General features: G+C 41.2%; 1 protein-coding gene across 1 annotated transcript; it reads left to right on the top strand.

The window, feature by feature from the left end:
* The first annotated feature begins 48,936 nt into the window (after positions 1 to 48,936).
* On the top strand, positions 48,937 to 121,668 carry Slc28a3 (solute carrier family 28 member 3). The gene is made up of 18 exons (XM_004671001.2): positions 48,937 to 49,008; positions 75,556 to 75,648; positions 79,133 to 79,215; positions 83,136 to 83,227; positions 84,476 to 84,665; positions 89,430 to 89,574; positions 91,669 to 91,782; positions 92,524 to 92,601; positions 94,195 to 94,275; positions 101,461 to 101,541; positions 103,979 to 104,104; positions 106,482 to 106,612; positions 109,324 to 109,492; positions 110,757 to 110,954; positions 114,385 to 114,466; positions 115,402 to 115,500; positions 115,712 to 115,832; positions 121,542 to 121,668. Exons 1-18 carry the CDS (start codon positions 48,937 to 48,939, stop codon positions 121,666 to 121,668), a joined length of 2,082 nt encoding a protein of 693 aa, XP_004671058.1.
* Positions 121,669 to 144,179: the final 22,511 nt, after the last annotated feature.

The following is a 144,179-nucleotide window of genomic DNA, read 5'->3' as shown; positions in this document are numbered from 1 at the left end:
TAGTTAAGGTGTTTGCCTGCAAAGCCAAAGGACCCAGGTTCTATTCCCCAAGACCCACGTTAGCCAGATGCACAAGGAGGCACACACGTCTGGAGTTCCATTACAGTGCTGGAAGCCCTGGTGCTCCTATTCTTTCTCTGTGTCTCTATCTCTCTCCCTCTTAAAAAGTGATAAGTGATGTCAATAGTGGGACCATTGCTTCAACTAAATCTTAACCATGTTGTCCTTAGATATCTGTGACTGATTTTCAGGATATCATGAAAAAAAATTAGAGATTCTGTAAGAATTCCTTAATGGGTGAATCTGGTGGGAGTTCGGAAGACCAGTATGCTGATAGAAATGTGGATCGTGGAAAGATGGCTTAGCAGTTAAGGTTCTTGCCTGTGAAGCCTAAGGACCCAGGTTCAGCTGTCCAGATCACACATAAACCAGACATACAAAAGGTAAGGCAAGAGCAAGTTCACAATTCCCGCTAGGTGGCGCAAACACCTGGAGTTGGACTGTGGTGCCTGAGGCCCTGGTTCACCAATTCTATCAGTCTTTCTCTCTCTCTCTCTCAAATAAAATTTAAAAAAATTAAAATGAAATGTGGGCAGTAAGGCTGGGGAGATGGTTCAGTGGTTTAAAGTGCTTTCTTGAAAAGATAGTCTGGGTTTGATTCCCCAGTGCCCATGTAAGATCAGATGCACAAAGCAGATGTGTCTAAAGTTTGTTTGCAGTGGCAGGAGTCCTTGACACACTCATTCTTTCTCTCCTTGCAAATAAATAAATATTTTAAAAAAGAAATATGGACAATGAAGGCAAGACTTACGTGGTATCAAACAGGAGAAATGGTTCTATTGGGAATTAGACTATTAGATGCCATTTGTGTTACATTTTGACAAACTTCTCTAGATTCTACCCATGTCCTAAAATTTTGAATGAGGCTAAATTGAAAAGTAATGGATTAAATATTAAATATGCTACGAATTAGCCATATGGAAATCTAGAGAACCCTAATACAGTAACCAAGAGAAATTTCTTTCTTTTTTAATATATATCATATTTATCTAGTGAAGAAGTAGATTTCCACACTGGTCTTCAGTCCGCACTGGTCTTCAGTCCATGCTGGTCTTCAGTCCACACTTTTCTTTAATACTGTCTGGAAGGCAGCAAGCAGCACCAGCAGCTAGGTGGGAGGAAGGGATTCTTTTCTCCCAGAGCTTCCTTAGATACCCCCCACCCTCCAATAAGGGCCACCCACTCTGAAGGAAGGGCTCATTCTGGAGGAAGGACTTCCTCCTTCAGTGAATCCTTCCTGGAAGCAAACCTCAGAGACTTGCTCTAGAGGAATGTCTGTGGATTCCTAAACAGATCAGGTTGACAACAAAACTTAACCATCATGGTTGCCCACCAGAACTAGATGGTAAGACCTTATTGCTGAAGATTCCACTTCCTTGGGCTGAAGGCCACTGAGAAATCAAGCTGGAGCTGAGTTGGAAGCTTCCTTCCCATTGGCTAGCTGTTGTTGGAGGAGAAAGGTCAATGGTCTTAACAAGCAGTGTACCCTGCAAACTTTATGGCCAAGTCAAATGTACCAACTGGTGCAATGATGACATGTTTGTTTGTGGGAAAAACAACTACTCTGATTGGATTTGAGGCCTGCTCCATGGGAGGAAATTCATTTCCAGTAATGAAAATCTAATCAAAAGTCTATAGCTGGTGAGGTCATAAGCTCTAGGTGGCAGGGGAAGGGGGGAAAAATACTACTGTCATCTGGCTAAATGGACACATAGTGCCTGCCAAATTATCCTCTAAATGTCTATGTTTATATTGATATACTAATGTTTCTCTCACTTTTGGTTAGAGAAGCTTCTCTTAAGATGGTGGTGACCATTAGGGAGACTCAAAACTCATTACAGTGCTTAGAAGAAGTGCTTGTGGAGTGTTCAGTATTAAATGAGATATTTCTATCACACCCTCCAAGAATCAGGGACCACTGCAGAAGAGGTGGCAGAAAGAAAGAGCCAAAGAAAGGGGAGGAGTGCTTTCTAGTGCTGTCTTTCAGACACAAGGTAGTAATGGAATTCATGACCTCACAATGACTGATGCTACTTACACAAGACCTGAATAATAAGAGGGAAAAATGATGCTACCAAAATAGGAGAAGAGTTGGAAAGAAGAAGGGATTCTGTGAACAGTATATTAGGGAGCTAGAAAAGGGAAGGTGATGGTATATTGTCTATATGCATGGAGATTATCAATAAAAAGTTAAAAATTATTATCTAAGTAAATTCAACACAAATAGAAGGAAAAAGAAAGCACTGGTGTGCTACAGAGAGCCTATCTGAATGTTCTTTCATTTCTCCACTGTTTTTATCTGAATGGAATCCAGAACTAGACTTTTCAATACTTAGATCTAATCATGGCTAACCAGGATAGTCACAAGAAGTAGATTAAGAGAAACAGATGCTCTTACAACCTTACCCCAAAAGAACAAAAATCCAGGACCCTCTCCTTAGCAGATCAGAAACTGTTCTGTTAGTGGTCCTGTATGCAGCCACATCTTTGAAGACACAGTGGTATGGTCCTTTAAAGCTAGTTAAAGCAAGGGGAAGGTGGGGGGAGGGAATTACCATGGTTTATTGACTATAATTATGGAAGTTGTCAATGAAAAAAAATGTTTTTAGAAAAAAAAGGCCAATCCAGCCTACTGCACGTCTGCCTCTTCACTTCTCCCGCACCCTGTGATAGGAGGGCCTCACAGTGAGAAGAGTCCCGTGAGCTCTCACACAGAGTTGTGTGAGCTGCTTCATATCTATTACAACTGCATTTCCCAAATGTGTATATATGGGAAAATTTTGGGCTAAACTCAGGTAACATTTATTTACCATGTATAATCCAAATGTCCTAACCAAAATGCATGCTAACAATGCATTCCTATTGTGAGGTAAGGTACTGAGGATGAAACTATATCTGGCTATGGTTTCCAGACATGGGACCTTAGAAAACTAATTAAGGTTAAATAAAGTCCTAAGGGTGGGTCTCTAATCTATTGAAGGCACCATGGTGCTGAGAAGTGACACAGGAGTGCTCAGCACTGAAATGAAATAGCTTTATCACATCTTCCAAGGCTCAGGGTCCATTGTGGAAGAGGTGGCAGAAAGAATGTAAGAACCCAAGGAAGGGTATGACTCCTTACAACATGATCCTCCAGCCACAACATGGCCTGGCTATCCATGACCTCACAGTGCCTAACACTACCTACACAAGGAGGAAAAGATCATATATTATAACATCAAAATAAAAGAGAGAGTAATTGAGGAGAGGGATAATATGGAGAGTGGAGTTTCAAAGGGGAAACTTGGGGAAATGGAAGGAATTATCATGGATTATTGTCTATAATTATGGAAGTTTTCAAAAAAGTTTGTAAAAAGGACAGACCTGAACTAGAACACCCTATCTCTCCATCTGATACTCTATAGCCCCTTGAGGCTCAGCAATGTCCTCACCAGCATGAAGGACCCCAGCAGATGCACCAGACCTTAATTTCCAGTCTTCAGAATAGAGAGCTGAACAAACTTTTCTTTTTTTTTTGTTTTTTTGAAATTTATGCTTATTATTTGGAGGAACATACATAGGCAATTGTGGAGGTTAGAAGATGTGGTGGTTTAAATGTAAATGTATGTCCCCTATAGCTGTAGATATTTTTGATTAAGCTTCCTACTTAAACTTCAACATGTGGGGCCCTGCTGAAGGAGGTATGTCACTGGATGTGGTCTTGAGTCCAGCATTACTTAAGTGTGGAGAGAGCCAGCTTGATCTCTGGCTGTTCCATGCTGGTACTGGCTTTTGTCTCTCTACTATGTATATAGGAAAGTGAACCAGCTTCTTCTGCCATGATAAAGCTCCCCTGGAATCTGTAGACTGAAATAAACCCTTTTATCCCATGAACTGCTTCTGTTCGGGTATTTGTCCCAACAACAGCAGAGGACAATTTCAAGAACCTCACCAGCATGAAGGACAATACCAGATACACCCAATCTTGATTTTTGATTTGCAGCCTTCAAAACAGAAAGCTAAACAGATTCTTATTTCTTTTTTTGAGGTAGGGTATTACCCTAGCCCAAGGTGACCTGCAACTCAGTCTATAGTGTCTCAGGCTGACCTCAAACTTACATCAATCCTCCTACCTCTGCCTTTTGAGTGATTATATTAAAGGCACACACCACTAAACCCAACTTCTTGTTTTGTTTTCTTATTTTTTTTTTTTTTGGAGGAGAGTGGGGGCATGTGTGCCACAGTCATGTGAGGAGGACAAAGGACAAACTTAAGGTGTTTATGTTCCAGCTTATTTGAGGCAGGATCTCTTGCTGCTACAAATGAACTGCCAGACTGCAAACAAATGTCAGACCAGTTGCCCGTGAACTTCAGATTCTCCTGGATCCACCTCCCATTTTCAAAGAAGCACTGGGATCATAGATTCATAAGCCACTGTGTATTTGGCTTTACATGGATGCTGGGGAATTGAACCTTGGCCAGCAAGTTTTGCAAGCAATCACCTTGACCTCTGAGCCATCTCCCCAGATAAACATATTTCTTACTCAGTCTATGGTACTCAATTATAGCAACAAAAGATGGATTGAGACACTGCCATCATGTAGGTCTCCAAGAAAGGATGGGACTCTTGTTCATGACCACAAAGAAAGTTGTGCTTACAACAAAAAACAAAGGTGCATGCTAGAAGGACAGCATGAAAGAACATGTGTCTGCTCACACATGCATAGTTCCTCAAGGAATGTCCCACTGGGAAAGAAGCTTCTAAAATTTAAATTTTGTTGAAGTGATAAATTAATGGCTCAAGGGGAAGAAAAAAATAGTTCCTTACCTACTGTGAACTCATAAAATTCACTTGGGGGCCTGGAGAGATGGCTTAGTGATTGAAGGTGCTTGCTTGGAAAACCTAATGGCCCAGGTTCAATTCTTCAGTACACATGTAAAGCCAAATTCACAAAATGGCCAATGCATTTGAAGTTTATTTGCAGTGGCAGGAAACCCTGACTTGCCCATTCATATATTCATTCTCTCTATTTCTCTTTCTCTCTCTCTGAAAATTAATAAGTAATACTTTTCAAATCTCTTGTGAGGGTTGGAGAGATTGCTTAGTGGTTACAGTTCTTGCCTGTGAAGCCTAAGAACCCAGGTTCAATTCCAGAGTATCCACATAAGCCAGATGCACAAAGTGGTGCATGCTTCTGGAGTTCGTTTGCAGTGGCTAGAGGCTCTGATAGAGAGGTCATTCTCTCTCTCTCTCTCTCTCTCTCTCTCTCTCTCTCTACCTTTCTCTCTCTCTCTCTCAAGTAAATAAAACATTTTTTAAAGCCACCAGCACTTGAGAGGAAGAGGTAGGTGGATCACTGAGTTTGAGGCCACCCTGAGACTACATAGTGAATTCCATGCCAGCCTGGGCTAGAGTGAGACTTTACCTGAAAAACAAAATCTCTTGGAAACCAGATATGGTCTAACCACACCTGTAATCCCAACATTTGGGAAGTGGAAGCAGGAAGGTTCAAGTTCATCCTCAGCTAAATAATGAGTTTAAGTCCAGCCTGGGTTATAGAAGATCCTCCCTCAAAAAAAAAGTCTTCTGGGAGTATAGCATATGAAAAAAAAAATGGTGGTTTGTGTCCTGCTCTGCATGGCTGTTTCATTCATTATATTTTGACATATATATGTATGGGCATGTATGTGTATGTATTCATGTATGTATATACATATGTATGTGTGTACATGTATGTATTCATGTATGTATGTGTGCACACATATTAAGTCATGTATGCTCCAATGAAACTTACCCTGTACAGTAATAAATACTAAGGGGCTAGAGATTTTCCAGCCATTAGGGCACTTGCCTGCAAAGCCTAACGACCTGGGTTTGATTCCCTAGGATCCACATAAATTCAGATGCACAAAGTGGCACATGCTTCTGGAGTTTTTAGTAGCTATAAACCTATATGCCCATTTCATCCTTTTTCTCTCTGGAAATAAATAAATATTTTTAAAACTTATTTTTATTAGATATGATCATCCTTAGTATGTAAACAACACATGTTGGTACCATCCTTTCCCTCATCCCTGCCCCTTTTCTGAAGAGGCCCTCCTTATTGGAGATGCAGGTCAGCAATCCATGGGAACTGTGGGTCATGTATTGTGGGGTAGCAGTCAGTTATGGCACAGAGGCAATGTGTCTGAACATAATGTCCCAACTGTGGCTCTAACAATCTTTCCATCCCTTCTTCCACAAACTTCCCTAAGCCATGTTGGGTGCATTTTAAGTCTTCTTCAGTGATGGGCTCATAGGAGCCTCTGGATCTCTGCTTTGGTAATCATTGAGTGTCCTCAGTGTCTACTTCCTTAACCCTTGTGCAGATATCAAGTTCACTGACAAAGCAGCACTCTTGCTCAGTTCCTCAATTTCTCTGTGGTTTCATCTTGAACCAGAGTGAAGTGTGCCAGGTCTTTTATCTCTTCCAGCATTAATCCCATCTGAAAAAGAGAAACAGAATCTTCAATGGAGAGTGAAGCCAGCACTGGTTAAATAGGATAACCATTATTAATTTAGAGATAACTTAAAGGTTGTAGACCCTCTTATAGCTCAAGATTTGTGGGAGCTTGACATTGGAAAGCAAAATAGTTATCTGGATATGATTCTGACTTGTTTCCCACTTCCAGATATGGTTTCCTTTCCACTGAGTTGATCCATTAGCCAATCCAAGAACAGTTGGTTTCCCACCATGGCTGTGTGCCACTATTTCACTTGTGTGAGCATCATGTCAGGTTGTTTGCTTCTGATTTGCTTAGACTTTGAGTTGCTTGGACAGATGTTGGCCACTTATCCCCCAGTAACTCATGTAACACTTTCTAGCACTTTCTATCTGGGGACTGGCTCTCTTACAGATTCCAACCAAGTCTCTCCATGGTCCATGCCGACAGCGTGTAGTGTCTTCAGCAGGAGGGACTTACTATTAACCTCTGATGGGTAAACAAGTGCTTTGGCAGAAGTGTGTCTTGTTTCTTTGTTTGTAGGTGTCTCTGATCAACAGCTTGATATGGATGTTAACTGCATCCTTGTACAGGAAATTACAGGATAGCACCAAGGGAAACAACAAAAGAAAAAGAAAAAAAGAGAGAAACAGGAGAAATTTAAAGTTAGGCTCCATCTCACTCTCTCCAGCGTCCTTCAATTCAGGTTCTCCCCCTAAGGTCCTGTTGAGGGTTCAACATTTTGGTCTAATTTCCAGGGTATAGGATTCTATGGTACCTGTTCAATTTGGGTTCAGTTTTGTGCCCCCCCTCCATTAATCCTTACCCTCCCTATTGTCCAAGCCTCAAGATGCCATTCAGGTGTGTCAGAAACTCGGGCTGATCCAGGTTAGGAACCTCAGATGAGTCAAACCATATAATTGTCTTTCAATGATTGTGTGAGTTCACTGAATATGATCTGTTCCAAGTTCAACCATTTTTTTCTACAAATTTCATTGTGCCATTTTTTTCTTACTGCTGAGTAGAATTCCATCATGTAGATATACCACATCTTGGTTATCCATTTGTCCAATGATGGGCACCTGGGTTGATTCCAGTTTTTAGCTATTATAAATTGAGCAGCTATAAACATGGTTGAGCAAATATTTCTGAACTGAGGTGGGGAGCTTTTAGGGTAAAAGCCCAGTAAGGTAGTTACAGGATCTGTTGGTAACTCTGTATTCATCCTCTTCAGGAGTCTCCATATTAATTTCCATAGTGGCTGTATGAGTTTACATTCCCACCAACAGTGAATGAGTGTTCCTATTTCTCTACATCCTTGGCAACATTTCATTTCATTTGATTTTTTTTTTTAATGATAGCTATCCTTACTGGGGTAAGGTGCAAACTTATAGTTGTTTTATTTGTTGTTGTTGTTGTTGTTATTTTTATTTATTTATTTGAGAGCAACAGACAGAGAGAGAAAGAGGCAGAGCGAGAGAGAGAGGGAGAGAGAATGGGAGTGCCAGGACCCATGTTAGCCAGATGCACAAGGGAGCGCATGCATCTAGAATTCATTTGTAGTGGCTGGAGGCCCTCGCATTCCCATTAATATGGATAGAATTGTCATTTTTACAATATTAACTCTACCTATCCAGGAACATGGGAGGTCTTTCCATCTTCTCAAGTCCTCTTCAATTTCTTTCTTGAGTGGTTTTGTTTTCATTACATAGGTCTTTCACATCTTTGGTTAGTGTTATTCCAAGATATGTAATTTTTTTGTTGCTATTGAAAATGGGACAGCGTAGCTGATTTCTTTCTCTGCATATTTGTCCTTTGGATATAGAAAGGCTACTGAATTTTGTGCATTGATTTTGTATCCTGCTACTTTACTGAAGGAATTGATCACCTTTAGAAGTTTTGAGATGTAGACTTTCAGGTCACTCATGTACAGGATCATGTCCTCCACAAATAGGGCTAACTTGACTTCTTCCGTTCCAATTTGAATCTCTTTTATTTCTTTCTCCTGTCTTATTGCTTGGGATAGTACTTCCAGTACTATGTTGAAGAGCAGTGATAAGAGTGAACACCCCTGTCTTGTTCCTGATCTCAGTGAGAACTCCCTGGGTTTTTTTTTTCCCGATAAGTATTATTTGGACTTTACATGCTTTATATATAGCCTTTATTGTGTTGCAGTATAAACAATCCATGCCCATTCTTTCTAGCATTTTTATCATGAAGTGGTGTTGTATTTTGTCCAAGGCTTTCTCTGCATCAATTGAGATAATCATGTAGTTCTTATGGTTAAGTTTATGTATGTGGTATATTATGTTGACTGATTTCCATATGTTGAACCATCTCTGCATCCCTGAGATGCAGCCTACTTGGTTAAGGTGAATAATGCTTTTGATGTGTTGTTGAATTTGGTTTGCAAGGATTTTGTTCAGGATCTTTGCATCTGAGTTCATCAGGGATATAGGCTTATAGTTTTCTGTTCTTGTTGCATCTCTGTCTAGTTTTGGTATTAGAGTGATGCTAGCTTCATAAAAGGAATTGGGGAGGATTCCCTGGGCTCTGATTGTGTGAAACAGTTTGAGAAAAAAATGGTCTCAGTTCTTCAATCAAGGTTTGGTAGAATTTGGCTGAGAATCCATCTGGTCCTGTACTTTTCTTTTTGAGGAGGTTTTTGATTACTTTTTCAATCTCCATGGATGTGATAGGTTTATTTAGGAGGTTAATCTGTTCTGGGTTTAGTTTTGGTAGGTAGTATGTGTCTAGAAATTCATTCATTTCTTCAAGATTATCCAATTTTGTGGAGTAGAGGTTTTGGAAGTATTCCCTGGCTATTCTTCCAATTTCATTGATGTCTGTTGTGATCCCTCCTTTTTCATTTCTGATTTTGTTAATTTGAGACTTCTCTCTTTTTTGCTTGATAAAATTGGCCAGAGATTTGTCAATCTTGTTTATTTTTTCAAAGAACCAACTCTTCATTTCATTAATTTTTAAAATTGTTTTTCTTAGCTTCCAATTCATTAATTTCTGCTCTAACCTTGATTATTTCTTTTGATCTGGAGCTCTTTGGATTGGATTCTTCTTGATTTTCCAGTGCCTTTAGGTAGACAGTTATTTTATTAATTTAGAATCTTTTTTCTTTAAAATGAAGGCATTTAGAACTATGAATTTTCCCCTTAGGGCTGTCTTCATGTGTCCCATAAGTTTGGATAGGTTTTGTTTTCATTATCATTTAATTTTAAGAACATTACAGTTTCTTTTTTTTATATTTCTTCCACAACCCATTCATTGTTTAAAAGTATATTATTTAGTCTCCAGAAGCTTCTAGAGTTCTTGATGTGTCTCTTGTTGTTGGTTTCTAGCTTCAAAGCATTGTGATCTTAATGATGGAGGGAGTTACTTCAATTTTCCTGACTTTATAGAGGCATGCCTTGTGGCCTAGTATATGGTCAATTTTGGAGAAGGTTTGGTGGGCTACTGAAAAGGATGTATATTCTGTAGCATTGGTGTGGAAAGTCCTGTAGATGTCTGTAAGGTCTAATTAATCTATGATTTTTAAATTTTTTTTTTAAATTTGTATTTATTTGATGATGACAGGCATAGAGATAAGGAGGGAGAGAGAGACAGAGGGAATGGGCCGGGGCCTCCAGCCACTGCAAATGAACTCCAGATGCTTGCGTCCCCCTGTGCATCTGGATAACGTGGATCCTGGGGAATTGAGCCTCAAACCAGGGTCCTTAGGCTTCACAGGCAAGCGCTTAACCACTAAGCCATCTCCCCAGCCTGATCTATTTTTGAGGTCTATTATTTCCCTGTTGATTTTCTGCTTGGGTGCTCTGTATAATGATGTTAGTGGAGTATTGAAGTCTCCAACTATGATGGTTTTAGTGTTTACTTCTGCTTTATTGTCACGTATATTTTGTTTTATAAATGTGGTGCACCTGTGTTTGGGGCATATATATTTATGATTGTGTCATGTTGGATCATTCCCTTGATGAGTAAGAAGTGGCCTTCTTTGTTCTTTTTGATTACTTTTGGTTTGAAGTCTATTTTATCAGATATTAATATAGCAAAACCCACTTATTTTTTTATTTCCATTTGCTTGGAATATCATTTTTCATCCTGAGATGTCTAGTTTTAGTGGTGAAGTGGGTTCTTGAAGACAGCAGATAGAAGGGACCAGATTTTATATATAATTTATTTATTTTTTATTAATTAGTTTTGTACTCAGTGAATACAGTCAAGTTGGTACCATTGTTAGGCTCATCCATATCCTAACCCCTACCCCTGGGCCCCCCTTGTTGAGGTATATAGGTCATGCATTGTGGAGTTAGCCCACAGTTATATGTAGGAGAAATATCTCTACATATCATGCACGACCCAGCATGTGGCTCTGACATGCTCTCTGCCCCCACTTCTGCAAAATTTGCCTGAGTCATGTTGGGTTCATTTTTGCTCTGCTTCAGTGATGAGATATTGGGGCCTCTGTGTCTCTGGATACCTGATTTGGTAGGAGTTGATTGTTCTCTGTGTTGACCTCCTTCACCCTTATGCTGGAACCTGGGTCTCAAAAAAAAAACACCAGCACCCTTGTTTGTTTTGCCAATTGTTCTTAGTTTCAGCTGGGGCCCTTTTGAGGTATGATGGGGTGGTTCTCTCCTTAGGATCTGCATCTATCTGAAAAAGAGAAGCAGCTTCTCCAATGGAGAGTAAAGTTAGCACCAGACAACTGGGATAACCCTCACTTTTTATAGAGAATTTAATAGGTGTAGACCCTCTTGAAGCCCACAATTGGTGGTGGCTTGATAATGGAGCGTGGGCTACGTTTGGATATGGTTCTGACTTCTTTCCCAGCTTGAGCTATGGGTCCCATAACACTGAGGGGATCAGTTAACCAAATCAAGAGCAGTTGGTTTCCCACCATGGCTGTACACCACTATTGCACTTGTGTGAGCATCATGACAGGTTATTTGCTGCTAAGTATGTTAGACCATGAGTTGCTTGGATAGATATTGGTCATTTTCCCCTAGTCGCTCATGTAGCACCTTCTGGCACTAGACACGCTGACTGTCTGGGGACTGACTCTTCCAGCCATGTCATTCCATTTTACATGTCAACTTCATATGGTGTCTTCAGCAGTAGGGTCTTATCACTAACCTTTGGTGGGTCATCAAATACTCTGACATAGATCTGTCTTTCTTTTAGGAAACCTTGTAGGTCTTTCTGATCAAAAGCTCATTGTGGATGATAGCCACATGCTGGTACTGGGAGTTACAGGTCAGTGCCCACTAAGAAAAGGAAGAAAAAGATAACTAATGTGAAAGATTTAGAGAGAAGAGAGAGAGAGAGAAGGTGTAGAAGATTAAGGTCAGTCTTCATCATACCCTCTCCAGTGTCTTATGGCTCAGATGTTCCCTCTAAGGACCCTGTGAAGGTTCAACCATATGGCCTGCCCTTTAGGATGTAGAATTGTATGGTACCATTGATGTTTGGGTCTAGATTTGTGTCTCCCACCCCCTCCCTTGCCCTCCCCTCCATCCTTCCCCACCCACCCTATTGTCTAGTCCTCAAGATGCTTGCTGGGTATGTCAGCATCTTGGGTAGATTCAGGTTAGGTGCTGTAGATGAGTGAGACTATGTGGTGATTTTCTTTCTGTGATTGGGTAAGTTCACTGAGAATGATCTGTTCCAGGTTCAACTATTTTTCCTCAAATTTCAGTTCCACTTGCCTCACTGCACAGGGGCAATCACCCTGCTACCCCTGCCCACCCACGAGTGACCTTGTGCAGGCTCCACCCACTGGCCTGCTGGAGCTCAGGCTCCTTCAGTCCATTTGCCTGCCACACACATGCCACTGCCGATCCCTGCTAGTGCAAGCTTAGACCAGGGTCCAGTTTTTTTCGAGGTAGGGTCTCACTCTGGTCCAGGCTGACCTGGAATTAACTCTGTAGTCTCAGGGTGGCCTTGAACTCATGGCAATCCTCCTACCTCTGCCTCCCAAGTGCTGGGATTAAAGGCGTGCACCACCACGCCCAGCTCAGGGTCCAGTTTTTTGATCCACCTTGATACCCTATATCTTTTGATAGGTAAGTTAAGACCATTACTATTTAATGTTATTACTGTGATGTTTGAATTAATCCCTGCCATGAAGAGGTGTTTTATGAGGTTTGGTGATCTCTTGTGTTTTCGACTATGTTTATTTAGCCTGGTCTCTTTGATTATTGTGCTCTTCTTGTTGGCTCTTGAGATTAGTTGTTTGACTGTTCTGTGTGGCATATTCCCTCAAGGTATTCTCTGTAGGTTTGGCTTTGTGCTCATATAATCATAGAATTTACTTTTTTCATGAAAAGTTTTCCTTTCACCATCTATTATGAGGGATACTTTTGCTGGGTGGAGTAGCTTGGGTTGAAAACCATAGGCTTTCAGACTTTGACGTGTTCTATTCCAGGCCCTCCTGCTGGGATTGCCTTTGTATGTTGTGAGTTATTTCTCTCTTGCTACTTTTAACACTCTCTCTTTGTCTTTATTGCTAAGAGTTTTAACTTCTTCTTTGGTCCTGTCTGTTTGGTGTTTTTTGGGCTTCTTGTATCTGGATGGGCCTCTCTTTTGAGAGATTTGGAAGTTTTTCTTCAATAATTTTGTTGAATATGGTCTTTATGCCTCTGGCCTGGATTTCTTTTCTTTCTGATATACCCATGATCTGGATGTTTGGTTGTTTCAGGGTATCCCATAGTTCCTTCATATTCTGTTCATTTGATTTTTTGAATTTAGCAAAGTTTTTGGCCTTGCCATCAATTTCTTCTGTCTTGTTTTCCAGGTCAGCAGTTCTGTCTTCCAAATGTGTAACTCTGTTGGTGAGTGGTTCTAGAGAGGTTTTTATAATTTCTATTTGATTTTTGTTTTCTGTTGTGTTGTTTTGCAATGTGTCTATCTCTTTTCTTAGGTACAATTTCAATTCAAGTTCTGATTTTCTTGATGCTTCCTAGAGTTCATTCTTGCATTTGATCATTTCTTCATTAAGCTTAATCAATCAGTTGTTGAGATCATCCAAGTTCTGACTCACCTTCAACCCATTAAGTCTCTTGTCAAAAGCTGAACACTCTAAGAGATGATTCTGTTCAGTTGCATTGATATGATTGTTGGTATTTGATGGTTTGTTTCCAGTTCAGCTATTATTTTGATCAGGGTCTCATTGGTTGCTCTGTTTTCATTTTGGGATTAAATTTCTATTGATTTCTCTATGATTTCATTGGAGGCTTTCTTTATAGGGGAGGCGTCCTTGGTGGAAATCTCTCAGTATTCTGACTTTTATTGGCTTTTTTGCATTGTTGTCTACCCATTTTAGGGAGACTATCTTATTGAGGAGGAAGCAATTTTTTATCCTTTGACCCACTCACCCTATGACTCAAATGAACAGGGATGTTGATCAGTGGCCAGTCAGGATACCAGAGCAAAAGGCCTGATTCCACAGCCCACATAGGGACCAGACCTATGTAAGCACAATGGGACCTACCAGGACATGGGAACTGGGAGGAGCAGTTAAACAGGGATCTGGCCAGTCACTCCAGGCACTGTGCTCACCCACACATTGCCCCACCAAGCAGTGCAGGGAACCCAGATCAGGGAGCTGGGAGGAGCCTAAATATTTTTAAAAATGTTAATGTAATAAATTCTGAATGGTTTTCATTATACACTAACCCTAAACTACACTCCTATACAATTGTGATTAGAGGAAATACTGGTCAGTATCTATAGTAGAAAGTGTTTGTGTGGCTTAGTCTGTTTCCTATGGCTATATATAGTGCAACAGGTACAGTTATTTATAAACAATGAAGACTTATTCAGTTGACATTCTGGAGGAAGTTCACTGCTAGGAGTTTCTGTGGGGTCTTGCTGATAGGGTCAGGGAGGTATCTGATGCCCCAAAATATTACAGATCATTGCCAAGGATCTTGGTTTTCCAACCAAAAATAAACAGTAAGATCCTATTGCTGAAAACTCCACATGCATGTGCTGCAAGGTCACTGAGAAATCAAGCTGGAACTGAGCTGAAAATCTCCTCCCTGTAGACCAGATGACAGAAAGCTGGAAAAAAAAAAAAAAAAACAATGCTTTAGCAGACCTACAGAAGTCAGCAACAGTGATGAATAACAGTGGACATTGCAAACCTTAAGTTTGGCCAGCCAGGACAAATGAGTCAATGTGTATAGTAGTGGCATGTATGCTATGGGGAACCAACTGCTCTCTAATTAGACTGGAGACCCACTCCACAGGAGAGAATGCATATCAGGTACTCAAAACCTAGTCAAAAGCAGGGCATGAGCCCTAGGAGTATAACGCCTGATGGTGTCTGGCTAAATGCACATAGTATGCTCACAAAACTGCCCTGTAAGCACTTTTATTAATGTTTATACTCATATATTAATGCTATTCTCACTTTTGGTTAGAGAAGCTTCTCTTTTCAGATGGTTGTAGCCATTATGTTAAAAGTCATTATGTTGCAGAAAAGAAGTGACAGAGGAGTACTCAGCCCTGAAACATCCCTATCACACCTTCCAAGGCTCAGGGTCCATTGCAGAAGAGGTGGTAGAAAGAATGTAAGAGCCAAAGGAATGGTAGGATTGCTTACAGTGCAATTTTCCAGTCAGAAATTGGCCTCAATACCATGTCCTCACAGTGTCTAGTACTGCTTCCACAAGACCCTCATTATGGGAGGAAAAGATGATGACATCAAAATAAGACAAAGTAATTGAAAGGAGGTTGGGCTATGATGGAGAGTGGGTTTGTGAAGGGGGAAGTAGGGGAGGGGAGTGAATTATCATGGTTTATTGTCTACAATTATGGAAGTAGCTGTCAATTAAAAAAAAGTTTAAAGTGCCAGGCGTGGTGGCATACACCTTTAATCCCAGCACTTGAGAGGCAGAGGTAGGTGGATCATTATGAGCTCGAGGCCACCCTGAGACTATGTAGTGAGTTCCAGGTCAGCCTGGAGTAGAGTGAGACCCTACCTTGAAAAAAAAAAAAAAAAAAAAGAAGAAGAAGCTTAAGGCCTGGAGAGATTGCTTAGTGGTTAAGGCACTTGCCTACAAAGCCAAAGGGCTGAGCTTTAATTCCCCAGAACATGTATAAGCCAGATGTGATGTACAAAGTGGTACTGTATTTGGTGTTTGTTTGCAGGAGCTGGAGGCTCTGGCATACTCATTCTCTCTCTCTCTTTCTCTACCTATTTCTTTCTGTCTAAAGTAAATAAAAAATTTTTAAAAATTAAAAGATTTTTAAAAGTTAAAAAACCAAAATATTGAATATATGAATAAATAAATAATTGAATGATCTGGCAGACTCAGCGTATACAATTTATCCCTGGAGAGATTACAGACTATGTAGATGCTTTGTTCTGATTTTAGTTTTCTGAAACAGATTCTTGCTATTGTTAACCACACTTGTCTCAAAGAAACTAAGAAGTAATTTGTTCTAGAGTGAAATATGAGTGGTAATGCCTCAGAACACAGGCTTAGGTTACCCTAGATTCCATGTTACAATGTGGTAACACTTTTGTGAAGTTGTTATAGTTACAGAACAAAAGAAAGTCATAAACCAAAACCAAACACTTTTCAAGTACATTGTTGGTATCTCAGGTTACAGCCAAGTAGGAAGCTTGCTGTTGGTGTCAGATGCAATTTGGTGACATTCTTGGTTTCTAAGTTAGGGGAATGTTATGAGAGTATACAATTGGAAAGAATGAGGACCATGAATGGCAGAAGAGAAAGCAAACAAAAACCAGGAAGAAAAAAAAAAAAAAAGGAAAAGGAACAAACACTGAAAGTCTGCTGGCATCTTCACCAATCTGGACCTGTTTGAATTTCAGCACCTAAACTTTGTTCTTTGTGCAAAGTTCACTACAAAATTTTCATGTTCTCAATGTTGACTACCTATTGCCAGGGCATATATTTATATTTTGTTTATTTGGGCCTAGGTCCTTAACTATCTGCCTACACATTAGGGGTTGCCTTGCTCCTAATTCCTATCAGAATCCAGGAGTTCTGTTCATACATTCCAAAAGGACTTACCTAATAGTTGCAAGTTCACACACAGTAGTAGACAATAAATGGCAACTTAAAGGGACTAAGAGAGCCCAAGGTAATTTGGCTGTGCATCTGCCCCACTCAGCTCCCCACGTCACTGAAGTACTAGCCAGTTAACTAGCTGTTGTAGAATGTCCAATGTAGGTGGAGCTTCTTTCCAGGAACTTCAGTTCACATTATGTACCCCTGGCTATCCAGGAATGTCAATGTAGGTCAGGTTGGCCTCTAGCCTCAATCTTACAGTGATCTTTCTGTGTATGCCTCCTGGGTGCTGGGGTTACAGGTACATACCACTTCTATTAATCTTGTTATTATAATTTTTAAATTTCTAATTATATTTAACCTAATTTTCCTTTATAATCAGTTTCATTTATAGTATGCATTTTAAAGCATCATCTTAAGGGGTCTTTAGGCTTCCACAGACTATAAAATGAGTCCACAGCACAAAAAGCAAGTCACCCTTTATTTAAATAACAATGAATCTTAATTTTATGTCATCAGTTCTGACTCTAGCCTCATAGACTCAGTGGAACGCATGGCATTTGGCATCTCCACGGAGTATTCTACAATGTCTCAATGCTAGCAATATGTAAAGAGCTCTGGGCTTCTTCCTCAACTTGGCCCACTCTCAGTCTCTTCATAAGGCTTCTCAGTTGTTAACTCTCAAACTATAGGGCCAATTTCCAGTCCATATTCCATCTTTACTCACCATCAGAACAGTCCCTAAAATTCTTTGGTCACAAAGCATCAGAAACACACAAAGTACTTATTATAAGCTAAATCTTCCCCAGAAACAGAATCTCAAATCTTCTAAAGAAAAAACCAATGAAAAAAAAAATGGCACAATGGTTCTAGAATAGCTAGGATGTGCCTGTTTGGGAAATTTTCATATCTGAACTCAAATTTGTAGTTAGGATATAATTTTCTTTTCCCCTGGACCTGAGAATTCAGACATTCATGCTCCCTATTCCCTTGTGTTCTACCCTAAGGTGAGATAAAGCCAGCAGTATGGACAGAGAGAGTCTAAACAGATCCTCTAAAATGTGCTGAAGTTCACACACGCAGTAGGACTCACAAGCACTCTTGTGGCAGGAGAATAAGGACTTAGTAGCAGTCATTTCCTCATTTCTGGGACAAAACATTTGACCAAAATCAGCTTATGATAGGAAAAAGGTTTATTTTGGCTTCCAAGTTTTAAAATTTATTTTTATTTATTTACTCATTTCTTAGACAGAGAGGGAGATAATGGGCATCCCAAAGCTGGTAGCCACTGCAAACATACTCCAGACCCATGCACCATCATGTGCATCTGGATTACATAGGTTCTGGAGAAATAAAGTTGGGTCCTTAGGCGTCTCAGGCAAGCACCTTAACTGCTAAGCCATCTCTCCAGGCCTTGGCTTATAGTTTTGAGGGAAAGTGTCATTGTGGTATGGAATTCTGGCAGAACATGCAGCTGATGCGTCACATCTTGTCACAGCAGCAAGAAGGGGTCAGCAAGAGTAAGATCAGCCCCTAACACCCAGTTAGCTGGACTAACAAACCTGAAAATCTACCCTTAGTGACATACCTTCTTCAGCAAGACTCCATCTCCCAAAGTCTTTAGAGCTCTCTGAAGTTGCCACAGCTAGGAACCAAGTATTCAAAACATAAGAGACTATGGGAGGCATTTTACATTGAAACAATCACAGACTTCAGGAGGGTGCCATCAAGATCAGCACAGGAAGGAAAGTGATGGTGACTTAAAGATTAGAATGCTGACCATGTGTGACAGTAGAGCACATATGAGAAAAGCTACTGGTACGCAAACCACGAGAAAAGCTACTGGTATACAAATGCAGGAGAGTCAGGCTCTCTTTGTGAAAATGACCTACAAAGGGCCGTGAGGTACATTGGTGCACTTCTAGGGATATGTTTTTTCCAACTCATTCTTCATTCCCATTTTCAGGATTGCCTTTGTCTTTCTTAAAAAAATTGCCTCTTTCTATTATCTTACTATGTGTTTCATATAATCCCTTGGCCTAGAACATAAGAACCTGTAAACTGCAGCAGTGTCCCCAGTGTGGTATCCATGACATCCTCATGGGACATAAATTATGTTCTTGAGGGGCTGGACAGTATCTTTTACCAGAGCTGTTAGGGTCAGAGCCTGAGCCCCAGAAGTCCTAGTAAGCCACCCATCCTCACTATCTAATTAAGCAAAGTGATAGTAAAAACAAAGGACATGTATCCAATGTGACAGAGGAACAAAGGAGTCCAGTGATCCCCCAACCCACCTTTGGGTTATTGATATGAAGTTTTTACTGTGTGTGTGTGTGTGTGTGTGTGTGTGTGTGTGTGTGTGTGTGTATGTGCACATTTGTATGTATGTGTATGTATGGGTAGGCCAGATGACAACCTTGGATGCCATCCTAAGTGATGCTTCAGACCTTTTTTTGAGACAGGGTTTTCCACTGGTCTAGAGCTCACCAGTGAAGCTAGACTACCTGGCCAGTGAGCTCTAGGGATCTATCTGTCTCTTCCCCACTGACGAGATTACAGGCTGTGCCACCACATCCAGCAGTAGCATAAGTACTAGGAATAAAATTCAGGTCCTCATACTTGTGAGGTAGACACTCTATCAACTGAATTATCTCTTCAGCTCAAGATTAAGGTTTAAATAGAGTATAAAAGGTATACATAGCTAAATATACCCAGTCAAGGTGTGGTTCTGCCTATCAGTGATCTATCGGTGTGTTAATTCCAGCCCTTTTGCAAGGTGGTATAAGAAGTTGTCAAACATGGCATGATGGTGCACGCCTTTAATCCCAGAACTTGGGAGGCAGAGGTAGAAGGATTTCCATGAGTTCGAGGCCACCCTGATACTACATAGTGAATTCCAGGTTAGCCTGGGATAGAGTGAAACCCTACCTTGAGAAACCAAAAACATCAAACATTTGAAAAACTATAAAATAAAGAAGTTTTCAGTATTGTGTAAAATCTCTTTCTTGGACACAACTTTCCTCTGTGATTGGCCACAGGGTCCTAACCTTTTCCTTCTCCCTTCATTAGATTCCCGGAGAAATTCTAATTTTATTGATTCAGTGATCTGACACTCAAAAAGAAAAGCCCAAGTGTCTATTTAAAATATCTTCATTCCTGCCAGGATGGTCTACATGCCTTTATTAGACATATCAGAGAATAGGCATGAGAGTGTAGAAACCATCTGCACCTTAAACTGATGAGTATAAAGAGAAGAAGCCCTTTCCTGAGAGCCAAAAGGACCCAAATTTAACAATCCTCATTGTGTAAATCAGTAAGTGTAAGACAGCTCATTTTCAAAAATAACCCTTTAATGCCATCTGTAACCTTAAAGATCAGTTAGACCATAGGGTCATTGTTTGAGGATGATTCCTGAAAATGTCTCATTGAGTGTTTCTAGAAGGTAAGGTAAACCCCCATTTATTGAGTACCTACTTCATTTCAGGTACTATGATATGGTATTATTCATTTACTTTTCAAATGTTTCTTTTGTTTGTTGAGAAAAAAATTCATGTAGCCCAGACTATTCCTGAACTCACTATATAGATAAGAATGACCTTGATCCTTCTGCTTCTACTTCCCAAGTGTTGTGAATGACTATAGGTATGTGTCACCATGCCTGTTGTATCAGTTACATTCTCATTGATGGGAAAAAAATACACAATCAGAAGAAGCTTAGAGAAGGCTGTGTTTATTTTCAGCTTAAAATTTTTAGGGGAACTTCATTATGGTGAGGAAAACATGGCATAAACATGAAGCTGGTGTCACATCATTACGTCAACAGGAAGGAAGACAACAGAGAACATGAAGTGAAGACAGGTTATAAAATCTCGAGGCCCACCCCACTGATACATTTTATTCAACAAGGCTCTACCTCTTAAAGACTCCAAAACCTTCCCAAGTAACACCATTAACTAGGGATTAAGCATTCAAACACATGAATCTATGAGAACATTTTACATTCAAACCACAACATTCTACCCCTGGCCCCCATAAACTCATAGCCATTTCATGGTATAAAATACACCCAGTCCAATTTTAAAAGTCCACATAATCTTTATCAGATCCAACACTTCAAAAGTCCAAAGTCTCATCTGAGATTCAAGCCAGTCTTTTAACTGTGAGCATGATAAAATAGAAACACAAATTATATACTTTCAATATAAAATGGCACAGTGTAAACATCCTCATTTAAATGGGGAGGGATAGGGGCATAACATATAATAAGAAGAAGAAGAAGAAGTGGAGGACGAGGAGGAGGAGGAGGGGGAAGAATGGGGACCAAAGTAAGACTGTAATTAAGCAGAGCAATCACCAAATCCTGAAGCCCCATGTCAGGTATCTGGACTCATGATGCCACACTCTGGGCTTCCAGAGTCTTTTGTAGCTCTGTCTATCCAGATGTACTGCCTGGATCATCTCTCAGATCTGCCCTAAGCCCATGGCTTTTCATGGTGGGTGGCTCATGATCCTGGTACTGCTAACATCCTAAAGCATCCATTGCAATATCATGTTTATCTTCACAGCTCCATATAGCAGTCTCATAAAGCTTCCTTGCAAGAATTCTTACCCTGCCTCACATTGCTTAGACTAAGCAGCTCTATGAAACTGGTGCAATATTTCATGACCTTAATTTTGCATCTTTTTTTCTTCCAAAACTAGCACCATAGGAATGGCACTGCAAATTTCTACTACCAGCATAGGATGAAGCCTGACTTTGGACCACAGCTGTAGCCGTGGGAAACAGCAAAGACCTCCTTCACCATTCTTCCAGCTTTTACCTTTCAAAAGAATCTGTGTTGTTCCTATCTTGGGCCTTCAATGGGCTGGGTCTTACCCTTAAGTCATCTTGCCTATTTTCCCAGAGCAGAAATTAGATTTTCCTGTAATGGTGGTATCTCTATAAAAATTACAGCTAAAGCAGCTTCAAACTCTGGGTCCAGGACTTTAAATCTGCTTACATTTCTTTTGGTATAAAAGAAATATTTGGGGGACTGAAGAGATAGCTTATCAGTTAATGTGTTTGACTGTTAAGCCTAACAACCTGGGTTTGATTCCCCAGTACCCATGTAAAGCTAGATGCACAAACTGGAGTATTGCATCTGGAGTTTGTTTGCAGTGACTAGATGTCCTGACATGCCCATTCTGTCTCTCTCTTTCTCTCTCTCTCCTTTCCTCCCTCCTTCCCTCCCTCTCTCTCTTCTCTCCATCTCTTCTATTTACAGATAAATAAATAAATATTTTTTATAAAAAGGAAAAAAATATTCTGGGGCTGGAATGATGATTCTGCAGTTAAGGCACCTCTTTGCAAAGCTTAATGTCGGGATTTGATTCCCCAGTACCCATGTGAAGTCAGATGCACAAAGTGGCACATGCATCTGGAGTGTTTGCAGCAGCTAGAGAACCTGGTGTGCCCATATATTCTCTCTTTCACTCTCTCTCCCTCTCATTCCTTATAAGTAAATAAATAAAAATTATTAAAATATTGGAGGCCAAATTTAAATTTATTTTTCATTTAAATGTCTGATTCAAACTTCCTCCTCAGCTTCCCTGTTTAAATGTACCATGATGACCTTAAAGGTTTTAAGGTCTCTCCATACCTTGCACAGCCTACACCATCATGGTGCTAATTGCTGAAGCTTCCTATTCCAGTAAATGACAGCTAGATTATTTTGTTGTTCTATCATGCCATCTGTCTCTCTGTCCCATGCCATGTTTCTACTGCCCCAGCCCAATCATACAAACACCTGCCTTGAACTTTTTTTTAAGTATTTTTGTTCATTTTTTATTTATTTATTTGAGAGCAACCAACAGAGAGAGAAAGGGAGAGAAAGAGAAAAAAAAAGGGTGCACCAGGGCCTCCAACAACTGCAAATGAACTCCAGACTTGGGCACCCCCTTGTGCATCTAGCTAATGTGGGTCCTGGGGAATCGAGCCTCCAACCAGGGTCCTTAGGCTTCACAGGCAAGCATTTAACCACTATGGCTTGAACGTTTTGTTGTTGCTATTATTAGCAAAATTCATTACAAGCTTGGGATGGGAACACCAGGGCCTCCAGTTGCTGCAAACCAACTTGAGATACATGTGCCACTTTGTGCATCTGGCTTTACATGGGTATTGGGGAATCAAACCCAGATAATAAGGCTTCCAGGCAAGTGACTTAACCACTGAGCAATCTGTCCAGCCCTCGTTATGATGCTTTCACAGATGAGTACCACATGTTCCTTATACATATCACATGTGTTACTTATACTCCCTTCCTTCCCATTTCCTCCTAAATAGTCTCACTCCTGGATTCAACTCTTTTACACATATGTTTATTTTTAAGTTTAGATTTTGCATAAGAGATAAGACATGTCATTTGTCTTTCTGAGCCATTTCTGAGGCATTTAACATGATGATCTCCAATCTCATTCATTTTTGGGAATGACATGATTTCATTTATTATTATGTCTGAAGGAAACCATACTTGTATGAGGCAGGATATAAAGGCAAAAATCATGAGGACATGGAAAAAAAAGAGTACCTTACTCTAGAGTCTTGTTGAAACTGTTTTCTAGATGTGATTCAAAGATTCCAGCACAGTTAACATTTACTGTAAAGGTTTTCAAACTAGAGAGAGTATCCCTTTTATGTAGAATTATTTTAAAATAAGAATGTTAAAGTAAAATAAAGGTGGTTGGAGGGGATTATGATCAGGGTGCACTGTATATGTATGGAGATTGTCAAAAATTCATTTGTTTTATAAAGCATAAGGCTGATACAGGAGAGTTGCTGTAAGTTTGAGACATGCCTGAGACTACACAGTAAACTCCAGGTCAGCCTGAGCTCAAGTGAGACTCTACCTCAAAAATAAAATTTTGTTTAAAAAGGATTGCAGAGATGGCTCAGCAGTTAAGACACTTGTCTGCAAAGCCTAAGAATGCATGTTTGAATCTCCAGGCTCCATGTAGCCATATGCAACGTGACCCAAGCATGCAATGTAGCACATACATGCACTAAGGGGAGCACACATCTGGAGTTCATGCACAGCAACTGAAAGGCCCTGACACACCCCTGACACATCCATTCTCCGTGTGTCTCTCTGCCTCTTCCTCTCTCTCTAAAAAAAAAAAAAAAAAAAAAAAAAAGAAAGAAAGAAAGAAAGAAAGAAAGAAAGAAAGAAAGAAAGAAAGAAAGAAAGAAAGAAAGAAAAGTAAAAGAAGCTGGGCATGGTGGCACACACCTTTAGTCCCAGAGAGCTAGAAAGAGAGAGAGAGATAGAATGGGCACATCAGGGCACCTAGCCACGGAAAACAAACTCCAGACACATGTGCCACTTTGTACATCTGCCTTGACATGGGTCCTGGGGAATTCAACCTGGGTCCTTTGGGTTTGTAGCCAAGTGCCCTAACTACTAACTCATCTCTCCAGCCCCAAATATTTTTTAATTGTGCCTTTATTGAACACGTACAGACTTTTCTCATGTCATTATTCCATAAGCAAGATAGCGTAACACATTGACTCTCTACACAGTATCTGCATTAGGTACTATAAATAACCTGGAGGTAACTCAGTATACAGGAAAATGTGCACGGGTTATGTGTAAACATTGTACCATTTCACATGAGGGTCTTGGACACTCAAGGGTTTGGTTGACAGTGGTGGATACTGGGGACCTGGAGCAAATCACTTGCAGATAGTAAAATATTTCCATGTTCTCTGCTGGTTTTATCACAGAGGTTTTGCATGATTAAAGATCCTTTCAACATCAGTCTCCTTCACACCCACATATGCTTATTGTAATATTATACCAACATTTGTACAATTATACTTGTACAAATTTGTACATTTATACTTGCTTTGCTATTGTTTTGAGGTAGGGTCTCATTCTAGCCCAAACTGTCCTGGATTTCTCTAAGTAGTCTCAGGGTAGCCTTGAGCTCACAGCAATCCTCCTATCTTTGCCTAACAAGTGCTGGGACTAAAAGTGTGTACCACCTCACCTGGTCTAATTTTATACTTTCTTGGTACAGGGTCTCCCTATGTAGTGCTGATTGACCTAGAATTCCCTATGTAGCTCAGACTGACCTGGAATTTACTATGTAGCCCAAGATGGCCTCAATTTCCAATCTCAGCTTCCTAAGATCTGTGATTACAGCACCATGTCTAACTTTAATTTTTCCAATTTAATATCTTAAAATGAAGCCCTTTCACCTCTCTTTAGGGTATTATACTATGGCTTTCAGTTTAGTCACAAATACATTACATTTTAATTGGGTAATCTGATTTAAAACATAATAGCTATATACATGTTTCTCCAAACATACCCACAAAACTGAATATCAGCACAAACATTCTGGACCCCATGCCCATGTGTTCTTTACAAAATCCTTTTATGTCAGTTCTAGGTGATATGACTTTTTCTTCTAATTCTTACTTCCATGATATGAATGAACCATGATTCATCATTTCCTCATAAGATGTCTTAGCATCATCATTATTATGACTATTATAAGCATCTCTGTGAGGGAAACTTAGCTAGGTAGCTTTATTTTTCAGACAGCTAGGAATGGGCCAAAGAGTATCTAGCATTTGAACCAGTCTAGTCTCATCCTTTAACAACAGCACCCCTTACTTGGGTGTGCTGGCCTCTTCCTGAACCAGACCTCTGAGTCCAGATCAATCAGTTCTCTCTCAGAGTTCACCTGACTGAGCGTGAAGTAAAGCCCACCCCAATATGCTATAAACAGGGGCTTAGGAGAGGGGCAAAAGTTCTGTTTCTTCTTGGCTGCTCATTTCTCCTACCTGAACCTAGGGGTCTCAGTACCACTAAGACAGAGATTTTTTTTTTTCCTCTACTCTTTTACTACCTCCTAGCTTCCTTAAGCTCTGGACCTTTTTCAACTTTCCTAAAAAATTCCTTTCATGTTTTCCTCCATTCCCATGTTCAACTTCTTTCTTGGGCTCCCAGGCCTTGTTATAAGCCATCTAAGGATTTAGAATGTCACTTGATCATACAAGGCTACATAATGGGGACTTGAAACTTGGAAGGTGACCAAACCAGGCAGGTTACCCAGGGAGGTAGGCAGACCCCAGAAGACAGGAAAGCTTCACAAAATAAGCAGCCCTGGAGGGAAAGACTTGAAGGAGGAGGTAATTTTCCTAGCAGATTACAAAAGGAGAATGAAGGAGGAAGCAGGTGTTATGGGGTCATGTTACCCACACAGGAAAAGCATGTGCAAAGTACTACAGGGGGCCTGGCATAGAAGAGAAACCACAGAGTTCTGAGCGACTGGTCAAATAGTGTTGGGGAATGAGAAACAAGGGGCCAGAGGTTTCTGTGAGGGATGGGGAGCCACTGAGGAATAGTGACCAGAGGAGTGAGATGACACATGTAAACATGTGAAATACCTCCAGAGTAGTCCCTGGAAGACAAGCGGAAAGTGAGAGCACCAGAGGCAGCATGACAAGGCTCTTATGATAATGGTTTAGGTAGGAAGTGAATGTCTGAACTGGGAAGGCGGTGGAGGGATAGAGAGGAAGCCAGGAATGGAAAAGTAAAAACTGGTAATTGGTTGGTGTGATGGTTTATACTGATTATCAATTTGGTAGGATCTGGAATCACCTAGAGAATGAGTGTATGGGCTTGCCTGCAAGGGTTATCTGGATGAACTTAACTAACATAAGAAACACCACCGTTACTGTGGGTAGCACTATTCCATGGACTGGAGTCCTAGAGTAGACAAAGATAGATGAACACTAGCATTCACTGCTGTCTACTTCCATAACTATGGATGCAATGTGACTAGCTTCTTTCATGAACCTGCCTCTATACCTTCACTGCCACGAAAGACAGTTACCTCAAAGGGAACCCTTCCACCTGGCATGATGGTGCATGCCTTCAATCCCAGCAGAGGTAGGAAGATTGCTGTGAGTTAATTGGAGGGCAGTCTAAGACTACATAGTGAATTCCAAGTCAGACTGGGCTAGAAGGAAACCTCAAAAATAAATAAATAAATTAATTAATTAAAATAAATGCTTTTTTTAAAAAAAGGTAACCCTTCCTCCCTGAAGTTTATTTTTGTTGGGCTTTTTGTCCCAGTAATGAGAAAAGTAACTACTATAATTGTGTTACCAGTGCTTGTTCATGTGTATGTTCTCTCCCTCTTCCTCTCTCTCTTTCACTCTCTAAGTGTTTCCATGTTCTTGGCTTCCTATTCAATAATTGAAGAAAGGAAGGCATAAGTAGTGAAGCAGCAAGAAACTTCATTAAGAGAAAAGCAGCAGTACAGGGTTGAGTGGGCTGCCAAACGGGCAGCAGGCCTCCTGAGTGGAGAGAGCTCAAGGGCACCAGGAAGAAGTCTGCGGCTTCTCAGTGTGTGATTTTTAGGACAAAATGGATAAAAACCAGGCTGTATGCCCCCTGCTATTTTGATCCTGGAAATTTTTGTTGTCATTTTTTAAGGTAGTGTCTCACTCTAGCTCAGACTGACCTAGAATTCACTATGTAATCTCAAGATGGCCTCGAATTTATGATGATCCTCCTACAGCTGCCTCCCAAGTGCTGGAATTAAAGGTGGGCTCCACCACGCCCAGCTGATCCTGGATATTTGAATGGATACTGATCATGAAGAATGGTTACTAGGTGAGAAGAAAATTAACACATTGTTTAGGGCAGTGTGTATGTGCAACTGCAGGTGGAGGTTGCTACATAAACTGTGTTGGAAAGGGTGTATTTAGTGCTGAAGCCAAGCTGTGTCCTGGGTGACTACTTGATTGCCTATGTTTGCCTCTTTGGTAGGGTATAAGAGGGGAGAATAAATCCAGGAGCTAAGCTCTCTCACCCTAGGAGTGGTGAATATCCACAACATATAAAAGAAAGAAACCAGGAATGGGAACCTGTTTAGGGATCAGAATTCAGTGTTAGCCATACAGAGTAGGAAGGGTCTGCGAGATACCAGGTGAAGATGCTCAATGGAGCATTTCCTAAGGTGGAACATCTGCTCTCTGCAGAGATGAACTTCATCTCATCTATATCCCTGTCTCATTTCCTCCTCCTCCTCCTCCTCCTCCTCCTCCTCCTCCTCTCTCTCTCTCTCTCTCCCTCCCCCGCCCCGTTGTTTCTTCTGGAGTCATGGATTCCTTTTTTAGGAGTGGGGAGAATAGAATCTGTTTCTTCAATTTTATTTGTGTGTGTGTGTACCTGAAAGTATATGGTTGCACCAAGCTCTCTTGCCTCTGCAAGCAAATAAATGCCAGGTGCATGAATCACTTTTTGTGTCAGGCTTACATGGGTAGCTTGGGAATTGAACCCCAGCTGTCAGGCTTTGCAAGCAAATGCCTTTAACTGCTAAGCCATCTTCTGAGGGCCAACTCAATGATCCTTTTTGTTTTTTTGTTTGTTTGTCTGTTTTGTTTTTGGTTTTGGTTTTGGTTTTGGTATTTTCAAGGTCAGGTCTCACTCTATCCCATGCTGACCTGGAACTCACTCTGTAGTTCCAGACTGGCCTTGACCTCAGCAATCCTCCTACCTCTGCCTCCCAAGTGCTGGGATTAAAGGCATGTGCCACCACACCCAGCTTCTTTTTTATTTTTAATATTTGGGGAGGAAAAGGATGGAGAGAAAGAGAAATGTGGGTACACCAGTGCAAATGAACTCCAGACAAATGCACTACTTTGTGCATCTGACTTTACATGGGTACTGGGGAATAGAATCCACTCAGTAGCAGAGGCCAGTAAGCTAAAAAATCAATACAAAGGGAAGAGAAAGGAAGGGAACAGGGTACTTAATAGGTTGGTATTGTATATATGTAAGTAGATTAATGGGAGTGAAAAGGCCCAAAGTGAGGTCAGGGGAGGAGATTGAGTAAAGGAAAGGTGGAGGGAGGGCTAATCAAAATCTGAGAGGATATAAATAAGTCAAATGGAATCCTTCCGTTTTGGACAATGGAACACTCAGGAGCCATAGATCGTTGCTAGAAAATTTTCAGTGCTAGGGATGGGATATCTTCCAGTGAGTTGTTGGCCAGGGAAGTCCCTGATGCCCCCAAAACATTATAGACCATTGCTGAGGCCCTTGTTTTTCCACCAGGAATCGATGGTAAGACCCTATTGCTGAAGACTCCACATACTGGGGCTGCAAGGCCACTGAGAAATCCTGCTAGAACTGAGCTGATAACCTCCTCCGTATAGACTAGCTGACAGAAAGCTGGAAGAAGCCATTCAACATGCAGTTCAATGGGAGAAAGATACACCACCAGTGAAGATACTTAACAGTGGACACTGCAAGCCTTATAATTGGCCAGCCAAACCAAATGAGCCAATGGGTACAATAGTGGCATGTCTGTCATGGTGGAAACCAACTGCCCTCCAATTGGACTGGAGGCCCACTCCAAGGTAGGGAATACATCCCTGATACTGAAAACTTAAAACAGGGGTAGTCATGAGCCCTAGAGGTGTAACATCTGCTGATGTCTGGATAAGTGTATATACTATGCTTATCAAACTGCCCAGTAAGCACTTCTTTTAATATTCATGCCTTTATATTAACACTACTCTCACTTTTGGTAGAGAATCTTCTCTTTCAGATGGCAGTGACCATGGGATGACTCAGAAGGTATCATGGTGCTGGAAAGAAGCGACTAGAGTACTGAGTAACATCTCGATCACAACTTCCAAGGCTCAGAGTCTAATGCGGAAGAGGTGGCAGAAAGAATGTAAGAGCCAAAGGAAAGAACTGTGGGCAGTGAACAGAGGAACAACATGAAAAAGCTGAGAAAGAGGGACAGGCTCAGGGGTGAGACAAGGACTTGCAATGTATCCCCATGACCTTAATGGCACAGGTCCTGCAAGACTGGGGGCTAGATGATGGCAGTTTTCACCTTATGACAGCAGTGGTGATGGAGCTTAAAGTGAGCCTTCTGGGGAATATAGGTAAGTAGAGCCTCCTGTGTAGCTTATGGAAGATAGTTTTGATCCAAATATCAAGCTAGAGCTAGAGAGATGGCTCAGCAGTTAAGGTACATGCCTGAAAAGCCTAACAACCTATGTTAGATTACCCAGTGCTCACATAAAGCCAGATGCACAAAGTGGTGCATGCATCTGGAGTTGGCTGGAGGCCCTGATGCACCCATTCTCTCTCTCTCTCTCTCTCTCTCTCTCTCTCTCCCTCCCTCTTTTCTCTCTCTCTCTCTTTCTGTCTCTCTTCTCACTGTCTCTCTCTGCTGGCAAATAAATAAATAGAGATGGCTCAGAAATTAAAGAGCCTCTGGTATAAAAGGGAACTTGGCATTGGCTGTTGACCTCCCAGAAACAAATGTATTATTGTATGGATGGTAGGATTAAATTGTTGATCATGAATTTATGTAATGTTTGAAAAGGGGAAGTTTACACTTTTGTGGTTCTTGAGGGGAACATGCACACTGGAATTTAACAACCATAGCAGCAATTTGCTTAGTACACCTTGGGTTTGCTTCTGCCCCTGTAGGTATCATCAAACACATTGTTGGCTCCTTTTATTTAAAACTTTCTTGAGCAAAGTAAGGGTGATGGAAAAAAAAAATGTGTATTACTAAACTGACAAAGAATGGTTGAAAAAGAAAGTAAATCTTATCAAGTTTTTATTTTATTTATTATTTAATATTTGCTTGTGTGTGTGTGTGTGTGTGTGTGTGTGTGTGTGTGTGTGTGTGAATATGGTGAGCATGGTCTATGCATGCGTATGTGCCCTTGTGATGCTCCATATGCTCCTTTGCAACGGGGGTCACTCCCCTGAGGTGACTGGAGTAGGATGTCAGTTGTCCCACTCAGTTGCTATTCTGTCTGATCTTTTTTGAGATTAAGTCTCTTTTTACTATTTCTGGAGTTTGTGGGGCTTCCAGGATTCTTGAGATCTCTGTTCCTGCCAGACTGGGGTTACAGGCATGTTTGGACAAGCTTAGCTCTTTTAATTTTATTTTCTTTTTTTAAATTGACATAATTCCATAATTAAAGACAATAAACATGATAATTCTGTGTTTCCCCCCCCCCAATTTCCCCTTTATTTTAATGTCATAATCTTGTCATCCTATTATGATGGTCTTGTGTACACAATGTCAGGCACTGCAAGGTATGGATATCCAGGCCATTTTGTGTCTTCTAGAGTACATTGTAAGGAGTCCTATCCTCCCTTTGACTCTTACATTATTTCTGCCACCTCTTCTGCAATGGACCCTGAGCTTTGGAAGGTGTGATAGAGATGTTTCAGTGCTGAGCACTCCTCGGTCACTTCTTCTCAGCACTATGGTGCCTTCTTAGTCATCCCAAGGTCTCCACCATCTGAAAAGTGAAATTTCTCTCTAAGTAAAACTGAGAATAGCATTGACATATGGGTGTGAACATTAAGTAAAGTGCTTACTGGGTAATTTGTTGAGTATAATATATACATTTAGCCACACACCAGCAGATGTTACACCTTTAGGGCTCATGACTTCCCCCATCATGGGTTTTCAGTGTCAAGCATATATTCCCTCCTGTGGAGTGGACCTCCAGTCTGATTAGGGAATAGTTGTTTTCCCCCATAACAGACATGGCACTGTTACACCCGTTCAAGCTCAGCTCTTTGTGTGGGTTCTGGAGATTTGAACTTAGTGGTCTTAAGCCCTTACATGGGTGCAGGAAGCACACTTAATATTTGCTTATGTGTGTGCATGAATATGGTGAGCATGGTCTATGCATGTGTATGTGCCCTTGTGATGCCCCATATGCTCCTTTGCAATGGGGGTCACTCAAATGATAACTTATCCCTCTACTTGAACTATCGCTACAGCCCTCAGTTTTTGTGGGGTTTTCTTTGTTTGTTTTGAGGTAGGATCTCACTCTAGCTCAGGCTGACCTGGAATTTACTATGTAGTCTCAGAGTGGCCTTGCACTTATGGTAATCCTACCTCTGCCTCCCAAGTGCTGAGATTAAAGGTTTGTGCCACCACACCCGGCTGCCCTCAATTTTTTATTTAACCCAAGTGTTATGGTGGAAAACAAGTATTTGTGCTTAGCATATGTAACTTTATAATCTATATTTATGACTACTGATTAAAGATTAATGATGTACTACATTAATAAGTTCTAAATTTAAAAAAAAAAAACTGGACTCCACATTACTTGTTTGGCTATATAAGTAAAGTCAGAATTAATAAATTTAGGGGGAAGAAAAGTCATTTCAATTATAGGTCATATATAAATAAGGTGTTACATTGATAAAAGATAGAGGTATGTTTGGTTCACAAACCAAAGGAGAAAGAAACTATTACTGTAAGATAAATTATGAGCCAGGCGTGGTGGTGCATGTCTTTAGTCCCAGCACTCAGGAGGCAGTGGTAGGAGGATATCTGTGAGGCCAAGACCACCCTGACACTACTACATAGTGAATTCCTGGTTAGCCTTAGCTAGAGAAAAAGCCTATCTCAAAAAACCAAAAAAAAAGGAAAAAAAAGATAAGTAATAAACTTTAACCTAAAAAATATACATGAATATAAGAAACTCCTAACTATAGTATGGCTTGTCTAGGAACATGTCACAGATGAAATAAAGATTAAAATACCACCTCAAGTCTGGTGTTATAGCACATTACCTTTAATCCCATCATGCACTGAAAAGGCAGAGGAAGGAGGGTCACTGTGGGTTTCAAGCCAGCCTGAGACTATAGAGTGAGTTCCAGGTCAGCTTGGGCTAGAGTGAGACCCTACCTAGAAAAAAAAATACCTCCTCAAAACAATATAGGTTGTCGGTGCTTTTGGCTGCCCTCTAGCACTTATATGATAAGACACTATTGCTAAAGATATCACATGCTCCAGTTGCATGACACTGAGAAATCAAGCTGGCACTGAGATAGGAGCAGTACTAGAAAGTGCTGTGCAGGCTGCTGAGAAATCAAGCTGGCACTGAGATAGGAGCAGTACTAGAAAGTGCTGTGCAGGCTGCTGGGAAGAAAAGTCATCAATAGTCTTAACCAGCTATGGCTCTGTGAGCTACACAACAACCAACCAGGCAAAATGGGTCCACTAGTGCAATAGTGGCATTTCTGTTATAAGAGTAACCAAGATTGGATTTGAGGCCAGTTCCATGAGAGGAAATCCACACCTGGTACTGAAAACCAAGTCAAGAGCCTATGGTTAGGGAGGTCATAGACCCTAAAGGGGAAGCTACAACAGTTGTTGAGCTAAATGGATATGTTGTACCCCTTAAATTGTCCTATAAATGGTCAATATTTATGTCCAAAGAGTAGTTCTATTTTTGCCTTTGGTCAGAAAAGCTTCTTTTTTGTAGATGTTGGTGACTACTGGAGAGACTCAAAGCTCACCAATGTGCTGAGAATAAATGACTGTTGAATGCTCAGCATTGAATCAGACAACTATATCATGTCCTGCAAGACTCAGGGAACATTGCAGAAGGAGGGAGTGGAAGCAATGTATGAGCCAGAGAGTGGGGAAGAGTGGTTTGGAATGCTATCTTCAGACATGAAGTGGCCATTGCATTTATGTCCTCACAGTGACTGTCACGACCTGTTCAAGACCTGCATAACATCAGGCTGATTGACAAGTTTCATCATCAATGATGGGGGAGAAAGGCATCACAATAGAAGAAAGAATAGCTTGAAAGAATGGATTCAATGGCAGGGGGATGAGAGAAGGGAGACAAAAGAAGAAAATGGGAGGGGATTATGCTTAACATACACTGTCTATGTATGAAAATTGTCAATTAAAAGCCTCGTGACTTGGTTGCTGAAGTTCCTGCTCCCTGAGTATATTTTTTTCTGGAAATGCAGGGATAGGCCCAGTTCCTCTGGAGTATCCCTGCGAATTGACTCAACATACAAGCAGCTATGCTGATCACTTCCTCTTCTCAAGGTGCCTACTCCACTGTATGTAGGCTACTTTAAAGGAATCTAGGACATTAGCAAAGATTCTTTAATCAAGCCTGGAAGACAGTTGTAGTTAAAAAAAAAAAAACTATGGGCAGGGGAGATTGTTTCAGTTGGTGAAGCACCTGCCAACCTCATAAATGCTGGTTGGGCAAGGCAGCCCAACTGTGATCCAAGCACTTGGCAGACAGGAGACAGGTATGGGATCCCCAGGGCAAGCTGGCCACCAAACTAGCTAAATCAGTGAACTCTGAGTGCAAGTAAAAAACCTTGTCTCAATAAATAAGGTGAAAAGTGATTAAGGAAGACAGTCTCAACCTCTGGCCTACACACACACACACACACACACACACACGCACATGCACATGCACATGAACATGCATACACATGTCTAGCACACATACATACACATTCAAATAAAAACCTATGACTGCTTGAGGTGGTGGTACACACCTTATAAGTCTAGCACTTGGAAAGATTACCACAAGTGCAAGGCCATCTTCATTAAATAGTGACACTTTATTTTAAAAGCACTGCAATGATGTGAGGGTGATCTGGTGATGACATCTGTCCCACCATTGATCACCAAGGTTGATTCAGCTAATGTGGCTGGCTAGGAAGGTGTACCTTTCCTACTCCCTCACAGTTCCCTGCATCCCTCCTGAAGCTGTGTGCTTGGGCAAAGAGGACAACCTTCCTGAATGGAGGACCATTCTTTACTTAAGAGTATACAATTAGCTGTGCTCCCCTGCTAGAAGCTACAAACAATCTCTCAAAAGCACCATTAAAAAAAACTATTATGAGCATTGTAATATAAAATTCTAAGATGCTTATTGATAAATTTATAGTTAGGTCAGGTGTGGTACACAACTGTAAACCCAGCACTCAGAAGGCTAAGGCAGAAGGTACTCAAGTCCAAAGCCAGCTTATACTACATAGTGCGATACTGTCTTGAAGAAAAACATTACTGGGGCTGGAGAGATTGCTTAGTGGTTAAGGCACTTGCCTGAAAGGCCAAAGGACCCAGGTACAATTCCCGAGTACCTATGTAAGCCAGATGCACAAGATGAGGTATGCATCTGGTGTTCCTTTGAAGGGGCTGGAGGCCCTGGAGTACCCATTCTCTCTCTACCTCTTTCTCTCTCAAATAAATAAATAAAAAGGAAAAATTGTAGGCAGAGATAGAGGACTGTTGTGAGTTGAAGGCTAACCTGGGACTACAGAGTAAGTTTCAAGTCAGCCTGAGCTAGAGTGAGACCCTGACTGGAAAGAATATATATTATTTTAGCTGTATTCCTAGTTATAAAAATAGCAGCAACTAGTCCTTCAATAGCTCTTTTCTTAATTTTTAATTTTTAGCATGAGTATGTGGTACAAGCATATTCATATGCATGTGGCTGCACATGGATAGATGGATGGATGGATAGATGATGGATGGATAGATGGATGAATGGATGGATGGATGGATGGATGGAGGTTGATATCAAGAATCTTCCTTAATGGCTATTATTTTTATTTATTTAATTAGTTTTGGGGGAAAGAGAGAGAGGGAATGGGCATGCCAGTTCTTCTAGCCACTGCAAATGAACTCCAGACATATGCACCACCTCCTGTATCTAGCTTAGGTGGATCCTGGAGAATTGAGCCTGGGTCCTTTGGCAACTGCCTTAGCTGCTAAACCATCTCTCCAGTTCTGTAAATATTTTTAAAAAATTTATAGCAGTGGTGGCAACTGTCTATAATCCCAGAACTTAGAATTTGGAGGCAGGAGGATCAAGAGTTCAAGGTCATCTTGCACTACATAGTAAGTTTTAGGACAAACTGCACTTACATAAGACCCTGTCTCAAAAAATCATAATGATACATCATGTCAGCAATTTTGTTATCAAGTACACCTCAGACACTAGCTCAGCCTTCCTTTCCTCTTCAGCTGAGCCAGCAGCAGTGAAGATCACAAGTCCAGTTCCTCTCCTTCCAGCCCGATTTGTGGCATGTTTTACCTTGTGATATGTGTCCATGTTCTATTATTTTGAGTTATGCCATGGGTGCTAAAGGTGAAACAGTCCCTTTTACTGGTTCTGGCGATTTTCTGTGCCCTACTTCAGATGTTAGACTGGCATTATCCTGCTCCCTCAAATCCCTGCTCTTGCACCAGGGATCGAGATGTAGCACACGCACACGGGCAGGGGTCTCCCTGGAGAAGGTGCCAAAGCAGGGCTGTGAAGAGCCTTGGGTGGGACAGGAGATGTAAAGGTGCTTCTAAAGGTATGACCTTGGCTCCAGAAGATGCCCATCCTTACATTCTTCCACCCATCCAGGAGTCAGGGCAAAATTTTTGACATGACTATTAGCTCTTTTCTCTCATTGTCCATTAGATCAGCGGTGTTTGCTTTGGGTGCTTGTCCCTATGGATTCCAGGTGTGATAGCTCTCAGGAAATATTCCAGATGCCCAAGGAAGACAAAAAAAAAGAGTGGGAAAAGCCCAGGTCTTTAAGGCAAAGGTCCCTGGCTTGGATGATCGTGCTCCATTGAGTTCTAGCAATGTGATCTAGGATGGGATATTTAACTTTTAGTTATTTCATTTTATTTTACTTCTCATTTTGATATTTAAAAATATTTTCACTTATTTGTGAGAAAAAGGCAAACAGAACGATAGTGAGTATGGGTGCACCAGGGCATCCTGCAACTGCAAAAGAACTCCAGAGGCATGTGCCACTTTGTGCAACTGGCTTTACTTGGATACTGGGGAATCAAACCTGGGCCATCAGGCTGTGCAGGCAAATGCCTTTAACCTCTAAGCTATCTCTCCAGTCCTACTTTAATATATATTCTGTACTTACAGACAACAAACCATGGTATTTACCTCCCCTACCATCTTTCCTGTTCATAACTGCTCTCCGTCATATCCCTTCCTTCTCTCCATTAGTCTCTCTTTTAATTTGATGTCATCATCTTTTTCTCCTAGTTTAGTTTTTGGTTGTTTTTGTTTGTTTGTTTTTTGAGGTGAATCCAGCAGTTACACCTGCAGCCATGAGGTTTAATTTTGGATCCTCCTGGGTGCCTGTGGGCTTGGACAGAGTGGTACTCAGTTAATTCATGGAATGGACTCCCACTGAGTATGACAACCCTTCTTAGTAGACAGTGCTAACTGGTGACTCTCTGGTCAGAGTTGTACTGAGCATAGTCTCAGTTCCCTGACTCCTTCCTGCCCTGCTCCACAGAACTGGAGCTTCTCAGCCTTGGCTGGCTCCTGTGTGAGCAGCCACACCCTGACAGCCTTAAGAAAGAACAGCTGGCTGAAGAATCAGGATTCCCACTTACTTCCTGAAACTAAGCAGAAAGAGAGGTATGGGGAAAGCCCAACCTTGCTGTGTGAGATGACACATATTAATTACCCATTCTTATGCCAGGGCACTCACCCAAGCTTTCAACAGACTTGCTATGTCTCTGACTGAGCCATCTTGGATGCAATTAGTTATTTCTGTTCTCCATACAGTAGGCCTAAGTCTCCCGTGTCTTAGGATGAGGGATTCAAGTGAACAGTCAATTTACATTCAGTGAACAATTAGAAATCGAGAGCCAAGCTAATAACTTCATAAAGTTTTTGAACAACTAAACTGATGTCTGGGCTATGGAGGTGTAGCACAGTGGTAGAGCATGTGCTATGCATGCACCATGCCCTGGGCTCCGTGCCTGGCATCACAAACCAAACAACCCTACCTTTGTGGAACTTACATTCCAAATGGGAGAGAGGCCATCAATATGATAAATAAGTATAGTGTCCCGTTCGTTCCTTCTTTTCCTCTTCCTGCTTTATAAACAGTATGCTATCTTCTAAAGAGATAAACACCATAAAATTTTTATCTTGGAATAATTATAAAATAATAAAAAATGGAAAATGTAAATGATTCACTAAATCTAGAATGGAGTAAAGTCAAGGCAGGTCTCTGTTCTATTTTGGTAATTTTTTTTAAAAAGTCCATGTGCTGCACACTAAGATAGGCAACCATTAAATTTATCTTACATGCATGACATTCTGCCTTGTACTAGGAGCACAGTCACGTTGTAAAAGCCTGCAGCTTCCTGATGACTTGATGGCCCTCAGATTATCCCCTGCTGGAAATCTAAAATCCTGTGACTTAAACCTTGAGTGGGGGAGAAAGATTTTATAACTACATATGACTGTGTTCTTATTATGATCATAATGTGAATTAATAATATTAATAATAATATTAATGCAATAATAGCTATTTGGTTGTTATAATTACCAGGCCCCATCACAACAAGTTCCCAAGTAGGATTCTCATTAGATCTACTTTAACAGACTCTGACAGGTTGTATAAATTATTGAAGACTCCAACCTAGACATGGGAGAGTTAGATCCAAGCTGTCTCAGGCTGGCCTTGAACTCTTGATCATCCTTTCTCCACCTCTCAAATGGCAAGATTGCAGGCATGAGCTTCCATGCCTGACTTTGACCTTGGAAGTCATAAGCAAAAGGGAAACTTAGCCACTGCCACTGCTATCACCAGGCAGAGGAAATCAATGCAGAGAATCACAGCTGGTCAAGGACTGAGAATAACATGTACAAAACCAGAAATAACAATATATACTTTGTGTTGTCCTACATCAGGGGGTCATTATAGCTGACAGACCCACTGGAAATCAACTGTCCCCTTGTCTTGTGCTGGCCTTATGTCCCCATCATGCTATGTCACCTCCCCCTGTGCCAAGATGTCCATGCACACTGTGACTTTGGCTCTGTATCCAGCACTCCACCAACTACCTAGCCAATGATTTAATAACAATTAATAATCTTGTTCCAGAGCCTTCAAAAATCACACTTCTCAAATCTCATCTTTCCCCTTATCTTTGCTGCTTGGACTACTTACTATAAGGTATAACTTTTTAGCCACCAAGGCTATGTGGTCACCTTGAATACACATGTCCTCACAGATAATACAAATGCTGACTGTTCTCCTGCTAGCTTTCTTTCAGAGTTTTTTTTAAAAGAGTTATAAAATATTTATTTAAGGATCTATGTTAGCATCTTTTTCTGGTGTAACATTGAGCTGACAGATCTTATAGGGTAAGACCCTCTGTGAACTCCTGAATTTCCATATATCTGCTGTCTTTCAAACTGTTATAATCACTTTTCTTTCACAGGTCAATCAACATTAAAGATGTTCTTGTTTCTGGAAAAGGAGTCTGCTCAGGACCTGTTAGGGAATGGTATTTGGGATGTGGGCTCCATTTGCTCAGAGCTCTTCACCTCTGAGCCACCTCTATACCTGGTCCTGTGCCCAGCATAAAAGGGTCTACAGTGTGCAGAGTCCTTGACAAGAGAGCTGGAAAAAGGATTGAGTGGCCTGGGATAGCTTTGCTAAGATGCTAAGACAGAGTGCCATGTTAGGACCAACTCAAGGTCCAGTGGAAATACCCTGAGGCCACAACAGAGCTAGAAGTGGCTTGGGCTCTTCCCTAGAAGAAAGCACTGGCACCAGTACCCCATTATACCACAGTGATAACAGGAAGTTAGGGAATAGGATACTTTTGTTTACCAATAACATGTATTTAGTGAATGACTGGAAGTCATGTGACATAACTACGTCTGAGTCATGGTGATGAATGCCAGCAAAGAACATAAAAAACTAACATTAACTGAAAACTCAGAAGCTGTAGTCCTTTTCCTTAGCCTGTGCAGTTTCTTCTGTTGGTTGGAATTATTGCACTGTGCAGAAAGGACATAATATTTTTCTGCTCATAAGCTTCTTCCTTTGCAATGGAGAGAGTAGAATCAAACGTGTCTATATAAAGTCAGACAAAGTGGTTCAGACCCATAATCCCAGCACTAAGGGGACTGAGGCAGGAAAAGCATGTGTGAGGGGCTGGGGAGATGGTTCAGTGGTTAAGGCACTTTCCCACAAAGCCTAACAACTGGTGTTTGTATTCCCCAGTACCCACAGCCAGAATTCATTTGCAGCAGCTAGAGGGAGGCCCTGGTGTGCCTATTCTCTCTCTGTCTCTCTTCTCCCTACCTCTCTCTGCTTGCAAATAAATAAAAAGAGTTGTTTTTTTTTTTTTTTTAAAGAGTGTGTATAAGGCCATCCTGGGCTACACAAACAAGATCCTAGTACAAAAACGAAGAAGGAGAAGGAGAAGGAGGGGCTGGAGAGACTGTTCAGTCGTTAAGGTGCTTGCGTAAAAAAAAGTGTAAGGACCCAGGTTTGATTTCCCAGTACCCACATAAGCCAGATGCTCAAGGTGGCACATGCATCTGGAGTTTGTTTGCAGTGGCTAGAGGCCCTGGAACACCCATTCTCTAGCTCTCATTTTCTCTTTTTTTAATAAATAAATAAAATATTTTTAAAAGATGTTCATATTTACCAATGTTCCCAAATAATTCTTCAAGTTAAAATGTTCTGCCACCTTTCAGTAAGTGAGATAAACCAGATATGATGATGCATATCTTTAATCCCAGCACTCAGGAGGCAGAGGTAGGAGGATCACCATGAATTTGAGGCCAGCCTGAGACTACATAGTGAATTGGAGGTCAGTCTGGGCTAGAGCGTGATCCTTCCTCAAAACAAAAAAAGAAAAAGGTGAAATACAGTAGTTCTGGAGGTGTCTTGGGTGGGATTACAATCAGATAAGTAAAAGCAAAAGCCAGTAGGTTTGCACAAGGGTAAGAACATAACATCTGCTGTAAATGCTGTAGGAATGTCTAGTGACATTCCTAGCATATTGAAGTTTTACAGCTAGGAAGGGAGAAAGATCATAAGCAGTTACTAAATGTGCTGGGATTTTTGCTTCACTGCATGTGAGAGGTTTCAACCAGACTCCTAGGTGAGGGGCTCCTTTTCCTCTCATAGTCCCAGAATTTTCCCCGTCTTTATCCTGCCTCAGCATACTGGACAAGTCAGAACTGACTGCAAGCTGGAGACCCAGGAAAGAGGGTGAATCTGAAGGCCTAGGAGTCTGAGAGCCTCTGGCCTCTGGTATGGATTTTAGTTCAGTCTAAAAGCTCTAGAGCCAGAGGTCTACCTGTCTTTTCTAACAACCATTTCCTTTGGTCCAGGACCTTCCAGAGGAGGCTGTATTGTATTGTCATGCATGCTACTTATTGTTCTGTAGTCTGGAAGTCCCTCACCTTCTTTGTCTTTGATGACCTTACACATGCTATTAAATATTCCTCAGCTGGGCTCAGTGTCTCATTATGATTAGATTCATACCATGCCTTTTTGCAAGGAACCATGAAGTGGCAGAGGTCTCCTTAGCACATCCTATCTGGAAGCATATGATTTACTTTGTCCTGTTTGGGTGATCATGTGGTTAAAGTGGTGTCTTCTGGGTTTCCCCATTATAAACGTTATTCCTTTAGTTGATGGCTTATAATTTGTTAGGAGACATTTAGAGTTTATGTAAATGTCCTTGTCATCAAGTTTTTATTTACTTTTCTACTCTTATTTATTATTATTATTATTTTATTTATGAGAGAGAAAGAGAATGGGTGTGCCAGGAACTCTTGCCACTGCAAACAAATGTCAGATGCATGCACCACTTTTTGTGTCTGGCTTTATATGTGTGTGGGGAATTGAAACCAGGCTGAAAAGCTTTGCAAGCAGTGCCTTTAATGGCTGAGTCATCTTCCTAGCTCATTGTCAGAAAGCTTTTTCAGCTATGAGTTTTATCCTTTCATATTTCTTGCTAACATGGTTATAAAATGGTAAATAAAACATTATTTGAGTATTCTCTTTTCCAAAGGCAATATTTTTTTTCTTTTTAAATCTCTAAGCTAGGCATGGTGTCACACAACTTTATTCTAAGCCTTTGGGAGGCAGGGGTAGGATCATCATGAGTTTGAGGCCAGCCTGGAACTATAGAGTAAGTTCCAGTCAGTCTGGGCTAGAGTGAGACCCTGCCTAAAAACAAACAAACAAAAAAAAAACAGGAAAACAGGTGTGGTGGCACACACACCTTTAATCCCAGCACTTGGGAGGCAGAGGTAGGAGGATCACCATGAGTTCGAGGCCACCCTGAGACTACATTAGTGAATTCCAGGTCAACCTGGGCTAGAGTGAGACCCTACCTTGAGAAACTAAACTAAAATAAAATAAAATAACTCTTTGAAAAGGGACAAAGTAGTTTTCAAAACAGAATGACTGAAGCCTGAAGTGTTCAAACCATTACCAAAAAAAAAAAAAAAAAGCTGGGCATAGTGGCTCATGCCTTTAATCCCAGCACTCAGGAGGCAGAAGTAGAAGGATCACTCTGAGTTCAAGTCCACTTTGAGACTACATAGTGGATTCCAGGTCAGCCTGGGCTAGAGAGTGAGACCCTAACTTGAAAAACAAAATCAAAACTTGTGCTGGATCTTCAAGGTTTAAATTATATAAGATTGGCACACCTGGTTGCTCCAGAGGAAACACAACCAGCCCTATATTTCTAATTTTTTACAGGCAGCAGGAAATTAATACAAAAGACCAGTCTGTGCAAAGCTGCCTGCATCAGTTCACAGAGCAGTCTTCTCTCTGAACATTACAGATAGATGATAATACTTTTAAAAGGAAAAGCTATCGCCAGAATCTGAGTTTCTCAGAATAGATTTCCTGGAAGGTCTTTACTGATCCAGAAGTTCCGTGTTGCCCAGGCCTCCCCCGGGTCAGGACAGTGTTCTTTCTTCCATGACTCTGTCAATCTTATCTGAGCAGGTGCAATGTCAATACATTGACAGTGACTGAGCCCTCCGGGGTCAACTCCAGCTTAGATGAAAAGCAGCTGCTAGGCTGCAGTTAGTCCTACATAGGCATGGTGGGTGCTGACTCTGCAGTGCTAGATATCTTCCACACAGCACCTCATTCAATCTGGATCCAGACCCAGAAGAAGGGTACAGCTGTGTGGTCCCCCTTTGGTAGCAGACAACAGATGTTACAGCTGGTCTGCAAACAGAGCCTCCTTGTTGAACTGATATGTTATAATTATCCAAATTACATCTGTAGAATGTTCTTGATAGGGCCAGAAGTACAGTTAGTTTGGTAAGGTATCTATGGTACAAAGTGAAAACAGGTATGCCTCATGTTCAGGTGATAACCCTGCACTGGATCCAGAGAGTGAATACTCCATTAAATTGTGCACCCCAGGATTTTTGTTTACTTCCAGCCCTGGCTCTTAGGAAAAGCTGGCCAATGCAAACTTGGGGTGTATAACTACTCATTTTGGAACTCACATCTAGACCTAGGGACACATGAGAATGTAGAGATTTCAGTGAGGCAGTGTTGTTTGCAGTACTGGGTGTCAAGCCCAGGGCCTCATGCATGCTAAGAAAGTGCTCTACCAGCTAGGCATGGTGGTGCATGCCTGTATTCCCAGTGCTTGTGAGGTGAAGGCTGGAAAGTTACCAGGAATTTAAGACTACCTTGGGCCCTATAATTAGTACCAAGCCAGACAGAGCTATACAATGAGATACTAACACCAAAAAAATGGTTGGAGAAATGGCTTACCCATTAAGGTACTTACCTGCAAAGCCTAATGACCTGGCTTCAATGCCCCAGTACCCACATAAAGCCAGATGCACAAAGTGCTGCATGCATCTGGAGTTTGTTTGCAAAGGTTGGAGGCCCTGACATGTCTCTCTTCTATCTCTCTCTGCTTAAAAATAAATAAATATTTAAAAAAAATAAATGAATACAAACCAAAAGTGAAAAAGAGAAAGGAAAGGAAGAAGGGAGTAAAAAGAAAAAAGAAATCTGCCACTGAGCTATATTCCCAATCCCCAAGATTTACCCTTTGGTCATGGGTAAGTCAATTTGCCTTGAGCCCATTGCTTCTAGTGCTACACTCAGCACTGAGACTAAGGCAGATGCAACCCCCTCTCTGGAGGCCATCAAGCCAAACATTCACTTTCAGTGGACTCGGAATGGCCAACCCCTGCTTGTGCTTGCTTAAGATTCCCTTTGACTAAGCAATGGGGAGCTGAAGATTTAAAGTGAACATACAGATAGGTTCAGCTCTTCTTTCCTGACTACATAGTTTTTCTCCATTTCTCTCGGCTGGTTTATCATGGTGTGGTGCTTGTTTTCCCAGAGCAAACAATGACTGAGAACTAGCTCAGTTGTACTTCCCTTAGCTTTATTTCTATAGGATTTGAGTAGGCCTTGAAGGCAGGAGCTCACACTTTGACTTTGCCTCTTGTCAATTGGGTTCCAAGACACTCTATGTCTCCTTAGACTGGGGACAGCAATACCTCTAGAATGACATGGAAATAACAAAGTGCTAAACAGACACCTGCTGCTATGCTCAACACATGTAGGTTCTTCCCTTCCTGATCAGTCTACCCTTGTCACTAAAATCATCCTTGGAATTCTAGCTGATGTGATACAAAAGGCCAAATATCCCTTGCACACATAGACATTCTCCAGGTGCCAGAGGCTGTGGCAAGGCACTGCCATGAGCATTCTATGACCTTTCCTGGAACCTAGCAGTGCCGTGGGAGCAGTGAAAAGTAAAACCAAAGTCACTGTGGTGGCATCTGCCTAGTATCCAGGGACGCTGAGGTATGGGGTTGCCATGAGTTCAAAGCTAGCCTGAACCGGGGCTAGGGGAAGATAGAAAGAAGAAGAAGGAGAAGAAGAAGAAGAAGAAGAAGACGAAGAAGAAGGAGGAGGAGAAGGAGAAGGAGAAGGAGAAGAAGGAGAGGGAGAGGGAGGAGGAGAAGGAGGAGAAGAAGAAGAAGAAGGAGGAGGAGGAGGAAGAGGAGGAGAGGCAGAAGTAAAAGAAGAAGAAGAAGAAGAAGGAGGAGGAGGAGGAGAAGTGAAAGAAGAAGGAGAAGGAGAAGTGGAAGAAGGAGGAGGAGGAGGAGGGGGAGGGGAGGAGGAGGGGGAGGGGGAGGAGGAGGAGGAGGAGGAGAAGTGGAAGAAGAAGGAGGAGGGGGAGGAGCGGGAGGGGGAGGAGGGAGAGGAGGAGGAGGAGGAGGAAGAGGAGGAGGAGGAGGAGGAGAAGAAGAAGAAGGAGAAGAAGGAGAAGGAGAAGGAGAAGGAGAAGAAAGGAAGAAGAAGAAGAAGAAGAAGAAGGAGGAGGAGGAGGAGGAGGAGGAGGAGGAGGAGGAGGAGGAGGAGGAGGAGGAGGAGGAGGAGGAGGAAGAAGAAGAAGAAGAAGAAGAAGAGAAGAAGAAGAAGAAGGAGAAGTAGTAGTAGTAGTAGTAGTAGTAGTGGAGAAAGAGGAATAAAAAGAAAAAGAAGAAGCAGCAGAAGCAGCTCACCTGGGCTACAGAGTGAGTCCAAGGTCAGGTTTGGTCCAGAGTTAGATTTTGCTTCCTCCCTACAAAAAAAAAAAAAGAAAAGAAAAGAAAAGAAAGAAAAAAGAAAGTAGAACCTAACTGCAAAGAAAATATTGCTCTATAAACAATTCTTGAAGTATTTCCACCTTATATATATGTATAATATATATAATTTTTATTTTATTTTATTAATTTATTTGTTTAGGTAAGGTCTTGCTCTCACTCTAGTCCAGGCTGTTCTGGAATTCACTATTTTGTGTGTGTGTGTGTATGCGTGGTTTTTCAAGGTAGGGTCTCGCTCTACCCCAGGCTGACCTGGAATTCATTATGTAGTTTCAGAATGCCTCAAACTCACAATGATCCTCCTACCTCAGTCTCCCAAGTGCTGGTATTAAAATTGTGTGCCATCACACCCAGTTCAGATAGTTCCTTTCTTAAAATTATGTGTTATTTATTTGTTGGTTCTAGAGCTTGAGCCCCAGACCTGGACCCCTTATGTGCTAAGCACAGACTCTACCACTCTATGCATCCACAGCCCCAACATGCATGCTTGCAAACTTGTGCTTCTTTTGGATGTTCTGAGTAATTGAAATTGAGTAACTGCTTAACTAGATTAAGCAATTTCTAAACAATCCAGGATTGCTTTTTTTTCTTTCTTTCCTTATTCTTTTTTAAATTTATTTATTTATTTATTTATTTATTTATTTATTTATTTATTTATTTATTTATTTATTTGAAAGAGAGAGAGAGAGAGAGAGCATGCCAGGGCCTCCAGCCACTGAAACTGAGCTCCAGACACGTGCACCTCTTTATGCATCTGGCTAATGTGGGTCCTGGGGAATTGAACCTAGGTCCTTTGGCTTTGCAGGCAAACACCTTAACCGCTAAGCCATTCCTCCAGCCTTTTTTAAATTTTCTTTTTGAGTTATTATATTAGGGTCTTACTATGCAGCTCTTCCTACCTCTACCTCATCCTCTAAGTACAAAGATCACAAACATGGGCTACCATACCAGGCACATTTTTCCTTTTCCTTTTCTTTTTCTTAATTTATTTTTATATTTATGTATTTATTTTGGAGGTAGGGTCTCTCTCTCTCTCTCTCTCTAGCCCAGGCTGACCTGGAATTCACTATGTAGTTTCAGGGTTACCTCGAACTCAGCACAGTCCTCCTACTTCTGCCTCTCAAGTGTGTGATTGAAGAGCCCAGTTCATTTTTCTTATTTATTCATTTTTATTTTTATTTTTTTATTTTTGGTTTTTCAAGGTAGTGTCTCATTCTAGCCCAGGCTGATCTGGAACTCACTATGCAGTCTCAGATTGCCTCAAACTCACAACAATTCTCCTACCTCAGCCTCCTGAGCCCTGGGATTAAAGGTGTGCGCCATCACGCCCAGCTCATTTAATTTTAATATTGAAGGTATTATTGGTACTTAACTATTTCAAGCTGCATAGACAAATGCTAATGTGAACATGAACGGTCTTCAGCAAGAACAGCAGGACAGAGAACAACACACAGCTTCTGATACCCTCCTCAGCACAGCACAAGTGCTACACCCAACTCTTTTTAGTTTATTTTATTCCTGTTGGAAATACCATCATAAAAATGACTTTGTGCATACATAAGGCAAGAAAACCAAGGTGTTTACTTATTTCTACTTTCATGCTTTCAGTAATTATAAAATGTGGTCTCAGGGCATGGACATACATGGATTCTCAGTCTTTGTCAGACAACTCTTGGGGAATGGAATAGCTAGTATATAGAAATCATTTGACCAAAAAGCCCAGCATGTGTGTGTAGGTGCATTTGTGTATTTGTGTATTTATTCCATGGTCATTTATGTGTGGTTGCACATGTGTGTGCAGGTGTGCTCATGCATGTGGAGGCCAGAGTTCAATGTCTTGGATCTTACTCAATTGCTCTACCTTATTTTTAGAGGCAAGGTCTCTCCCTGGTTGGATATTTCCAGGATTTGGCTAGACTAACTAGCCTATGAGCCCCAGGGACCCAGACTTCCTTCCCCAGCAGAGGGATTCCTGGCATTTTTGAGTGGATACTGGGGATCCAACACCAGGTCCCTGTGGTTGCACAGCAGGCATCTCACCCCTGGAGCCATCTCTCCTGCTCCTGGAATCCCTGCTTCTCAGCTAGCAAGAGGCCTCAACCAGAGTCTGGAGTGAGTGGCTCCTCTCCCTCCCATGTCCCCATAATATTTTCTATCATGACCCAGAATTACAGTGGCCACAGACAAGACATAAAAAAATGAGCATACTTGTGCTCCAGCTACTCTTTCTTTCTGGACACAACAATTTGAAGTTCATATAATTTGCATGATTCATAAAATAGCCTCTCCTACATAGGGCAGGAAAGTAGAAGGGGGAACAAACGGGAGGAAAGGAATCAACTAGAGAGGGATGGGAAGGAAAAAGAGAGGGAGACAGTGGGGAAGGGAATCAATGAGAAGAATGTGAGATTGTCATGATGAAACCCATTACTTTGTAGTCTAATCTTAAAAAACAAATAGAAATTTAAAAATAAAGTATTCTTCCTTTGCTGAGCGTGGTGGTGCACAACTTTAACCTCAGCACTAGGGAGGTATAGATAAGAGGATCATCAAGAGCTCTAGGCCACCCTGAGACTCCATAGTGAATTCCAGATCAGCCTGAGCTAGAGTGAGACCCTGCCTCGAAATAAATAAATAAATAAATAACATAAGAAAAAACTATTCTTCCTTTCAATTACTTTTCAATCATTTACACTACAACCCACTTAATTCTCAGGCAATACGGAAACAGGCAATGGTCTGGATGTGTAGTTTGATGACACAATAGGTTCCACTGAGCTCTTAAGTGTTATATATATGTGAAAATAAAAGTATGCCATGCTTTTTGTAAAAACAAAAAAAAATCACATCAAAATGCATAGCTCATAAAAGCCATAATGCAGAGAGACAACCACTAGTAGTAATTCTTTCATTTATTGTTCTGCAATATTAAATTTTATGATTCTAGTTTCTCACTAATTAAAAGCATTTTTATATTTATGCAATAATGATCAGATGCATAATAGTTCATTTAAAATGCTCTAGGGAGAAATCCCCATTCTAAAGGAATTCTACAGCTAATGCTCCCATAGGTAAAAGATCCTATTACTAAGTGAACTTGGATTTTTTTGTAAATATTTTTTATTCGTTTTTTATTTAGTTATTTGAGAGTGACAGACATAGAGAGAAAGACAGATAGAGGGAGAGAGAGAATGGGCGCGCCAGGGCTTCCAGCCTCTGTAAACGAACTCCAGATGCGTGCGCCCCCTTGTGCATCTGGCTAACGTGGGACCTGGGGAACCAAGCCTCGAACCGGGGTCCTTAGGCTTCACAGGCAAGCGCTTAACCGCTAAGCCATCTCTCCAGCCCGTGAACTTGGATTTTTGAAGTCAAGCTGAAGCATGTAATGGAATGGCCAGACCTGAATTTAATTCTCCCTGTCCTATATTGTTTCTTTAGACAGAATACAAAGTTGTGTATATTGTACCTAACATGTGCCTGGCAAAGGGGAAGTGATCATTCAGTGGAACTAAATGGTGCCACTCCAACATCTGCTTAGTCTCCCCAACAATGTCCACAGGAAATAAACTATTGGGAGTTATTCTTGTTTGTAAGTGGGGAGGGGAAGGAACAGATGTGCCAGGGTCTCTTGCCTCTGCAGATAAACTCCATATGCATGCTCCACTTTGTGCATCTGGCTTAATGTAGGTACTGAGGAATCGAAACCTGGCCAGAAGGCTTTGCAAGCAAGCGCCTTTAACGGCAGAGCCATCTCCCCATCCCAAAATAGATTGTTTCACTAAAAACTACATAGAAAGTGATATCTCTCATTTGTACATTACAAACATTTTCTCTCCAAAAATGGCTCTGGAAAGAGGAGGGAAGTGGGAGAGTCTGAGCTGAAGTCTCACCCCGCCCATCCCTAGGCCCCTCCCGCCCCACCCCAACCTGATGTCAGCCCAAGTCATTCAGGAGATTATTATAAAAGTTTCCAAACTGAAGCAATGTTCAGGGTTTCACAGCAGCAGGTGGCCTTCTGACATAATAGAGGCTGTGTTCTTTTGCTCAGGCACCAGGACCTCCAGGTCAGACACAGGAAAGGAATTCCAGCCCAGCTGCAAAATGAACTTGGAGCTGAAGAGTCCTGCAGCCCCCAGCGCCAGTGCCCAGGGCCACAGCAACTCCGCCTTCCAGGTAAGCAGAAGCGAGGGAGCCTGCTCTCCCTTCACCCCTTCAGGGACGCCAGATTCCGCATGGAAACAGTGAGGTCTCTGAGCAACAAATCAGAATCAATGGCAAGCGTTAAGCCATGATTTTTCCTGTCCTGGGCTCTTCGGTGCTGAAAAACCTGAAAAGTCTCTTTTAAGGTTCTGTGCAGATTCGGACTTGCTCTGTCACTCCGAAGTAAACCGACTTCCTCTTCCTTCCCCACTGGGGCACACAGCCAGGTTCACACATTTACCTATAGGCCCCTTTCCCAAGCCCTGGAAGGGAAGAGAAGGGACATGCAGATTCTGGTTGGAATAAGCAGACTCTTGTAGGGGTTCCTCAGAAGTTGTGGTATATGGGCTAGGAGACTGCCTCTATGGCTTATGCAAATTACCTAATGTACTCAACCAAAACTACTCAAAAATTAATACTGCTGATCCCAGGGCTGGGTGCCACAGGCGGGGTCCCAGAAGGAGGCCTGTCAGAGGCCAGGTGATACTATTTTGCCTGGCTGTGGCACCTCGATTTCTAAATTGTCCCTGGGTCTTCTTCCTTTCCTTACCTGGCATTCAACATCACAGCTTTGGAAAGACATAGGCCACATGAGCAAGGCTGAGCTATCCTTGGGCTTCTTGGGCACTAGATGGGTAAAACAGAGCTTTTCAATAATTACAACAAAGGCTTCACGTGGGTCCTGAATTTTCCAGCCATGTGGTCCTGTAACTTCCCTGAGCCTCAGCTGGTCATGTGTACAGTAATCACAACTTGTCATAGCTTATAAGTGTGAGGACAGAAGGGACTTCCTCCTATCCTTTCAGAGTAAGTTCCTGAGGGCTGCAAATTAAACCAGAAAAAAGACAAATTAATGGGAGAAAGAGTATACACATTTTACAAGTATTTAAAGTTCCACATGTTTGGAGCAGTGGCATATTTTGAAGGTGTCATATCCTGATGCTCTTTATAAGCATTAAATAAGGGAGGGTGATATCGCATGGGATCTATTATGCCTCAATAGAACAGAAGGGGTGTAGTGTGAAGGAGTCAATGTGAGTTTAGCAGTGACAAAAAAAAAAGGTATCTGCAGGAAAAGGGTCTGTGTCACTGTAACTGGTTACTCACACACTGAAGGACGTGCACTAGGAGACCATTTTCTTATCCCTCACTATTCTATCAAACAGCATTTCCAGGTTTCAGGGTTTGGAGTGGGGCACACTCATCCCAGCAGAGTGTCATGGTATAGACACCACCACTAGCAAGCAGAAACTGGGTTCGTTTTTTTCAAAGCCTGCTTTTCACCAGGAGTTTTCTGGAGAGCTATATGTACTCAGCAGATCATCAGTTGTTCCTTGGGAATGGTCAGCAGTAAGAGAGGACTATCAGTTCCAGGAGAGAGCCACTGCTTTTGCCCTCAAGAAGTAGAGGAGGCAGAAATGAGCAGCTGCAGCATAATGTGATGGAAAAAGTGTACTGAAACCCAATATGGAGTTCGGGTTGGGCCAACTAGGGACTCTCAACAGTGCCACAGGGGGTGTGATTGCTTGGGTAGACTGACAAAGCAAGAAAGGATTCCTCAGGAAAGAAAGGGGTCAACAAAACATCTCAGGCAAAGAGCATTTGGACATAGGCTCAGGGGCCTGAGAGATGGGCATAGGTCTGCAATGGAAGCAGAAAGAGGGTGTAAGGGAAAGGAACAGACTGGTGGTACCCAGGTGATGTGACCTCCATGTGCTAAAGCATTTGAGAGGAAATCATTAGAATTTTCCATTAAATTATTATTTCAGAGGCTTCTAGTAACCATGTTGAAGGTAGATGAAAATGTTGGGATACCAGAAAGGAGTCTAGACCAGAGGCATGGGCACAGGTTTTGAGTTCTCATATGAGCTGCTCCACAGTGGAGAATCAAAAGTGGGGAAGGGCCAGGTGTGGTGGCACATGGCGCACGCCTTTAATCCCAGCACTTGGGAGGCAGAGGTAGGATGATTGCCCTGAGTTAGAGGCCACCCTGAGACTCCATAGTGAATTCCAGGTCATCCTGGGCTGGAGTAAACCCTACCATGGAAACTCCCCCCCCAAAAAAAAAAAAGTGGGGACAGGATGCAAGAGTTGCTCTCATCTGAACTTTCAGTGTCTCCTCTGTAAAAACAGGATCAGAATATTGCCAATGTCAGGCTTATTGGGAAAATTAACTATGGTAATACACAATACTATAAAAAGTAAGCTGGAAATTGGTCATAGTGGAGCACGCCTTTAATCTCAGCACTCAGGAAGCAGAGGTAAGAGGATCAGCCTGAGATTACATAGTGAATTCCAGGTCAGCCTGGACTAGAGTGAGAACCTACCTTGAAAAACCAGAATAAATAAATAAAATAGTGGCTCATGCCTGTAATCCCAGCCTTCATGAGGCTTAGGTAAGAGCATTATGAGTTTCAGATCAGTCTGGACTAGAATGAGACCCTACCTCAAAAAAAAAAATAAAATAAGGTGTATGTAATACACATATACATGCAGATGAAAAACAGTATCTGGCATAAATATAATCATAGCTCTTTGTGCCAGAGCAGAGAGAAGTGAACGTTTATAGTTTGGAATGTCAACTTGGAAGAGATTTTTGTTTGTTTTTTTTGTTTATGAGGCAGGATGTCACTCTAGCCCAGGCTGACTTGTAACTCAGTCAGCAAGCCACATCTTCCCCTACCTCAGGTTCCTGAGTGCTGGAATTAAAGGTGTGAGCTACCTCAGGTTCCTGAGTGCTGGAATTAAAGGTGTGAGCTATCACACCCGGCTTGGAAGGAATTTGTTTTTGTTCATCTGGGACTAAAGTTGAATAAGGAAGAGAAAGAGTTCCATTTGGGACCTGTTGGTTGAGATTCCAAATGTCACAATCAAGATATGGATCTGGTAGGAAGCTTACAGTTCACATTCACCTTGGCCTGGAGGACACATGTTTGAGGTCTCTGATACCCCAAGCAGATATGAACAGGAGTGTGGGGGGAGGCAACTGCAAAGGGAAACCTTGTACACAGGAAGGCTGAGGAAGCAGAGAAGATACAGGATTCAGAGAAGGACAGGGAGCCACAGGAGAGCTAGGCATAGAGCCAGACAAATGGTGGGCATAGAGGGGGCAGCCACAGGGCCAACAGGGCACAGTAAGCATAGAACTCATATAGGCTCATTGGGTTTGCCAGCTTGGAGGTCACTAGTGACCTGGTACTGGTCGGAAGGAAACACCTGTTACGGGAGTTGGACTACAAAACTACAGAATGATTGATCTTCTGACAATGAGGTGAGATAAAAGAAGGTTTAGGGGAAGAAATACAGATATTTTGTACTGAAAGATACAGAAAAAACAGGTGAAACAAACCTACAGCTCACCACAAGTGGAGAAGCACCGAGATCTAGGAATACGGCCCTGCCACGCTCAGCAGCCCAGCACCACACTGCCACTACTGCCTCCGTTCTCACACAGCTGACCCTGGAGTCAGCCCTGGCCAGCACGCAGGACTTTATTCCTTAACGTCTAGCTGTGAGTCCCCTTGCACAACTCACTTACCTTGAAACATGTAATTAGGCAGGATGAATGCATTTGTTACTCTGGAATTTTTTATTTGTTTTTGTCTTTTGAGGCAGGGTCTCATTGTAGCCCAGGCTGACTTGGAACTTTCTCTCTAACCCCAGGTTGGCCTTGAACTCATGACGATTCTACTATCTCAGTCTTCTGAGTGCTGGGATTAAAGGTGTGTGCCACCACACCGGGCTTTGTTACTGGCTTCTTTTGCAGTTGCCTGTTCCTAAGGGTCAGCCACTGCAGTTCAACTGAGTTCATTAACACAGGCTCTCTGATGCATATAAGTGACACATTTTGGTCTTAGAGGATGTGCATCACCCTGTCGGGATCTTGCGGAGCTTCTACAGTGAGGCATGAGCCTGTGACGCACAAGACACCTGCAACTATTTGCTCTGGGCTGTGCTTAAAAATGGAATTCTACGTCATTTTAATACAAATTTACTTGTGACTTTTACTAATTCTGCCAAACTGGTTTCTTATGTAGTTGTGTTAATTTGCACATCCTGTCAGTAGCGTGTAAGCTCCTGTTTTCTTCCACATCTTCAGCAGCCTTGAAAGTTCAGCCTTTCTGGTGGGTGTCTACTAGTGCAATTATGTATAGATTAAGACAGTGCGTTCTCAGAAAGACATGGTTGGGTCACACAACTTAGAATGTATTTAGACAAACCTATGTGGGATCTGTCAGCCATTTAACATGTCTCTGATTCCACCAAGAGATGCAGTGAGTATGAGGTGTTCAAGGTTTGCTGCAGTATGACACTGCACATCCATGCAGTAAGCTTGCCTTTCTAAGTAGAAAGAACACGCTCTAAAATAACAATAACAAGTGCTGTAAGCCAAGCAAGGTAGTGCATGCCTACAATTCCCATACTCGGGAAGCTGAGCAGGAGGATGACAAGTTCCAGGCCAGGCTGTCTCAAGAAAGAAAATTAAACAAAGGAAAGTGTAGTATTGTGAGCATATGACCATTATCAGTGCTTTGTTATCAGTATATCATCACTCATGCTATACTTCTCTACAACAGACATCTGAGAAAGACATCACTCCATGCATGACAACAGCTATGATATCACTAGGTGATAGGGATTTTTCAGCTCCATGATAATCTTCTGGCAATAACCAACACATATGTGGCATTTGGCCAAACATAGCTATGCCACTCTTGACACTTAGGCTTAGTTTACATCATCCTATATTGTCAGTCATTCAATGCCAATTTACAAATTATCTGTTTAAGCTTTTGTCCATTTTCTGTAGTGGATGTTATCTTTTTCTTCGTCATATAATGAGCTCATTGAATGTTCTGGTTGAGTCTATGTCAGTAAGAACTTCCAAGTGTCTTCTGTGACTCTGGAAACACCTTTCACTCTTGAATGATGTATTTTGGTACACAAAAGCTAACCATAATAGGTCTCACCAAGGTCTTTCTGCTTTCTAGATCTTGTGAAAAAAAAAAAAAAACTTACCTTGCAATTACTTATAAGCTTCTTTTCATATCAAGGTCTCTAGGTCCCCACCCAAAACTGTATTTAATGTATAGTAGAAGGTGCAATGTATAGTTGAAGGTTAAGTTCTTTGGTTTTCCAAATAGATATCCAATTATTTCAGCATTGCCTTTTTAAAAGACAATCTTATTTATTTAGTATTTATTGGCAGTTTCACACATGTACATGATGTATTTTGATCACATTCACCCCATTATCCTGTCTTATCCCCCTTCTACTCCTGCTGAATCCTTTCTTCCCAACTAGTACCCCTCTTACTTTTAGAAAGAGATAAATAGACGAATTACAAGAATCAATTTATGTTTTGGACACCAAATAATCAGATATAGCACTTGAATTCTGTAGTCAAAAACTTTCTTATACAAATTTTCAGTGAAAACTTGATCCAGCTTCTCTGCCAATGATTGTCAGAGTTTTCTTCTAGTTTATAAAAACAGTTAATCCCAAAACTCAGGAGGCAGAGGTAGGAGTATTGCTGTAAGTTTGAGGCCAGACTAAAACTACGTAGGAAATTCCAGGTCATCCTGACTAGAGCCAGACCCTATCTCAAAAAGTCAAATATGTATACTGACTGATTGTTGCCTCTGAGTCTATTGTGAAAAATAAAAGGCCTTAGTACATCTTATTCTTCAATTGATTGATTATACTAGAACAAAGAAGACCACATTTTTCCAGTTAATAACTATTCATATTTGGGGAGCTTTCTGGAATAGGGAAGTTCAAACAATTTTTTGAAAACTCAGAGGGAGGTAGGAAAGTATCTGGCAACATGAACCTGGTGTCAGGGAGGCGACACAAACCTCAGCATCTCTAAAGGTGACTTTAGTCACATCCTGGGAGCAGACTTATTGAAGTTGTCTCAGCATCTAGATTTAGCTTTCTTACTCCTTGGGGAGAAGCATCAGCCTCATCACAGGGGATTCTTAGAGAACAGACCCTGTGCTTGCTCTATGACTTTGCAGCCTAGGCTACATAGCCAGGTGTTGTTTCTAAGCAAACTAACAAAGCCACCACGTCTAGGGCATGGAGTCTAGTTCAGTGGTAAGATGCTTGCCTAGTATGCACAAGGTGCTAGGTCCCAACCCAACCCCACACACACCACTATTCACAGTTGGGTGGAACCTACTTTGGTAGGTTTTAGGACAGGATTGTAGTGAGGAAATGGGCTTCTGCTCTGGACAAATGGAGAGGGCAGGCTGAGTGACTCAGTGAATGGGGAGCCAACCTAGCAGGTTTGGAGGACTTGTTCAGTGGCAATCAAGACTGTTCATGTAAGTGAATGTCCTTTCAGGGATGAAAACTGCTGGAAAGCTAGTGTAGACTTTGTCACCAGACCCAAGAGTTTTACAGCTGGGAGGAATTATACCAAGTAAAGAGGAGGGGCACTGTCTCATAATGTACCCATCTGGGGGACGGGTTCCTCAGGAGTTTTTCACATAGCTCAGGATGACCTTGGTTGACACTTCCTGGGTGCTTGCCACAGTGAATTAAGATACAGAAAACAAAGAACAGGCATTTGCTTTTAAAGTGTATACTCTTCCCGCAGATGCACATGATTGTGCCTTCACATTCATGGGGGAAAGAGCCTAACGTGACTTCCATGCTATCCTATAGGAAGAGCACTTAAAGTAGGTTTTGCCTTTATTCAAACATACCAGAAGAAGCTTCCTTTAAAAGAGTTGTCCCTTCTCTGTGATTAAGGTATTGGAGGAAAAATGGAATCATTTACAAAAGGGGTAGGTGAAGGTATTTGCTGAGGGTCAAAGCAGAAATGTCTAAGCAATATTATAGCACAAGAAACATATGAAATTTAATTTTTTTGTTTTTATATTTTTATTTATTTGTAAGAAGAGAGAGGAAGCAGACAGACAGAATGGACACAGGAGGACCTCCAGCTGCTACAAACAAACTGTAGATGTATGCACCACTTTGTGCATCTGGCTTTATGTGGGTACTTGGGACTCAGACTCTGGTCGTTGGGCTCTGCAGGCAAGTGCCTTAACTGCTGAGCCATCTGTCCAGCCCAAATTTTTCTACAAGTAAATTAAGATATAAAACAAAACAAGTATGGCTGATTTTAACTATTGTAATTAACCTAAGGAGTCTGGGGTGGCTTTTATTCTTGTTATATATGTTATCACTGATGCTGAGTTATTACCAGAAACTCTCAATCTGTATTTAGATTTCATAAACTGTATTTGAAAACAGATTTATGACCACATTATTCTAAGCACACAAAAATGTATCCAATAATTGAACCTTGTGCACAATTTTCAATTTAAGTTATTTAAAATGTTTTTGTTTTTAGAATTCTGTGGAGGTTTTGAAACACAATTCTCATGTGGCCAGGCTGGCATTGTTTGCTTGGCTAGTGACTTACATGATTTAATTTGTTGTAGTTAGTACCTCTTATCATGTCTTATATGTAGTATTACTTGGCATTTTGAAAGATTTTCAAAGCTCTTGGGCTGAGAATGTAACTCAGTAATAGAACATGTGCCTAGCATTCAGGAGACCCAGTTCCCAGTGCGTGCATACACACACACACACACACCATACACACTATTCAGCCCTTTATGGACAACTCCTTCCCCAGGTTGTCCATTACATTATTGCTTAGCATACTGGTTTCTCCACTCATCACTACCCTCTGTGCGCTGGTACTGTTAAGCAACTGTCTTCAGAGAAATAATATTGGATCAGATCAGCTCTGAGTCAAATGGAGGGAGGTAAACTTTGTAAGAAAGCTCCCAAGAAAATTTTCAGACAGATTAAAAATAGCAGTTATCTGGACACTAGCTTTGGAGAAGAGCTCCACCTCTAATTCAGGCCTTGATGTGCTGCTTGGCCTCATAAGACTCTCCTGCATCTGAGGAAGGAGAGGAGAACTGCCATAACACAAGACACCACCGAGCTCGCTGTGCTGGGATACCATTGCTTTACTTGAAAGAAAGAAAAAAAAACAACTATGGATTGGCTGTAAACCTTCTGGAAAGTTAATTTTGACAGTTTTGCCAAGTGTAGCGAGTGGTACTGGGTCCATCTGTAGGCTGGAACACATTGCACGATCTGTCAGGACTGAGGCTCAAAGACTTCCAGCCATCACTGTTGCTTTTTGCCAGAGGTAGAAAAATAATTTAGTCTTCTTATCAGAAAAAGGAAAGGAGATTGAAGGCTGCTTTTTTTTTTTTTTCTACCAAGAGAAATGCTACACTGAGGCCAAGAGGCTTGAGTTGTGCATTTGTATTGTATGGGACAAGGCCTGTTTATTATCTGTCCCTGCATGGGGATGTCAGGACAACCCCTCCATCGAGGTAGCTCTGAAGGCAATGGGGCTGCAAGTACATTTCAACCTCAGAGGGCAAACTACAGAATTTGCAAAATGCTCTTAGGACAGAACTAAGATGAGTTCCCTGGCTCTGGCTTTATTTTTCACTTACTGTTTATAGAATCTACACTCTATAATTCTTTGACATAAAGGAAGGGAAGGGAAGGGAAGGGGAAAGGAAAAAGGGAAGGGAAAAGGAGTGAGAAGAAAGAAAGAGAATCGCATGCATTTCCTGCATCTTTTGGAGGTAAATAAAAGAGACAAATGAGGGAAATCTTGTGAATCAAATGGTTAAGAGGATCATGTGTGTTCAGGAACAAAGTACATGATTACCAGGAACAGATGAGTCAGAAGTACCTGTAGACTTCCCAGTCTTTCCCTTCAGTCTCCTGGTTCTGTAAGTTCAAGCCTTTGTTTCTGTTTTACCTTTTCTCTGAGAGCCAAAGTTGTTTGACACAAAGTGTGGCCTATGATTCAGCAGTTTATTGAGTTTTGACATTTTGCCAGGTATTATGTTAGGAGCTGCAAACAGAAAGCAACTGTTTGGTTAAAATGGAGCAATGACAAACTAGCACCATGCAATTTATGACAAATAGTATTCACCTCTCCTGGGAATCAGGTAACCTCTATTTCTGTATATTCCAAATAAATATTTTATACATCCTTTTCTTCTTTCAACACGTTATGCTGAGCAACTATTATTTTGTGCTAAGCAGAAGAAAAAAAGACACACAGATGTAATTTCCAGAGTGTTCCTCCACATTATATGTTATGTGGAGGAGTCCAGTCCTGGATGGGAAGGAAGAACCACTAGCCGGGAGACACCAGGCCAAAAAGAGGCAGGCAGGAATAAAGGCTACTTCTGGTTTACCACAAGGCGTTTTGCTGACTACAAAATCCTGGCCTCAAGAATCCAAAATCAATAATACATTTAGGTTTAGATTTCAAACTGACTTTCTGTGGGCTCAGGAACATTCTAGAATTAACTGGCCAGCAGATTACAAGAAGTTAGAACTAAAGTAATGGTAAAAATTCCTCCATGAAACAGTCAGAAAGCAGCCTACTAATGTGAGGTAAAGCTCTTCACACCATGAGAAAGTGTCAGTCACAGCACAAAGTGGTTCAAAAAAGGCTATTCTTTGACCTTGTGAACTGTATGTTCCTCACCCACCTGCCTGGCTTTGGGATGATTGGAAAAAGCACAATCTGGGAAGTACGATAGATGCCTGATGATGATTCCTGCCCCCCATCAAGTGTCCCTCCCTTGCAAATTCTATCTCTTTGCTGCTTTGTGAACTTTATTTATTTTTTTATTTTACTAACTACTGGGGCAGGGAATTTATAACCTACAAAAGTTCAGTGGTTCAGGAACATCTGCAAAGAGGAAGTTAGTTAGGAGTACTAACCCTGGCCTAGTTTGTGCCAGGACCAAGGCTCAGGCCCACATAGACGAAGCAATGAGCACAAAGATGTAGCAACATGATGGGTGAGACTTAGCAAGGAGGAGGTGCAAGACAACATTGCCAACACACACATCCCAGGAGCCAGCAAATCCAAGGCTTCCTGTTGGCCCACTTCACCACTTCCTTGTTCTCCTGCAAACACAAGCTTTTATGTCAGAGAAGAAGAAAGGCCTAGGGAGGAAAGCTGAGACAGGCCAGGTGAAGGCAAGAAATGCTGCCCTAGGCCTCTAAGAACTGACCTCACCAAATGTGGCCAATGTTTCAGCTGACACGTGGCCCCTTGCTAATGTGGAAAGAGGGATGTGGGAGACAACAATGAGCTTCTGGAGAGATGGCTCAGTGGTTAAAAGAACTTGCTTTCAATTCATGACAGCCCAGGTTTGATTCTCCAGCACTCACAAAAATCCAGAATGCATGAAGTAGTGCATGTGTTTGGAGTTTGCAGTGACAGGAGGTCTAGAACACAGCAAATGTTCCAACATCAGCAACAACTAATCATGCCACTTATCTATGGATCTTAATTTGGTCCAGATCAAATCAAATTAGAAATCCAGGTGTGAAGTCTGCTTGCACAGAACACTGGGATCCCTGATGTGAGGCCTGTGAAAGATGGCATATGCAATTTTCCCTATGAACAACAGAGTTGATGCTAGGGTTGAACTCAAGGCCTAACTCATGCTGAGAGCAAGCCCCCTCCCACTAAGCTATGTCCTTAACCCTTTCACTCTTTATTTTGAGACAGGGTCTCAATGAAGCAGGACTTGAACTCACTGTGTAGCCCAGGCAGACCTTAAACTTATGATCCTCCTGCCTGAGCCTCCTTTGTATTTTGGACGGCAGGCTTGCATCACCACACTCAGCCCACACACAGCTTTGAACTGAGATCACAGAATGAGAAGCCTCTAGTCCATTAGGTCCTCGCTAGGCTGTGCAATCTTGGCTCCCATCTTGTGTCTCTGAGACATGTATGGAGTTACTTTTAGGGGCTTTGGGTCATTTCTATTCATTTCCTACTTAGGCAAATGGCATTCTTGAAAATTTTAGGTAATGTAAATTTATTCCACATATTTCTGATTAATTTGTCTATTGATGGCCAAGCTAATTGTAGCAATTTCATGCAGTAACTAGTTTCCAAATGTATGCTTGAGGTCATTATCACTAAATATTCAGGGAATCTCAAATTATAATGTCTAGGGTTTTGTTTTTTCTTCTGTTGGTTGTTATTGTTGTATTGGTTTTAAAAGTTTTACTATATAGTCCTAGCTGGCTTTGAACTTGCTATGTAGATCAGGCAGGATTCAAACAAGTTGTGGAATTTGTATAAACCAGCAATTACAAAAGAAAATATGATGTGTATAGCTTGGGAATAATTTCAAGAAAGTTACAAGATAAAGGCATCACTAGGGATCTGGTGAGATGGTCAGTGGATAAAGTGCTTGTCACATAAACATGGAAACTTGAGTTCAGATCCCCAGAACTCACATAAAAATGATAGACATGGTGGCATACACCTGTAATCCCAGCACTGGGGGGATGGACATAGGCGTATCCCTTTGATGTGCTAGCTACCTTGACTAGCCAAACCATTGAGTTCCAGGTTCAGTGAAAGACTCTCAAAAAAAAAAAAAAAAAAAAGAAAATGACTGAGAAAGATATCCGACATCAACTTTTGCCCTCCACAGGCAGTCATACCTGCCACCCATACAGACATCCACATGCATACATACACACCATACTCACATACAAACCAAACAGAAATATCATTATGATCACCAATATTTCATTATTTTAAAATTTTTATTGACAATTTCCATAATTATAGAGAGTGAACTATGATAATTCCTTCCCCTCTCCCACTTTCTCCTTCACAAGTCAACTCTCCATCAACTCCCCCTCTCAATTAGTCTCTTATTTTAATGTCATCATGTTTTCCTCCTATTATGAGAGACTTGTGAAGGTAGTACCAGGCATTAGGAGGTCATGAATATCCAGGCCATTTTGTGTCTGGAAGATTGCATTGTAAACTGTCCTACCCTTCCTTTGACTTTTCTTCTGCAATGAAACCTGGACCTTGGAAGATGTGATAGAGATGTTATAGTGCTGAACACTCCTCTGTCACTTCTCAGCACTATGGTGCCTCTAGATTCCTTGATTTCATCCTCAGCATGTTTATTGTAAATATATAGGAAGGCTACTGATTTCTGTGTGTTTATTTTGTATCCTCCTATGTTGTTAAACGTGTTTATCATCTCTAACAGTTTGCTGGTAGAGTCTTTAGGGACCTTTATGTACAGAATCATATCATCTGAAAATAATGATAATTTGATCTCTTCCTTTCCAATTTGTGTCCCTTTTATGTGTGTCTCTTGCCTATGGCTATAACTAAGACTTCCAGTACTATATTAAATAAAAGTAGGGATAGTGGACACCTTTGTCCTGATTTTAGTCCTTGGTTTCTGTCCTTGCTCCTGATTTTAGTGGAAAAGCTTCAAGTTTTTCTCCATTTAGTATTATATTGGCTGTATGTTTGTTATAAATAGTTTTTATTATGCTGAGCTATGTTCCTTCTATTCCCAGCTTCTTTAGGATTTTTATCATGAAAGGATGTTGGATTTTGTCAAGTGCCTTTCCTGTATCCATTGAGATTATCATGTGATTTTTGTCTTTCAGTCCATTTATATGGCATATTACATTTATCAATTTGCATATGTTGCACAATCCCTGCATCTCTGGGATAAAATCTTCTTGATCAGGGTGAATGATCTTTTTGAGATATTCTTGTCTTCTGTTTGCCAGTATTTTGTTGAAAATTTTTGTATCTATGTTCACAAGGGAGATTGACCTGTAATTTTCTTTTTTTGTTCTGTCTTTGTCTGGTTTTGGTATCAAGGTAATGCTGGTACCATAGAAGGAGTTTGGTAGTATTCCTTAATTTTCTATTTTATGGAAAAGCTTGAGAAGCATTGGTGCTAGTTCTCCCATGAAGGTCTGGTAAAATTCACCAGTGAGTTCATGTGGGTCTGGACTTTTTCAGTTTGTTTTTTAGTCCATTACTAACTATGCTTACTGTCACATTGATAACTTTATGACCAGCATAAATATTGTGGAGTATGGGTATATTATATATACTATCCTCATCTCTCCCCGCAAAAGTGACAGACTTTAAGATTTAAAATCTGAGATAGCTATTTAAAAATTAACCACTATATTCCTTTTTTAAAGTAAATTTTGAAGCTAAAACAAAATGTTGAAGTGGACCCACCATTCTGTAGGTAAAATTTGTAAATATTTCCATATTAGTCCTGCATTTTTACAAAGAACTGTTTATACACTGGCTCAATGAAGGAATTATAAATATTTTATATGTAATAAAAGTGGATGCAATTAATTTGTGAATAGCACTATTTAACCCATTACCCAGCATAGGCAACATACGATTGTTGTTGGTGGTTTTATTTACTTATTTATTTATTTGGTTTTTCAAGGTAGGGTCTCACTCTACCCCAGGTTGACCTATATATTCACTATATGGTGTCAGGGTACCCTGAAACTCATGGAGACTCTCCTACCTCTACCTCCCCGGTTCTAGTATTAAAGGCATGGGCACCATGCCCACCTATTTTTTATTTGCTTGTTTGTTTTTCAAAGTAGGGTCTCACTGTAGCCCAGACTGACCTGGAATTCACTATATAGTCTCAGGGTGGCCTTGAACTCATGATGAACCTCCTACCTCTGCCTCCTAAATGCTGGAATTAAAGGTATGCACCAGGGCTGGAGAGATGGCTTAGCGGTTAAACGCTTGCCTGTGAAGCCTAAGGACCCCGGTTCAAGGCTTGGTTCCCCAGGTCCCACGTTAGCCAGATGCACAAGGGGGCACACGCGCCTGGAGTTCGTTTGCAGAGGCTGGAAGCCCTGGTGCGCCCATTCTCTCTCTCTCTCTCTCCCTCTATCTGTCCTTCTCTCCGTGTCTGTCACTCTCAAATAAATAAATAAATAATTTTTTTTTTAAAAAAAGGTATGCACCACCACACCCAACCTTATTGTTGGTTTTTAAGGCACAGTCTCACTCTAGCCCAGACTAACCTTGAGTTCACAGAAATCCTCCTACCTCAGCCTTCCAAGTGTTGGGATCATAAGTATGAGCCACCTCACACATAAGATGTCAAAATAAAATAAGCAGAGATCTAACAAATAAATTTGTATTACCGTTTGACAAAATTGAAAGGGAGCTGTTATACAGCCATGCCATTTTGGAAAGCTTTCCATTTGCTTAAACAAGTGATCCCCAGAACTGAAATGACTTGGTTTCCCAGAATAGAAACAACTTGTTTTTCTCCCTAAAGCTCCAGCAGTTTAGATCCTTGTTTCTTTTTCCTTTGTCTTCTCTCCACTTGGCTGATGGTCCTAACAATGGGTCTAGCAAAGGCTGACCATAAAAGGCATTCATCAGGCACCTGTCTGGCACCAACCACTCACCTCTTCTTCCAAACTACTCCTTAGCAACAGTTAACCACAGGACAGAAAAGGAAAATTTCAACATCTCCTTCCTGGCCTCTGCCCTGTAACTACCCCAGTCCATGAGTGGACAGCTGGTGCTGATTCTGACACTGGAAACCCTGGGCAGGTTTCCCTTTCCCAGGAATAAGGAATAGGAGCCTGTGATGTGGGAGTCGCTCTCCCTTTGTCTGTCTTTGCTCTGCAGAAACTCACAGCAGCATACTCACTTTCCATGTCTCCTCTCAATTCAAGGCTGGGGTAGAGGCTGTTTTGTTGTTTTTTTTTTGTCTTTTTTTTTTTTTTTTTTTTCCTGGCATGTAAGTTTATATTGCTTGGGTATTAAAGCAGAGCACTCAAGCAGGTCTCTGTGTGTTGAGGGTTTGTTTGGATTTCAAATTACAGTTGTCTGCTGGGTGTTACAGACTTACAATAGCATAGTGAATTGTGAGACTATTTCTTTCTGAAAATTAAACACTGGTCTCTACTAAGTCGATATGATTATTTCCTGTGCATTTGGTCATATATTTTAAAAGTCATTATGAAACAGCTAGTATCTCCCTTTTTTAAACAGAATGTTTTTTCTCTCTTCTTCTTTTCATTTTTAAAAATATTTTATTTATTTATTTGAGAAAGAGAGAGGCAGATAGAGAGAGAATAGGCATGCCTGGCCTCAAAAAAGCCACTGCAAACTCCAGACACATGCACCACCTTGCACAGCTGGCTATACGTGGGTATTAGGGAATTGAACTTGGGTCCTTTGGCTTTGCAGGCAAGTACCTTAACTGCTAAGTCATTTCTCCTGCCTTCTCTCTCTCTCTCTCTCTCTTTTTTATTTTTGAGACATTAATAGAACCATGTTTATTTATTTTATTGAAAAATTCATAAGTATAGACAATACACCATGATCCTAATCTACTCTGGAATGTTCTCTTGATTTTTATATAACCTGTTGTCTAAATTTTATCTATAATCTTATATAATAAACCATTTTCCTATATTAAAAGACTAAACAAAAGGCAATGGCAGGAGCAGAGCATGATGCATAGTGTGAGTAATTCTGCATTTATAATACCTAAAAGAAATCATTAAAATTGCTATAGCTAGTATCAAAGAACCAAGCCATACATTATTGTTTGTAAAAACAGTGAGGACAGGTTTCACTCAGTGGTAAACTGTAGCAGTAGGAAGGGGGCCAGTCTGAACTAAATTCAACTTCAGTTTGCAGAGGTTTAAAAGGGCCTCTTTGAAGGAAGGAAGAAGGAGGAAATAGAGGGATAAGTGTCAACCAGAGTCAGAGGTGTGGAAGTTACAAAAAGCAGGAAGTGAAAGAATAGTCTTCTGAAATTTACTAGATTTGCTAACTGTCACTCATGCAAATTAGGCTCCTACCCTTCCTGGCTAGTTGAAGCCAGAAAGTATCGGTTTCCTGAGTACTTGCAAGTCAGAGTCTTAAAGGCAGTTCAGAGTGAGAGATAGATCTCTTTCTCAAGGGGACAGAAAAAGGAATTATAATGGTACACTTTCTTCTTTAAAAAATTTTATTTTATTTATTTATTTGAGAGAGAGAGAGAAAGAACCAGACAGTGTAGAGATAATGGGTGTGCCAGGGCCTCTAGCCACTGCAAACCAATTCCAGATGCATGTGCCACTTTGTACTTCAGACTTATGTAAGTACTGGGGAATCAAACCTGGGTCCCTAGGCTTCGCTGGCAAGCGCCTTTACCACTAAGCCATCTCTCCAGTCCTATAATGGTACACTTTCCAAACTACTCTAAAAGCTTCAGGAATGTGGAACGAAGTTTACTGAGTTCTCAGGCATTAATAGGAGCTTTTTCAGACAGATGTTTAAGGAGAGCTAGGGTTGGCCTAGGATGAAGCACTGAGCTTTTAGAAACTACACTGGAATTTGTTCATGTCTGTGCTGGGAAGGTGAAGTCATTTTATTGTGTTTTTTTTTTTGTGTGTGTGTGTGTGTGTGTTTTGAGGCAGGGTTGCACTCTGGCCCAGGCTCATGATGATCCTCCTACCTCAGCCTCATGAGGGCTGGTGAAAGAGAAACAGGGAAAGATAACTTTTTATAGGCAGTCAGCCAGCCAGGACTAAAACCTGCATCTGATCCTGTTTCATCCAAGATGGCTGCAAGCAACATTCCCCAGTAGACTTAAAGACAGTTCAGAATGGGAAATAATAGCAGTTTTCCTATTTCTTTCTCAGCTTAGCATATCTGGGTGGGGTGGCCCTTCCTGGGTCATCCTCTCAAGTACACCTGAGTTTGATGGCAAGGCTCATCCCAATGTCTGACCCGTATAAAATGGGGCTGGCACTTGTGCTTATCTCCCTCCCTCCCTCCTTCCCTCCCTCCCTCCCTTCTTCCTCCTCCCCCTCCTCCACCTCCTCTTCCTCCTCCTCCTCCTCCTCCTCCTCCTCTTCCTCCTCCTTCTTCTCTCTCTCTCTCTGTCTCTCTCTCTCTCTCTCTCTCTCTCTCTCTCGTTCTATTTATTTATTTATTTTTAAGGTAGGGGAGCACTATAACCCAGGCTGACCTGAAATTCACTATGTAGTCTCAGTGTGGCCTCAAACTCATGGGGATCCTTTGGCCTCAACCTCCCAAGTGCTAAGATTAAAAGCATTCACTACTACACCCCGCCTGTACCTTTCACAGCTTTTTAAAAGTGGCTTGGTTATATCTTTGAATCTCTTGTGGTCATTGCATTCTCTACCATGAGTTCATACTTGTTTCTCATGATTGGCATTTTGAGTGTTTCAGATCAAATTCGTGATTGAAAAGTTCCATCCTTAACATTTTTTCTGATTAGGGGAAGGATTTGATTCATCTCCAGCATTTGCTACAAGACAGCATATCAGGAGACACATAATATCAATCAGTTGGCTATAAGATGACTTAGGATGGGCTAGGCTGCTCAGTTATAAGGATATATTTTTTTCTTGATCAATATATAACCTGTGGAAAGATACCTCCAGACTATAAATGCCCAGTTGCCCCATTTCATTTGGTTTTCTTAGCATCCATATATAACCTCCTTCCCCTGAATTAATCACTACTTTGAGAGTTTCAAAGTAGTAATGGTAATTCTGTTTGTTTTTATTGTTTTCTTTTGAGATAGAGTCTCATTTTAGCGCAGGATGGCATGGAGCTCATGGTGATCCTCCAGATTCATTCTCCTAATCCCTGGGATTAAGGCATGAGCCACCATTCCTGGTTTTCTTCAGTACTCATTAACTTATGAATAAAATTAACATAAGTGTACCTATTTTCTCTTTGTGAAAACAAATACCATACACGGGGGAGACATAGAATAGAATTTTTTTTTTTCCTCACAGTTCTCAGAATGGAAATTCCAAAGTGACACCAAAGTAGGTTTCATTGTAAATTGGGCCAGAGAGATGTTATTACTAATAGAAATAAAGATGATTTGTGAAGAAATAAAAATGAGGTCTAGAGAGATTGCAGTAGTTGGGGGTGCTTGCTTGCAAAGCCTGCTGCCCAGGTTCAGTTCCCCAGCCTCCCATGTAAATCTGGATGGCATTCATTTGCAATGGCAAGAAAACCTGCTGCATCAACACACACACACACACACACACACACACACACACACACACACGTGCACACGCACACACACAAATAAATAAATAATTTGGGGGGGGAGGAGGGTATAGGTAGGGTCTCACTCTAGTGCAGGCTGACCTGAAATTCACTAGTCTCAGGCTGGCTTCAAACTCATGGCAATACACCTACTTCTGCCTCCTGAGTGCTGGTATTAAAGGTGTGTGCCACCATGCCAGGGAATAAATAATTTTTAAAAAGAAAAACAAACACTCAAATGAGGAAGTAAGCTAATGAGCTGGAAAGGAAACTCAAAAAACTGGGTCAGACCTCAAGATATAAGAGAATTATCATGAGTTCAAGGACAGCCTGGAGCTACAGAGTGAGTGGGACTCCACTGATGCAGGATTTAGGGGTTCAGGAGAGATCCTCCAGAGTTTTTGAACCCAAAGTTTTGGGTTCTGTGCTATCTTTAAGAAAAAATTAATAAAGATGGGCTTAAGAATGATAAAGTATGAATTATTAAGTTTACTTAGGGGGAAATCACAAATTGTGGCATTTATTTAAGGGACATTTGGGTCGAGGAAGGGAAGCTAAAGCAGAATCATAGTAGGAAACATGCTCTCGTGTGGAAAACATGTAGTTTATAAGATTTCCTTTTTAAAAACTATTTTTAATTATTTATTTGCAAGCAGAAAGAGAGAGAAAAGAGACAGAGAGATAATAGGACATGGGTGTGCTAGGGCCTCTGGTCACTGCAAATGAATTCCAGATGCATGTGCCACTGTGTATCTGGCTTTATGTGGGTACTGGGGAATTGATTCATGGTCCTCAGACTTTGCAGGCAAGTGCTTTAACCACTGAGCAACCTCTCCAGCCTTCTAAGATTTCTTTTGAGATAAATTGAGGTTTTTAGAGAAAGACTGGAACAGACCTGCAAGCACATGGAGTAGAGTTCATAAAACTCTTTTAAAGAGAGACATAAAGCTGCAAACACATGGAAAGCTCACTTACAAGAAACTGAAGGTTTTACAAAGAAACTAGAGGCAAGCTGCAAGCATGGGGACAGTAGAGTCTAGGAACTTGTGGAGGAGACTTAGGAGGAAGGTGCACGGCATCTACCATGTGCTTTTTCATGTGCTTGTGGAGGAGACTTAGGAGGAAGGTGCACGGCATCTACCATGTGCTTTTTCATGTGGGGACGTTAAGAGAGCAGAAGTAAGGCTCAATAAAAAATGAGAGGAGAGATATCAAAACAGAGACCAGGAGATTCAGAGGAAAAATAAGTAATAAAGTGGGTTATACTCATGGTTACCCTGAATTTAAAGAAATTGCACAGGTAGCAGACCTAGAGTTGATGAGAGCACCACGTGATAAATCTAGAGTGTAAGGGAAGTATGGTAGATTTGGAGACCAGAGGAAAGTCATACAAGTAAAGTGAGAAATTGCTCCAAACTATAAAACAGAGGCAAGCAGAAAAACCACCCACACCAAGAAGTAGTATTCTGTCCCCTCACCCCACCCCTGCCAAGCTTGGTAAGAGGGAAAGCCACTCACATGTATCCAAGCAGAGATGGGATGGAATCCAGAGGGAATAGCAGGAAGAAGGTCACAGCCTTTATAGTATAGGAAATGCACTCTTTCATCAGATTCAGGTATGTAAGGGGAAGAACTTGTAGGTTTGGTTGGCAGACTTGGGGCTAGCCACCTGGGCTGTTTATTCAGGTAGTGTGCTAGCCTGTGGGCATCAGGGGGCACTGTAGATCAGTCTCAATCAGACACAAGTTCCATTCTTGTGCCATGGTGAGGTGACATGTGGGTGGAAACTTCTGGCTCTCTCTAGGCCTCAATTTCTAACTGAAACTGCCTAAAAGAAGCTAGCTTTCTCCCACCCTCCTTCACTACCTCAAAAACAAACAAAAATAGACAAACATTTGGGCTAGGCAGTTAAGGGCACTTGCCTGCAAAGCCTGAGGACCCATGTTTGATTCCCCAGTACCCATGTAAGCTCAGATGCACTAGAGTTTGTTTGCAGTGGCAAAAAGCCATGGCATGCCTACTATACTCACTCTCTCTGTGTGGTTCACAGGAAAGTACCTTAATCACTAAGCCATCTCTCCAGCCCTGTTATAGTTTAAGAAAGCTCCCTCTCTTACAGCTGAGGCAGGAACCTCCAAATGTTCCCCAGGTCTGTGAATCCTCACTGTCCAGGCTGGAGTTAAGGAATGCTACCTCCTCCTGATCAGGGGAACAAAATCCTCTGGCCCTGAGTAGAGGGTGATATTCCAGGTCACAGTTCCCCCAAAGGCATTTAACAGATGGTTTATATAACTAGCCCACTTAGGCCAGAGCCATTGCCCTTTCAGGGGCCCTCCTTTAGAATGCAAGATCCCCCTCCCCTCCCTGAGAAACCTTCAAACCACTGCCCTCCCATTATTGGGTGTTCAGAAGTTTCTCTATTCCCTTCAGCTCCTCCCTTTCTCATTGGAGGTAAATAAATCTTGGGTCCAAGAGAGTTTGTAGGCAGGCATGGTGGCACATGTTTTTAATCCTAGCAGCACTTAGGAGGCAGAGGTAGGAGGATCGCTGACATTTCAAGGCCACCCTGAGATGACATAGTGAATTCCAGGTCAGCCTGGGCTAGAGCATGAAAAAAAAAAATTGTTTATAAGTCCACTATTCCCTTATATAGTATTCCATGAATACTATACATTGATTATATGTCATTTTTAGTTGTTGTTTTTTTAGTTAGGATATCACTATGTATCCCTAACTGACCTTAAACTTCTATACAGTCCTCCTGCCTCTGTCTTCCATTGTTGAGGTTACAGTCACTCCATGTGGCCTGTCATCCATAGGCCTAAGGAATGGAAGAGGAAGAAAGGACTATGGTGCTTCCCATGTGGGGCAGGTCAGCAGCCCCATTTACCACTTTACTTCCTTTTTTCAAAACAAATATTTTATTTACTTGTGAGAGAGAAAGAAACACACACACACACACACCAAGACAGAATGGGAGCACTAGGGCCTCTTGTCATTGCAAAGGAACTCCAAATGTATGTGCCACCTTGTGCATCTGGCTTTACCTGGGCACTTTGGAATTGAACCTGGGTTGACAGGCTTTGCAAAGCCTGTGCCTTCAACCACTGAGCCATCTGCCAGCCCCCAGCCACCTTACTTTCCTTTACAGTCACTAATCCCCCAGACAGCTGATTTGTAGTGAGGAATATAGGAAGCCAGATGGTTCCATGAGGGGTTATGTCATTGATTTGCAAAGAAAGACCTCAACTGGCCCTCTTCTCCTCCCCAAAGAGCAAGGGGTGAGCAGAGCCCCTCACCCAGCCTTTAGCCTCGACCTGCACAGCCAACATTCCCCACCCCATCCAGTACACTCTGTTAAAATCCCCTAACCTGAGGTTCTGGCTGAGCCCTTTCATTTTCTAGGAACCTCCCCTTGCCTTCTTATTGGGCAATAGCTCTGTATCCGTTCCTTCTCTTAAGTTCTCCATCTCTAAACTTTATCCTATGGTCTGTGGGTTTCATTCATTGAAAGTCATAAGATAAGAATCCAGTGAAATCTTTGTGTGAATGTTGAGTTTCCAGAACCCTCACTCTTGGATTATTGCCTATGCAAGAGCTGAGATAAGGCTCAGATGCTCTTAAAGGCACCCCAATTTCAGAGCAAGAGAGTGTCTTCCATTCAGGAAACTGTATGTTAGATTTTGGTGTAAGAATGCATGCACTGAGATAAACATGATCTCTTGAGTTTAATGTAGAGGTGAAAAGAGAGAATTGGAGAGAGAGAAGAGGGAGATAGAGAAAGAAGGAAGAGAAAGGGGTTGTATGCAACAAGGGGAGAACAAGAGGGCTCAGGAGAGTGAGAAGGAGAAAAAGAGAGAGAAGGGAAAGGAAAGAAGAGAGGAAAGAGAGAGACAGCAAGCATCAGGGAGGAGGTTTGACTGCAGGTCAGAGGTATCTAATATAGAGGTAGTGAGAGCACGTTGCTCAGGTTTTCAGAAACTACGTCCCTCCCAACTTAACACTGTGATGTCACTAGAATTGTCCTTGTGTTCATGGACTGTGGTATAGGCCTAAACAGAACCTACCATCAAGACAGAGGAAAGGACAGCAGAAACAGCAGCACCTGCTGGTCTGCATTTAAGGAACATTCTCTGAACTGCTCACTAGGTAAACAGGAAGTTTTGAAATGTAGCTTTCTTTCCCAGGTTCATGTGCCAACTAAAATCTTTATAAGAGGATACTACCAATGGAGGGTGTGGTTTTAGTAATTTTAAGTGTTCTAGAAAATTGATATGATTTAGAAACTTGATGAGAAGAAGGACTTACTGTAAGAAAGGCCCTTATCCACTTGCACATCCTCCATAGAACAGCCACTGTGCATCTGTAGACACTCAAGCATGACAGAAAGCACTGAAGAGACAGGCAGGATACAAACCCAGGCACTATGTTCTCTAGTACCAGGATCTGTGACTGAATGTGGACTCCGGGGTCATCACCTTTTAGCACACACAGCAACTAAAGCTAAAAACCTAGAGCCTAGTGAGGCATATTATACCTTGCATAGAAATACACATACAACTCCCACTACTTCTTACCCAGTCATCAGCATGGGAGATTTCACTCTGAGAACAATCATGTGTAGGTGGTGTGGTACATTTAGCAATATTCTTAAATAGATAGAAGGAGATAATGGACAAGAAGTAATAAGAAGCCTCAAAATTACATTTTTTAAAATTTGGTTTTTCAAGGTAGAGTCTCACTGTAGCTCAGGCTGACCTGGAATTCACTATGCAGTCTCAGGGTGTCCCTGAACTCGTGGTGATCCTCCTACCTCTGCCTCCCAAATTCTGGGATTAAAGGTGTGTGCCACCATGCCTGGCACAATTACAATTTGAAAAAAAAAAAAAAACAGAAACCAAACATTTTCTTTTCATTTCTTTCTTATATTTTTATTTGCAAGCAGAGTGAAAGAGAGAGAGAGGGGGAGAAAATGGGTATGCCAGAGCTTCTTGTCACTGCAAACAAACTTCAGATGCATGCAGTACTTAGTGCATCAGGCAATTGTTTTCCAAACATCAATCCACAATAACCCCATTATTTGTGGTAAATCCTGGAATGGGAGGCTTTTTTTTTTTCTTCCTGAAAATACAAAAAGCCAAGATAAAATCCATATTCAAAAGTTTCCCTATGTCCAAAGCAGTAAGCCTCCCCTACACACACACACACACACACACACACACACACATACACACACACACCCCACACACACCCCCCACACACACACGCCCTTTTGGTGACCAGGGACTTGAAGAAGCTCCGTAGAAGCAGGTCCTGCCAGCAGGGGGCAGCAATAGTCAACACCAAGAAGCCAAAGCTGCTGCTGCTTGTCTTGGTTATAAAAACCCTTTTACAAAGCCATTTTTAAACAAAACAAAAAGTTTACAAAAGAAAAAGGATACAGAAAGAGGATAACGTGCTTCTTATATCCCCTAAAGAGAAAAAAATAAAGGGGGCAGTGCAAACATGCTCAGCAATAAAGGAGTGTTGAGCTGACAAAGAAGTCTAACAGGTGACTCAAGGGAAAGGATTATTGAGAACTTGGCTGTTGCTTAACCTGGTGAGTCTTAAATCTTGCAGGAATTAAGTGTAAGGGTTGCCGCAACACATTCCAGATAAACAGACTAAGTAGAGCTCTTATTTACAAATTTTCTAACAAATAGTTCTGGAGAAAAAAATTCACTAATTTCCAGCAGACAAAAGTTTAATTGCCAGACATATACAAACAGACACACACACACACACACACACACACACACACAAACACAATCATACCCACACAACACTTCAGGGGTCTTTGTACATATTGTTATTTTTAGGGCATACACTGATTACTATACCTCCACACCCTACCAAAAAAGTTACCAAAAAAATCCCTATTTACCCTCCCCCCATAACCTAAAAATCCCTCCCACACCCCTGATATACAAAGTGTCTGCACAACAGTCATGTTCTACAGACACAGAGCATGCTCAGATGTCACCAGTTCAGATATTACAGTGGCATGGCAGCAGGTAGGGATATGGGATTCTTCCCAATAGTGGTTATTACAATCAGCACCACTGTGAACTAGGCCTTGAACTAAAGTGTAAATTATGGATTTGATACTCAAAAAGAATCATGGATTGAATTTATCCAAGTCAAAGGGAAAGGAGACTGAAACTTGGCTTACAGGCAGATTGACATCCCAAGTCAAACAACAAACTACTCTTTATGGTTAAGCACACTGCTTCTTCCACAGAGAAAACAGTATTCTACTCAAGAGGAAACCAGCCTTTTCACCTTCCCTACCCTTTGGCAGGAAGATGTATTGAAGAAGCCAAAGCTCCTAATGGAGCCAAAAAATGTCCAATTCTAGGCCAGGAAAGCACAGAAGCAGCAACTACGTTATATGAAAGAGCTGAAAGTAGGAAGACATGATGTATCGAGCGCCACATGTGTAATTGGAGACCCTAAGTATTAGCTGTTCAGGTCACCTGTTTCTCCAACAACTTGGGTTTGGTTTTATTTATTTTATTTTCATTTAGTTAGTTAGTTAGATGTTTTGGGTTTTTTGAGGTAGGGTCTCACTCTAGCCCAGACTGACCTGGAATTCACTATGTAGTCTCAGGGTGACCTTAAATTCTCAGTGATCCTCCTATCTCTGCTTCCCAAGTGCTGAGATTAAAGGTGTGTACCTCCATGCTCAGCCTGGTTTATTTTTAACTTAATGTTAACAAAAATTTAAATATCTCTCAAAGTAGGAATTTTTAAAAAATGAGTCCTTAAAGTCCTATCAGTGCTCTGGCAATTAGCAGTGTATTTTCCTCTTCCTGCACTATGTCCCAAATACTCCAATGTGTAGCCTGGTTATATTAGTGCAATATTAAAATCACCATTGTTTACTAATTTAAGGAATTATTGTTATTATCAGTAATGTGCAAGGAGCTAAACCACAGAGCATAAGCTAAGATGTGAACAGCTGGGATACAAAAAGGAATATAGCAAGAATGCACCCATACACAAGTGTGGGTGTGTGTGCAAGCGTAGTCATGTGGACGTGTGCACGAGCGTAGTCATGTGGACGTGTGCGCGAGCGTACTCATGTGGACGTGTGCGCGAGCGTACTCATGTGGACGTGTGCGCGAGCGTACTCATGTGGACGTGTGCGCGAGCGTACTCATGTGGATGTGTGCGCGAGCGTACTCATGTGGACGTGTGTGCAAGTGTATTCATGTGGATACAGTTTTTTGTCTCAACAAGTGAAAAATATAATTGATGTTGGAAATGTGATATTTTCTCAATTCTTGAAACCATCTGAAGTTTTCAAAAACTATGCATAGTGCTTTTTCTAAGACATTGTCACAGCTTCAAGACCAATAGAGGGCATTTCCTGATACCATTTATCCTAGAAAAATGTAAACTGGGATTGTCCCGGCCAGAGGAGAGTTGAACAAGGACCCGAGGGGAAATTAACCTGAATGAGAAAAGGCAAACAGACACAAGAAGGAGACCATGCTAGATGTTTTTCAAGGAATCAGAGTCTTTATTTTTTACACAGTGGTTATATAGGAGAAGAAAAGGAGGGAGGATAAGCTGGCTGACATGATTTAGGGCTTGGAATTGTCAGGAAATCTAGAGGGGATGTAATTAGGTGTTCATCTAATCTTGCCTCAATGACTTAACATCCTGACTGCACCAGGCTTCACATCCTGACCATAAACTGGCCTTTTGCAAAAGATAAGATTCTGTAAGCAGTCTGCTGACCAATGTTCCAGAAGTACCTAACAGAAAGCTGGATGGACCAGCTTTCTGAGTAATGAGTCAGCTTATGAGCAGGCCCAAGCAAAATGGAGAGGCTTTTGCTCTATGGCTCCCGACATGGAATGAAAGGAAATCTGAACACAAGACAGATATCTGCCACATTAAGAAACGGCAGTTGAACAAACCTCACTCAGCTCCTTAAAGTGAAATCAAAGCAGCTGCACAAAAGAAGCATAGTGGTGCTATGAACCTGCTATCCCAGCAGCTGGGAGGCAGAATCAGGAGGATCATGAGTTCCTGGCTAGCCTGGGCTATACAATGACACTCTGCCTCAAATGCAAAGGATATTTTCTTAATTTTATTATGCTCATTACGACTGCACACCAAACAGAGTGTGTGTTGAGACGTCACAAATCCTACATCCGAGAGTAAAATTCTCCAGCACTGGTTGACTGCGCTGTGCTTTTCTGACTACATTGAGATGTGGGGAAAAGGACAGTGGACACCTGCTATCCCTGTCCTGGCTCTTCCTGTTAGAACATCAGCACAGAGGAGGGCAGTTGCTCTGCTTCCTCAACATGAAGCACACTAATCTTCCCTATCAGAACAAAATAAGACAAAAATCTCTTGTGTTTCCTTATGACTCCAAGACTCAATTCTGCCTTGAATCAGATGCCTCTTCTGATACTTAGTCTTGGCTTGTGCTTGTCTCATTCTTCTAGGCATCTTTACTGAAGGATGTTGTGTTTTGTATCTGATATTCTGCTTTTTTTTTTTTTTCTCCTAAGGATGAAGAGTTTCTTGAAAACCAAAATATATCAGAAAACGGCTCAATAAACAATAGAGTTGTACAAAGCAGGAAACAAGGAAGTTCCAAGCAGGTAGGTGGGGCTGGAGGCTGGTCCAGGCACTGTCAGCATGCTAGCACTGTGCCCCTGGCATGTGCCTGTCTGTGGGCAAAGTGTGGTGCTCTGCGGGCTCTCAGAAGAATGGATGAATTGGTGGTGAAGACAGCCTCAGGAAGAAAGCACGTGCGCCCACATCTGTCAGTATTTATGCACTTGTCCTCAGAAGTTCCCAAAGGATGCTCTGTCCCTAGGCATCAACTAGCACAGGGTGACAGCTGTGTGATCCACCTACTCAGCAGGCTGAGACAGGAGGATAGCTTGAATGGAATGGAGGAGTCAGGGGACAGCCTGAACCACATAGAGAGACTTCCACTCAAAAGAGGGAGAGAGAGAATAGAGCAAAAGTAAAAAAGAAGAAGAAGGAAGAGGAGGAGAAAAAAACATCTGGACTCTAAGGAAAATGAAGCAAGAAGGATGCTGTGCCCTGGCTTTAAGACCAAGTCCATCATGCCCAGGGTGCCCTAGCCTGCAGCAGTCTTGACAGCTCTTTTTGTGTTTGTTTCTGTTGTGGTTTAATTTGGTTTGGTTTGGGAGTGGAATGTGTTTTCTTTTGTCAGTTTAATTTAGCTTAGTTTAGTTTAGACTAATGAGAAATGGTCTCATGTAGTTCAGGATAACTGTGAACTCCTGATTCTCTTGCCTTGGTCCCTATTACCTCTCTTGTCTCCATCCCTCTCCCACTAAATCCCACATTTCCAACTAGTCCCCTTCCCACTTTCATGTCATGTTTTCATGTATTTGTGTGCACATGTGAGTGTGTTACCTACTGAGTTTCACTAAGGTGCTTGTGTGAGCATGGGTGGGGAGTTATTTGCTGAAGTCTGGACAATCTCCCCACATCTATACCAATGAAGAACATGACTCTCCCTTCTTCAGCAGACATTAGCTGCCAATAGCATTGCTAGGAGTGGGGTCTCGGGTCCCTTTCCCCATGCATGGTGGGATATTGACAGGCACAGTCTTGTGCAGGAAACCACAGCTGCTGTGAGTTCATGTCATGTCCAGAAAACAGCATTCTACAACACTCCTCACCATCTTCTGGCTCTTACATTCTTTCTTTTCTTCCACAATGTTCTCCGAGCCTTAGAAAGAGGGATGTAGATGTTCCAATTAGGGCTGAGCACACAACAGTCACTTTTTCTCAGCACTTCGGCCAAATATGCATCCTGCTAAAGCCCACTGTGAAAAGAAACTTTTCTGATCAAGACTGGCAGCAGAAATTAATTTGTGGGTAGAAACACAAGTATTTAGAAGGTATAGGATTTCATTTAAAGAAATTCTTCTGCTAAGGAAAAGTCAGTAATTAACTGTGTTTATGAAGTAATCCCAAGTGCCTAAGTTTGGAAAGTTATCACAACAGAAGAAAAAAAGAGAGGGGAATTTAAGGAAAGAAAATCAATGCCTAGCATCTTGGACCCTGGCCATATTTCAGAGTCCAGAGTGCTCATCATTACACAATAGAACCCACCCTTAGCCTACATTAATGCAAACATATGCTGACATGCATGTGTCATCAATTACTTTCTAGTTATTGATCTCACTAAATATATTGGAAAATGTTCATGTCACTAAATGGTCTTCAACCAAGAAACAAAACTTTCACAGCTGTTTATAGCAGCTGTGTTCATAATTGCCAAAAGTTGGAAGCAGCCCAGATATACATCAGTAAGTGAATGGATAAATAAAGAAATGTTGCTCCATCCACCATGAAGCCATGAAAAGAACCAGAGGAATCTTACATATGAGTGAAAGAAGCCAATCTGAGATGGTGACATCTTGTACTGTCACCATACAACAACCTGAAAAAGGCAAGACTGTGGAAGCAGTAAAAATATCAATGGTTTCCAGGGTTCAGTGAGAAGGAAGGGGTGAATGGGGAGAATTGTAGGACGCTGAGCCATTCTGAATGATAATGCAATAGTGAAATATGCAAAATCCAGACATTACACAGAACCAATGAACAAGCTTTAATACAAACTATGGAGCTTGGGTGAAAAGTGATGCGTCAGTATTGGTTCATTGATAGTAACAAAGGGGCCACTGTGGTACAGAATGTTGATAGTGAGGCTATGTGTATGAGAGTATATGAGAAATCACTACACTTTCAGCTCATTTTTGCTATGAATTGAAAATTCCTCTAAAAGTCTAGTTTTTAATTGTTTCACTATAGAACAAAACAAAATTTAGATACTGTACCATTGTAAACAAGAATGTACTGGCAGAGTAGCAGATAATTTGGCTGCAGTGGGCTTTGGTGGACTTGGCAAAGGCCATCCAATAGGTGCCACATAGTGAGCAGGACGTGGGTAAGTGACCACAAAAAGAAAAGGTGACCCTTTCAGTGTTCTGACATGAAGATATCCTATGGCAGTGGATGTTAAAGGAGTCTTGATGTGTAGTTTCGAAACAGTGAGAAAAGATTAAAAAGAAAAGGAGTAATGCTGGACATTCTGTCGGTGGTGGGAAAGTTGGGGTGCTTTCACTGCAAGAAGATTATGTCATTCAAATCAAATATCAAACTATTAGTGAAGTTGGAATGCGAGCTGGAAATAAATAAGTAAAACTCATCTCTACCCTGCCCTCAGCACCTGAAGCTCATACTCAGCCTCTTCCAATTGTTTCCTGGCCTTCCTAGTTCTTTAGTCTACCTCACAATATGAAGGGAATCTGAACTACAAGTGTAATTGATTCTCTTTCTGGCTCAAAGCAAGATAAACACTATAATTTAAAGAGCAGAGGATATGAATATGGCAGAAAGCAAAAGCTGAAATTTGGCATTATATCTGTCAGTACATGCTCAGAAGTGCTCCACATGCAGGCTTTTTCCCCAGCTGACCCTGCTATTGAGTCCAGCTCATCAGTTGAAGCATTACTGGGGAATGAAGACAGGAAGAAATTCTTCTAAGTTGTTCTGGAAACAGAATGGATCATGAATATTTGAGAGCTCACACTGTTCCCAGAAAAATTATCCATGAAAGATAGCCTAGGTATATACTACTCCCAAGTCATCACAGCTAGGGCTACCTGGACAAAGGAAATGTTCCACTGAATCTCAAGGATGCTGGTCCCAAAGGAAGGTTTGTCAGCTCTTGAAGGGCTAGGCATGTATTCTGCAGACCAAGCTTTGGTGCAATGCAAAGTAAGATAGATGTAATCTTTAATATTAACTCATTTTAGTCGTTGCCTGAGAACAGAAATGCTGTTAAACGATTACAGGAACAAAAAGTACAAACCTGTTCCCTTTTCAAAAGAAGAGGGGTATTTTCAGTGGCTCCTCTGGGAGAAAGGGGAGAGATAAATATGATATTGAATTTCTTGTGGTTATAAGAGAAAAAAGTCTGCACAGAAGGTAATAAAACCCATTGAAAGTTCTTTACCCAAATTCTGAGCAAAGACGTTTAAGGGTCCATAATCCCAGATTCTCATTATCCATCTCTACTCCAATTTTGATCTCCAGGGTCACAATCAGATCATGATTGAGCAGGATTCTCCAGGAAACAAAGAAGATACAGAAGATGACCAAGACACACATCAAAAAGGGTACAGTTCAGGGCTGGGAAGATGGCTCAGCAGTTAAAGTACTCACTTGAAAAGCTTGCCATCCTGGGCTCAATTCCCCAGCACCCTTGTAAACTGCACACAAAAACTAACCCATGTGCCTAACATTCATTTGCAGTAGTAAAGAGCACACACACATACACATGTGAAAATAAAAAAGGCAGGGGGGAGGGGGAACACAGTGCTTAAACCAATACAATAGCCACACCTGCCTTTGTTTATTCCCTGTATTTTATTGGTTTGTTTAATCCTCATCTATGTTAAAAATTATTATGAGTCATTGGAAATTGTCACTACTTCACCCACCCACCAATAGTACTTCCAGAAAATCAATGGAGTTCTAGGATGGTCAATGTGCTGCCCTAGAAACTGGATATCTAGAGTTAAATTCACCTAGGACAATCTTCTCATTAAAGGTATAAATTACCAACTAATTGCTCCAGTCTACACAAATGTACTTCATTCATCTTCCCAATATCAGTCAATGGCAATTGACTTCTCTCTCTCTTTCTCTCTCTCTCTCTCTCTCTCTCTCTCTCTCTCTCTCTCTTTCTCCCTCTCTCTCTCTCTTTCTCCCTCTCTCTCTCCCTCTCCCCCTCCCTCCCTCCCTCTCCCCCCCCCCTCTCTTTCTGTAAACTCTCACTTTAGCCCAGACTGACCTGGAACTCACTCTGAGGCTGAGGTTGGCTTTGAATTCATGGCATTCCTCCTACCTCAGCCTCCTGAATACTGCGAATATAATCATGCATCATCATGTCCAGTTTGCAATTGATTCTCAAAATTCAATGTACTTTAATGCTCAACAAGTCATTAGCCTTGCTATCTTGTACCCTCAATTGTTTCAAGTCCTTAAAACCACAAAGGGTAGGAGAGCCGCTGTGCTTATGCTTGGGTTGTGTATGGGTTTTGTTTTTTGGTATTTGTGAAAGGTCTTAATGTGCATCCCAGGCTGAGCTTTAACTTGCTGTCTTTCTGTATCTGCCTCCCAAATGCTGGGATTATACACGTATGCCACCACATCCAGCTAAAGCAAGATTGTTTTTATTTTTGGACTAGTAAATAAAGCTTAGAGACATAACTTACCTAAGGCCAGTCAGCTAGAAAGCAAGTAGCACTTTTGGAATTTTCAGCCTCAGATTACTTCTCCAAGATTGTCTAGTACTATTATAATACATTACAACATTTGTCCATCTTCTAACCTCCTATTTAAATTTCACTTACATTTAGGTGTCTTTTGGAAATGTTATTTCTATGTATTAGAAGATACCTCTGAAAGCAGTCAGAATTAGGGGTGGGAGGTCTTGTCGCATATGTATTACCAAGAACAGTTATCATCTCAGAAATGAAGCTGAGTTTCAACCACCATTTATTTTAGGAGTCTTTTTCCCCCCTTTGGTTATTTACTTAATTAATAGTAAAAATCTTACATTTAAGAGGAGTAAATATTTTAGGTTCAATTTATATTGCTTACTTATATAACAATTACAATTACATTATATATATATATATATATATATATATATGCATATATATGATAAAAACAAGCTACTAAAACATGAGAGGGTGGAAAATCTCTTGAGAAGGCAATAAACTTTCTTAGTAACAATATGAAGTTACAATATGAAGAACAATATTTTATGAAGTTTGGTAACAAGAAAGAGAGCTGGAATTTCAAGAATTTGTTTCAGTAAAGTAAGGGTGCTTTCTAACAATATAAAACAACATGCATATGTAATCATAACTTTTCACATTTTAGTTCTCCCTGACTCTTGCATGTGTACCCTCAAGGAAGGTTTTTAAAGAATATGGAAACTTATTCAGAATTTTGGTGCAGAGGAGCTTTCCTAGGGCTGTTGTGTATGGACTAGATCTTTTCACTCTTAGGCATAGGTGTTTCTGGAGGAACTGCTTAGCTATAGCATGCATATTTTATTAATGTACACTTATTTTGTTCACATTTTTGTGGAAGTAAAATTTGTAGTACTCTTAAGCATAATATATAAACATGATCCTATTCTCCTGATGGCTAAATAACATTCCATTATGTACATATATCATACTTTCTTTATCTGTTCATCTGTTGATGGGCTCCCAGGCTGATTTGAAAGTTGTCTTTATTGATCAGGGCCACGATAAACATAGTATGCATGCATCTCTGTTGTGTACTAATGTTGATTCCTTGGTGTATATGCCAAGAATTGGTGGATCAGATATCTACTTTTAGTCTTTTTTTAATTAGTTTTGTACGCAGCAAATACAGTCAATTGGTACCATTGTTAGGCTCATCCATGTCCTACCCCCTCCCTCTGCCCCCCCCCCCATCTTGTTGAGGTAAATAGGTCATGCACTCTAGAGTTAGCCCACAGTTAGAGGTAGGATAAATGTCTCTGCATATCATGACCCAACATGTGGCTCTGACATTCTTTCCGCCCCCTCTTCTGCAAAATTTCCCTGAGCCATGTTGGGTTCATTTTTGGTCTGCTTCAGTGATGCGTTGGGGGCCTCTGGGGCTCTGGCTCTCTGATTTGGTAGGAGTTGATTTTTCCCTGTGTTGATCTCCTTCACTCTTGTGCTGGTACCGGTTCACCAACCAAACAGCAACCCTGCCTGCCTTGCCAAGCGCCCCTAGTTTCAGCATGGGTCCCCCCCCCACCACCACCACCACCAGGCACGATGGTGTGGCTCTCTCCCCAGGATCCACAACCACCGGATAAAGAGAAGCAGACTCCCCAAAGGAGAGCAAGCTAGCACCAGACAAATGAGACAACCCTCACCCTTCCATAGAGAATGCAAAAGATGCAGGCCCTCCTGTAGCTCACGACTGGCGGCAGCCTGCTAATGCAGAGTGGGCCCATGCCCGGGCATGTCTAGGCTCGTTTCCCAGACCCGGTCCGGTACCACACCGCTGAGGGGACCAGTCAGCGAATCAAGAGCAGCTGGCCTCCCACCACGGCTGCCACCACCACACCGCCGCGAGCGCGACTGGGCCCCTGCTGCTAAGTAGGCTAGACCATTAATCCATAGAGGGCTGAGAAATTCTCTTCGGTGGTCAGATGTCCTCAGGTTTCACTAATGTGAAATGCACTAAATCAACCACCAGGGCTCTGATTGTTTAGTTTAGACAAGAAAATGACCCAAGTGTCCATTTTCAGTTACTCTACTTGATAGGGTCACACTGCTGTGATGGACTACTACACACTTTCCTGGAAAAAAAAAAACAAAACAAAAAACAGATAAAGCAGGGCATGGTGGCACATGTCTTTCAATCCCAGAACTCAGGAGGCAGAGGTAGAGGACTGCTGTGAGTTGAAGGCCAGCCTGGGACTATAAAGTGAGTCAACCATGGCTAGAGTAAGACCCTACTTTGAAAAAAAATAAATAAAAGATAAAGTCAGTGCTCTAGTGGATACTTCTAGTACCTGCTAGAAGTCAGTCTCTACCACTATGACTGAACCCTCAACTAAAGGTGATGCATAATCAGCATTTTCTATATTAGACCATGAGATACTTAATCTTTACAATACTTTTAGTTATCTAATATCTTCTAGAGTAGCATTTTGAAATCCCAGAGCACACATACCTACCAATGACAGTTTCACACAGTAACAGCTGTCTTTGTATGATGATCGCTGATCCTTCTGTTCAGGAGCACTCTCCTTCCTATGGTTTCCTGCTCTGTCCCCCGGAGTGTGGCACACTCAGCCTGTGGAGGCTAATGCAAGCCATGGCCAATGTAAGTCAGATGAGATACAAATGTCCCATTGCTATTTTGTTAGGCATGACTCTGGGAGTGTGTTTATTATCTGCTTGGTTGTTTTACAAACCCTAACCAAGGCATAGCACGCCAGCGTATTTCATGTCTGGGTGTTCACTTCTGCCTCCCTTTCTGCTTTTTGTTGCAGGTATTTGGAAAGGAAGTATGATACAGTTTGTAATTTTTATAGAAAACATAAAACCATTCTTCGAAACATCATCTGGGGCATTTTATTAACTGGTAAATACTAAGGGGCAATGGGATGATGCTATCTTTTTATCAGAAATCTTCCAAGTATTAGCTTTCCATGGAAAGAAAATAAACCCTTCCTGCCCCTGGCCCTCACTCAGTCATCTACAAAGGAGGAAAGTAAATGAAGGAGTCTCAGTAGGGGAATCCTATGCACACTGCTTCCCTGGCCCATGTGTGAGGCCAGTAGGTAATTTTTGAGTCACCTGTTGCCTTGGTGCATTTTCTGTTGCTATAACTTGGTCCAACAGACTATGTCACAGAAGTCTATTCAGCTCCTGGTTCTGGACACTGGGAAGTCCAATACCAAGGTGCTAACATTGGTGAGGGCTTGTTGATTAACAGTAACATGGAGACAAGCTTCTTCCCAGCATGTGACATAGCATACTTGTCTCTTTTGTGTTTTACTAAAGCCTCTAATAACCATCAGGGATGTTGTTATCCCATCCTCGGACCTCATATAATCCCAATTGCCTCCCAAAGGTCTCAACTCCAATATTATCACTACATGGATTTGAGGATTAAGCTTCCAACACATGAATTTTTAAGGGATACATTCAAACCATAGCACCTACCCTACTTTTGGGGCTCATAGAGCCCTTGCTATTGTGATATGGTTCCAAGGGAGTGCTTTGGTTCACACAAATTCAGGCAGCTTGGGTACCTGGCAGGCTTAACAGTAAGAAATACAGAATAAGGCCTAGGGCCACCTGGCCCACTCTTCTGGGCTAAAGGAAAGATGAGAATGTATTCCTTTTTTTTTCTTTCTCCAAAACAAAGGAGTCCATAATTCATTGTAAGGACTTTTGTGTATAGAATGTAAACATTCTCACTCAAGCCCATAGATACTAGTTTGAGACAGGCAAATGACCAAGATCAGTGGTTTGCTGGTGCTCAAACAGCTGGCAAAGGAAAAACAATGAAAGCTTTCATTGTGTTAGGCCACATACTCTTTTGAGCTTGGCCTTCTTCTCTCCATTTGAAGAGAGACTCTTAGCACCTAACTTAATTAAAGGCAAATAAAAGATTTAGGCTCGTCACACATTTAAAACAGACTTGCTCTGAAAGGAAAAACAAAAAGACAAAACTTCACCCAGAGAAGCCAGTACTATACCAGAGAAGCCCTACATCCAATGAGTTCTTGATTAAACTTCCCCTTGCCTTAGCCAGATCAAAGCTGGAAGTTGGAGTACAATTGGCCTTGATGATGTTCAATGTCTACATTTGTTTCCTGAACAGGTTTCCTGATTCTGGTGACTGCAGCCTGTGTGTTAAACTTTCGAAGAGCCCTCCCTCTTTTTGTGATCACCGTGGCTACCATCTTCTTTGTTGTCTGGGATCACTTGATTGCCAAATATAAACATCGAATTGGTGAGGTCTTGTCTCCAGGCAGAAGGCTTCTCAGCAGTCATTGGTTTTGGCTAAAGTGGTAAATGCAACTTGTTCTCCTACTGCAGTTGAGGGGTTGTGAGTCTTTACCAACACTTCCAAAAATGGCTTCTAATACTGTCCTCACTGGTACTAGAAGCACCCTCCTGGGCAGTCATAATGCCTTCACTAATGCAGACCAAGAAGAGATGAGGACTCATGTAAAAGATTCCTACAAAGCTCCTTAATTTAAGTGCTAGCAACTGTCTAAAAGAAAACCTAATAATGTCCTTTGTGGTTACATTAGAGACACCTACAGATCTACATGTTAAGAATTAGCTAAGAATATAGGAAAACACAAGGCTTTAGTCATAGCAAGGATGATGTTGTAGTCACCTCCTTGTTGCTAGGACAAAACACCCAACCAAAAGCAGCTGATGGGAGGAAAAAAAGAATTTACTTTGACTTCATGATGGTGTGGCATGAGCTATACATCACCTACTTGCTACAGCAGGTGGAAAACAACAGCAAGAGTATGATCTTAGGTCTTTCAAGGGAGAGCTGTCTATAATAGCCCTAAGTATTCCACCTACCAAATTGCCAAGCTGGGGCCCAAGCACTCCTAATACATTAGTTTATGGAGGAACATCTGATTGAAACCATCACAGATGACTTCTGCTTTCCTCCCAACTTGTCAGTGGAAAGATAACATGATCAATATGATAATTGTTTCATGGTTCAAGGAACAGAAACACAGATGCAATCTAATCTCAGTGCCCATTTAAAGGATTGGTTTATAAGTGCAAAATAGTGGGGATTGTGAAGATGGCTGACAATATGAAGAGCTTTTTGTAACATTTTTTTCTTATATTAGTTACACATAATCTCTTTAAAATCATTTATATATATTATACATCATTGATTATATTCAGTGATAAATATATTCATTTTAATTTTTTAATTTATTTACCTATATCTTATAAATAGGAAATGATGACCAAGATAAAATGATGACTCAATTGCTTTTTTGTTTAAAGTGTGTGATAAGCATGAACATTTTTATTGGTGTTTGATTAAGCTAGGCCAACTGATGTTTCATTATTCATGTTTCTTTATCAACTAGTGAATTCAATAACTTTTTTTTTTCTTTGTGAAAGATTTTTATTAACTGTCTTTACAGAGAAACATCCACCCCCAGAAGCAACTGCCAGGGAGATCCTGTTATGCTGCAGGGACTGGCTGGGCATGGCGGGTGGCTCTGGCTTCCCAACCCTTTGGAATGGTGGGCAACATCTCATCTTTGGGTTCCATGGCATTTATGTGCTTCCTAGACCCATGTTACCACGTGGGACCTGAGACAGCAGCATCTTCATTTGAAGGGACACCCAGCACATCTAATTTGAGTGGCACATGTCACATGGTAGTGTCAACATAATACTTAATAGGATGCTGACTGCAGGTCACCAGGCCACCTGCAAACTGTGTGGACTTGGCCCTCAGTGCTTGGAATTTCCCAAAACTCATGACCTCAAAACCTATGTCCCACTCTCCACAATGAACAGCACTGTGCACAGCATGCACTCTGAGAACGTCTTGTGTCCTGGTGACTATGATAATGATCTTTGTCCTGATCAGTGTAATTCAGACCTCGACTCCAGAGTAGCCATCTTCAGCCAGCTGTAGTGTGAGAAACTGCAATTAGATTCAGGCTGGCCTCAAACTCACAGTAATCCTTCTACATCTCATCCTCTCAATTCTTCCCATGCCTTTTTCTCCTTAAAAACTAGAGATTTACTTGTTTCACCAGTTATTCTTAGTTTCAGCTGGGGCCCTTTTGAGGTATGATGGGGTGGTTCTCTCCTTAGGATCTGTGTCTATCTGAAAAAGAGAAGCAGATTCTCTGGTGGAAAGTAAAGTTAGCACCAGGTAAATGAGATAACCATTATTATTATTATTATTATTATTATTATCATCATCATCATCATCATCATCATCATTTGTTTTTTGAGGTAGAGTCTCACTCTGGTCCAGGCTGACCTGGAATTAACTATGTAGTCTCAGGGTGGCCTTGAACTCATGGTGATCCTCCCACCTCAACCTCCCAAGTGCTGGGATTAAAGGCATGTGCCACCACACCCAGCAGCGAAACCATTGTTCTTTTTTGTTGTTGTTGTTTATTTTTAGTTATTTACTTGAGAATGACAGATAGAGAAAGAGGGAGAGAGAGAATGCATGTGCCAGGGCCTCCAGCCACTGTAAACAAACTCCAGATGTGTGTGCCCCCTTGTGCATCTGGCTAACGTGGGTTCTGGGGAATTGAGCCTTGAACCGGGTCCTTAGGCTTCACAGCCAAGCATTTAACCACTAGGCCATCTCTCTAGCCCCTAAACCATTATTTTTTTAGAGAGAATTTTATAGGTGTAAGCCCTCTTGTAGCCCATGATTGGTGATAGCTTGATAATGGAGAGCAGGCTCATTTTTGGATATGGTTCTGACTTGTTTCCCAGCTCCAGCTATGGGTTCTGTTCCATTGAGCGGATCAGTTAGCCACATCAAAAGCGGTTGGTTTCCCACCATGGCTGTGTGCCACTATTGCACTGTGAGAGCATCATGACAGGTTATTTGCTGCTAAGTAAGTTAGACCATGAGTTGCTTGGAGTGCTGTTTTCTTGGTGAACCTGGTACCAGCACAAGGGTGAAGGAGATTGACACAAAGAACAATCAACGTCTACCAAATCAGATATCCACAGACACAGAGGCTACCAACACCTTGTCACTGAAGTAGACCTAAAATGAACCCAACATGGCTCAGGGAAATTTGCGGAAGAGAGGATGGAAAGAATTTCAGAGCCACATGCCAGGTCATGATACACAGAGACATTGCCTGTTACCCATAACAGATGGCTAACCCCATGTACCCCAACAAGGAGGGTCCATGTGGTGTGGGGAGGACAGGGAAGAGGCTAACAATGGTACCAACTTGACTGTATTCACTGAGTACAAAACTAATAGAAAAAATAATATAAATAAATAATACAATAGTGAAGGAAAGAAAAAACAAAATAAAAAAACAAATAACAAACAAAAAACCTAGAGATTTAGACTGGAGAGATTGCTCAGTGTTTCAAAGCACTTACCTGCAAAGCCTGCCAGTTTAGGCTTGATTCCCCAATACCCTCATAAAGTACACAAAGTGACACATGCATATGGAGTTCATTTGCAGAGGCAAGATACCTTGACATGCCCATTCCTTCTCTCTCTGAGTACAAAAATAGTAAATAATATTTTAAGAACTAGAGCTTTAAGCTGGGCATGGGTGCAGACTATTAATCCTAGCATTCTGGAGGCTGATGTAGGAGAAAGCCCTGAGTTTGAAGCCAGTCTGGGCTACTGAGTGAGTTCCAGGTCAGCCTGGGCTACAGTAAGACCTACCTCAAGAAAAAAAAAAAATCTAGAGTTTTAAAGATTGCCTTGAGGCCTGAAAAGATGGCTGAGATGGTAAAGCACTTGCCTGGCAAGCATGAAGACCTGAGTTCAATGCCAGCTCTGATGTTAAAAAAAGAAAGAAAGAAAAGAAAAGCCAGGCATGATGGAGGGAGCTTGTAATTCCAGCACTGAGGAACAGAGACAGGTGTATCCCTAGGGCATGCTGGCCAGGCAAGTCTAGCCTACTTAATGAGTTCCAAGCTAGTGGAAAACCTGTCTCCAAAAAATGTTAGATAGTATCTAAAGAAAGACACCTGGAGTTGTCCTCTGGTCTCCATACTCACACACACCCCAAAATTACTTTGATGTTGAAGACTAGTACTTGATTTTCTGTGTAACCAATACATTAAAATAACAACCCACAGATTGTGATGAAAATATACCAATATTTTCCTTCCATTAGCCCTTCAGTTTTATTTAGTGGAGACTATCTATCTTGGATAGAAATGTATTGGTATAAAAATGAAAAAAATATTGTTTACTCTTAATAATATAATAATCATAGGCATAGTTTTCACATTAAGATGTTCCATCCCCTACAATCACCAACATTATGAACTCACCTAATGTCCCATTTCCCTCCAACTTTGGCTTGCATTTATCCTTTCCTCCTGTGACCTGTTTATAGACCAGCCTCAAGGCCAGTGGGAACATCAAGACCAGAACAGTTCTGAATTGGACAGAGGCTTCCTGTCATGGGCATGGGCCAGCCCCATGGAGAGGAAGGGCTTTTGAAACTGCCCTGGCTGGCTTCTCTTTCCAGGAACCCATGTCCCACAGTGACTGCTCAGGGCTTCTCCTTTGCCTTTCTCTGTGGGACCTCCTCTCCCTTGAGATAGCACCACTGGATAGGCCCAAGACTGGTTCTCTCCATCAAGGCCCATAGGGGATCATCAGGATACTCCACACATCTCAGCCTTATTAATCAGGACTGTGCAGTCCCTACAGAGTGGTCCTTTGGATCAGCCATCATATTCACTACACTTCCCAGAGAAGGAAGAACCCAACTGTGATTTAGCTTTGTTGAAATCCCCAGCTGCAAAGAAGTCTCTCCTCTAGAGGAAGTAAAGAATAGTGAATCTCTCAAAGAGCCTTCAAAGAAACACACTTTCTCCTCAGGTGTGTGTGTCTGTGTGTGTCTTTGCTTATGAAAGGCCCGAGCTGTAGAGTAAGCGAAACACATTGCTTCATCTTTGGTTCGTATTATAGCCACAGCCAAAAAGAGTCTGTTGGGATTTCTGAAAGCACAGCTTCTGGTACTTGGGTGTGTGCCCTACCAGCATTGCAGTGCTCAAGCTAGCAAAGTAACTGACTCCACCATTTTCTTCCATTCTCCTAGGCTGATCTGGAGCATGTTCATCCTGGGAGCTATTTTATGGCTAGCCCTCGACACTGCCAAGTTGGGTAAACTGCAGCTGGTGTCATTTGGTGGGCTCATAATGTACATTATCCTGCTATTTCTGTTTTCCAAGCACCCAACCAAAGTAAGTATGAAGTTGGTCATTTTTGCAGGGGGAATGCTTGTGTTTGTCTTTTTTTGAACCTCCCCAAGTACAAGTAGTTCAAAATAACGACATGAAATAGTGTATTTGATATTTCTTGCTATGTTTATTTAAGGTGGCTAGGGTGCACTTACTGTGGAATTTCCAAAGTACTTTCACTAATTTCCAGTTATACAAGTGAAACATGATTCTTCACTATCCAGCTGTCTCCACTTCTGTCCCCTGCATCTATAAAGAATTCAGAGGGAGCCGGGTGTGGTGGCGCACGCCTTTAATCCCAGCACTCGGGAGGCAGAGGTAGGAGGATCGCCGTGAGTTCGAGGCCATCCTGAGACTCCATAGTGAATTCCAGGTCAGCCTGGGCTACAGTGAGACCCTACCTCAGAAAACCAAAAAAAAAAAAAAAAAAAAAAAAAATTCAGAGGGGCTGGATAGATGGCTTAGTGGTTAAGCGCTTGCCTGTGAAGCCTAAGGACCCCGGTTCGAGGCTCGATTTCCCAGGACCCATGTTAGCCAGATGCACAAGGGGGCATACACATCTGAAGTTTGTATACAGTGGCTGGAGGTCCTGGTGCACCCATTCTCTCTATCTGCCTCTTTCTCTTTCTGTCACTCTCAAATAAATAAATAAAGTAAGCAAAAAAATGTTTTTAAATAAAGGAATTCAGAGAATTCGAGGCATGGTGGCACATGCCTTTAGTCCTAGCACTTGGGAGGCAGAGATAGGAAAATCACTGTAAGTTTTAGGCCAACCTGAAACTACATAGTAGATTCCAGGTCAGCAAGACCCTACCTCAAAAAAAAAAAAACAAAAAAACAGAATCCAGAGAAATTCATTCATTTTGATACAAATTTCCTATACTCAGCTCTATGTTGACATTCACAGTTGGAATTTTGTACTTGAAAAATCTGTCCTTATGTACTTCTCTTCCTATTAAATCCAACTTTCACCCTTGTTTTATCAGCCTATAGCTCATGAAATGGGCAAGAATTCTGAGACAGAACCTCATACCTATGACTCACATGGCAAACTCTGGTAGCCCTTCCTGATTGACTTAAGGCAAAAGCATTAACCATATACTGAGTTCACATAATAGGGCCCAAATTACTTGTCCTGCTCAGATGGACATCTACATTCTCTGTGACTTTTGTCCTGAGTTTTAGGTCACTTATTTCTGCTTTGAGAATGATGGCAGATGATTATCTACTTGGTCTTCCATCTCTGCATAGAGGCCACCCATCCTTTCATTTAGCTCACTTACAGATTGATCAATTCACCTGGGCTACAGAGGAATCAAATTCTGCCTTTTCACTTTCCAGGTGGGAGAAATAAGTATGCATATTAACAGCAACAGCTATTCCTTCCCTCCTTCCTGATGTTCCCATGGCTATTTTTTGTGTCTGTTATTCATCAGAAATTAGTGTTTGTAGGTTTCCCAGGACTGAAGGGTTCACATAGGTTTAGGAAAGTGAATGCAGCCCTGAGGTTCTTTAGTATAATTCTCTGATTGTGACTGCTTGGTGCGCCCCCAGCCACATCTGAGAATGCTTCCAATGAAGCAATGGCCTCTCCTTTATACTGAGGTCTGCATTAGTTTTCTCATACAGTAACTACAACCCAAAAGGGTCTGCTGATGTTTCTGAAAGCACAGCTTCCTGGTGCCTGGTTGTAGTAGACAGCTTCAGGTTCACTGAGGTTCACTGAGATGAACTTCTAGACCAAGCACAGTTATGGAGGAAGGGATGTTTATTGAAGCTTACAGATCTAGGGGAAGTTCCATAATGGCAGAAGAAGCTGGCCTGCCTTCACAGGTTCAAGCATAGAGAGAAGCACAAGCCTAAAAGCCAAAATCCACAGCACACTTCAAGAACTCCAGCTAGGCACACTTTGCATGTCTTTAGATTGAAATCTGAAACCCACCACCACACTTTAAGATCCACCCAGTGACACTGCCTCCATCCAGGTGGCTGCAGATGCAAACTACAGATAAAAAACTGAATATATTGGGGGACCATCTATTCAAACCATCACACTGGCTAATATTAAAAACTGATGGCCCCAACCTTCCTCAATAGGTTTACTGGAGACCTGTCTTCTGGGGAATTGGATTACAATTTCTTCTTGGGCTCTTAATTCTAAGAACTACACCTGGATTTATTGTTTTTGATTGGTTGGGCAAACAAGTTCAGGTAAGTGATTCAAAAGAATGCTCTGGCTTTTATTTTGCTATTGACATTTGGATACTCAAGACATTTCATAAATGGCTTTATTTATTTATTTATTTATTTTTTGGTTTTTTGAGGTAAGGTCTCACTCTTGTCCAGGCTGACCTGGAATTAACTCTGTAGTCTCAGGGTGGCCTTGAACTCATGGCGATCCTCCTACCTCTGTCTCCCAAGTGCTGGGATTAAAGGCATGTGCCACCACGCCCGGCTATAAATGGCTTTATTTATCTGCAACATTTTACCCTGAGTTTAAAGCCATAGCATAAATTAGATGGATACCCATTCATGTTACATTTATTCTTTTATCTAGTTTATTAAGATTTCTGTGACCCCTTATCTGTCCTGTCCACTGAATCACCCCCTTATCCCTCTGCCCCATAATCCTGCCCAAGGGGTGCCATGATTCTAAGAAACAGGCTTCATGTGCATATTATGGTAACTAGTGTCACTTATGTATACCACTGATGGTTGCTAGAGGAGACTACTGACCTTAGCTTAAGTCCTACTGAACATCAGAAACAGGAGGACATGGACATGCAGACATAGTATGAAACAGGCTTCCATGCCATTCACTGGAGGCATAATGCTGAAAACATTAACTTTCCACATCTACCCAACAAGTTTGCTGGGTCCTCCTCCATCCTTATACTCTGTAGAGCCTCACCCCTCACAGCTGGTAATTATCTCTCTCTTTCTTGAACTCAGACTTTTCTGGGGTACACTGATGCTGGAGCTATTTTTGTCTTCGGTGAAAAATACACAAACCACTTCTTTGCATTTAAGGTAAACCAGACCTTTTCTATGTTTGCCTACCCACAAAGGCTCATTATAGGCTCATGGTGACTAGACTCTGGATAGTGACACAAAAGATGTTTTTAGATATATGTTATTAATAGATTTTTTTCTAAAATATATATTGCACAAATCTCCTTGTTCGTTCTTTGCTTTTGGTGGCTGCTTTCTCTGTCCATTTAGCTAGGGGACAGTGTGGAAGAGTGAGACAGAGAAGAGTGAATGGAGACTCAACCCACAGTTCTGTCTATATAAGGTGGAAATTGCTCCTGTAGAAATGCAAGTGGCAAAGAAGGCTCCTAAAGAGCATCAGGCTCTTGGAAAATACAGTACTCTGATATAGAACTGTAATCCCTTTCTTATTGGTTAATGCACAGGTAAAAGACAAAAGAAGTATTATCTTGGAAACACAAAGAATGAATACTTATTCTGTAGCAACACTGTATGCCAGGACCTATCAGGCTTTCTTTAGAGAGCACTGTGTGCAAGCACCAGCCATGCTTTGATCTGCACAACTACTACAAATAAGGGTCAAATTAACTGGGAGCCTCCTCAAGGTGTTGTATACTTCTAAGATGTTCCCAAAACAAAAAACAGACTTTATTTATTTATTTGTTGAAGGGGGAATGCTAGGAAGTAAGCCCAGGACCTTGCATATACTAGGTAAGCACTGTGCCTCTAGGCCAATAAGCCCATGTCTTATTAATCATAACAATAGGAATATTTATGATAAGTTTTCAGTTTATTGATCTAGTTAGTATTATAAATTTCTTAGGACCCATTTTTTCTCTAAGAGAAACTCATTATAGAAGAGAAAGCAATGTCAAATTTTCTTTGAAAAGTATACTTGCATTAGTCAGTTTCTATTATTACAACAAAATACCTGAGACTGATAATTTTTTGAGGCAGGGTCTCACTTCAGCCCAGAATGACCTAGAGCTCACTTTGTAGCCCAGGCTGGGTTCAATCTCACAGGCATCCTTCTACCTCACCCACCCAAGTGCTGAGATTATTGAGGGTGTGAGCCATGACACTTGGCTGAGACTAATCATTCTTAAGTTGCAGTTCTGAGGCTAGGATATCCAGCATCAGGTGTGGTGTTTTTGAGGGTCTACTTGGCGCATTATAACATGCAAGAGGGCATCACATAGCAAGATAGAGAAGCATGATAGCTTGGATCTCTCTTCTTAAAAATGGGGTTTAAGATGCAATGACAGAATACCTGCCTAATGAGCACAGAGTGCTAGGTTTGATCCCCAGCCTTGCAAAAACTTCTTTTTTTAAATAGCACCAATACTTTCATTATGGGCATCCCATTTTAATGCCTTCATCAAATCCCAGTGACTTCCCAAAGACTCAGTCTCCAAACACCATGGCCATTGTGAACTGTGGTGGGTGCACTCAAGTCGTCATAATATCCATGCCTGTCTAGAACATGCAATGAGAGACCATACAGAGGACAGCTGATCAATGGAAGTGCAGAGGCATGTGTGGGATTGAAATGTTACTGGGGAAGCAAAGGAGGCAGGGGGACTTACAGCACTGTTAGAGTGAGCCCATGACCACTTTCATGACCACCCACAGGTCCTTCCCATCGTGGTTTTCTTCAGCACGGTGATGTCCATGCTCTACTACCTGGGACTGATGCAGTGGATCATCAGAAAGGTACTTGGATTGGAAAGAATGGAGTGACACATACAGAGTTATTTCAGGTTCAAAGACTTAAATGCCTTTTCTCCAGGCATTCCAAAATGCCTTTGCCTTTCTACAAAGATTCACCTCTGCCACCCCCAAGTTATCAGTAAAACCCCTAAATCCTACCTATAAGCCAAGCATGGTGGCACACGCCTTAATCCCAGCACTCGGGAGGCAAAGGTAGTAGGATTTCTGTGAGTTTGAGGCCACCCTGAGAATACAGAGTGAATTCCAGGTCAGCCTGAGCTACTGTGAGACCCTACCTCAAAAAAAAAAAAAAAATCCTACCTGTGTCCATATAGGGAATTTAGTTCAAGTACTTCCAATAGGCTTTTGATTTGCAACTCACTGGATAACTCCATGAAACCATAGCAGTTACTTCTTTAGCCAAGGAACTGAGGTTAGATGCCTGCCAGAAAAAAGCATGTTGAACCATAAAGAAGTAAGCATACATATTACTTTTCTTGCCTTACTCAGTCACTGCTTCTCATCACAGTACCAAAGCAGTACTTAGGCCTTGCAGTTGCTAGAAAAATCAAAGCAAGAAGTTGCTTTTCATTCTGGAGTGAATTTTGTAACACTAGAATTTGTTTTGTTTGTTTTTAGTGAAAATATTTTTTAATTTATTTGCAAAAAGATAGATAGATAGAGAGAGAGAGAGAGAGAGAGATGGAAATGACCTCTTGACCCTGCAAATGAATACAAGATACATGTACCACTTTGTGCATCTGGCTTTCCACAGATACTTAGAAATTGAGCCCTATACCTGCAGGCTTTATAATCAAACACCTTTAACCACTGAGCCATCTACCCAGCCCTATATTGAAAAAAAAAAATGAAGTCAGGGCTGGGGAGATAGCTTCATGGTTAAAGCACTTGCTTGCAAAGCCTAAGGACCCAGCTTTGATTCTCCAGTACCCACTTAAAGCCACATTCATTAGGTGACACATGTATCTGGAGTTCATTTGCAGTAGCTAGAGGCCCTAGTGTGCCCATTCTCTCTCTCTCCCTCTTTTTCTTTCTTTCAACTAACTAAATATGTTTGTTTGTTTTTTAAATCCAGATGCACAGAGTAGCACAGGCATCTGGAGTTTGTCGTGGTAGGAGGTCCTGGGTTGCTCTCTCTCTCTCTCTCTCTCTCTCTCTCTCTCTCTCTCTCTCTCTCTCACACACACACACACACACACACACACATACACATAAATTAAATACCTCAGCCTCTCAGGCTGGGACTAAAGGTATGTGCCACCATACCCAATTTTCATATGTTATTTTAAATCCTAAGGAAGGGCAATTGTGATGTTTCCTTCTCTAACATTACCAGGGAAACATGAGATGGACTCCATTCTTCAATGACTTCTAAATGTAATGTCTGCCAACCTACTACACCACTAGTCTACCTCTTAAACCTGCCACCTCTTTAAGCTCTCCACCCCCAGATAGCATTGTATTATATTTACTAAGCCTTTAATTACACAGGCCTTTGGGGGTTACTCAGACATAACCTACCACAAAAACCCAAGGCTAAAAGCAGGACCCATAAGCCATGCTCATTTGAATTAAGTAGAACAAAAATGAGCAAGTTTAACTACATGCTGCAGTTTGCAGACTGGCTGGGCTTTAACAGAGCCATTGTTCTGTACTTTGGTTTCTTCCTCTGCAAAATTGAATTATTACAGGTCCTATTTCAGAATCAAGTTTAAATGCATGACCCAGGCATAGCACTTACAATAGTGCTTGAAATGCAAAAAAGTTTTCAATCAATGTTAGCAGATACTTATTCATTACTCTTATAAATATATAAAAATTCATTTATTTTTATGTTTTAAGCTATTCATCTTGATTTTATTTATTTGAGAGAAAGAGGCAGGTTGAAAGAGAGAATGGGCATGCCAGGGCCTTCAGTGACTGCAAACAAACTCCAGACACATGTGCCATCTACATAGGTACTGGGGAATCAAACCTGGGTCCTTTGTTTTTGCAGGCAAGAGCCTTAACTGCTATTTCCCCATCCTGGTTCATTTATTTTTTTTAAATTTAGATATATTTGCAAGGAAAGAGAGAGAAAGATAGAGAAAAGGAGGAAGACAGACAATAGGAATGTCAGGGTCTCCTGCCACTGCAAACAACTCCAGATGAATGTACTACTTTGTTTATCTGCCTTTATGTGGGTACTGAAGAATTGAACCTGGGCCGCCATCTCTGAAGCCCCTATAAATTCATTTCTATATTGCTCAGAGGTTATAACATGACTCCGACCTGGCGCTCAAGTAGGAGGTCTTGATGGATCTGGTGTGTGAGCTGGATGAGTTACAGCACCATCACTCTAACGGGCCAATAATAATAGACGGCCTCAGTATTGATGCAAACACAGGTCTCATCTCACAGGAAGTAGATTTTTTGTTCTAAAGTCACATATGAGTGACCATGACCCAGGACCACAGATTCAGGTTACTCCAAATTATGTTTCAACATGTTAATAATTTCATGAAATCCTTGCACAGAACAGAAAGAGATATAAACCAAGGTACTTTTTAAACATATTGGTGGAAACATTAGGTAGGTTGGCTACAGCAAAGCAGGGAACTTCACATGCTCTCTGATGATGTTTTAGCTGGTGGAAGTTGTTCATCTGTTTATGCATTTCAAAAGGATTTATTTTTTCAACAAATGTTAGTTCAGACACAGAGGCAGATGTTAACTGACTAAAGGGGCTAAGATAGCGCAAAATGACTTAGCTGTGGAACTGCAACATTCTAATTTCTCTACATTGAATTTTTTCCTCAATTTTTATTAACATTTTCCATGATTATAAAAAATATCCCATGGTAATGCCCTCCTTCCCCCCCCCCACTTTCCCCTTTGAAATTCCATTCTCCATCATATCCCCTCCCCATCTCAATCAGTCTCTCTTTTATTTTGATGTCATGATCTTTTCCTTCTCTTATTTTTTTAATCATTGACATATGTATTTATTGCTCAATTCTTATAATTTTTTGACACTTGGATGAAATTAATGTTATTTTTCAGTAAACTTAAGCTTTTAGTTATTTTTTTAATTTTTTTTTTAATTTGATTTATTAGTTTTCTTTTCAGTAAATACAGGCAGTTTGGTACCATTGTTTAGGCTCATCTATGATCTACCCCCTCCCATTAGACCCTCCTTGTTGATGTAAATGGGTCGTGCACTGTGGGGTTAGTCCCCAGTTATTGGTATGCTAAATGTCTCTGCAAATCATGACCCAACATGTGACTCTGACATTCTTTCCACCCCCTCTTCCGCAAAATTTCCATGAGCCATGTTGGGTTCATTTTTGGTCTGCTTCAGTGCTGAGGTGTTGGGGGCATCTGAGGCTCTGGCTCTCTGATTTGGTAGGAGTTGATTTTTCTCTGTGTTGGTCTCCTTCCCCTTTGTGCTGGTATCTGGTTAACAGGAAAACATCACCCTTGCTTGTTTCACCAATTGTCCTTAGTTTCAGTTGGGCCCCTTTTGAGGTATGTTGGGGCAGCTCTCTCCATAAGATCTGCATCTATCTGAAAAGAGAAGCATATTCTCCAACGGAGAGTAAGTTAGCACCAAGAAAATTGAAACAACACTTACTTTTTTGATAGACAGATTGATAGGTGTAGGCCCTCTTGTTCCCCATGATTGATGATAGCTTAATATTGTAGAGTGGGCTTGTGTTTAGGTATGGTTCTGACTTGTTTCCCAGCTCCAGCTATGGGTCTAGTACCACTGAGTGGATCAGTTAGTCAAATAAAGAGTAGTTGGTTCCTCACCATGGCTGTGTGCCACTATTGCACTTGTGTGGGCATCACATCAGGTTATTTGTTGCTAATTAGATTAGACAATGAGTTGCTTAGACAGATATTGGTCGTTTCCCCCAGTCGCCCATGTAGCGCCTTCTGGCACTAGACATGCTGACTGTCTGGAGACTGACTCTCTCCTGGCTTCCAGCCATGCCGTTGGATTTTGCATATCAGCTGCATATGGAGTCTTCAGCAATAGGGTCTTACCACTGGCCTTTGGTGGGTCATCAAATACTCTGACAGAAGTCTGTCATTGTTTTGGGAAACCTTGTAGGTTTCTCTGATCAAAAGCTCATTGTAGATGGTAGCCCCAAGCTGGAAGTGGGGTTACAGGCCAGTGCCCACTAATAAATTGAGGAAAAACATAACTAATATACAAGAGTTAGAGAGGGGAGAGGGAGAGAGGGAGGGAGGGAAGATGTAGGAGATTTAGGTTAGTCTTGATCCTACCCTCTCCAGTGTCTTGTGGTTCAGGTGTTTTCTGTAAAGGTCTAGTGAAGGTTCAGCCATTTGGTCTGACTTTTAGGAAGTAAAATTTTATGGTACCAATGCTGTTTGGGTCCAGATTACTGTTTTCCACCCTTTGATGCCCTCCCCGCCCTCTGTTCCATCCTATTGTCTAGTCCATGAGGTGCTTGTTGAGTATGTAAGGTGTCTTGGGTAGATTCAGGTTAGGTGTTGTAGATGAGTGAGACTATGTGTCGATTTTTTTTCTGTGATTGGGTAAGTTCACTGAGAATGATCTGTTCCAGGTTCAACCATTTTTCCTCAAATTTTGTGTCGTTTTTTCTTACTACTGTATAGAATTCCATTGTGTAGATATACCACATCTTTGTTATCCATTCTTCTAATGATGGACATCTGGGTTGATTCCAGCTTTTAGCTATTATGAATTGAGCCACTACAAACATGGTTGAGCAAATCTCTCTGGCCTTTGGTTTGAAGGTTTTAGGGTAGATGCCCAGTAAGGGTATAACTGGGTCTGTTGGTATTTCTATAGTCAGCTTTTTTAGGAGTCTCCATATTGCTTTCCAGAGTGGTTGTGCCATCCTGCATTCCCACCAACAGTGAATGAGTGTCCCTGCTTCTCCACATCCTCGCCAGCATTTATTTTCATTTGACTTTTTTTATGTTGGCTATCCTTATTGGGGTAAGGTGGAATCTCATAGTTGTTTTAATTTGCATTTCTCTGATGATTAGGGATGATGAACATTTTCTTAAGTGTGTGTTTGCCATTTGTATTTCTTCCTCTGTGAATTGCCTGTTCAACTCTGCACCCCATTTTGTGAGTGGGTATTTGTCTTCTTATTGTTTAGACTTTTGAGTTCTTTGTAAATTCTAGAAATAAGGCCTCTATCAGTTGGATAACCTGCAAATATTTTCTTCCACTCTGTGGGTATTCTATTGGCTTTGCTTATTATATGCTTGTCTGTAAAGAAACTCTTCAGTTTCATATGATCCCATTGGTTGAGTGACTGTTTAAGAATGTGAGCCACTGGGGTTTTGTTCAGGAAGTCTTTTTCCATTCCTATATCATGGAAAGTACTTCCTAAATTTTCTTCTAGTAGTATTCAAGTTTCTGGTATTATGTTGAGGTCTTTGATCCATTTGGATTTGAGTGTAGTGCATGGTTAAATGTGTGGATCAAGTTTTAGTTTCCTGCATGTGGTTATCCAGTTTGTCCAGCACCATTTGTTGAAGATGCTATCTTTTTTCCAGCCTGTATTGTTTGGGCCTTTGTTGAATATCAAGTAGCTATAGTTGGTGGACCCAAAATCCGGGTCCTCAAGTCTATTCCATTGGTCTATACTCCTGTTTTTATGCCAGTACCATGCTGTTTTTATTACTATGGCTTTGTAGTATAGCTTTAGATCAGGTATGGTGATGCCACCAGAGGTATTTCTTTTGCTGAGGATATGTTTGGATATGCGAGGCCTTTCCATATGAAATTTGAGATCATTTTTTTCTATCTCTGTGAAGATCACTGTAGGGATTTTAATTGGAATTGCATTAAATCTATCTATTGCCTTTGGTAGGATTGCCATCTTCACAATGTTAATTCTGCCTATCCAGGAGCATGGGAGGTCTTTCCATCTTCTCAAGTCCTCCTCAATTTCTTTTTTGAGAGTTTTTATATTTTCATTGTATAGATCTTTTACTTCCTTGGTTAACGTTGTTCCAAGGTATTTTATTTTTTTTTTGTTGCTATTGAAAATGGGACTATGTCCTTTATTTCTTTCTCTGTGTCTTTGTCATTTGCATACAGAAATGCTACCGATTTTTGTGCATTGATTTTGTATCCTGCTACTTTGCTATAGGAGTTAATCTCCTTCAGGATTTTTGGGATGGAGTCTCTCAGGTCTCTTACATATACAATCATGTCATCAGCAAATAGAGCTAACTTAACTTCTTCCTTTCCAAATTGTATCCCTTTTATTTCCTTCTCCTGTCTTATTGCTTGGGCTAGGACTTCCAGAACTATATTGAAAAGCAGAGGTGAGAGAGGACATCCCTGTCTTGTTCCTGATCTCAATGGGAATTCCTCCAGTCTCTCTCCATTAAGTATTATTTGGGCCTTTCGAGCTTTGTATATTGCCTTTATTATGTTAAGATGTGGACTAGCCATGCCGATTCTCTCCAATGTTTTGATCATGAAGTGATGTTGTATCTTGTCAAAGGCCTTTTCTGCATCTATTGAAATGATCATGTGGTTTTTATGTTTAAGCTTGTTTATGTGGTGAGTTACATTGACCGATTTTCATATGTTGAACCACCCTTGTGTTCCTGGGATAAATCCCACTTGGTTTTCCTTCTCTTATGATGGTCTTGTGTAGGTAGTTTCAGGCACTATGAGGTCATGGATATTGAGGCCATTTTATGTCTGGGGGGAGTACATTGTAAGGAGTCCTACCCTTCCTTTGGCTCTTACATTCTTTCCGCCACCTCTTCCGTATTAGAACTTGAGCTTTGGAAGGTGTGATTGAGATGTTGTTACTCAGTACTCCAGTCACTTCTTTCCAGCACTATGATACCTTCTGAGTCATCCCAAAGTTACTGACATGTGAAAAGAGAAGATTCTCTACCAAAGGTGAGAGTAGCATAAACATAAGGGTATAAATATTAAGAGAAGTGCTTACTGGGAAGTTTGATGAGCATAGTATATACATTTTTCCAGACACCAGGAGATCTACATTGAATTTTTAAGCAGTTGATAGTCCTGCAGGATAGCTGTTTCCCGGAAAACTTTGTTTATAGTATTTTATCACAGCTTGTATTTTTCTCCTACTTTAAAGCCTTTGGTGTACAAACAATTCTTTACAGACTTTGTCCCCTTCTTCATTTTAGGTTGGATGGCTCATGCTTGTTACCATGGGGTCATCTCCTATTGAGTCTGTAGTTGCTGCTGGAAATATATTTATTGGACAAGTAAGTTGTAATGCCAAAACACAAAACAAATCAAACATCTGCTGAAATGGATAGTTTCTTTCCAAAATATAGAATAAGAAAACATCATAATGTCACATCTTTCAGTGTATAAAGAAGGGTATAAAATAAGGACCTCTAATACTGACAATGAGAGGGAAAGGGGAGGGGAGGAGAGGAGAAGAGGAAAGGGAAGGTAAACAAAGGAAAGGAGAGAACAGGAGAGGAGAGGGCAGAAGAGACTGGATACATTAGTGTAGAATTGGATTCTTGCAAGTTTATTGAGAACACAGTAATTTTATTCAATCACAAAGCTTCTTATTTACCAGGTCTTAGCAATTTTTTTCTGAATTTATTGAATTACTGAGGTCTGGCCATCTCTTCAGAGGGTAGTAGCTGTTTGCCATGAATGTATTTCATAGTCTTGGTGCTGAGATAGGGAGCTGACAGCTCCATATTCTATACCACAAAGCCTGTGACAATGGAGACTAAGGAAGGCCAATCACAGCTGCCCTGAGGACAAATAAATACATCTCATTCTCAATTTGTTTGAACTGGCCAACCATCTGTCTTTGCTAAGCCTGAACAAAAATGTTTTAAGATTTTCCCTTCTCATCAAGGACAGACTTTTGGACTATTATTTTCACTTCCCTACCCCATCACATAGATATATGCCCTTTTGCCTAAAGTCTATTTAAGCAAAGAAATATGATGCCTCAAAATAGCTGCAATTCTGAGGAAATGTCATGAGCTACACCTTGTTCCTGGAGATGTATAGCTTCAGAAAAAGTGAAATCACACACCAGTGAAGCCAAGTAGGAATGCTCACCAGCAGCACTGTGCAAAGAAACTGGACTTGAAGCAGAAATCAAGTCACCTAGTGTTGTAGTCCACTTCATGTTGCTGGGATGAACCTCCAAACCAGACACAGTTTATGGGGTGAAGAGGATTTATTTGAAGCTTGCAGGTCCAGGGGAGGTTCCATAATGGCAGAAGCACAGATCAAAGCAGAGAGACACAACCAAACTGCCGGCACCACAAGCAAGCGCCAAAATCCATAGCAAGACTGCAGGGACTCAGGCAGAACTCAAGTACTTTGCACACCTTTAGGCTGGAAATCAGATCTGCCTCTAGTGACACATCTTCCAGCCAGGTAGCTAGAAACAAGCTTTTAATAAAAGCACCTGAGTCTATTGGGGAACATACATTCAAAACTACCATACCTAGAAAAACACATGGCCACAAATCCCAGGTGATCACTGCCCCAGGCAGGCTGAACCTTTGGTAGATGTGACTCACTAGCCTAAAGCAGTCTTTGTTGTGGGGGAAGGGTACTACCTTCTTCCCTAGGAGTTGGCATTACAATAATTATAGTCACAAACTCTCTGGACTAATTAAGGCAACATCTTGAGATGATTGCTAATACCTGCAGGGTGAGAGACCTCACGCAGTGGTTTCCTATTTAGTCTATAAATCGAGGCTCAACACATTCTTTCTTATAGAACAATTACAAATAATGAAGAGAAAATTATAAAGTGGCTCACACGCTTCTCCACTGCTCAATTTGATACTTAGTATGCTAAAAGTGCTCCTATTACTGATGGAGAGCTCCACATTGCAAGCTGCCTGTCTTCTATAATGACATACAAAGCTTTTCCAATAACCTCTGGCTGGTTCCTTTCCACTTGAAACATTGCTAGGAGTTTGTCAAAGAAATGTTAAAGATGGAAAGTCATAGTGACTTAGAAGTCCCCAGTCTACATGTCCAGGCTACTTGGTGAAGTTACTTGGCCAACTATTTAAAAAGTGTGCTAAGAGCTGGAGAGATGGCTTAGCGGTTAAGCGCTTGCCTGTGAAGCCTAAGGACCCTGGTTCAGGGCTTGGTTCCCCAGGTCCCACGTTAGCCAGATGCACAAGGGGGCGCACACGTCTGGAGTTCGTTTGCAGAGGCTGGAAGCCCTGGCACGCCCATTCTCTCTCTCTCCCTCTATCTCTCTTTCTCTCTGTGTCTGTCACTCTCAAATAAATAATAAATTTTTTTTTTTAAAAAAGTGTGCTAAGTTCCTCACAGAGTCCAGCCATGGGCTAGGTGGAGGCACCACTTAACTAGCCTCACACAGTACAGGATTTATACAGGACAGTATGTGTACACTGCCTGGAATCAATGAGCTAGACATGCATGATGTGGGCTTTCTGACCGATATGTGCATCAGAATCACCTGGAAAGCTTATTAAACCACAGATTGCTAGACCCACCTTTAGAGTTACTAAATCAAGGTAAAGAATTTGCATTTCTAATGAGTTCTCTGGTAATTCTCCTGCAGCTGGTGTGAGATTCACTCTGAACAACTGTAGTAGGGAATGAAATGTTGCATAGGTTGGCATACTCACTAAGATTTAAAAGGTCACATTTAATCTACTTGCCTTCATCTGCCTACAGACAGAATCTCCACTGCTGGTCAGACCATACTTGCCACATGTCACCAGGTCAGAACTCCATGCCATCATGACAGCTGGCTTCTCTACAATTGCTGGAAGTGTTCTAGGTGCTTACATTTCTTTTGGGGTAAGAATGTTTTAGAATATAATTAACATGCAAAATGTAAACCCTTCTTTCTCATTCTTGCTTCTTCTTTCTCACTGCTGTTGGGAAATGAGGCCAAGAAAATGCCCCTTGTATAATGTGGTAACCATTAGCCATGGTTCCTTTGGCATTTCAATATCATGACCCCAAGGAATTTAGGGGTTTCATGTACATATTCCTGCCTGTGACTTGTACATAGCCACAGCAAAATGAGATTATAAGATAAGGTTATTTGGCTGAAAATTAAATCTGTGGGAAAAAAAAAAAAACAACCATTACTGACACAGCCAAGATGATCTAAACTAGGGACCAGAAAACTATAACCCACAGGCCAAATCCAGGTCTCACTAGATTTGCAGTAGGGCTTGGTTGGAAAGTGACTGCTCCTATTCTTTTGTTTTGAGTGGGTTGAGTAGTTATGGTCAAAAAGCTTTTTACAGAAAGGATATTTGATCTAAACTACACTGTACCTGAGACTCACTTGGTAAGGGGTTTGTTGTTGTTTGTTTGTTTTATTTTTTATTAAAGGTCCTAATGTCCAGGCTTATACCCATGGATAATTAAACCAGAATTTCTTAGGATAAACTCAGTGTTTGAAAAGCTTAGATTCCAATGTAGAGCCAAGTTTGAGAGCCATTGGCCTGTCACATTGAAGTATGCTTGAGCAGTTGATGCATGTGCCTCCCCAAGCACAGAGTTAGAAGCCCCACATTGACACGGCCCTCAATGGGTAAATTCAGTAGCACAAGGAACATGTAGAATTTCAGAGCAGATGACCAGGAGTTCTGACAAGTGAATGTCACCCCAGGTCCTCATGCAGACCTGGAGAACCATTAGTAAGTAGGAAGAGAGAAGGATAAGCAAAATTTGTCATGAGAAATCAGAGAATCCAGTCCTCCAAATGTGCCATTCCCTGAAGGGAGCAAGGATTTGAACACTCCAGGGGAAAGACAGAGCACTGTGGTACAATGAAAACAAAAACAAAAGACTTTATTGCAAGTGAAAAGCTCCCTTCAAGAGCAGAGGGGGTACCAGAGCTGGGAATTCATCTGAGCAGCCTATGGGTCAGTGAGCTTGGATCTTTAGGTCAGCATAACATTGTTTCCTCATGTTCAGCTTTTCTCATTTGTCCTTCAGGACATATAAAAATTCTGGCCTTTTGTCAGTGATCACCATTCTTAGGGCATCCCCACTCTGACCCTGCTCTTCATCCTGCTCAGCCAAGTCCTGTGGGGAGTAGAAGTGTGGCCACAGGAATCCCCCCACTCCTGGGGCTGGGAGCATACAGCCAGGGTGGGAGACTGGTGTTGCCTGTGGAGGGGTGACCTAACTCCCCTATTATGCTCACCATACCTGCTGCCTTTATCTCAGTAACTCCTATTGAAGTTACTATAGAAATAAGAAGTCTAGGTGACTTATAAATGGTCCACCTTGGGCTGGAGAGATGGCTTAGCAGTTAAGCGCTTGCCTGTGAAGCCTAAGGACCCCGGTTTGAGGCTCGGTTCCCCAGGTCCCACGTTAGCCAGATGCACAAGGGGGCGCACGCGTCTGGAGTTCGTTTGCAGAGGCTGGAAGCCCTGGCCCGCCCATTCTCTCTCTTCCTCTATCTGTCTTTCTCTCTATGTCTGTCGCTCTCAAATAAATAAATAAATAATTAAAAAAAAAAAAAGGTCCACCTTGTTTCTACTGTGGAATGCTTGCCTTTGGCAACAAGATAAGGGTAATGGGGATGAGAGGGAAGGGGCTCTTGAAATTCTGAAAATGTGGGGAGGAAAACTCAGAAGCAATACTAGTAGAAGAGGGGTAGACTTGTAATGAGGAAAGTAGAAATGGTTTATAGAGTAAAGGATCTGTGGTCAAATGAAGACTGTGAAAGCAGAAAGGATTTTAGAAGGTGGCATGTAGTGACTACCCACATCTATGTGTACTATTAGAGTAAATTTAATTTCCCAGTGACCACTTAGACTTTACCAATTCCACCACAGATGTCCCCCATCTGAACCATAATGAAATGTGGCCTGTAGGTACCAGGTGAGCATTCAAAGAGAGAATAGAGGTTAAGAAATATTTAAAAGTTAATATACAGGCTAAATTCTCTTCCAAAATAACTGGATTTAGGGTTTTTTTTTAATCACTTTTATCTAAAGATGTGTGCACTTGACATAACTGTCTTACCCTCTGACTCACAAGGCAATTCTAGGGCTCAGCTCATTGAGAAAAGCTGCTCTTCCTAACCTCTAAAGAAACATTGTTCTCTAGCACAGGACCAGATCCTAGCCCATAGATCCCCTTGTGAGACTCTTGGACGGTAGCTCTTGGTGCAAGGCAAAGCCAAGCCCATTTCCTTTTTCAACTTCAGGTCTCATCCACCCACTTGTTAACAGCCTCAGTCATGTCAGCACCTGCATCCCTGGCTGTGGCCAAACTCTTTTGGCCAGAAACAGAGAAACCCAAGGTAACCCTCAAGAGTGCCATGAAAATGGAAAATGGGTAAGTGGGACACATTGCCTAATTAACAATTATACAAGCTGGGGCAGGAGCCGGGCATAGTGATGCACACCCAGGCAGAGGTAGGAGGATCACTGTGAGTCTGAGGCCACCCTGAGATTACATAATGAATTCCAGGTCAGCCTGAGCTGAGACCCTACCTTGAAAAACAAACAACAAAAAATAATAATACTTGGGATTCTAAGTTCAAAATCTGATAGTAGAGAAGCATAGACGTCATTGGATCAGACGGGATTAGAGCAAATTCAACTTCCCCATGTCTACTTAAACTTTACCCCCCTGCAAAAAAACCCATAGTGTTGAAATACTTTAAGAAAAGCTTTATAAATATCTGAATGTCAATATATTTCCTTTATGTTTATTGTAAAGATGTTTCACTATAAATCCTGTGCAGTGTTCAGTGAGCACTGGCTAAGGCATGGGATGACTGCTTTTGCAGTCCTCATATAAGAAAGCTATTTCAGGGCTGGAGAGAAGGCTTAGCAATTAAGGGGCTTGCCTGTAAAGCTAAAGGACCCAGGTTCTATTCCCCAGGACACACATAAGCACAAGGTGGCACATGTGTCTGGTGTCAGTTTGCAGTGGCTAGAGGCCCTTGTGTGGCCATTTCTCTCTCTCTCTCTCTCTCTCTCCCTCTTTCTCTTGATTAAATAAATAAAATAAAGTTTAAAATATTTTTTTTAAAGAAAGCTATTTTATTTCTTTTTGCCCAGTGAAAAACAAAGGTAGAAGGGAAGAAAGACTCTAGGACCTAAGATATTTTAAAGAATTTCATTGAATAACATAATTCAATAGTGTCTGAGAGTCATTCCTATTTGCATAGAAATCAAATTATAACCACAAATGATTTTTCTTATTGTTTTCTTCAAGGTAGGGTCTCACTCTAGCCTAGCCTGACTTGGATTTCACTCTGTAGTCCCAGGCTGGCTTTGAACTCACTTGGGATTAAAGGTATGTGCTACCACACCCAGTTAACCATGAGTGAGAAAGCAAGTAGACAAAGAATGTAAGTAAATGTTAAGAGTCTGGAACCCAGAAATAAAATCAAACTTGTTCTAAAATCTGAACCTTTTTGGGTGTTGACATGATGCTACAGTGGATATTCCACACCATTAAACTGTTTAGTTGGGCATGCTGGCTTATCCCAGTACTCAGGAGCCTCAGATAGGAGGATCGCTATGAGTTCGAGATCAGCCTAGGCTAGAGTGAGACATTGCCTCAAAAAAACAAAATACTATTGTTTAGGGATGGAGAGATGGCTTAGCAGTTAAGGCCTTTCCAGAAAAGCCAAAAGACACAGGTTCAATTCCCAAGTACCCACATAAAGCCAAATGTACAAGGTTGTGCATGCATCTGGAGTTCATTTGCAGTGACTAGAGGCCCAGATGTGCCCATTCTCTCTCACATGTGCTCTCTCTCTCCACCTTTGCCTCTCTCTCTCGTATAAATAAATAAAATACCTTAAAAATATCATTGCTTAATATAGCTATTTAAAATAGTGCATCAAATTAACATATATGTGAAGCATAAATTACTGTGATGTTATTTAAATCTCATCCCAAGATATTTTATTACTTATAATGCAAATATTCAAAACTCTGAAACATTTCTGATACAAAGCATTCTGGATAAGAGAGTCAACCTGTAGCTTTCACTTACAGAGTCAGCAACCCTACTAATTTACAATGTAGGGATAGGCCATGTGGGAAACCTGTAAAGAAAGGAGAGGATGAAGAGATGTTAGGGGCAGGAACCTCTGAGATACAGAAATTAATAGACCAGGGGGCCAGTACAAAATGTCATTTAAAGGTGATATAACATTCCATTTCTTACATGAGTAATGGCCTTCCTGAAATCATTTTTTTTTGTTTTGTTGTGGTTTTTGTTGCTGTTGTTGTTGTTGTTGTTTGTTTGTGGAGGTAGTGTTTCACTCCAATCCAGGCTGACCTGGAATTCACTATGTATTCTAAGGCTGGCCTCAAACTCATGGTGATCCTCCTACCTCTGCCTCCTGAGTACTGGAATTAAAGGCATGTGCCCAGCCCTGAAATCATTTTTAATGCCATGAGCACTTATTGCATAAGCATGAGGACCTGAGTGCAATCCCCAGCCCCCACATTTAAAAAAAAGCTGGGCATGGCCATGTATACCTTCAGCCCTATCAAATAAGGTGCAAGAGTAATAAAGAAAGACACTCAACATCCTCCTGTGGTTTGTGCACATGTGTGTGGAGCACATGCATCTGTACACATACATGCATGCACCACAACACAAACACACATCAAAAGCAAATAAATAAATATAAGTGACTTTGTATGCAACACTGTTTCATCATTTCCCAGTTTTTTACTATAAATTTCCCAAATTTGAAAAGCAATATTGGAGTAGGGGTGTGTAGCTCAGTAGAAAGTGATGGCATAGCATGCATGAAGCCCTGGTCTCCACTTCCAACACTACCAAAAAAAAAAAAGAGAGAAATATAAGAGTAGAATCCTAAAGTCCAGTTACATGAAGTCAATAATTATTGACACCATCATGATATCACAGGATCAAGTGTGTATTTTAAGTCAGGAATGGGCCTGAGGGTTCACCTGTCACCAGTGATCTTGGGTCAAGCCTTTTTTTTTTTTGCACCTTGGCATGCACTCAGCAACATTCCTGAGTAATTTTGGAATTGGTCTTTTTTGATAAAGTGATTCCAGGAATCTCCTAGAAGCTGTGACACAGGGAGCATCCTCTTCCATCCCTCTGGTGGCAAACATTGCTGTGAACCTGATCGCCTTCCTGGCCCTGCTGTCCTTCATGAACTCAGCTCTGGCCTGGTTTGGAAGCATGGTGGACTACCCACAGCTCAGTTTTGAGGTACAATTTTAACACATTTCTGCCCTGTTTTATTTCTGGCCAGTTTTGCTTAAAAATAAGTTTCAAAGGGAGGTATAGTGGCTCATCCCTGTTACTCCAGCATTGGGGAGGCTAAGACAAAAGGATTTCCATGAGTTTCAGGCAAGGCTGGATTTCAGAGTAAGACCTTGTCTCAAAACAAACATAAACAAATAACCAACAACAAAAAATGTTTTGACAGTCTTCCTGACCCACTTGTGGTGTATGCTTACATTATAGAAGCTTCTCAGCGCCTCTCCACTTCACACTGCTGCTGTCTTCTGTCACTTTCTTTGCCTTAAGCAGCCATTCTCTCCTAACCCGTTCCCCAAGAATACAGGTTATCTTGTTTTTATGGGTTTTTTTGCACATGGATGTGTGTGGTATATATCTGTGTATGCTTATGTGCATGTGTATGGGTATACTGTGGTGGGAGAGGGGGCGTCATGTACATGTATGTGTGCATGGAGACCAGAGATTGATGTTGGGTGTCTTCCTCAATCACTTTCCACCTAACTGATTGAGATGGAGTCTCTCACTGAACCCAGAGCTCACCAGTTTAACTAGTCTAGCTAGCCAGCTTATCCTGAGAACCCAGCTGTCTCTGCCTCCCAAGTGCTGGTATTTCCGGCATGTACTACTGCACTTGACATTTATCCAAATTCAAGCCCTCATGCTTGCATGGCAAGCACTTGACTGACTGAGCCATCTCCCCAGTCCCAGGTTATTTTAAATGACACAAGTTGACTTGACTCCTGCATTCATGTTTTCTGTGCTATAATAGAGTACCTGACTGGAAAGTATAAATGAGGTTTATTTACTCACAGTGCTGGAGGTTGAAAATCCCAGGTCAGATGGTTGTATTTTCCCAACTTCTAGTAAGAGTACATGCAACCTGTATGTGACAGAAACACAGAAAACACAAGAGGATGCATTCAAAAAGATGGGGGTGGAGCGTCAAGGAGCTTATATCCAGCTGCTAACCCATTCCAGAGACAATTAATGCCATCTCACAAGAAAGACACTGATCTATCTAAAAAGGCCCCTTGACCTCTCAATATCTTTACACTAAGAATTAGCCTACCTCATTATGAGTTTGGTAAGACAAACCATGTTCAAACCATAGCAACTCCTGATTCATAAATATGGGCAAGTGCTGCTAGAGGGATTTCCTATGCCCCAGAAAGGAAGGAACAATCTTTCTGCTGACTGACTAACAGAGCCTGTGCAATTCTGGGTTTTACAGCTCATATGCTCGTATATCTTCATGCCCTTCTCCTTCATGATGGGAGTAGACTGGCAAGACAGCTTTATGGTCGCCAAACTCATAGGTTATAAGACATTCTTCAATGAATTTGTTGCTTATGAACACCTCTCAAAATTAATCAACTTGAGGAAAGAGGCTGGACCAAAATTTGTGAATGGTGTGCAGCAATATATGTCGGTGAGTATAAATTGTACGATTTCTGGGTACAGGTCTTCATCATGTAAGCACATTTGCAACTACTTACTTGTGCCTCTGAGTGTTAGGTGTACAGTGTCATGTCAAAACAAAGCAAAACAAAACTCCTTGACCTTGTAGAGCTCATAATGATGTGCTACTTTGTGCATCTGACTTAAATGGGTACTGGGAAATTGAACTTGGGTCCTTTGGCTTTACAGGCAAGCACCTTTACCGCTAATCCATCTCTCTAGCCCCCATTTTTAAACTTTCAGGAATAAGTTAGTTACAGCTTGTACCTTATGGGTGATGCTAGATAGATGGTGCTATTTACAGGCCCAACAAAGTACATTCATTCTGCCTCTGTGTTTGCACTCGAAGTGGAGTCAAATGTTGTGCAACCTGAAAAACCAGTGTTTTCTATACTGTGGGATAACTTAGAGAAGGATACAGCCTGATCTCCACAGTACCCTTGCCAAGCCGGATGTGCAAGCAATGACCCTTCTATAGCAGCTTCTCTATTCAGTCCTTTGACCTGAAAGAGAGTTACTGGGCCATACAGTATCTCTAGAGTGTAGAGAGCCACACCAGAGGGCCATGGGCACACTTCCACTGATTTAGTTTCTCACTTCCACGTGGGCATCAGGACATTCACATGGGATAATCAGAGCTGTAGAACAAAGGCAACACATACTATCACCAGCATGTAAAGGAGCTCCTGTGATACCTAAGAATTTTCTATTTAATCATAGAATTACTGTACTTCCTTCATGGGCTTCTTAGTCAACAGCCCTCTGAAGACCCAAGATAGGTAACCTATGGTCTGTTTTACACTGCACCCTACTGCAGTAATGTTTTATTACTGAGATAAAATACCTGAGCTAAATCAACTGAAAGGAAGAAGGCTCATTTTGGCTCACTGGTTCAGTCCTCTGAGGCTAAAGGAAGCATATTGTGGGGGAATGGTACCTACTGCTTGGGAGTCAGGAATTGAAGAAAAGAGCTCACTGCTACAGCCTCTTCCTTCCCTCACACCCACTAAGCTACCCATGAGGTCAGAATCCTCCTAATCCAATCATTTCCTAAAGGCCCCACCTGTTCACACTGATGTATTTGGGACCAAGCCTTCAGCATGAGCTTTGAGAGGACATTGGTGATCCAAACCATACAATTACTTTTGCTTGTTTCAATAAATTGACTCACTTAACATATCATTCATGCTGATGTACATATTGTTTTCCTTTACTTTCAGAGAAATGTTCTATAGCTAACCACAGATTGTTTATCCAATTTAATATTTGCAGCAGTGAACTTTTTATTCCTGGGACCAAACACTCAACCACAAGCAACGTATGGGAGGAAAGGATTTATTTCAGGCTTACTGTTTCTAGAGGAAGTTTCATCAGGATGGAAGAAAGCTTGGCAGCTGACTCACAACTTCACATACCTAAGAGAGAGAGAAAGAGGAGACAGAGAGAGAAAGAGAAAGAGAAAAATAGGAGAGACAGAGAAAGATAGGAGAGAGTGAAGTAAAAGCAAGCAGGCTTTCAACATCCAGTGAATTAAACTGATTAACCCAAGGCCTGCCCCCAATAACACACCCCACTGCAAAACTCCACGAGCTGGAGAATAAGAGGACACAACCAGTTGAGGCTATGGGGGATGTGGGCGCATTCAAATACCACACTACTGAAGAACAATGAAGTTGTGGGCCTGTGTTTTTATTTCTCTTAAGAAAGTTTCTGGATTAGACAGTTTGTGTTAACTACATATTTTTCACAAGCAGCTTGATCACTTTATGTTCCTTGCAGCCAAGTATGGGCATTCTAGCTGCATCATATCCTCACCAAATTTAGTGTCTTCACAACATATGTCAGGGGAATCCACTTAGACAAAAAAAAAGGTTTACTTTAGCTTCATGTATATCTCACACTTGTAATGTGCATGTTCTGGGTGATCAGTGATATTGAATCCCTTTTCCTATGCTAAGTGTCCATTTGTTTATTTTTTGTGATGTGTCCAAATCTCTTTATCAATTTGTTCCTTGGGTGTTCTTATAGCAAACTGAGTTATAGCAGTTCTTTATATTTTCTCACTAAGTCCTTTGTCAAATAAATGGAATGGAAATATTTTCTGGGATCAAATTTTTACTGTGCCTAAATGTAGCAGGTAAACAGATCATACTGTCACTGGTGATACAGACAGAGGGACAGCTTTACTCTATTCCTCTCAGAACAGCCTGACCTCCATTCACACCAAACCAGGACTCATGGCTTCCCCACATAACAGAAATCCAGGATGAGCCAATGTGACACACAGCTGGGTATTTCATTTAAGACATTTTAATTTAGGCTAAAGCCTGAGGAATGAGAGAAAAGAGATGCTAGAGGAAAGAATAAGATACACGCACATGTGGCTATGGGCTTCTCAAGAGAGTCACAATTGTCTTTATCATAGGTGCATATGTAAAGTTTTGGTAGATCTCAAGTGACATCTTTAAGTATTGCTAAGAGATCACCTTCCCCCCATTTCTTTTTAACATTGTTCAAAGAATGTACATTATAACAAGGTTAAAGGTTAAAGATTTTCCCTAGTAAGCAAAGTTGTAAGGTGGATTTATTAAAAGTATTGTTGAAGTAGAAGAGAGGGAAGGACTAGGAACCTCATGGTAAAGATCATTTTGTCCCTAAGTAAACATAATTCGTTTATAGTCTGTTACAAGGTGTCTTTTGGAAAACATTTGTTGTCTCTATGTCTACTTTGGCTCTATTAGTGGCACTTGAAGTTTTCTGCTTTTGTCAGCAGACAGGAACAGCCAGACCCCTAGAATGATGGACCATTTTCCTTTCCCATGCTTTCCCATATCATTGTAATTTTCAGTCTTTCTGTCCTCTATAATATGGAAGTTAGAGGTTATTAAAGAACAGGAGGCGAAGTCATTAATTTCTAGTTCATTGTGATGCAGAGCTGGAGATTTTATTAAAGCTATTTTAATTTAGGCTAAAGCCTGAGAGTAAGAGAAGAGAAGTGCTTGAGGAAATAATAAGATATACTACATGTAGCTGTGGGCTTCTCAAGAGAGTCACAAGTGTCTTTATCATAGATGCATATGTAGGGTTTTGGTGAATTTCTTGAATCCACATACCCCTTTAAAACCTCATTCAAAATTCAAATAGAGATGATAAAAAGAGTCAAAGAAAGCATGGGTATTTTGTAAGTAGCATACATTATATTACTTGTTAATAGTGATTCTGTAATCAAAATATGAAACCCTGTTAGGATGTTAGATTTCTTAAGCTGCGTCAGAGAGGGGTTTTATTTTCAATTACAGCTGCAAGGATCACAGTTCATATGGCAGGGTGGGCATGGTGTCAGGAACAGGAAGCAGCTGGTCACATTCAATCCTATATCAATGTTTTATGCTTGCTTACAGATTCGTTCTGAGACCATTGCGACTTATGCCCTCTGTGGTTTTGCCAATTTTGGTTCCCTAGGAATAGTGATCAGCGGACTTAGTAAGTGAAAAGTATTATTTTCAACAGCAGGGGTGACATAAACATACTATGGGTCTTCTTGCTGTATTGGGTTGTCCATGTCAGGGGAAAACATGTCCCTTTAATCCTAGTAAATTCCCTAATGTATATATTTTGTTTTGTTGTAGGTTTTGATTTTTCAAGATAGGGTTTCACTCTAGCCCAGGCTGACCTGTAACTCACTCTGTTGTCCCAAGCTGGTCTCAAACACACAGCAATACTCTTACCTCTGCCTCCCAAGAGTTGGGATGAGAGGTGAGGCCATTGTACTCAGCAGTGTGTGCATTGTTTATCTGTGCTCTGCAGTAATTTTCCCATGTGCATTCAAGTACTTAGGAAGAATATGCTAGCACACAGACGTGCTCCCAGGCCAATGATAACTAGGTTTCAGTTGCATACCAGTGGATTTATAACAGCCACTGGAAGAGTATTCCAAGGTCAGTGGAAGCTCAGTGGAAAAGATGTCTGCCATGGGCCTCACTGTTCAAAATGACAGCAGAGCCGGCACTCGTCATATTAGTTCACCCTTCACTGCCACCACTGGCTTTGCATCCCCCAGTGCTTTATGAACCTTGTGGATAAATGTTAGAACTAATTTCTTTTTAAAAATATTTTACTTATTTATTTATTTGCTTATTTATTTGAGAGACAATTAGTGTGCAAGGGCCTCCAGTCACTACAAACGAACTCCAGATGCATGTATCACTTTGTGCATCTGGCTTACATGGGTGCTAGGGAATGGAACCTAGATCCTTAGACTTTGCAGGAAATCTCATTAACTACTAAGCTCTCTCTCCAACTTGAGAACTTGTTTCATTCCAATTGACCTGAGACTCCAGTCTAAAATAGTTTTCAGAAACTACAGATTTGGATTTTTAATCAATCTGATCAAAAACCCCTCCTTCCATATTTTTCAGCATCCATGGCTCCTTCTAGAAAGCGTGACATTGCCTCCGGAGCAATGAGAGCCCTGATTGCAGGGACCACTGCCTGCTTCATGACAGCCTGTATTGCAGGTACTGCCTCCTGTCCTGCATCCCCCCATGCTCACAGGATGGTGTCCTTCCAGGATTCTTCAGCTTGCATTTTGCAGTATATACTGCTGCAAAAAGCTTAGGGAAGAGCTTATAATGAAGTGTTGGGGAGGGTAGGGGAGTAGGGAAGCCAAGAACCAAAGTAGAGTTCTGTTAAGTTGTGAAGATAAATGGTTTTCTACTTCACTTCCAGGCATGCTCTCTAGCACCCTGGTGGACATTGGCTGCCATCATATTCTAGAGAATACCTTTAACTCCACTGCATTCAGCAACACAAGCAGAGTGGTATCTTGCTGCCAAAGTCTACTGAGCAGGTATTTTTTTTTAAGTATTTTAATGATTATTTACTTTTGAGTAGAGAGAGAGGGAGAATGGGAATGCACAACCAATGCCTCCTGCCCCCTCAAACAAACTCCAGAAAATTGGGCAACTTTCTATCCGACTGTATTGGAGAACTGACTTCAGGCCATCAGATTTTGCAAGCAAGCACCTTTAGCAATTGAGATCTCCATAACCCTGAACATGTATTCTTGATTATAACAGCTTCTACCTCTTCCTTCTCTTTTCCTCTTCCTTCATTTCTTCTTTGACAACATAGTGGTAATATTTATTCAGGCAACCAAAAACACATCAATTTTATTAGAAATAGACACTTAACTATTATCACACATTGTCCTAAACTGTACAAAATTACAAATAACCATCTGTTGCAGTCCGGTTCACATTGCTGGTAGAAATCACCCAACCAAGAGAAACTTCTGGGAAAAGGAGGTTTATTTTGGCTTACATGTTTAAGGGGAATTTCCACAATGGCAGGGGAAAACGAGGGCATGTGCAAAGGGTGGACATCACCCCCTGGCCAACATAAGGTAGACCATAGCAACAGGAAAGTGTGCCAAACACTGGCATAGGGAAACTGGCTATAACACCCACAAGCCCCCTCTCACAATACACTGCCTCCTGGAGGTGTTAATTCCCAAATTTCCATCAGCTGGGAACCTAGCATTCAGAATACCTAAGTCCTATGGGGGACACCTGAATCAAACCACCACATTCCGCCCCTGGCCCCCATAAAGTGATAACCATACATGATATAAAATACAATGCATTCAGACCAACTTAAAAGTCCCCATAGTTTTTATCAATCCCAATGATGTTCAAACATTTCCATAGTCCAAGATCTTTTAACTGAGCCATAATACCAAAAAATAACCTCAAAAAAAACCCCATAATGGCACAGAATAAACATTCACACTGCAAAAGATACCATCGGGCATAGCAATGTGTGTGTGTGTATGTGTGTATTCAACCACTACAAGATTTAAAACAACCAGGGAAAACATCAAACTCTGTAGCTTTAAGTCCAACAACTCTAGCCAGTGACAAATCTCCAAGTCCAATAATTCTAACCAGCAACAAGTCTTGGGCATTTTACCCCTTCAGCTAGGCTACTCAGTCCTGGAAAACTTCATTGGGGCCAGCAGCTTTCTTAGGAGCCATCTCATGGTCCCAGCAACTCCAGTGGGTCTCCACTGCAACATGCGGTTCATCCTCATGTTCCCATGGGGTCTCCATGTAGGCATCTAGCAAACCTGCTTCACACTGCCCATGGCCATTTCCAAAACACAAGACCATGTCGCAAACTCAATGACACTCTTTTCAGCATTTCTTATACTCCACAATACCATGTAGGGTCCCAATTTGTTAATCTAGGGGGGAATAAAGCAGACGTTGGAGAACAGGATACTTCTTGAGCACTCAGGCCTTTCCAAAAGAGTCTACATTCTTCCTGTTGCCCCAGTGCAGGTCAGCTGGCCCAATCTTAAAGGTTGTAATCTCTCAATTCCAGCTGAACTAGCAATAATTCACCCAAATATTTTTCTTTTTTTTCTGTGCCATATCACTCTGCTCACACCAGTTCATTTCTATGCAAAACAACCCTGCACAATTTCTCAGGACATGGGCATAATAGCAAGCCTCACACAAACTGCTAGCCCAGTCCAAACAAAGCTCTTTTTCACCCTCATAAGCCAAACTTCACAGTCCATAGTTCTTACTGCATTCAGGTCTTTCAATTCTGACCAGAAAAGCCCTTCAAGCTGTCTTTACAGTACTACAAGACATCCCTTAGGCCAAGGTTTCAAATCTTTCCACATTCCTCTTGAAACTCAGCTCAGAAAAGCCAAAGACACACAATCAGGTGTCTAGCAGCAATCCCACTCCTTGGTACCACTTTACTGTTGCAGTCTGGTTCACATTGTTTGCAGAAATCACTTAACCAAGAGAAGATTCTGGGAAAAGAGGTTTATTTTGGCTTATAGGCTTGAGGGGAATCTCCCTAATGGCAGGGGGAAATGATGGCATGAGCAGAGGGTGAACATCAACCCCTGGACAACATAAGATGGACAATAGCAACAGGAGAGTGTGCCAAACACTGGCATGGGGAAACTGACTACAACACCCACAAGCCCCTATCTAACAATACACTCCCTCCAGGAGGTGTTAATTCCCAAATATCCATCGGCTGGGAACCTAGTATTCAGAACACCTAAGTTTATGAGGGACACCTGAATCAAGCCACCACACCATCCAACCAGTTTAAAATTAAATATATTATAAACTAATGTGAAGGAGTGTCGTCTTAAAAAAAAAAAAACCCAAAACACAGAAAATGGAGTTGCAAAGCAAGAAAAAGCATATCTTTACCCCATGAATTCCCAAATGAGCCATTGATGAATTACCAAAAAAAAAAAAAAAAAAAAAATCACTTCTAAATGAACATAGTTTTTAATTGTAATACATTGGAGACCATTCAGTGGGTGGTGGGAAAAATCCACAATAATAATGAAATTAGAAAACTTTTTGTGATAGTACATCCTACAATCATTTGAAATAACAACCTTTAAAAATGCATACAATTGTCTCTTAATACATTTACAGTCTTGTATTTACAAGTTAATATATAGGAAATCACAAATAAATCCCTTTTAAGTTTGAAAAAAAATGCATAGAATTTTCTAAGGTCCATAAACAAATGCATCTGTGATATTATACAATCCATCATGAGCAAAAGTACTTTTTCAGGCCTGGTGGGGTAGCACCCACCTTTAGTCCCAGCACTTCAGAGGCTGAGATAAGAGGATTGCCATGAGTTCAAGGCCAGTCTGGGGCTACAGAGTGAATTCCAAGTCAGCCTGAACTACAGTGAGAACCTACCTCAAAAACAACCCAAAAGGTACCTTATTCTCAGATGTGGTGGCTCACATGTATAAGTAAGGCACTTGGGAATGTGAGGTAGGAAGACTGCTATGAGTCTGAGGCCTGTCTGGACTATGTGATTAGTTATAGGCCAATCTGGGATTACAGAGTAAGACCATCTCTCAAAAAACAAAAAACGTAAGTATTTTCTTTGTTACTAAGACTTCTCATAGATATCATGGGAAGAAAAGGTAGAGGCTTTCTGGACTTAAAACATGGTTAAAAAAGGACAAAAAATGTCTTTTTTTGATAAGAGAAATGCATATAGACTCCTAGAAAATCATTTCCATGTAGACAGTATTAGAATTAGGGATTGGATATGGTGATGTGAGTAATACAAGAGGGAAAGAAAGCCAGCTTCAACAGCACAGACTATTTTTATGGGAAGGTCAGCAGCTCTCCCAGGATGAAACTGCTGTGTTTGGATGTGGAAGACTAGAGATTTAAGGGAATGGAGATCTTTGGGAGTGAAGAATGGGGAGAAGACAAGGCATTTTCTTTTGTTTACTAATCACCTGCTCAAGTGACCTGATAGCTCTTGAGGTGGGATCCTTGAGTTAAGACCTTACTTGGTAACAAATGGTCCTTATCATGCTATGGTCCAGAAAAGTTTTATGGTCCACCAAGGTCAGTGGTTTGAGGTCAGTAGTTCATTAACCCTTCATAGAGATTGTCTCTCTTTTTTAAGGCAGGGTCTTGCTCTAGTGCAGGCTGACCTGGAATTCACTATGTAGTCTCAGGGTGACCTCAAACTCATGGTGATCCTCCTACCTCTGCCTCCTGAATGCTGAGATTAAAGGTGTGCACCACCATGCCCAGCAGAGCTTCTCAATCAACATTTTAAATTCTGTTTTCTTTCTCTTCTGGATCATTGGACTTCAGACCTGTTTCCTCTGATTCATTCATTGCTACTTCCCTCTGTGGCTATCATCACTTGTCTCTTCATAGTCCATAATTCTGGCTTCTTTGTTTCCAGACCAGGTATAGCTTATAGACAGCAAGGTTTAGGGAGACAGGTTTCTGAAATTCTCTGACATCATATCCCTGTATAAATTCCACTGAGCAGGGTTCAGACAGTCATAATCCTCTTAACAAAAATCAGTGGCCATATCTTTGAATGAGAGCAGTTCCGTTTTCCAACTTTAAGGGTGTCCTGCTTTTACCAGAGTTAAAGGCTATTTCCTGACAACCCTCACAAACCAGGCTCAGCCACTTGTCCTAGAGAAGCCACTTAAATGAGCCAAAAATTAATAGTGAAAAGCAGAAAAACAGGATTTATTCAATGTAAGGTGGGAAAGAAAAAGACTGACAACCATAGCCCAACTTCAGTATCCTGACATGTGATTTGTATTTAAATGGAAAGCAATAGGAATATGTATCTAAGCAGTTCCAACCAAAGGTATGGTCCTACCCATCCCATTATCTCAACTCCAGTCTCTGTCCTGCAAAGCTTTGAGGTAAGTTTTTCTAGAGCAAGACCCAGACTTTTGCCTTTCTTTTACCAGCATGAGATGCCTGAGGAAATATCAATTTCTTGGGGTCCATTATTTCAGTAGTCTGATAGCCAAAATGTCTCTTTAGAAAATCTTCCTTCTTGCCAGCCGTTCATACTGGCATCCTTCCTAGGAATCCTCTAGCAGCATCAAGCTACAGGCTGACAGAGGTTTCAGTAGGACCATCTTCATGGACAAACAATTCATCTGGAGTCAACACAAAATGGTCTAGCCAGCCACATAATCACAATCATCTGTGGGGTTTAAAATACCAGGAATGACTCAGATCCTATTCTTTTGATCAAAAAGTCATGTCACAGAGCAGATTCAAAAGAATTAAAGAAAGAGAAGATAAAGATAAATCTATAAAAATGGCTGTGTTTTACCAGGAAAAAATAGTCCTCCCTTGAAGGACTTCAGTAAAAACCTACTACCTCTACCTTCCTCCTTTTGTCAGCTCTGAAGCCATCCTTGCATGTGCTACTTTAAATTCTAAGGAGGGTCAATTGGGAAACTACCCTTTCTTTTCCTATCTCTGTTTCTTACTTGCAGAATTAGTGTGTTAGCAGAGACACCAGAGGTTGGGCTTGAAGGTCCATCATACTACCTATCCATTTAGCATTTTTACCCTTTACTGCCCCCTTTTCAGGGCAATCAAGGCTGTTCTGACAATATGGTGATCAGCTATAGTGGATGAGAGGTCTGCAGTGGCCCCATGCCAGTGATCTCCACTCTTTACAGTTTCTGTAAAGCTGCTCACATCAATACATAAGTGTTTTATAAAGACTGACCCTACCACTCTCTTACTCTGGAGGAAATAGGGTGAATTCTTCAAGTAACCCAGAATTTGATAGCTAAAACTCACCCCTTGATCCTCTGTCTTAACTTTACCCTAACAAGAATGAAAAGAGAAAAAAATCTCCTTCCCTGTGCCATTTATAATATTTTATTTATTTATTTATTTATGAGAGAGAGACAGAGAGAGAGTGTGTGTGTGAGAGAGAGAAAAAAAGAAAAGAGGCAGACAGAGAGAATTGGTGTACCATGGCCTCCAGCCACTGCAAATGAACTCTAGACATGTGCATCACCTTGTGCATGTGGCTTACATGGGTACTGTGGAATGGAACCTGGGTCATTAGGCTTTGCAGGCAAGTGCTTTAACTGCTGAGCCATCTCTCCAGCCCCTGTGTACCATTTCTAATATGTCGTTTTCTCATCCACAGTTTCCTAAATCTAAGGCTCAACTAATGGTTTCATTCTGCTCTCTACCAGCACTGTTGTCAAGGGGCCTAATGAGGTCATCCCAGGAGAAAACTACAGCCTGCATGCTTTGAAGGATTGCTGCAAATTGTTGAATCCATCAACACTTAACTGCAGTTGGATCCCTAATACATTATGAGTTCAGCTATTATCCACTGGAACTCAGAGTACAAAAGCTAAATTTTCTGCTTTGGAGGAAAAAAAGAAACTCGTAACCACAGCTCTGTCATGGAATCAGTTTCAATTGCAAGAGAAGAAAAGCAGAAGTGAGCTCTTCAGACATACTGCATCACTTCCCTCATGATCCATCCTTTCTCAACAGAACACTCCTATGATGATGTCCTAATGGAAGGTGATCATCTGACTCAAGAATATTTTCTGCCTTTCAATTTTCAAAGCATCTCACAAAAATGCAGATAAAAATGGTGGCTCCCATCAACTCCAGCTATATCCTCTTGTGCTTCTGAATGAGTCTCTAGTAGTCCAGAGTGACTTCATTTAGACACATATCAGGATCTCTATATAAATTATCCTCCTTTTCTCTTCAAAAACACCTGACAAAAGCATCTTAGGGGCCATTCTTGCATCTACTTCTTTGTGCTGACCCTTAGGAAATACTTCATTAGGCAGTTTTTTCAGCATCATTGCTTTTTAAAAAATTTATTATTACTATTATTATTTTTGGTTTTTCGAGGTAGGGTCTCACTCTACCCCAGGCTGACCTGGACCTCACTTCATAGTTCCAGGCTGGTCTTGAACTCACAGCGACTCTCCTACCTCTGCCTCCCAAGTGCTGGGATTAAAGGTATGCACCACCACGCCCAGCTAACTTTGTTTTTACTTGTATTTTTAAAAGTAAGAACCTTCCATTGGTAAAGAAATTTTTCTCATTGTCCCAGTGAAGGGAATGAGATTTTTTTTAATGGCACAAATCTTGTTAATAATTTCAGGTGCTTTGTCATTTGGACTCTTCTTGTCTGGAACTTTAATCTTGCTCACACACTTTTCCTTGCCAAACTGCACATTTTTCTATCTTTTTATTCTGTCTCAATGTAGATCTGCATAAAAGCAGTAAGAAATAACCATGCCATAGCTAACTGTTAGTATGCTTTCTTAATATTTCCTCTACTAAGGAAATTAAGCCAGACATAGTGATGCATGCCTTTAATCCAGTACTCGGGAGGCAGAGGTAGGAGGATCAGTTTGAGGCCACCCTGAGACTACATAGTGAATTCCAGGTCAGCTTGGGATAAAGTGAGACCCTGCCTCAAAAAACAAAAAACAACAACAAAAAAGAAATTAATCCATTACTTTTATTTTTTTCTATAAACAGCATCTCAGTCTTTGCCTGAATACCACACAAATGTCCTCTGCCCAAGTTCCTGATAGAGGCCCTATTTTTTTCTAAAATGTCATGTGTTATGTCTCTACTGACATTTTTCTTTCATTCTTCCAAACTCTCACCAAAATGGCCCAATAAACTCTGCTTATAGTATTCTAGGGTTTTTCTAGCCCAAATTTCCAAACTCCTCCACATTCACTCCACGATCTACTTCCAAAGCCTTATAATAGCATGACCAGGTTCACCAAAGAAGTGACCCCACTTCTGGTGCAAATTTGCGTATTAGTTACCTTTTTCATTGCTTTAAAAAATATCTGAAAAGAGCGACTTAAATAAGAATGGTTTGTTTCACTCTACATTTTGAGGTTTCAGTCCACTGTGGTGTAGAAATCTTGGCAGCAGGAGCATGAAGCAGATGACTGTACTTTGTCTGAAATCAGGAAGTGGAGAGTATTCAGATTGCTTTCTACTTTCCACAAAGTGTAGAGCCCCTAGCATGTAGAATGGTACTGTCCACATTTAGAGTGAGTCTTCCTACTTCAACTAACCTCATCTAGATACTCTTTCAAAGACTTGCTCAGAGGTTGGTTTTTGTCAAGTTAACAAGATTAACCATCACAATCTCCCTGCTTTTACCCTAACTTACCTGAAATACCTTGAACTTGATTCTCATATAGAGTAAGGCTAACCCTCTAGTATTCCTTCATAATTCAGGGATATTTCAGAAAAGCATTTAGGCCATATCAAGACCAAGATTTAAATTCCACAAATTTAGAGTTGTAATCCATAAGTTTAAGGAAAGTTATGTTAGCCACTCACAAACCTCAACAGCTTACTTTCACTTATATTACATGTTTGTAATTAATTTGTATCTAATCTCTATTGTCTCCATTTCCAGGACCTAGGCAAAAGGAATAGCCCCTATGCAGGATATGTTTGTCTTAAGAAGAAAAAACATGTGACTGCATGATATCCCTTAGAATTTCTCCTAGGATCCAGGCTTTGTGGTATATTTCTGCAGTCCCAGCACTTGGGTAGCTGAGGCAGGGAGATTATGAGTTCAAGGCCAGCCTGGGATATATAAATAGATACTGTATCAAAAACAAACAGTATCAACAAAATTTTTGTTAGATCATAACTCTTTTTTATCTTTATTAACAGCTTCCATAATTATAGACAATACACCATAGTAATTCCCCCCACACACTTTGCCTTTGCAACTCCACTTTCTATCATATCCCATCCCACTCTCAATCAGACTCTTCTATTTTTATGTTATCATCTTTTCCTCCTATTATGATGGTCCTGTGTAAATAATGTCTGATACTGTGAGGTCAAGGATATCCAGGCCATTTTGTGTCTGAAAGAGTGCATTGTAAGCAGTCCTACCCTTTCTTTGACTCTTACATTCTTTCCCCCACCTCTTCCGCAATGGATCCTGAGCCTTGGAAAGTGTGATAGAGATATTTCAGTATTGAGCACTCCTCTGTCACTTCATCTCAGCCCTGTGGTGCCATCTGAGTCATCTCAATGTCACCACCATTTGAAAAGGGAAGTTTCTCTAACCAAAAGTGAGAGTAGTGTTAATACATGGGTATGAACATTAAGAGAAGTGCTCACTGGACTATTTGGTGAGAAGACTATATATACTTAGCTAGACACAAACAGGCTTTACACCCCTATAGCTCATGACATCTGTTTTCAGTACCAGACATGTATTCCCTCCAGTGGAGTGGGTCTCCAGATCGAGTGCAGAGTGATTGGTTTCCCCAGTAACAGACATGCCACTATTGCATCCATTGGCTCATTTAGTCTGGCTGGCCAAATTTAAAGCTTGCACTATCTACCGTTGTTTATCCCCACCAGTGATTTCTGTCTTTCTCATTGAACTGCATGCAGCATAGCTTTTTCCAACTTTCTGTCAGCTGGTTTATACAAAGGAGGTTTTCAACTCAGCTCCAGCAGGATTTCTCAGTGGCCTTGCAGCACAAGTATATGGAGTCTTCAGCAATAGGATCTTACCATCTATTCCTGGTGGGAAACCAAGGGCCTCAGCAATGGCCTGTAAGGATTTGGGGATATCAGGGACCTCCCTGGCCAACAACTCACCAGAAGGCATCCCATCCCTGGAACTGAAAATTTTCTAGTAACAATCTATGGCTTCTAGATGCATGCCATTGTCCAAAAAAGTAGGTTTCCATATGATTTATTCATACCCTCTTAGATTTTGATTAGCGCCCCCCCTTTCCTTTATGAAATCTCATCTCCTGACCTTAGACCTTTCCACCCTCATTAGTTTGTTCTTCTACTTAAATATGTACAATACCATCCTCTTAAGTCACCCCTCCCTTCCTTTATATCTCCTTTCTAGCTTACTGGCCTCTGCTGTTGAGTTTTATTCCAGTTCACATAGAAGTCTAATCATTTGTAGCTAGGATCCACATATGAGAAAGAACATGTGACATTTGGCTTTCTGGGCCTGGGTTCCCCCACTAAGTATAATCTTTTCCAGATCCATCCATTGTCTTGCAAATTTCATTTTTCTTTACTGCTGAGTAGAACTCCACTGTATAAATGTGCCACATCTTCATTATCCACTCATCAGTTGGGGGCATCCAGGCTGGCTTCATTTCCTAACAAATATGAATAAGGCAACAATAAACATGTTTGAGCAAGTATCTCTAAAGTAGTGAGATGAATCCTTAAAATATATGCCTAGAAGTGGTATAGCTGGGTCATATGGTAAATCTATTTTTAGCTGTCTCAGGAGCCTCCACACTGATTTACACAATGGCTAGACCAGATTTCATTCCCACCAACAGTGTAGAAGGGTTCCTGCATCTTTGCCAGAACTACTAAAATGGTAGCCATTCTGACAGGAGTGAGATGGAATCTCAAAGTAGTTTTAATCTGTATTTCCCTGATGGCTAAAGATGTAGAACATTTTTGTAGATATTTATATGCTATCTGTATTTCTGCTTTTGAGAGCTCTCTACTTAGTTCCATAACTAATTTTAATTGGGTTGTTTGATTTCTTATTGTTTAGTTTTTTGAGTTCTATGTATATCCTGGATATTAATCTTCTGTCAGATGTATAGCTGGCAAAGATTTTCTCCCATTTTGTAGGTTGCCTCTTTACACTATTCACAGCATTCATTGCTGAACAAAAGCTTTGTTTTTGGTTGATCAGTGGTTTCATTACCTGAGCAACTGGGGTTATATTCAGAAAATCTTTGCCTATACCAATATAATAAATGGTTTCATCTACATTTTTCTGTAGCAGTTTCAGGTATGATATAAGGTCTTTGATCCATTTGGACTTAATTCTTGTTCATGTATAGAGATAAGGATCTGTTTCCATCCTTCTACATATACATACCCAGTTTTCCCAGCACTATTTATTGAAGAGACTGTCTTTTCTCCAATGAGTGTTTTTGGCACTTTGGTCAAAGATCAGGTGTTTGCAGCTACCTGGACTTACATCTGTGCCCTGAATCCTGTTTCTGTTGATCTATGTGACTGTTTTTGTGCCAGTACCATGCTGTTTTTCTTACTATGGCTCTGTAATATATGTCAAAATCAGGTATGGTGATACCACCAGCCTTATTTTTGTTGCTTAAAATTGTTATAGATGCTCAAGGCTTTTTGTGCTTCTACGTGAATTTTTTAATTGTTTTCTTTTTTCTATTTGTGTGAAGAATTCCATTGGAATTTTGTATGGGGATTGCATTAAATGTTTTGATTGCTTTCAGTAAGATTGCCATTTTCAAAATATTGATCATTCTAATCCAAGAGCATGGAATGTCTCTCCATTCCCTAGTGTCTTCTGCAATTTCTTGCTTGAGTGTTTTAAAGTTTTCATTGTAGAGATCCTTTACTTTCTTGATTAGGTTTATTCCAAGGTACTTTATTTATTTGTTTATTTTCTGATGAAATTGTGAATGGGAGTGATTCTCTGATTCCATTATCAGCATGAATTTTGTTAGCATATAGGAAGGCTACTGATTTCTGTGTGTTTATTTTTTATCCTGCTATGTGGCTATAAGTGTTTATCAGAGTCTTTTATATATAGAATCATGTCATCTGCAAATAATGATAATTTGATCTCTTCCTTTCCAATTTGTATCCCTTTTATGTGTGTCTCTTGCATTATTCTTATGGCTAAGGCTTCAAGTACTATATTAAATAAAAGTGGGGACAGTGGATACCCTTGTCTTGTTCCTGATTTTAGTGGAAAAGCTTCAAGTTTTTCTCCATTTAGTATTATGTTGGCTGTAGGTTGTTATAAATAGCCTTTATTATATTGATATATGTTCCTTCTATTCCTACTTTCTGTAGGACAAGTCCTGTCACAAGTATGGTTTCAGTGAGCATAGATGAGTTATCTTGTCACACAGAAAGAATAGTGAGTACCTTACAGAAATACTATAATATACTACAAGTATGCTTGATATCCATGTTTCCATCATTGGGGTAGACTATAAATACAGGCCTATTTGTGTTTAAATTTTGTTATATTGCTCATGAAAAACAACTGCAACTGCTCTTGAGTCAAAAAGCCATGTAAGGGCCAATGATGAAGAAAAATCAGTCTGACTGAGATCAGATCCTTTCTTCAATTCTTCCATTGAACAGAAAAACATTAGCATTAGACTTGTTTATTGGATGTCAGTATTCTAGGAATATCAGTGGAGTACTCTTTAATAGTATGCTGTCACCATTGCTTTTGACAGCACTGAAACCACATTTTGTGAGAGAAGTAACAATGCCTCTGAGTCAAACAGTAATTGACAAGAAAGACTCAATAGGAAAAGGGCCACAATACCATATGCACCTGGTTCTGTCTATATTTCCCCTCTGCTCAGGCACCAGAGTAATTTTCTAAAATTAATCTATGTGTAAATGGTTTGGGTTATTTTTGTTTTGTTTTATTATTCTGGCATAGTAAGAGAGAGCTATTTATCTTTGAAGTAAATATGCTACAATATTTCTACCATTTGATTATTTGTGTCAACTTTTCTCAGAATTCAGTGTTCTTTCCTGTCTTTAGACTTTAAGAAAGTACATTTCCATGTCTTCTGTTCTGTAAGGCTTCATAACAGCATGATTGCCAACTATTGCTAGATTGGTTCTCTGCTACAACTAGGATTTTCTCTGATTTTTTTTTTTTTTTTTTCATTTTGTTTTTTGAAGTAAGGTCTCACTCTAGCCCAGACTAACCTGGAATTCACTATGTAGTCTCAAGGTGGCATCAAACTCATGGTGATACTCCTACCTCTGCCTCCCAAGTACTGGTATTAAAGGCTGAAATATTTTTATCTCTTTGAATTTCTCCAGTTTATCTTATTTCTGAGAATTTCTAAGAAAATCTCTTTGCTGTTGCTAGTGTGCCTGTCTGGCAAACTAATTTTAAGATTTTGTCTTTTCTCATATGGTTCATTGTCATGCTTCTCTGAGCTTGTTTGTTTGCCTGCTTGTTTCAAACAATTACTATCTTATTTATTAGTAAGTTTTCCTTTTCAAAATGTAAAAATAGACACTTATAACAAAAATGAAGATTATAAAAATGAAATTCAGAAATCCAAATATATCTACATAAAGTTATGTGTAAACATAGCTAAACATCTTTCTCCCCACCTTGTTCACCCTGGGTCCCTTATAAGGCCAACCTCCAGATTGTCACTGATAATTAACTAGTACATATACCTTTGTCCTTGTTTATAAAACATATAGGATTTGTTATTGGTTTCTATTTACACGTAACCTTTAACTTCCTTCTTTCCAATTACCTTATACATTCCTATAATTCATTACTTTCAGTTCTATTTTTATCCCTCCTTTTCTTCTCCCTTATTATGTCTGTATGCATGCATGTGCAAACCTATATAAATGAGATATGTACATACGGTAGACAGGAGCTTCTCGGACATTTCTTGTGGTTTGGATTTTGAATGTTTCCCATAGGTCCATGTTTGGGAAGCTTGGCCCCCAGCCAGTGGCACTGCTGGAAGATAGAAACTTTAGGAACTGGGGCCAAGTGGGAAGGGGTTAGGTCACTGATGATGTGCCCTTGAAGTGAGTATTTGTATCCCAGGCTTAAACATGCTTAAAAGTTTTTCCAGTAGTGGAAATGAATTATCATTTTTAAATTTAAATTAAAATTTTAACTATTTCCTCTGTATTTGTGTCCACCCTACTGGACAAAATAGTGCTATAGGATTTTTTCCTGGAAATATGTAGAGATTTTTTGTGTTAATTTGTGAAGCCAAATTGTTTTCTGGAGAAATGTGTTGTCACCTGCCTTGATACAATCAGGATTTTGCATATGTCTTATTCATCTGCCTCTACTCATCACATTTCCTGCTCTAAAGACCATACAATCTTGTGACAAAAAATATATTGTCCTTTATGGCACTCAGGCCATGTGACTGCACTCCATCTGCAGGGTAAGTATTTCTAAATGAGAATTGGGAGCAAGATAGCTTTTTAAAATACAGTTTAGTTAAGAACAATGGTCCACAGAGGGAACCTGCCTTGGCAGAACTAGAACTCGAGGCTGACCCAGTTTCACCCAAGATGACTGTGAACAATTTCTCAGTTTCTTTCCCAATAAGCATACTTGGGTGGACTTGCCTCTCTGGGTCAGGCCCCTGAATCCATGATCTAATCAGGTCTCTCTATTACATACCTGCAAAAGGCCATCTTAATTAACTATAAAGGACTTGTCACACATGTGATCTGTCTCTTGGTGGTATTCTCCTGACACCAGCTCTTTTGGGCCCTGCCAGTCCCCCTTTCTCAGTGTAGCTGGGAGGGGAGAAGGAAAATTACAGCTCTCTTCCATTTTGGTAACCTGACTGACCTGTGGCTCTTTCACCTTAATACCTGTGTGTAAGTTTCCTCCTGCTGGGAGAGGGGAGAGCTCCTTTTTACTTGGCTAGGTACTTTTCTGTTTGTTTCTTACATGTGTTTTGTTTCCAGGTGACTTTTCACTGTGTTATATGTGTAATTTTCCTTGAAACTGAGAGTCTGCCACACATGTAATAACTCTTTCAAATTTCTTGGCTACTTAATTCTTGGCATCTGAATTTACTGGTCCTTGGCTTGGTGCTTTCTCCCTGTTGTTTTTCCTTAATTCCTGATTCTTCACCACCTAGTCTTTCAGCTTTCTTCTATGTGAAGGTGAAAGGTTGATGCTTTCATGCTCCACTTAGTGTGTGTATGTGTGTGTGTGTGTGTGTGTGTGTGTGTGTGTATTTTGAATATTTTGGCATGAACCCTCAGGTCCTGTCTTCAATGTGTAGCTGTTTTACCATTTCTCTATATACCAATTTAAATTTAAAAAAAAAAAATTCATCTGTTTATTTATTTGAAAGGCAGACACACAGATAGAGAAAGAATAGGCATGATAGAACCTCCTACCACTGCAAATAAATTCCAGATGCATGTACCACTTTGTACATCTGGCTTTACGTGGGTACTGGAGAATCAAACCCAGGCTTTTGAACTTTGCAGGCAAGGACCTTTTAACCACTGAATCATCTCTCCAGCCTTAGATATCAATTATCCCTAAATAAATCTTATAATTCATAATTTATCCCTAAATAAATTCAATAATTTATAATTTACCTTTTTCAAAGTATGTTTCCTCAATTCTTTGTTTAAATAGATAAGTGATCAAAAGTTGGGGTTCATAGGCCCTTCCTAAACTCCAAAATCCTGCATCACTTTCAACACTGCATTAGGCGACACTACATTTTCATGGCAAGTGGCTCTTGGAACTAAATCATGAATCTGCACCAGGTCAATCCTCTTAAGTATATGTATTTGATAAAATGTAAAGAGTGCTTATATGAAGCCTGGTAGTGATGGAACAGTGGAAAGCACTCAAATGACAATCTTGAAATTTTGTCTCTGGCCCTAGAACTTTATCATGAAAAAATAGGATTATGAAAAAAATTGAGATCTAATAATTCAGAATAATGTGCAGAATCAGTCTACATTATTCATGCAATATTCAGTAGTTAAGATAGAAGAAACTTAGGTAATTCAAAATTGCTGCCTTCCTTTCTCACCCAGTCATGTACAGCCATCAGACCCAGAGTTATATGGCCATCTGTCCTTTTGACAGAAAAACACAGTGCATCTTTCAAGTGTGTGAATAAGGGAATGAGAGATAGTTTATTAAGAAACCAAATATGAGTGTTTGTGGCTTAGGACATGGATTTAGTTACCCCAAATACCATGTTCCAATGTGTCAAAAGTTTGGTGAGATTTTAATTACAGAATAAAAGTCATAAATGAAAGCCCCTTTCAAATACACCAGTAGTAACATAAGGTTGGTGGGTTACAACAAAGCAGGGAAAAGTTTCATATGCTAGCTGTTCACATTCTTAGGGTTTGGGTTGGTGGGAACTTATAGTCTGTTTAGTTGGTACCTCCCAAAAACGTTTTACATGATAGTCATAAAATGCTAAGTGAGACACACAGCTGAGAAATGAATGGCTATGAGAGGGGCTGAAGATAACCCAAGATCATTTGGCTCCAGATGTGCAACATCCCAGCTGTCCACAATCAGGTGTTCTAACCAGTCAGTCAGCCATGGAGAATCTTTGCACAGGTACAGCTTTTTCTGGGAACTTCAGTTCACTACTTCAAATCCCTTCCACTTCTGGACAAGTATCTCACTCAGAATTGCTTTCACACGTGTCTGACTATGAGAATACTGTTCCAGTCAGTTTTGCATTGCTGGAAAAACACCTGACCAGAAGCAGCTTATGGAATGAAAGGGGTTATTTCAGGAATACAAACTCCAGGGGGACACCAGAAGGCAGAAGAAGCTGGCTCCCTCTAATAAATAAAAGCAAAGAGACACAGCCAAACAGCCAGCACACAAAATAGCCAGAGCTCCAACTGCAATGCACATATCTTAAGACTGGAATCCAAGATCCACCCCAAACACAACTTACAGCTGAACTCCAAGATCCACCTCCAGTGACAGTGACATTCCCCTTGTAGCAGGTGTCTGCCTGCCAGGGGCTTAAGTTGCAGACTCAATTTTAATAAAATACCTGAGTCTATGGGGCCATACTTTCAAACCATTACATTTAAACTCCCACAAATGACAATTGATATATATCCCTAATACCAAGTACCTTGTATATCAATGCAAATCACTAATACCAAGTACTTGAATGTGGATATTCAGTCAACATTTGTTTTGGTTATTTTTAATATTGTATTTTCATTTGTTCATTTGAGAGGTGAGAGAAAGAAAGAGGCAGATAGAGAGCAAGAGAAACAATGGGCATACCAGGACTTTCAGCCATTGCAAACAAACTTCAGATGCATGAGCCACCTTGTGTGCCTGGCTTACATGGGTCCTGGGGAATTGAGCCTGAGTCATTTTGCCTTGTATGCAAGCCCCTGAATGGCTAAGACATCTCTCCAGTCCAACATTTGTTTATTAAATGAATGAAGCCTGAAATATATCGAACCCTCACATAAACAAATACTGTTAGTTGAATTATTATGATAAAACTTTTTCAAGATAGGAGGACTTCTGGTCAAGATAGCATCCACCTAACCATGCTGCACCTCCTAGGGAAGGGACAGCAAGACATTGAGGGTTCATTGTGTCTTCTAGCAGGGAGCAGACTCTAATAGACCACCAACGGGAGGGCATGGAGGAACAAAGAAAGGAATCAGCTGATTCCCATGCTCTTGGATATCCCATCAGTCCCCCAACCCCCTCAAGCAGCCATCCTAGCCATAGTACCAGCCAGTTTCCTCCTGCACTAACCACAGGCAAGGGGACCTAGGCCAGCAGACTGGCATAGCTCTACCTGCATCTCCATGCTTGCCAACACCTCCCATAGAACAATTAGACCTAGCAGACATCTACAGAACACTCTATCCAAAATCTACAGACTACACATTCCTCTCAGCAAGCCATGGAGCCTTCTCTAAAATAGATCATATACTGGATCATAAAGACTGCCTCCATTTATTTAGGAAGAGTGATATAATTTCCTGCATGATATCAAATTACAATGCTGTATTGCTAGAAATTAACAACAAAAGATGTACGAGGAATCCAATCAACTCCTGGAAACTGAACAACACACTTTTAAACAATAAGTGGGTAATTGATGAAATAAAAAATGAAATTGCAAAATTTCTAAAAATGAATGACGATAAGAACACTTCATACCAAACTTTTGGGACACAATGAAAGTGGTCTTCAGGGGAAAATTCATAGCACTAAATGCCTTCATAACAAAGACAGGGAGATCCCAAATCAATAACCTAGCCATCCACCTAAAGGCACTGGAAAAGCAAGAAGAATATGACCCATAATACTCCAGTTGGGAATAAATAATTAAGATCAGAGCAGAAATTAATGAATTGGAAACTAAGAAAATAATTTAGAAAATTGATGAAACAAAGAGCTGGTTCACTGAAGATTGATAAACAAGATTGATAAACCCCTGGCCAACTTGATCAAGCAAAATAAAGAGATGCTACAAGTTAACAAAATTAGAAATGAAAAAGGAGAATTCACAAGAGACATAAGTGAAATTGGGAGAATCATTGGGACATATTTCAAAAACCTCTACTTCACAAATATGGAGGAAATGGATGAATTCCTGGACACATACCACCTACCAAACCTAAACTCAAACCAGATTAATCTCTTAAGCAAAACTATCACACCCATTGAGATTGAAAAGGTAATCAAAAACATCCCAAAAAAGAAGAGTCTAGGACCAGATGGCTTCTCAGCTGAATTCTATCAAACCTTTATGGAAGAAGTGAAACCATTTTTTTCTCAAGCTATGCCACACAATTGGGGAACAGGGAAAGCTCCTCAACTCCTTCTATGAATCTACTATCACCCTAATACCAAAAACAGGCAGAGATGCCATAAGGAAAGAAACTTATAGGCCTATTTCCCTGATGAACTTAGATGCAAAGATCCTAAAAAAAGTCCTCACAAACCGAATTCAGCAACATATCAAAAACATTATCTACCTTGACCCAATAGGCTTCATCCCAGGAACACAGGGTGGTTCAACATATGGAAATCTGTCAGTGTAATACACCACATAAATAAGCTTAAACACAAAACCACAAGATCATTTTGATAGATGCAGAAAAGGGCTTTGACAAAATACAACATCACTTCATGATCAAAACATTGGAGGCAATAAGCATGGATGGTTTTTATCTCAACATAATAAAGGTTAGATATAAAGCTCCTAAAACCCAAATAACACTCAATGGAGAGAGACTGGAGGAATTCCCATTGAGATCAGGAACAAGACAGGAGTGTCCACTCTCACCTCTGCTCTTCAACATAGTACTGGAAGTCCTAGCTCAAGCAGTAAGACAGGCAAACGTAAGAAATGGGAAACAAACTGGAAAGGAAGAAATTAAGTTGGCTCTATTCACAGATAACATGATTCTATACATAAGAGAGCCAAGAACCTCCATCTCAAAACTCTTAAAGGTGATTAACTCCTTCAGCAAAGTAGCAGGATACAAAATCAATGCACAAAATTAGTACCCTTTCTATATGCAAAAGACAAAGATACAGAGAGAAAAAAATGTGACATTGTCCCATTTTCAATAGCAACAACAACAAAAATACCTTTGAATAACATTAGCCAAGGATGTGAAAGACCTATACAATAAAAACACTGAAAAAAGAAATTGATGAGCACTTGAGAAAATGGAAAGACCTCCCATGCTACTGGGTAGGTAGAATTAACATTGTGAAAATGGTAATCTTACCAAAGGCAATATATAGATTTAATGTAATACCAATAAAAATCCCAACATTGTTTTTCACAGATAGAAAAATGATCTCAAAATTCATATGGAATGGCAGAAGGCCTTGTATATCCAAGCATATCCTCAGCAAAAGGCACACCTCTGGAGGCATAACCATACCTGATCTAAAGCTATATTACAAATCCACAGTAATAAAAACACCATGGTGCTTGCATAAAAACAGGATTATAGACCAGTGGAACAGAATTGAGGACCAGGACTTTGGGTCAAATAACTACAGCTACTTTATATTTGAAATATGTTCTAACATTGTAGGCTGGAAAAAAGACAGTATCTTCAACAAGGTGCTAGACAAACTGGATAATCATATGCAAGAAAATGAAACTCAATGCACACATCTTGGCATCCACAAAAATCAAGTCTAAATGGATCAAAGACCTCAATATAAGACTGGAAACTCAGCTACTATTGGGAGAAATATAGGAAGAACTTTCCATGACATAGAAATGGAAAAAGGCTTCATGAACAAAACCCCAGTAACTCAGGAACTTAAACAATCAATAAACCATTAGAATCTCATGAAGCTGAAAAGTTTCTTCACAGACAAACATACAATAATCAGAGACAATATAATGGGAGAAAATTTTTGCTGGCTACACAAGTTACAGAGGCCTAATCTCTAGAATATATAAAGAACTCAAAAACCTAAACAATAAAAAGTCAAACAACCCACTCACAAAATGGGGCAAAGAACTGGATGGGCAGTTTTCAGAGGAAGAAATACAAATGGCACACACACACACACACACACACACACACACACACACACACACTTAAGAAAATGTTCATCATCCATAATCATCAGGGAAATGCAAATTAAAACAACTATGAGATTCCACCTTACCCCAATAAAGATAGCAAATATTAAAAAATCAAATGAAAACATATGCTGGATAGGATATGGAGAAGTAGGAACCCTCATCCATTGTTGGTGGGAATGTAAGATGATATAATCACTATGGAAAACAATGTGGGGACTTCCAAAAGATTGACTATAAAGTTATCCACAGACCCAATTATTTCCTTATTAGGCATTTACCCTAAAATCTCCATGCCTTAGTTCAGAGAAATTTGCTCAACCATGTTTATAGCTGCTCAGTTCATAATAGCTAAGAGCTGTAATCAATCCAGATGCCCATCATTAGACATTAGATATTAGAATGGGTAGCCCAGATGTGGTATATCTACATGATAGAATTCTACACAGCAGTAAGGATAAATGAAACAATGCAACTTAAAGAAAAATGGTCAAATCCGGAACAGATCATTCTCAGCAAACTCATCCAGTCACAGAATGGTCTCACTCATCTGTGGCTCCTCACCTGTATCTACCTGAAATGCTGACATACCTAATAAGCATATTAAGGACTGAATAATAGGGAGGGTGGGGAGGTAGAGAAGGGGAAAATAGGGGAAGGGGGACACAAAACTGGATGCAAACCACAATGGTACCATAAAATTCCACATCCTAAAAGACTTAATGGTTGAACCTTCATCAGGTCCTTAGAGGGAACACCTGAATCATAGGGCCTTGGAGAGTGTATGATGAAGCTAACCTTAATCTCCTGTTTCTCTCTCTCTCCCTCCCCCTCTCTCTTTCTCTCTCTCTCTCCCTCCCTCCCTCCCTCTCTCTCTCTCTCTCTCTTTATCTTCCCTCCTGTCTCTCTATCTCTTTTATATTACCTATCTTTTTCTTCTTTCTTTTCCTTGGCACTGGCCTATAACTCCCTGTACTAGCATGTGGCTAACATCTACAATGAGCTGTTGATCAGACAGGCTTACAAGGTTTCCTAAAATAAAACAGATTTCTGTTAGAGTACTTGATGACCCACCAAAGGTTACTGGTTGTTGGGAGCCATGAACTAAACCTTGGCCATGTTAACAGAGACTGCCATATAGCAAGTTAAAGTTTCTACTTCCTCACCTAATACTCAATTACCAGAAACAAAGACTGCCATATAGCAAGTTAAGTTTCTACTTCCTCAGCTAATATTCAACTACCAGAAACAATGGGATCATACACTTGGCCAAACATTCCCCCATCCTACCGGTACCTGATGAAGAAACAAAGGCATTTCAGTTTAACCAGTAACTCTGTGATCTTTGCCCTAACTATGTCCCCTTCCCCCCTACAACCCGTTACCCTGACCACATCCCCTTCCCCCTACAACCCTATATAAACCTACATGTAAGAATAAACTCTTGAGGCTGTGACAAACATCTAGCATGGTCTCCTTCTTGTGTCTGTTTGCCTACTTTCATTCAGGTTGATTTTCACCTCGCTTCTTTGTTCGACTCCCTGCTGGCCAGGGCAAGTGGCGCCTGAACGTGAGGCCCGAGGTATGAAGAAAGACCTGAACGTCGCTCGAGTGGACGGCCGTCCCAGCCATTAGACCGCCACCCCACCGGAGGGGTGAGTGAAGGTCTGCATAGAGGTCACTACAGGCAATACACCTGTAAAACAGACCCTCACCGCAGTCTACGCAGAAAAAGCCCACATGCGAAACTGATCCATTTGAGGTAAGTGACGAATTTTAGGCAATTAAAGTAAAGACTATAGAGTCTTTTTTTTTCAAGTCACAAGAACTGTGGGACTTCCTTTTTGCACTTCTTTTCCTCCTTTTAATTTCGGTTGGCACCATCGCATGGAATTGCAACACAGTGACAGGGCAACTGAAGCCTCTTGGCCAGAGCTACCCTCTGGCATTGGCTGAAGGCCCCTAGCTCCCTGTGCGAATCCCAACAGCCCATGCAGGTGTTGGCAAAGACCTCCTATCTAGCCTCTCTTCCTATCAACAAAACTGGGTACGCAACAGCCAGTAAATGCTCTGAGAGCAGCTGCCAGCTCTTAACATTGCAGTTAGGCTCACGGTAGGCCCATCAGGGAATCCCCTGTGCTGGTTCTCCTACCAGGAACGTTACCCTTTGGTCTTGCTGTTTCTCCTCTTTCCTTTTCTATCATGGGACAGACGCTAAGTAAGCAGGAACTTTTTATCCAGGGACTTGAAGACTCCCTCAAGACTCGTGGGGCAAAAGTTAAGAAAAAAGATCTCATTAATTTTTTTCTCTTCGTAGAAGATTTATGTCCATGGTTTCCCAAGGAAGGTACCATTGATGAAAAAAATGGGGGAGAGTGGGGGATTGTATAAAAGACTACTATAAGACTGTTGGCCCTGAGAAAGTCCTGGTTCAGATCTTCTCCTATTGGAATTTAATAAATGATGGCCTACAAATTCACCGGTGCCAACCGGACATTTCAAAGGTTGTTAGGAATGGAGAATTCTTTCTTAAAAATAACCTTAAAACTAGCCAGACCCCTCCCATTCATGAACTAACTCCCAGCCATCAGGTTCCCCGCAGGGCTGCAGCCTTAGTGGCTACAGCTCCCTCCCCTGATACGCCCCACCTGCCAGGCAGACTTCATGACGGTTGCAGCAGCAGCAGCCTTGAGGCAAAGGCACTGGGCAGGACAAATGGTCCCCCTACACAGAGTCCTTCTGCCATTGTTCCTATGTCCGAGGATGACCCACCTGCCCCTAAACCTATTTATCCTATTCTCTCCAAACCTAATATACACCCCCACACACAATGTCCCTCCTTCCCCAGATGAGGAATCAGAGTCAGAGGGTGAAGCCACCAAGTATCATAACTCTGACTGGTCACCTCCTATAGCCCCCATAGCAGAACCCCCACCTCATCTTCGCATACCTGAGCCACATCAGCCTTGTGCCCCTGTAACCCTTGACTGTGATTTAGAAGCAATAACTCGACAGGCGATCCACCAACTCTCCCAGGAAGCCCAATCACTAAAAACCCTCCTTGCAGTTAAAACAGGAAAGGCCACCTTACTTAAACAACTCCATGACTTGGACTTAGAAATCCGCTCCCCTGCTCCTGTTCCCGATACAAAGTCTAAAATCAAACCTCCTAAGACCCTTCATGCATTTCCTATAACGCATGCTCAAGCGAAAACTAAAACCGATTCCTTAGCCAGCCTACCACCTGAATCAAGCGGGGCTAAATCTGGATCAGAGGAAAAAGAATCGGAAAAAGAGGAACCCTCTGAACAATCTTCCTGTTCGGATGAGGACAGTGAGCTGCCTACTGGCAAAAACAGTATCACTCTTTAAAATTTAAACATATCAAGGAACTAAAAAATGCTGTTTCCTCTTATGGACCTACTGCTCCCTTTACCATGTCCTTACTAGAGGCCCTTAGTGATGATTGGCTTTTGGTAAATGATTGGAAAATGCTTGCCAAGGCCGTCCTGACACAAGGAGATTTCCTCCTGTGGCAGACTAATTATACTGAGAGATGTTGGGATACCGCCTGCCGCAATGCGTCTGCTGGATCCTCTTCTAAGTCCTGGATGCTAGTTAAACTTTTGGGCAATGCTCCTTATGATACTAATCAGGACCAGGCAAAATTCTCCCCTGGGTTACTCTCACAAATCCAACATGCTGCCCTTAAGGCGTGGCAAAATCTCCCATCTAAAGGAACTATGACTTCCTTGACCAGAGTAAAACAAGGAGCCAATGAGCCATATAGCGACTTTGTCAGGAGGCTCACTGAGGCTGCAGAATGGCTTATGGGAAGGGGAGAAACAGATAATGAATTCATAAGACATCTCGCCTTTGAAAATGCCAATTCAGCCTGCCAGGCAGCCATCCGCCCCTCCCGCCGTGGTAAAAGTATCTCTGACTTTATCCAATTATGTGCAGATGTGGACCCTACTTCTCACAGCCACCCTGAAAGGTTTCACACAGGGAAACAACAATAAAACTTGCTTTAAATGTAAAATGCCAGGTCATTTTTCCAGAGAATGTACCACCCTTAGGGCTATATGCCCGCCTCCTTCCTCCTTCTGTCCACGTTGTAAGCGTGGCAAACATTGGGCCACTGAGTGTCATTCTAAAACAAATATCCAGGGAAACCCCTTACCACAAAAGCAGGGAAACTTAACACAGGGCCTACCTCAGGGCCCCAGGATGATCCCCGGACAGAACCCTGGGGCTATCAGGTTCATCCCCCAGTCTACCCAAAGTGTGACATCTCTGCCCTCTCCCAGGCAACTGCTGGCAGTGCAGGACTGGACCTCTGTTCCGCCTCCAGAACAATACTAATGCCAGAGCGGGGGGCGGGGAGGGGGGCCTCAGGTCCTGGCCACAGGAGTTTTTGGTCCCTTGCCAAAAAAACACTTTTGGCCTTATCTTGGGATGTGCCAGGTCAACCATTCAGGGCCTCGCCATTTCTCCAGGGGTCGTTGATAATGATTATACTGGGGAAATTAAACTCATGGCCACCATCCTTCAGGGGCCTATTACCATTCTTCCTGGACAACAAATTGCTCAGTTAGTACTATTGCCCCTCAATAATAAAGCACCCTGCCAGAAACAAAAGAGAGGTCCCTATGGGTTTGGGTCATCAGATATTTATTGGGCACAAGAGGTCACTCAAGCAAGGCCCCTTCTTAAATTAAAGTTAAAAGGAAAAACCTTCGAAGGTCTTAAAGACACCAGTGCAGATGCCACAATTATTTCCAGTAAAAAATTGGCCTGCATCTTGGCCTCTCACTGCTTCCATGACTCATCTCAAAGGAATCAGACAGGCCTCTAACCCCTTACAAAGCTCTGAAGTCATTCAATGGGAGGATGAGGAAGGAAACCGAGGCACTGTTCAGCCTTATGTGGTTACAGGCCTGCCCGTTAATCTCTGGGGCTGAGACATCCTCTCTCAAATGAAACTTATTATGTGCAGCCCTAATGAGTTAGTAGCTCACCAAATCCTTAACCAAGGCTTCCGCCCGGGACAGGGACTGGGCAAACAGGGAACAAAAGAGCTAATACCAGTTACTATAAAAACTGATCGTTCTGGAATAGGCTATAAAAATTTATCCTAATGGCTGTTAACATGCCTGTACCCCATGCAGATAAAATATCTTGAAAAACAACAGAGCCTGTCTGGGTTGCTCAATGGCCTTTGGCCTCTGAAAAATTAACTGCATCCACAATGTTAGTGCAGGAACAACTTGCTGCAGGCCATATTGAACCTACTACCTCTCCTTGGAATACTCCTATCTTCGTTATAAAGAAAAAGTCTGGAAATGGAGATTGCTCCAGGACCTCTGAGAAATTAATAAGGCCATGGTACCTATGGGGGCCCTACAATCAGGCCTCCCCACTCCAGTAGCAATTCCTGCAGGATATTGTAAAATCATTATTGACCTAAAGGATTGCTTTTTTACAATTCCCCTGCACCCTGAAGATCGACAGCAGTTTGCATTTAGTTTACCTGTGGTAAATTTTAGAGGCCCTATGCAGAGATTCCAATGGAAAGTGTTGCCCCAAGGGATGGCTAACAGCCCTATGCTGTGTCAAAAATTTGTGGCCCAAATTATAGGTCCATTTCGACATAAATGGCCTTCTTTGTATACCATTCATTATATGGATGACATCCTCTTGGCCGGTCCTGATCCCACTAAACTCCTTATTTGCTCTCAAGAGCTTTCTGAGGCCCTTACCAGGGCTGGTCTTCAGATAGCTCCTGATAAAATTCAATTAAAACCCCCTTACTTATTCTTAGGCTTTGAACTTTTTCATAACAAAATTCTTTCACAAAAGATTCAACTTAGGACTAACCATCTAAAAACTTTAAATGATTTTCAAAAACTCATAGGAGATATCAATTGGCTCAGACCTTATCTTAAGCTAACTACTGGAGAGCTTAAACCCTTGTTTGACATCCTAAAAGGAGACCCAGATCCTGCTTCAGGCCACTCATTAACAGCCCCTTCCCTAGAATCCCTAAAGATAGTGGAGGCTGCAATTCTGAGCCAAAGGGTCACTTTCAACTCTTATGAAAAGCCTCTTCTCCTGGTCATTTATGCCACTGACTGTACACCCACTGGGGTATTCTGGCAAGAGGGGCCCCTCTTCTGGGTCTACCCGCTTCACCACCCAGAGTCCTTACCCCTTACACCTCATGGGTGACCAAAGCAGAAAAATATTTGGTAAGGACCCTGATAAAATCGTTCTACCCTATTCCACTACCCAAATACAGTGGTTAATACAGAATGATGATAACTGGGAAATATCTTGCACCTCTTTTCAGGGTTCCCTTGATAACCACTACCCTTCTAACAAACTTCTACACTTTCTAAGAATTCAGCCATTTGTTTTTCCTACATTAACTTCTCCCCAACCTCTTCCCCATGTCCCTCTAGTTTTCACTGATGGCTCCTCTAATGGAGTGACAGCCTTCACTATAGACAATCAAACCACTTCCCTACAATCCCCATTCCACTCTGCTCAATTGGTGGAGCTTTTCACTGTTTTACAGGTTTTCCAACAACTTCCAAATACCTCCTTTAATCTGTATACTGATAGTGCTTATATTGCTCAATCAATCCCCCTTTTAGAAACCGTGCCATACATAAAACCCACTACAAACGCTACCCCTCTGTTTTTCTCCATTCAGCAGTGCATACATTCTAGACAACACCCTTTTTATATAGGCCATATTCATGCTCATTCTGGACTCCCTGGGCCTCTAGCCACAGGCAATGCCATGGCTGATAAAGCCACCCAGCTTGCCTTCCTTGTTGAGCTTGATCCTGTGGCCCAGGCCAAAGCAGCTCACTCTGTACATCACCTTAATGCTCAAACCTTGTGTCTTCTTTTTAAAATCACTAGGGAACAAGCTCGCCAGATAGTCAAACAATGCACAAACTGTGTCACCCTCCTACCCGTTCCCCACTTAGGCGTGAATCCTAGAGGTTTAATTCCCAATGAGATCTGGCAAATGGATGTAACACATGTTCCCTCATTTGGTAATCTTAAGTACCTCCATGTTACTGTGGATACCTTTAGTGGATTCATTTTTGCCAGCCTCCATGTTGGAGAAGCTTCAAAAAATGTCATTGCTCATGTACTCAATTGCCTTGGTGTCATGGGAAAACCCCAAATTATTAAAACTGATAATGGTCCCAGATATACTGGAAAAAAAATTCCAAAATTTCTGTCATCCATCACAAATTAAACATATTACAGGCATACCATACAATCCCCAGGGTCAAGGAATTGTTGAACAAGCCCATCAAACCATTAAACATACCCTCCAAAAGTTAAAAATGGAGGATTTATACCCCACAAAAGGCTCCCCAAAAAACATTCTCCATCATGCACTGTTTGTCCTAAACTTCTTAACTCTTAACGCTCAAGGAAAGTCAGCAGCTGATCACTTTTGGCACACAAACACAAAAAATACTTTTGCCAAAGCTATGTGGAAAGACCCTTTGACTCTATCATGGAACGTCCGCAACCCAGTCCTCATTTGGGGCCGCGGGTCAGTCTGTATGTTCGATACTCAAAATGATGCCGCAAGATGGCTACCAGAACGTTTAGTCAAACAAGTCAACAAACCTATAAGTTCTCAGTAATATATGCCCAAGAACACCCTGTTCCTTAGGCAACTCCCTCTTTTCTTTACCAGGTTTCCAATACCCAAGATTCAAGATGAAAATAGCCGACCCTCGACATCTACTGTTCCTCTGCTCCTTGGTGCCCAATGTCCCCCTAACTACTGCGACGGTCTTTCAGTGGAAGTTTCAAGTAAAAGAAAGTCCCATCAACCAGGACTCCACCACCCTTATCGGTTCAGGGCACTGCCCTCTTAAAGGGTGCCAGACTGCCCTCACCTTTAAAATCACTCCCAAAACAATTACTACTACATATAGCCCTTTTGCCTGCTTTTCTTATGACAATAAGGGCAGCTGTTTAGATTACGAATCCACCGATGGAGGTTGTAGATATTGGAGCTGCAGAACTCATAATGTCTTTGCTAAAATTGGTATTCTCCACCTCCAAGGAAATGAGTTCAACCTTGTTATCTCTGACCTTTGGCATGAGCGCTGGGAAAAGGGAGTCGCAGGCAAACTTTACGATGATAGCTGGTCCTCCTACTCCACGGGAAATATATATATATATCCAGGCAATTAGTCCCTGCAGACCCCAAGGATCAAGCAAATCAAATAATTTTAGAAAATGAACAAAACCTCCACTCTGCCCTCCAAAATAATAACAAGGTAAAATGGGACACTTGGCCAATATATCTCCAATATGCTGTCAATCTACTTAATGCCTCCCAGGTAAATGCCTCTTCTTGCTTGCTTTGTGCCTCCCTTTCACGTTCAATCCTTGCTTCAACTCCCCTAAATGCCTCTTCTACCCTCAACCTTTCATTTAACCAGTCTCACTATAAGGCCATTCCTCCTGTCTCCCCAGTCCCACTACTCTCTCATTATCTAACTAACATTTTCACGTTGCGTTGCTTCCTTACTAACAAATCACTACCTACTGACTTTACTTGCACACAAAACACCTCTGTAACTACAGAACTTATACCCCCCCACACACTGATTTATTTCTGGTGCAATGAAACCCTGTTTACTCGCA

This window comes from Jaculus jaculus, chromosome 12 (genome assembly GCF_020740685.1).
Source record: "Jaculus jaculus isolate mJacJac1 chromosome 12, mJacJac1.mat.Y.cur, whole genome shotgun sequence".
NCBI lineage: Eukaryota > Metazoa > Chordata > Mammalia > Rodentia > Dipodidae > Jaculus > Jaculus jaculus.
The sequence above is the reverse complement of the archived record's forward strand: the minus strand, read 5'-3'. Positions and strand labels throughout refer to the sequence as shown.

Coding starts and splice junctions, on each gene's coding strand:
- Slc28a3 (XM_004671001.2), top strand. CDS start 48,937: ATGAACTTGGAGCTGAAGAGTCCTGCAGCCCCCAGCGCCAGTGCCCAG. Junction 89,575..91,668: donor TTTCCAAGCACCCAACCAAA/GTAAGTATGAAG, acceptor CTTCCTCAATAG/GTTTACTGGAGACCTGTCTT. Junction 101,542..103,978: donor GAAATATATTTATTGGACAA/GTAAGTTGTAAT, acceptor ATCTGCCTACAG/ACAGAATCTCCACTGCTGGT.